Here is a 144,179-nt window from a genome sequence, read left to right on the forward strand (position 1 = left end):
TGCTGCCACTGACCAAGTTTAGCTTGTCTCAGAGCAAGACTCCCACTGAAATGGACTGAGCCATCAGAGTTCTGCATTTTTGAATGTCAGCCAAACTATACTCAAAATGTACTTCTTTCATTAATACTCTCCCTACTGTATATTATTTCCTCAGTAAATTTTATTCCATAATATGAAGTACAGATGCTCACTTAATAAAACATAAAAATGTAAAAGCATATTAAAATCTGTGGAACTCATACTAATGTTAGCATTTGAACCTCACATAAATTTGCAGAAAGGACCACCAGGTCATGTAAATAAACGAATTATGTTGATTTTCTGTATTTATAGAATCACTTGAGATGTCAAGATTTTCTTTGTGCTTCTTTTCAAAAAAATCTGGGAAGCTCGGTGCAGCCCCTGTATCACAGTAGTGATGTGCCACACAAATATCTACGAAGAAAAGTATCAATGACCATCTTTGTCCCTTTCTTGCCTGTGTACTGGATTTTGTATTGAGCTAAAAAGTGTATTTTTCTTTGATTCTGCTGAGTTGATGCTCAAAAGCAAGGGGGAAAACAAAAATTCCAGGAGAGTGAATGAAAATAAATAGGTGCTTTCACTTGTTTCTGTGGATTTTGGAAATCACATGCATCGGGGATAGGTGTGCAGAGGCCAAAAGGAGAACTGCTTCATTGAGCATGGTCCACTGCTGCTCACCACTGAATGCCTCTGACTGCTGTTGCTGCTGCCATTCCTGCTGTAGGCTCACCCTGCCCAGCACTCGGGGTGGCTCTTAACAATCCACGGAAAGGAAAGTTCTGCTACCAAAAATTACAAACAGCTTTGCCTGTGACACCATTTTTCTTGAGAGGGCTTTCAAGTTTTAACCGTATTTCTGGCTTCACAGACCAACACTTCACAGGTCTCTGTGCAACCCTTCTGGGGGGCCTCGCTAATGTTTGTTCTGTGCCAATGTTAGGCTTTTGGGTTTATCAGAAGAGAATAAGGAGAAATAAAAGGATGTTTAATATAATTTGGAATTCAAAAGAACAACAGACATCTCTTGCATTAATCCTTAGTTTATGGGAACAAATGGATTGTTCAGTTCTTCTGCCATCTTCCTCCAAATTTGCTAAAGCTGACTCCCAAAATAAAATGAGGCTGACGCATGAACCACAAAACATTTGGATTAATTAATTGGTGGTACCAGTCTTCTGATAGAAACCTTTTTTCACCCTCTATTCTACAGCTTCTTCCCAAGTTCATGCCTTTCCTTCCTTTTACTTGTCTAACCTCTCATTTTCTCACACATTCCAGTGTTGTCTGGCAGTGCCACTGCAGTTCCTCTTCACTGAAGCAGACTGATGAGACCATGTTAACTAGTTACATATTTATAAACCCTCTGTATTTATCTGGAATCACAAGATCTTCTTCCAGGACTTACCTATCCCTTGCTCCTTTCTCTATGTCCAACAAGACTTGGGCTTTGACTCTTCCTGCTCTGTATGCATAAGAAACTATCTGGGCAGTAATGACTTGTATGTCTCACAAACACTTACCAAGAAGCCTTGGTAAGCTTTTCATACTGTCCCAAGGACATTAATTTCATTTAGAATGTACAAAGTTTCAGGGAAAAGACCCTAAAAAATAAGAGGATGGCAAACACAGATACTTTTGAGCAAATAGAGAGCCCATTGCTGTTCTTGCTGATGGTTTCTTTTAATCTGTGATTTCCTTGGGGCTGTGGCTGCTATAACCCTATGGCTGTTGACACATTAGCCAGTAGCTCTGTAATTCAAATGCCCTTTACTTTATTCTAAACTCTTCAAATATGTTCAATGAAGCAGCTAATTTCTTAAAAGAAGAATGTCCTTAGGCATTCAATATAAAGCTCTCTAAAGTTAATTCCTATTGATTTCAAGAGCAATTGGATCAAACCTTTTTAGCATAGAAGGTATTTTAATGTAGGTTCCTTTTTGTTTTGTTTTCATTTTAGCATTTACTAAAGGACCACAATGGAAAAGCAGGAAAAATGAGCCTTTTTTTCTTGTATTTTCTTTTATTGGCAACAAGAACCTTCGATTCTGTATTTGTTATTCACGTGATATTTCTTTCCCCGGATATTTCAAATTAGATAGGATATGTAGCATCTGTGTACTCTCACCAGCAAACAGCCAGCACCCAAACTTGCTGAACAAGAAGGTGCATTTGCTTGGCCTGGTCTCCTGTTGGCTTTGGACCTAGTAAGCACAAACTGTGGCCATTTTTAATGTCCCTAAGAGAGACCTAGTTGCTGTCTGTTTGCTTTAGCGTAAGTCAGGCAGGTGATTAGGCAACAGTGCCTTTCTGAAAAAAACTGGCATGTTAGCAACAGAACCTTGCACAGAATGAGGGAGAGCTGCTGCATTTACCACTCTTCCCCCACCCTGTTCCCACAGTAAGGATGCTTATTTTTAACCTTTTTTTTTCCCTTTCCCACGTTCTTACTTCTTTTTGATAACATACGTATAATTGTGAAAATATAAAGGGGTCAAAGGTTTGCTTTTGGAGTGGTAGATGCCCAGGACAACTGGGGTTCATCCAAGACAGCAAGTCTTTAGGATACAGCTTCAATTATTGTGTGGGCACATACCAATATTACAAATAATTTGCTTTTACTTTCTTTAACACCATGGAGACCACAGGGAGCTCAGCCTGTTACCATGCTGTCCCTTTAAGTAAGGGAGTAGTCCAAAACCACTGTTCATAAGCAGTAAATTGAGTAGGCTGCCAAGGTACCAACGCAGAGAATCTAACAGGAGTGGTTTAGAAATAGACTTTCTTCTCTCAAACCTGCTCATGTTCAGTTCCTTCCATTTATTAGTCCTTGCAGTGTTTTAAATACGGGTGATCCTCACCTTGCACATGGAAAAGTGGTAAGGCTGGCTCAACCAAGAAATTGCATACAGCAAGTGGCAGACTGGGGAGCTGGATGGACACAAATGCCCAGCTTCTTTTCTCTTTGTCTGCTGCTTTGCCATTTTCTCAGCCTGGCAGCCTGGTCCTTGAGAACTTATGTTTGCAAAAGGGTGAAACCAAAACTTCATGTTCCTTTTTAGTGAGATGATGCTTAATTCTGTACCACGTCTCTAACATGAAAGCTGCATATAACTTCTGAATTTGGTAGTGTAAAAGACAAGGTTTTCAGACTTCGAGAACAAACTTAACTATGTTTGCCTAGAGAAGGCATAATTTTAGCAGTTTACATTGCCTTAGAAAATCATTTTATTCTTGCTCATAAGAATTTTTCTCTGCTGGTTCACTCCTTGGCCTCCTTCTGAGTACACAAATCTGGAAGTTTGTTTCATATTCAGGGACAAAATATACTTTTACAATAGAAAGCAACATTATTTGCATTGGTTCTGTTTTGGTTTCATGGGGTAACACTAGTGAAGGATATACACCCAGGCACTCAAGTTAAATCAGGCCTACATCATATCTGTACCCTGAGTTATATTTGGCAATGTACAAATATGTTGAAAGTCATGGGAAGTGAACAGACCTTGAAAAAATATGGACCCTCCAAATGTTGATATCATTGCTGTAAACTTTTTCATTGCTCTGGTATTTGGAGTACTCTACACTGTTTAATTTGAGCTATTAACATTCCAAATGAAAGTAGCAAGAACTCCACCATAAGTTTATCTTTCTTTGACTAATCTTAACATGCACCCAAGTGTCTGTCTCGCTTTCCAAGAACCACATGGTACGGTTATATTTCAGAAGCATGTTATCTATGCTGTCTGCTTTAGCCATTTTACTGACACTGCCTAAGTGGCCCCCCTGCAAGCACTTACCTCTCTCCAGTGACTATATAGGGAGTTTGCTCTTCTAATTTTTCTCTTCTGAATCAGAGCAAAATTAGATCTTACAGTAGACTTAACCAAACTATGCCAATAAGTCCACCAGTATCAAGTTATAGTTTTGATCCCTTAAATCTTATTCATGCAAGTAAATCAGCAGTGCTGTTTGTGGAGTGGAAGAGTAGCAAAGCTATGTTATTAAAGGTCACGAGACCAGAACTTCAGAACTTCTATGGCTTTTGCTCCACTTAGCCTTAAAATTCCCATGCTCAGCCCCGTCCCTCCATTGCTGTAGTTTAGCCAATTTTTAAGTAATATTCCCAGTACAATATAATCCTGAACTTCAAAGAAGGCTCTTTTTTTTTTTTTTTACAGCTATAGTGAAGTGAAAGCAGAGTTATGAAAATAAGCATAAGCTAATAATATAATAATGATGGAAAGGGCAAGACACGATATAATCCAATCAAAGAGGTTCACTCCGGCATTACTTCTTCACTAAAGACCACATATGGATACACACACTTGCAGAGGCACTCACTGAACTTCTACACAGAATCTACCCCTAGCTTACCCAGTCCCTCCACTTTATTACTGACTGATACACTAAAGCCTTTTGGCATTAATCTAAAAAAATTCAATGAGTATTTATAAAGAGATACTGAAGAACAGGATTTGAAAGAATCTTCTTTCTCTGCAACCACAGTTTCAGGTGGCTTCCATGTGTTTTCCTTTAACATTCAAATCTGACATATCAGTGCATTTTCTTTACTACAGACAATCACTAGACTGATGTATTGTTAGTGTAAGAAAAATAATGCCAGGTGAAGGAAAAAGGGAAGTACTATGATTATAAAGCACCCATTTACAGCTTACAGTATCTCTGATGCACAATTCTACTGCAGGGATTTCAATCCCTTTTTATTTCAGTAGTTAAGTTTGTTTTCTTTGAAAGACCATGAAATGCACAAACACAAACCCAAGGACAATATGTATGAAAATTACTGAAACACTGTAGGGTGAAAAAACTGTGGGGAACAGCAGAAGAAAAGTCTCAGGGGGCTGGAACACCTGAAAAACACTTGAAAAAAAATTATTCTTGTCAATCTAAATACTTCCTATTTCAAAGAGTTTTAAAAATGGGCAATTCTTGTGGAAGGGAGTGTTTTGTGGAAAATTCCATTCTGTTGAAAAAATGACTTTTGGCAAAAACAAAATCCACATCTATGATTTAAAGGAGCAGAGGATACCACATATCAAGAAGAGCATCTTCCCCTTTCAGTACCCAGAAACTGGGACACTGGCCTCCATATGCTTCTCAATAGTTATGCAAGGACAGTGCCTTGCTGTCATCATTTCATTTATGTAGGTCTTCACATGATATGTATAGCTGTTTGTCTGGGGTGGTGCTTAGTAGAATGTAATACGGGGAAAGGTATGCACCTCCTGAAGCATGTGTGGGATGAAGACTCATCTAGCTCAGGTGCTCAGAGTATCTGCTGGCCTCACCTGCTGAACTAAAAATCTGTTTAAAATATACCATCATTTCAAATAAAGTTAATTCTGACACAAAGTATGCAACATTCCCGTAATACTTTATATTTATATAATTCATTATCTCAGTTTGAGTTGGTCACCAAACTCCTTTTAGCAGTTGAAAGTAGAGGGACACTCACAGTATTTTTCACATTTATGCAAACTGAAAATTTTTGTAGTGAGAAAAAGATAAAGACAACTATAGACAACTTTAGAGAGTTAAATACAAATATTAGGTTTTAAAGGGAAGATGTTTTTTCAGGATGCCAGCCATGTTATACAGGTGTTTCTCTAAGATAAGAACACAAGGCTCAAGAGGACTGTACAAAATCCCCTGGAGAAGGGTAAAGTGAATACTTGGTGGCTGCTTGAGAGGACATGGGGAGCACACTGAAAGAAGGGAGAAAGGAAAAACTGAAGCCAGGCAATCTGACAAGCACACAGACAACACTATACACAGACTTTGCAGGACATACAAGCAAAGAATAAAGACTTGGGTAGGAGAGAGGAATAAATATTTCTTTGTATTTTAACCCTTCTCTGCATGTATCTCTGAATGATAAGGGATTGTTTGAAGAAAGTCAATTTCGCATGACTGGTCATAGGTTCTTAGATGAAGGAATATTTTTTTTTCTGTGTAAAATACAGTTGAGTTTATCTTGCCGTGTCATCTGGCAGCAACAAAGTGCAACCATGGGATTCAGTTCATTAATTCATATTAAAATGTGATATTCCTTGCTAGAAAAGGATGAGAGTTCAGATTCACCATGGAACCCTGGTTGCTTTCAAAAACTTTCATTTATCATACATTGTTTCCTTAGATTTTTAGGTTTCAAGTAACATTCCAGAGGAAGAATTCCCTTTTCTTTCCTTCTTCCAAAAATTACTGAAGTGTGTAATACATATCGAGAAGCCAAGGCACCTGGAGGCATTAACCACATTGTTCATGCTTTCTATTGACTCTACTTACCGCGCCATGTAAGCAAGTATAAGTATGGGTTGCAAAGAATGATTCTATCATGGAAGGTAGAATATTCAGTTCCCCAGGCACAAGAAGATATTGCATAATAAGAAGAGATCTCTCTAGTTCAGTAAAGAGTGAATTTGTCTAGTTTTTGAGCAGTGCACAGCACCATTACAGAAAGCAGGCATGGACCCTGATGACCCATTTCCAGGAGGAAGTGTGAAAATGGTCCTGAGAAGGACCTGGAAATTTTACTTTCTTCCAGGAAATTAGTTACAAAAATCTTCAACAATTTCGGAAATAAATTCTGATGTGTTGCACTGTCCAAAATCATCTTTCCACTGAAGCCAATGGCAATGTTCTTGTGGATTTGAGTGGCTATCAGATAAAGGTGTGACTGTTGATACAGAAGATAGTACTACATAATTAATTTTGAGCAAAGAGATGTCAGACCAGATTTGTTACGATGTTTGAATTGCTCAGATGCCATTGAACTAAGTAGTGGCAGACAGTGCTGTAACACTCTTCTCAAATAGCTGAATCAGATTAGTTGACTTAAGTCTTAAAGCCATTATATAAATCCTTGTGATCAACTAATACTTTAGATCACTTAAACTGATCATGTTTCTATGTTTAATTGAAGCAGTAGCCTCTCATATACAACGATTTTTTCATCCAAGGTTACATGTTTGCCATCTATTAACATCGACGATTGTTGGTGTAGCTTTTGCTACCCGCAGAAAACTTTGAAAAACTGTCATGGTTTAGCATAGTTTGAGTTTCCAGTTAAAGAGGGCTCCATCAGCCACGGAAGTGATTCTTTTGCCAAGAGGTGCTTACACCTTCCTCTAGACTCGACAGAACCAATCAACTGGCTAGTTTGAATATTGGCAACTTTCTAAGCCACTTAAGAAGCTTGACAGGCCTCTGTGATCCACATTTAAGAATGAACAAACCCCAGGAAAGCTCTCTTGCTTCCAGCTTTTGGACAGGTAACTGGGGGGCCTGCGGTGCGGCCCAACGGGGCCGGGCCGGGCTCTGCTCGGCGTGGCCCGGCCAGGTCAGCTGCAGTGCAGCTTGGCTGAGATCTCAGCCGCTTCTGCTCGCTGGACACCCAGCGCAGCCCCCTCAGTGCAGGCCGGGCCCGCCGGGAGACAGCCACCCCGGAGCCGTGAGGCCCTGTTCCATCCGCAGCCCTGCTCCGTGCAGGCGGCCCCGCGGCTCAGCCAGGCCGGCCCTCACCCAGTGCGGCCGAAATTCATCTGAGGCCGCTGCCTGGCAAAGAGCATGTGAGCAACAGCGATAAGCGAATTCCAGCTGCAAGGCCCGGGTGAGATTAACCCTTTTAGTGCTGTAAGATTCTCCAGAACAGACGAAGCCTGCAGACATCAATCCTCTCCTGAGTCAGAGGAAGAGGAAAGGTGAAGGCACGTGAAGAAAACACCATAGAGACACCAAAGTCAGTGAAGAATGGAAGAGATTAAACCCCGAGAGAGGAGAAGGAGGAGATGCTTCAAACCTAGAAGCTGAAATCCTGTTGTAAGGCTATGGTGATGGACTATGACATATCAGAGTACCCGTTGTAATTTCATGAAAGTATGGGGGGTGGAGCGTTCAAACTGCAACTGTGAGCAAAAGTACCTGTGCTGAAATAAGCACATGTTGAAGTAGCTGTGATTTGATGAGAAGCTTGAACAGAGAGAGATGAAAGTGATGAAAACCCTTGCTCCCAGGGGAGGAGGAGGGCCTCTGTTCCTGGAGCTGAAGATGCTCCCATAGATAGGTGAAGAGAACCTTTGCTTCTGAACAGCTCGTCCTTAAAATGGTACCCCAGTAGCTCAAGATTGAACCCTTGGAAGCAGTTGTGGGAAAAGCTGTAAGACGAGGGAAGGGACTCTCACATGCGAGCAGAGAACCAACCCAGGCGGCTGTCTTGTTGTGACATTGAAGCCATGAGAGAACTTCTTGTGGAGATGTCTCCATAGCATGAGCAAGAGAGACTCCTCTCCCTAAGTGAACTGAAAAAGATTATTATAGAGGTGGTAAACCGATTGAAAATCTCAAGGGTTGTCTTTTTACGTTGTCAGTGGGAGAAGGGAGAAAGGTGGGGGGAAGAGAAGTGTTCTGAAGATTTAGTCTGACCTTTTTCCTTCTTTTAGGTCTGTTAATAAACTTCTTTATATTCTTTTAAGTTTTGTGCCTGCTTTGCTTTCTCCTAATTCTTATCTCACAGAAGGAAAATAAGTAAGTAATGAATATTTTGAACTAAACCACTACACTTAATTGGTGTTTCCACCCGGTTTACGAACTGAACCCGCTACAAAAACATACAGAATCTATGGAAATTATGCATTTATTTAGGTGTCAGAATTTTAAGGCTTATTACTCTGCTGATTCCATTAACCTTTACTTACCTCATGGACTACACTGTTCAGATACCTTTTCTGGTATCTGCAGCTTATAGGATACTTTCACTAAAATGCAGAAAGAACTCTCCATCTATCTTGGAGGTGCAGGACTTGCTTTAAAAACACCCTGGGATTTGCAAGGGAAGAATGACTTTTTTTATCTCTGTGACAGAAATCCCAGCTGACAGCCTTGTTTACACTACAGAAAATAATGACTGCTGACAGTCTCAAGGACCACCCGGTGGGTTATTTACATTTGAAACATTTGAAATCAACTCTGTTTAGATAATGTTTCAGTTTTGACTCTGGTTTGCCTGCACATGTTGCTTGTAGGCTTTATTAAAGCTAGCACATCTCATTGGAACTGTAATCAATAATGTCCTGGTTTCATACTGTCATCCAGGATCTATTAACGTGGAACTGCTGAATTTCGTGTTAAACAATTGTTAATTTGGATTTTGGACCCCATTTGTTAACAGCAAACTCTTCATGTTTAAGAAAACTGGCATTTTTTAAATGTAAATGAATTAGTCTTTTTATTCTAACATTGTTCTTAGGAGAAGAATATAAATATAAATTTCTTATATTATAACATGTAACAAGAAAGATATTCCAGATTACCTGAGTTTCTTACGCTTGGAATATACACTGTTGTTAGATATCATCAACAAGTAGTATTGTTAAATTAAGAAAACTCATTTTGCAATGTATGATTTAAAAAGTTTTAATAAATAACAACTTTTCATGAGATCTGTATTATCTTCAGTTCAGGAAGTTCTCTTTCCAGCTCTTTGTTTTGCCAGGAATATTTCAAAATTGATCAAAGAAGAATAACTTGAAAGGTATTAGATTAATCTAACCCAGTTCTCTGAATACAAAGTTAGATAGATACATATTTTTAACCAGCATTTGTCTTAGTACCAAAAAAGGCAATGATGAAATAAGCAGATAGCTTGAGTGTGACAAAATTAGCAGCTAAGATTAATATTCCATATTAATTCCTATTACCAAAGTAGATATGAACTTCTGTTGCTGTTAACAATACCTGTGCCTTTCTTAGAGTTTTCATTCTTCATTCCCAGTGGCAGTGATCCATAGCTTCAGTTCACATTCCAGTTGGCAAACATTGGTTAATAGGATTAGAAATTATGTCTCCTTCCTTAATTTAGCACGTCATGGAGAAAAAAATCATAGTTATTTTTGAAATGCAAGTATAAAGGATTTGTAAACAGAGTTCATCCTGAGGGGTTCACTACGAAATGACATTAGGATGGCAGTTTCACGGAACAAGTTAATCTTCTGTGCTGCAGACTCCAGAAAGCACTCTAGAAGGCACTTCATGCAACCTACCTCTTTTAACTGACTGCTTTGGAAAAACAGACATCCAACCTGGGAGGACTCCTAAACATTTATGAACAGGTACCTGGAAGTCAATGGCACAAATCTAGGTGTGTTTTGAAAAATAAAAGTGCTCTTTGAATGACATGTTGGTTGGTGCGGAATACGCTTCCTCTCTACTTCAAGGCCAAGTGCAAGATCCTGCACCTGGGTCAGGGAAATCCCAAGCACAAGGACAGGTTGGGCAAAGAATGACTCGAGAGTAGCTGTGGGGAAGAGGATTTGGGGGTGTTGGTGAATAAAAAGCTCAATGTGACCAAGCAATGTCACTTGCAGCCATGGGGAACTAAGGCATCCTGGGTTGCATCACAAGCAGCATGGACAGCAGTTTTTGAGATATGGTTCTGTCCCTTTACTCTGCTCTTGTGAGACCCCACCTGGAAGACTGTGGCCAGCTCTGGGGCCCCAACATATGAAAGACATGGACTTGCTGGAGAAAGTCCGAAGGAGAGCCACTAATATGATCAGGGCTGGAGAATCTCTCCTAGAAAGACAGGCTTTGAGAGAGTTGGGGTTGTTCTGCCTGGAGAAGGCTCCAGGGAGATCTTAGAGCACCTTCCAGTGCCTAAAAGGGGTCTGCAAGAGAACTGGAGAGGAGCTTTTTTACAGGGGCATGCAGTGATAGAACAAAGGGAAATGGCCTTAAGCTGAAGGAGGGTAGGTTTAGATTAGGTATTAGCAATAAATTCTTTACTGTGAGGGTGGTGAGGCACTGGAACAGGTTGCCCAGAGGAGTTTGGGTGCCCCATCCCTGGAAGTGTTCAAAGACAGATTAGATGGAGCTTTGAGCAATCTGGTCTAGTGGAAGCTATCCCTGCCTATGGCAGGGGTTTGGAACTGGATAGTATTTAAGGTCCCTTCCAACCCAGGCCATTCTATGATTCTGATTCCGCTTTTGTTTTTTAGCATTTATCAGCCGTGCAGAAATGAATTCTACTCTATAGAAGGGTACCTCTCTGTATCAGAAGATAAAGCTGTGCTACAAGAGGAAGTTCTCTACATCATGAAATACTCCAATTTAAGCTAAGGTAGTGTTCCAAACCTTGAGAAGGCAAAACGAGGAGGTAGCTGTAGGATTTTACTTTTTGTATAGTAAATTCTTTTTTATGCAATCAAAAGAGCAATTGTGACTAGGAGTCTTCAAAAAGAAACTCTCTTTCCTTTGGCTGCCATGTTCATGACCAGACTCTAAGGGATCTATAGGAAAAGATGCTGCCACTCTGCACAGTAATCTGCCAAGCTCAGGGGTGCTTCAGACCTTAAGTTGTAACAGGCTTTAAATATGTGAGATGGCTTTTTAAAGTACAGAAGTAACTGACCAGAAGAACACACAGATGGTACACAGCAAAAAAATTCTTAGCATGGACTGATGCAAAGCAAGTATCCTTACTGTTAAGAATGTGAGCTACTGGAAACCTACATTAAGAGAACACATTGCTTGAGAGCGTGATGGCCACAGAGAAAATACTGATCGGATTGTTTTCAGAGTCTTATAAATACATCAATAATCTCTGTTTTACACTGCAATTTGATCACCAGTATGGCTCCTAGGAAAGCCAGGAGAGTAATGTAGATTTTAACATTTAATATACCTCAAGCTACCAAAAGAATCCCACAGATGTAAAATCAGCTGGAACAGGCCCAAGTATTTTCAGCATTCCCAGAAGGAAATAAGGGGTTAGTCTGAAAAGCGTGAAATCAGATATGCAGAAGGAGTGATCCAAAACACATCAAATAAAATCTTCGGCTGCAAAATCTTAAGACAGCTTGTCCTGGTTCACATTTGTAAGAATCTGATGGCTGACATGAAACCAATTAGAATAAGAGACTGATGTTTTGAATTTCTGGTTTAACTGTGGCCTTAATTTTGACATCAGATATGACAGAAGGAAATTGGGAAAATTAAAATACAAGACACACTCAAGGGAATACAAGGCTGAGAGCAAGTAATAGCCTGAGCCAGGTTTTAAAAGGTATTGGGCAGATCTAGTTTCTACAAAAAATGAGCACCACAGAATGTTTGAGACAAATTAGACCCAGTATTTTAACAGACATCACCTCTGCTTCAAAATAGTTCATTTTGAACCAAATTTCTGCAGTTGATAAAATATTACAGAATGGCACCTATTTAAGCAACTCAATACTTTAATAATCAAAAATGTCTCCCAAGCAGCTGGAACTGTCAATCTGTGACAATACATTTGCATCCAGGTGCTTTATTTATTTCCCTCAAGAGCATCATCTAAATTTATTGTGAGGCAATAAACTCACATTTAGTTGTCATTAAATGAGAATCTAAAAAGATTTTTAAACTCTTGGAGAAAAGGTTTTGACCAGCATTTGCATTTGGAAAATAAAATGTCTGAAAGCATAAAAGGCACTGCAATATTGTGAAAACAGAATGTTCAGAAACTCAGAAGTCTAATCATGTTTGTTGTGAGACCATATATCTGGTTTGACAGAACAACAAGTTTAATTTACAGGAATGATGTGAGAATTATGCTGTTAAAGCCATGTAACCAGTCTTTCCCCCCCCCCCCAGACTAACTGTGTGGTACAGCAGTTAGCATTACTGAGGTGTTTAGAGGGAGGCCACAGGAAGGTTAGGTTTAATTGCTTTGGACACTGTCAAACAGAGTCCTCGGGCATTCAGCAAGTCAGATTCTAATTTGGCCACACATAGCACAGGAATAGCACAAGACTGGAGAAGGATACACAGGTGGAAGAGAAGAAGGAAGAAGAAGAAACTTTTTGCTTCAAAATGTCTTAAACCATAAAATTAACTATGATTATTGCTTTTTTGAATGGAATTAATTGTATTCAAGTAGTCCATGGAAACACTTCATATAGCTAGAATGCCCTTCAGGCTTATATTATCACTACAGACAATGTCCTCAGGTTGGACAAACAAAGCAGCTCCTCATTCTTCAGCGAGGCAGATCTTCCTTGTAGCAGACAGCCACACTCAGCTCCTCCAGGCCTTGCCCAGGCTGCTTTCTCTGCCTGGAACAGACACTCCTGTATAAAACAAATTCTCAAGCCAAAGGCTAGAAATAGGCTTATAAGCATGTTAGGAGTATTTGCCTCTTCCAGAATGTCAAATGGAATGTGAACTTTTCCAGGTAAAGGCTCAAGAACCATTGAAGAGAACTCCAAAGTGGTGCTACCTATAAGCTTTATAAAGGCAGATGCAATGGCTCAGCAACGCAGATGGCAGAATTCCTCTGCAGTCTACAATTACCATAATTTTTAGTTTTCCTGTCAAAAACCAAATGTAGGTAAATAATTACAAAATGGAAAGCAGATATAGAATATGTGGATATTGATCTAGCACAAGGACTAGCACACATTAGTTTATACACTCCTGACATTTAAGGAACTATTTGCACTTAATATTAGATGAAATTAACTAAAAATCGTTTCCAAAGACTGAAGCTTACCATTTCTTTCTATTTATTTTTCTTACATTAGTTATGGCATGGGAAAAGCCCAAGAGATTTTCTTTGTAGTATTTCTAATTCAATTAAGAGCAAGAACCAATTAAAAAGTCAAATGGTTTCCCATGAACTTTTAGACTGAAGTGTTGAATAAATTTAGATTACCAATAAAAAATAATTTGATTTCAAAATGTTCTGGCCAAGTGTATTTTAGAAATGGATGCTTATAGGTAGGATGCTGTGTTTATATTTTTAGGTAATACAGACGAAAGGTCAGAATTTAAAAAGTTCTGTGCATCTAAGTACCCTCAATAAATCAACACGAACAGTTGAAGTTTAGCTCCCTTTAGATCAGACAATTCTTTTAAAGATAGATTGCAAACATGAACAACTTTTTTTGTCTTTCTTATGATCCTATAAGCATAGGCTATGCATAGAATTGACAGAAATGTATGGATTTAAGTCTCTAAAAATTGATTTGATCTGTAAAAATCTGGCTTCAAAATTTATACAAACATAATTACAGGTACTGTAGAAATATCTTAAGTTTTTAAAGGAGAAACATAGTCATTTTTCAGGGATATGCCAGTACTTATTCAGGAATTCTGCCTGCCATCCTACTCCCAATTTATTAAGGCAAACCTCATTGAGGAAGACATGCAGTTGGACTGGGCTTGTCCTTATCCAAACATAGATCCAAAATAACCACCCAGTGTGTGTGTGTGCGCATACAGAAAGAGTGAAACAGAACACTTGATCAAGAAAGACCAGCCTGAAAAGTTTTTGTGAAAGGCCTAACAGGAGTGTTAGGCCTGATATGAGAAGGGAGAGTGGGATTACATGTTTACTTGTTGCTGAAGACCTGGAGATATTGGCCATGATGGAACTTTACACCTGCACATAACAGAAATATTTTTTGGTCTGCAATGGTCTGCAAGAAAAAGAAACAAATGGAGGTGAAAAGTTTTGCAGTTATATCTTTTACCAAAGTAACTTTTAAAATCATGAGTTAAAGCTAAATTACTAGTAAATGAACAGATTTAAATGTATCATAAAGAATAGAATCTGAACACTGTGTAGTTATGGTTTTGGCCATATATTTAAAGTATCACAAACAAGCATAAAGGGACAAAAATTATGTAAGCTGCCAAAGATATGTTAGGAATCCCAGAATCACAGACTGGGTCAGGTTGGACCCAGTCTCACCACAGTGAGTCCTCTGTTCAGCCTGGAAAAGAGCAGACTGACGGGAGACCTCATTGCAGTTACAACTTCCTCATGAGGGGAAGAGGAGGGGCAGGCACTGATCTCTGTGGTGGCAAGTCACAGAACCTGAGGGAATTGCCTGAAGCTGTGTCAGGGGAGGTTTAGGTTGGATAATAGAAAAAGATTCTTCCCCCAGAGGGTGGCTGGGCACTGGAATGGGCTTCCCAGGGAAGTGGTCACAGCACCAAGCCTGACAGAGCTAAAGAAGCATTTGGACAGTGCTCTCAGGCACATGGTGTGACTCCTGGGGACAGTGCTGTGCAAGGCTGGGAGTTGGAATTGATGATGTTTGTGGGTCCCTTCCAAGTCAGCTGATTCTGTGATTCTATGATTTGGTCCAAGCTCCCTGCTCAAGCAGGGTCATCCTACAGCACATTGCACAGGATTCCACAGCCTCTCTGGGCAATCTGTTCCAGTGCTCTGTCACCTGCACAATAAAGAAGCTCTTCCTCATGTTCAGGTGGAACTTCTGTGCATCAGTTTCTGTCTGTTGTATCTTGTCCTACTGCTTGGCACCACCAAGCAGAGCCTGGAAACATTGTCTGACATCTCCCTTCAGATACGGACAGACATTGATGAAGTCCCCTCTCAGTCATCTCTTCTGGAGGCTGAAAGGCCCAGCTCCCTCAGCCTTTCCTCATAAAAGAGATGCTCCAGTCCCTTAATCATCTTTGTAGCCCCTCATCAGACCTGCTCCAGATGCTCCATGTCTCTCTTGTGCTGAGGAGCCCAGAACTGGACAAACCACTCCAGATGTGCCTCACCAGGGCTGAGTAGAAGAGCAGGATCACTCCCTGCAACCTGCTGGCAAAGCTCTTCCCAATGCACCCCAGGACACCTTTGGCCTTCTTGGCCTCAAGAACACACTGCTGGCTCATGGACAGTTTGTTGGCCACAAGAACACACTGCTGGCTCACAGACAGCTTGTTGGCCACCAGGACCCCAGGTCCTTCTCTGTGGAGCTGCTTCCCAGGAGATCAGCCCCCAGCCTGTACAGGTCCATGGGGTTATTCCTCCCCAGGGGCAGGACCCTGCACTTGCCTTTGTTGAATTTTACAGTTCTTCTCTGCTCATCTCTCCAACCCATCGAGGTCCTTCTGAAGGGCTGCACAGCCCTCTGGGGTACCAGCCACTCCTCACAGATTTGTGTTGTCAGCATATTTCCCTAGGAGGCACCTGCACCTTCATCCAAACCAGTAACAAGTTTTGGTAAATTAAAAGATACTGAGCCCAGTGTTGAACCTTGGGGGACACCACTAGTGACAGGCCTCCAACTATACCCCATGCCACTAACTACAACTCTTTGGAATCTGGTGTTTAGCCAGTTCTCAATAAACTGAAAAAGATTTTAAAAACAATTTTTTAAATCTCTGAAACCAGAGATACTATTTAAAATAGTTAATTAAAGTGGATGCATTAATTAAAATGGATGTGGAAGAAAGATCTTTTGACAATAGTTACACACTGTTTCTGTGCTGAACACAGAGTGCACAGTCCTAACTATGACCCTTCAGGAATCACCTTGCTCAAAATAAAGCCCATGAAGACTGACAGGAAACTGAGCCATGACATATAAATATAATCACAAAATAAATATGGAAAGTACTGTATGTATAGTAATTACTGTTGTCTGATTAACTGTGCTTTAACAATAAAAATAGTTGTTTTATATGCTGAAGGTAACTGCTTATAAAAGCAGAATGAATAATTGAACCTGCTCAACACACAGCAGAAGTACTTCACCTCTAATCTCTGTACCTTTTACTAAGTATCTATCTTGGGGTGACTTTATGGTGTGTATCCCCTATTGCCGTTCTATGCCCAGACATGATTCCTGTGCCTTTCTGTGTCTTTAAAACGGGGTGTGAGAGAAGGAAAAAAAGCCAGAAGAACTTTTCAAAGCAGTTTGTGCTCCAAGGACACAGAGACAGCTGCTGCTGCTGCTGCTGCAGGGCGGAGGCAAGCACCTTCCTGCTTTTCCCAGCTCTTGGCTCTTTTTCTTGGAAGAGAGAGAAGGAAACTCCTTTGTTTTCCTGGGACTTCGGTTTCTTCTTCTCTTCTGGACTGTTCAATAATACCAGAACACACTGGGTGACCTTACATCTCTGGCCCAGAGGGGCCTACGGCAAAAACCCAGCTCTGAAGAGGAGACACCACACCCACAGAAAGGACTCTAAAATCTTCCCAGGTTTCTCTCCACAGTGAGAGGTTTTATTATTTAGCATTATTCCTTTCCCATTGTGCATTGTGTCTGTTAAACAAATAGGGTTTTTTTCCTTTCACTTTCCTCCAAGGAAATTTTGTTTTTTTCCTGAACCTGGTGGGGGAGGGATGGCTGCAACCTGCCTTCTATCAGAGGATGTTCATTTTGGACGTTCCTCCAAGTTTGTCTCAAACTGGGACAGTATCCCATTGAGGGAATCCCATGGCTCCATAACTCAATTTTTCTCTTCCAGTACAGATTCCACTGATGCGGTGCTGCAGACATCTATCATCCCAACTCCCACTAACAGCTGGATACCAGGCACCTCATAACTCATTAAATTATGCCAGAAGCACCATCTTCTTCAGTATTTTTCTTCTGGATCTGGTCAGGCATCCTGTAGCAAAGGAACACATAACATGGATTTTCATTGATGGAAAACCTCTCTTATCAGAACACGTTTCATGGGTGACTCTGTGCATCTCTAGGTTTTTGTTCCTAGACCTACTGCTGAGAACCTGAGATACCAGCTTCCTTAGGGATCTCTTAGTTTACTGAAATGTGCAGACTGCCTTTTACTGTAAAGTGTTTTTACTGTAAAAACCCTTTTGGAATTAGCCTAAGCCCACTGATCTGAGCTAATCCAGCCTGTGTCAATGATGTTTGGAATCAGGCAGTAGAATTCTGTAAGGTTTGGTTCTGACAACCAATGCCTTTCTTGAATTAGGCTAATTTGCTGAATATTCTCTTTCCTCTATTACATTTAAATGAAGTAAGACACATTCCAGTTATAAGATATCCTTTCCATTTAATATTTCCTCCTCAAAATGCAGCTTGGATTTAGCAATTAATCAGTGATATCCTGCACAGTCCACAGATATCATGAACACTGAGATTAGACAATCCTCATTTTCCCCAAACAGCTAGGACAATCCAAGAAACTGAATTTACATAAACAATAAAAAGATTTTACGCTGCAAGTTCATAAATTCCAACAGTTTCATGGAAGAAGACACTTGAGATGAGTTAAGAAGCTTTAACAACTCTACATAAAAGCAAGTACACTGGCTGAAAAAGCAGCAAGCATTCTGGAAATGACTAATGAAGTATTACAGCAGAATACTGCTAGTGGATGCTTCAGCTTAAACTGTGTAGCTACAGTGCAGCAACAGGATATCATAAATGCAGGAGTTATTCTTTGTGAATATGTGACAATATCAAGCTTCTGGGACTATCACACTATTAGAAATCCTGTTCACTGAGTCCTGATAGTGGCTTATTTGGTGTTTTCTGGCTTAGGAAGCAATAGATGCAGTCTGTCAAAGATAGGTAAACACAGAACCTGCTTTCGCACCTCAAACTGGCAGATGCTACAGCAGTCCTTCTAAAAGCATAGTGTGCATTTCCACTGCAGCTACCTGAGGTTGTATAACTCTTTCTCACTAGCTAGAAAATATTTACTAAAAAAACATGTGCAAGCAGTGTGGATTTGTTTGGTGGTGGTATCTATTTGAAGACAGGTCTCTCTCTGATTTTTTGAGGCAAAGCATATGAAGGATTTTCACTGAAAGGCTGTAAACACATTTGACTCTGGTTTCAGTCTCTTCTGTCTCATTTTGAGTTTGTTTATCAAAATGTATTTTGGCTGAAAGAAATCCAGAAACTTTTCCCAATAACTAGAATTCAATAACTTCCTAATGCTAAGTCTTCATCTACACTGGGCTTAGCCTTACCATTACCATTCAGATGAGATAACTTAAACCTAAAGATTACCTGATAGATTAGTGGATCATAACAGATCAACTATGCCTTGGTTGCTGGAAAGATCATACATACTGATTTTCTGGTCCTCATGGCACAGTTAGAAGAAACAAGGACTTAATACATTTTCAAGTGGGGAAAACCTGAGACTGATGGAACATAATTATCATTTTGGCATTAACTCCATATAAGAGGCAAATTCAGGATATTCAGCACTGAGAAGGAAACGAAACTGGTTCTAAAAAACTCAAAATCTCATTCTCACTTCTGCTGTGATTTGTCACATCAATTTTAAAAGCAGTATCTGTATAATAAAGTTGATTTAAAAATATACTCAAAATGAAGTTGAAACCCAAGAATGATGGTGCTATACATTACTATCACATCTATCCTACAGAAATATCTTCCCTATATCATCCCTGTTATAAATGTACTCTACTCACTCTGTAGTTTATGTTGCTCTTTTCTTAAAGATTAAACATTAAAAAAGTTTTAAATGGGAAGAAGCAGGAAGGATTCAAGCTCACTTGTGAAGCAGAAATTTCTCTATTTTGTGGATAGAGAGACCTGTGGAACAAGTTCCTACAGGAATCAAGGATAAGCCTGTATGTTTTCTGAGGGACTATTCATGCATTTTACTAAACAAACTTTCAGAAGTGCTTAAATTCTCCAAAGATGAGGGCAAGACAAGCTATCAGAGAAGCTGAACTGCTTAATTGTCACAGAGTTGTTTTAAAAAAGATCTTTGTGTGCCTAACAATGAGAAACATTACAGACCAGATCTAAAGTAGTTACTAAAAAACTGCAATATCTAGAGTGATTTTTAAAACCAAGTATGAAGGTGATTTTATCTGCCATACCTGTGAAAAAACATCCATATTTACCAAGTAAAGAACTCTGACTCAAACATGGTTTGAAGCAAATTTAAGAGCATTTATTACGGAAAGAGACCATAAATAACAATTTAATAGAAATGAACATTTTTTCAGCATGTCTAATTCTAAACCTTTTCCTTCATGTGAAAAATTAATCCATATACTAAGACAGAATTGAAACTATACACAAATCGGATTACTTTTTATAGAGCAACTTGCTCAAAAATAATGCTCTTATAAATTGACTATCACCTACTGTTTACTTAAGAAATAAACTTAGGGGAAAGTTATGGTCATTCAAAGCATTTAATTTTTTTTTTTTTGTTAGAATAGTATTGATCAAAAATCTCATTTTAATAAAATCTGAAAAATTAAAATATATTTTTGAGTGTAAATATATTACTGCCTCAACATTTTATTCTGTACAAATTCAGTTGTTACTTATGGCAACATAATTGGCTGGAAAGATGCCAGTTTTTCCTCCTATTCTTCCTTCCCACCAATCAAATTGGGAATTTGTTTTAGTTGTCACTGTGATTTTGTCTCCGGCTTTGAAAGTCAAGTCACCTGGCTGTTGTCCTTCAAATGAATAAAGTGCAGTCACTTCTACTGGATCACTCCGAGAGTTATCTGAAATTAAAAATATTAAATAAAAAGGAAATTACTAAAAGGAAATTACTAGTGTCAGCACATACACTAAGTTCTTAAGCAGAATATCCTTAAATGACAGTAGAAAAGGGTGACAAAGACACTAAAATAATCTATGTGAGCATATAAACCACTAATGAAAAATCCCCTCCATTTCTGCTACATTCTTAGGTAAGAGAAATTTTAATTCCAGCCTAATAGTACAGTCTATTTAATAAAATTAGACTCTGTACAAAATAAAGATCAGCCATTTTTCTGTATGCCTCGTACAGTCAAAGACAGTGGCAACAAAAGTGGTGTGTTGAGGAAAGCATGAGTGTTTCCTGAACGACTCCTGTCAGAGCCACTGCTCAGATTTGAGTTTTGTTTGTGTTCTTTGTGACAGCTTCTTCATAGAAAGTACAAAATTCAAAGGAGAAAATTTGATTTTTTAATCAAAACTCAGGATATAAAAATACAAAATATCCACAGCACTTCCCTTCTTGTTCCATAGGTTTTGCAGTACCTGGGATTTTGGTGTATCTCAGACGTTAAACAGAACACACAAAATGTGCCAGTGGAAGGAACAGATTAAAGTTTGATGTACTGGAAATGACTTGGTTTGTATAGTAGTATTTTTGGCCACATATACAAATGGCTTTTATTTTCTTTACACCAATCTCTTACATAACTCTTCTTGTCCTCAGCTGGGGGTGGAATCATGCCATGAGTCTTCTCAAATAGTTTTAAAATTATGAAAATCTCGGATACTATTATTCATCCTCTATTCCTGTAGAAAATTTTTAGCCAATATCTCAATGTTTATTACCACTGAACTTTTAATCTGAGTATCTTCAGTTTAATAATAATTATGTTTTCTCTCAATCCCTTCAACTGTCTGAGTTACAGGAGGTAGTTGCATTAGATTACTGTTGATTTAGAAAACAGTTAAATCTCTCACATGAGTGAATCTAAAAGTGAAAAATGGAAGGTGCAATGGAAGATTAGTTAAGAGGAAATAATGTTTACACAGACAGGTAGAGAGATTTCAGGATGTATTTCTCATATAGACATGATGGCTGCATAAATGCTCAAGCATGCAAGATTAAAGGCTTTTAGCATTAGCTGCACCTTCTTGCTGTCAAAACTGCTGGAAAAGGGGAAATCCAAGCTCTCATTAGTCTACACATTGCAAGCGCAGAGCTAGAAAGGGTGGTGAGCAAAGCATTTATACAACGTTTGCAGTCTGTCTTCAACAACTGACAGACACAGATCTTTTCTTCTGGTTGCTTTTTTCATTTCAAAAGAAAGAGGAAAAATTCTTTTTCCTTAAGGCTCATAAACTGTAGCCAAAAGAGGACAGAGAAGAACAATGGACCACAAATGTATGCATAAACAGCACAGGGCTTTTTTCCCCAGCATCTGTCAATATATATGTTCATTCTACAGGCCAGTGCTTTCTCTTCATGATCTGAACTTTTAGCAATCATCAAAGAATAACACAAAATTATTTTGCCATGAGCTGGGAGAGATTTGATTGCAGAGAAGTCAAATGCTGTCTTTCTTGATCACACAATCTCTCTCTCTTGCTATCTATAGTCATGATGTAAAGCCACACAACACTATTTCTTTTGATGTGAAAATAAAACCATGATTATCAGGTCCATATCTCAATCAGTTACTCCTACCAAAAAAGGCAGCAATGCAGCTTTTCTAAATAGCTCTTTTACTGTCACATCTGAAACCCTGATAGACTGAATATTTAGCAATTATATGAATTTCCTCCAAGAATTCAAATATTTGATGTACTTGGGATGACATGATGTGCTCCCGTGCACAGTGTGGTTTGAAGCTAGATATTTTGATTGAGGAAATTGCAGAAAAACCCACAAAAGCAAAAAAATCAACTTTTTACTCCTAGTATTAATTGAAGAATAGTCAGAAAATACTATGGCACTTTAGATGGTATGGCATGAAAATAGTTATGACTCAGTTGCATATAAAAAGGAAGAAGGGTATGTTTTACCCCTGTGCCACATTCAGGCAGCACACATGGGTAAAAGTTCCTTTTATACATCACTGTGAATGCAACAAATTCCTATACTTTGAGTTCTTAAACCTATGTGTTTCCATCACCTAAATGAATAGTCACTCAAAGAGAATCGGAGTTACTACATAATTAAAACTTCCCCAAATATATATGGAAAAATTAGATATTTGACAGAGCAAAAGAGAAGACTGAAAGTGCTAAGTGATGTGAGAGCTTCTTCTCATTACATTCAGAAGAAGAGCTGTCAAGACCACTATGATATGCTGGACTCATAGCAATGGTAGTAACTAGTAGTTACCACCTCCATGGCTGAACCTGCAATAATACTGAAATTCCTCTTACACAAACTGTTGAGTATTCTGAAATTGGCTCTGTAAAAGTAGGAAGAAAAATGAAACGAGGCACAAATTAAAGCATGAAAAGGTGGGAAAAAAAGATCCATGTGTGAGATAGCGAAGGGTAGGAAGTATATTCAATGCACCACAACCATGCCTCCAATTATTGTTTGCTCTATCATATGAACAAAATTGTTTTATGTGTTTCTCTTCCCAAACCTTTCCAAACATAGAGAAACCTCAAAGCACGACAGCTGAATATGAACACTCAGTTCCGTGTCCTTGCCCCATTTGCTCCCTGCAATCATTTAAGAGCATTTTTCAGCTTTATTCCTGTCAGCTCTTTCATAGCTATTTCTACTTAATTTTCCCTAGCAGTCTTTTCCTATACTATAGTTTTGTTTGCTTTTATTTCTCATAAATATTCCAATTTCTGTGCTTTAATTATGTAGTCTTGTAGCACAAAGCAGACAGAATGCATATTTCTTGCCTCCAGAGTTCAGCATCCCATGCTTCATACCTATATGGGTCATCCTAACAATGAGGTATCTTAAATGCATGCACTATTATGAAACCTACTGCACAGACTATAACGAGGATCTATTTCATGTTCTCCTTTCCCAATTTCAGTTTTATATGAAAGGGTTTTAAATAAAATTGTTACATTCCACATGAAGATTGCTGAATGCATATACAGAAACCACATTTGCAGCTCACACAAGATGGTGCTACAGTGCTACATACAGCATATGATACTAAAATCATTGAGATTAATGAGTATGCACACTGCAAGAAAAACAAACTACATCGTAGAAAATCCTTATTTGTTATTGGTATTTGAATACACACACCACACTTCCACAAACACGGTGATCAAAACAGAAATATAGAAATTTTGGTTGAAGATCAATTAGCACAGTAGCCAACATATATATTCAATGCTCCAGCATACACAGGCATAGCATACGCTTGACAGCAAACTTCTCTGACCACAATATCCTCTCATTTTATTCATCTTTACATACCAAAATGATTTGAAGATTTTGTGAAGGAACACTGCTACAGATAAAAGACTTGGAGGGGTATAAACTAGAGTGAATTTATGGCCTCTTGGGTGTGCTACAATACAGCCTCAGAGTGAATGAAAGAGCAATAAAACTATTTTTAATTATGGCACATTTATCGCAGAATAAAAGCATTTTCTGTAAAGTCTCTGTAGAACAGATGCACTGTCTACACTTCTCTGACTCAGTTAAGAGGCCAGCTGGCATAGACTGGCCACACACATACCAGTAAACACTGACCAGAGAGAAAAGCCACATGCAAACTGCCTGCTGGTTTCTATACCAGAGTAACAACTGAACCACATCTTGGAATTATTTGTGAAAGTGGAAGGTGAGAATAATGCCAAGGCATTTTCTAACAACACAATCACATAACTAAATGAGTTACAGTGCTTGGGCCCATGCCTTCACACTGTTTAATTTACTAGTAAATAAAATAGCCACTATTCTAATGTGAGCTTATAAAATATTAGTAAAGCCATAGGCTGTTTCTAAGACTAGTTTTCAGAGAAGAACAGTCATTTGTAATCATTTTGGCTTAAGCTTATTAGACTTTCAAAACCCAAATCTGAGTTGGAACACAGAATAGTTGGAACACAGTTCAGCTGTGGGCCCCAAACTTAATTTTACTGGCATAGATGCATATATCCCCCAGCCACCAAATGCCTGATGCTGAACAGCTTGCAGAAGATGTGCTGCTTTTGGCCATGGACACAGCAATAAAACTGAAGTAAGTTTCATGTACTTGAGGTTAGTGGTGAGATTGCTAAACGTGCACTTTGCAAGTTTCACTAATTGTCAGTAATTTGAGAACTAGCATGATTTTGTGGGTCATGTGTGCACTGATGTCATGGTTTAATGCCAAATGGTGACTAAGTACCACACACACCTGACTCCCTGCCCCCCCTCAGTGGGATGCGAAAGAGATCTGGAGGGCTATAAGTAAGAAAACTCATGGACTCATGGGTTGAGATAAGAACTCAAGCTGTGTCCCCCCCCCCCAACCTCTTGTGCATCCCCAGCCCACTTGCTGACAGTGCAGCATGAGAAGCCATTGAGTCCTTAACTTAGGGTAACCCCTGCTCAGCAACAACTAAAACAGCAGCACATTATCGACTTTATTCTCATCCTAAATACAAAACACAACACTACTAGCAATTAACACTACCAGCTAAGAGGAGAATTAACTCTGCCCCAGACAAAACCAGGAAAAACTATATGATAGAAACTATAAGTGAACTAACATAAACTATTACTGCTGGTTTTGGGTTCATCACAACCATATTAAAGAACTTGCAGAAAAGGGCCCTGTGACTCAATTGTCACCACCAACAAGCCTTCTGATCAAGAGGACTGATCACTGCCACTGTGTTCTTGTTGCTGACTGTCCATATATTATGCACTCTTTGTTAAATATCTCCTTTGGTAAATGGACTGCCACAGAATGTTACAAGTCAGATGAGTCTCCAGCAACAGAGATGACAGAAGTTAGTGCAGGCACAAAAGCTCCACCAAAAAGCGCCAGCTTACTGAAAAGCTGTAATACAAGTCTCATTGTTTAAATGGAGACCTAGAAAAATAAGCAACCACATGGACCCTGTTGGTGCAGAAGTAAGAGAAAATCAACAAACAGACAAAATGATGGAAAACAACTAACAGATTAGGCAGGTGAAAAAATCTGTGCTTTTGAAAATAAACATATCAAGTATCAGAAAGGTTTAGTAAACTAATACACTGTTCAGAGGCATTGAAAGGATCAGGTATTGCTCATAGGTTTAGTATGAGAGATGTAAGCAGCAGTGAACAGACAAATATTGGTTCTTTACCCATTATGGGCTTTTGCTTGGAAAGGGTTAGTATTGAGTTTATATTCAGAGTTCAGGAAAGAATCCAAAGTAGGTTAAAGAACTAGGTCAATTACTGGGCCCCATTGCAAATCTGAATAAAAAATGATAGTGTCCTTAACAATGAAGACATGATAGGAAATTTTAATGCCCACCTTAGAAAGTGGTATCTGCTAAGATACCACTGTGAGTGTAAATACTGCGTGTATACATTTATTGGTTACACTAAAATGCCTGAAGGATGTTTGCTCCAAATTGTCATATTAAAAAGGAAGACTGTCATCAGGTTCCAACCAAACTTGTTAAAGAGGAAGACAACCATTAGCTTAACTCAACAACTATAGATGAGGCAATGCAAAGAAGGCAAACAGTATCCCAGGTTGCATTAGGCAAAGTATTGACAACAGGTCAAGGGAGGTGATCTCCTTTACTCAGCACTGGTGTGGTCACACCTGGAGTGCAGAGTCCAGTTCTAAGCTTCTCAGTACAAGAGAAACAAGGACACGCAGGAAAAAATCCAGCAAAGGGCCATGTGGAACCTGAAGGGACTGGAGCATCTCTCTTATGTGGAAAGGCTGAGAGAGCCTAGGGAAGAAAAGGCTTATCTGTACCTATAAATATGTGAAGGAATGGTGAAAATAGGGTGGAGCCAGGCTCTTGCCAGTGATGGCCAGTGACAGAGGCAATGGCTACATACTGAAACACAGGAGGTGCTGTCTGAACATCAGGAAACACTTTTTTGCTCTAAGAGTGACTGAATAGGTTGTCCAGAGAGGTGATGGAGTTTTCATCCAAAAAAAGCTGTCTAGACCCAGTCCTGCTTGAGCAAGGGTGTTGGACCAGATGATATCTAGAGGTCCTTTTCAACCTCAGCCATTCTGCAATTTGGTGAAAAACTTCAAAGAGACTTTTGAAATAAAGTTACCTGAAAGTATAAAAGCAGTATGAAAATTTGTATTGTAGGCAGTTTGGACTGGAACAGCTGTAATCAAAACCCAGTTTGATACCAATGGAAGTCACATTGTCAGCATCATCTGATGGTCAGGCCAGACAGAGCAGACTTCCTGTCAGACACTGACTAGCCTGTATCCAGCTAGGGGAGTGCCAGCATGGAGCACTCCTAGTAGGAACCCGCATCCCTCTGAGGATGCTTCCTGGCAGGGCCTTCCTGTCAACATATGGCTCAGTGTGTTGTAGGGAGTTGCACTGGCACACAAATCAGTTTAGTCTAGGACTGACAGAGTGACTAGGGTTACTGTTAAGACTTGGATCAGAGTTTAGTAAAATAAGGGGCTGAAGAGAAAGATTCATTGGTGGACAAGCAATACCAGAAATGAGGTGAGGCAGTAAATGGCCAGAGTAAGTATCTTACAGGTATGTCTGCATTTGCTGTGTTCCTCAACTGACAGATCTAGATCTAAGAACTAAAACATAACACTGGCTCCTTGCAAGACAAGTGAAAAATAGAAAAGAGAAAAAATTGTCTTATGGCTTATTCCCAGCTGTATGAGTTACTGCTTTACAGTCAAAGCCAGCTTTTAGGGTGGAACTAAAATAATAGTATGGAATCCAGACAGTAACAGTTAGTCAGCTTCTGCACTCAGTTACTAGGGGTCTTACAGTCCCTTCCTGCTTTATAATGCCTTCAAGAAACCTTGAAATGAAGGGTGGATCTGTCAGGGAGTGCTTTTGGTTCTGTTTGAGCTCAAGAAGCCTCAAGGTTTATTGAGCTATATTTCAGGTAGGATTTGAGTAGGGGCTACAGAAACCAGAGAGATACATTTTCTGCTGGATGCAGCATATTATACATTAGAATATGAAAAGCAAGGGTGGGCAAAGGAAATGGCATGTAGTAAATTCTGAAGGCATCAGGGTAACTACTAATGACAGGGATAGCTTTCTGAAGTAGTGTTAGGGCTCATGACAGGAGGAACTAAAGATCTAAAATTCTGACTTGGGGAATGCAGCAGCATTGGGCCATGATGATGCCTAAAGGCAGACAGAGAAATGGTTAAAGTTTAACTTCAAAGTAGGTAGGTGACCACTAAGTTAAACCTGTAATACTAACAAGACTGAGGTGAAAGCTGCATCTGTCAGGGGGTGCTTTAGGTTCTGTCTGAGCTCAAAGACATACTTAACATGAGAGCCAGTGGAGGAATGTAAAAGATGAGCAAAATGATAGGGCAGGAAATTAACTTTGAAGCAAGAACTGAATCTAGATGAACGTAAAGAAATATTGAATTTGCAAAGGTCAGAGAGAAGGATGTTGCAACAATTGAATCATAATAGGACAAAAGTGTGGACAAAAGTGGAGACAGAAAGAAAAGGCTGCATCTTTAAAATGGTATTCAGAGAACATCTATAGGCCTCATTGCTCTTATAGTGAAAGTGAGAACTTCTAAGAAATTCAAGTTGAAGAACATGTGAGCTCTGCAGGGGTCAGCAAGAGGAAGTTCCAGATTCTACTTGACAATTTTTATCTTGAATTCTTAATTAGTTGACAAAAGAATACTCGAGTAAAGGAGAAATAGAAATAGCTCTTTGCAGAAAATGTTATCTAGCAAATTAAAAGGGACAAAGGACAGCTAGCTGGGAAAACTTAGCATAAAAATAGACGGCTGAATAAGGAAGACTTCTCAGTGACACACTCAAAATATAGATGTAAAGGTAATTACAGACACAGCCCAGCAATAGAATTCAGGGATCACAAGTATTACCAAATAAAACAGAAGATGTATATTAATCTAGCAGGTTACATACAGAAGGATGAACTACAATTTCTAATATGTGGTTTTAAACAGGTCTGAGATAACCATGAATGAAGAAATCAGCAAATGAAAAATGGGAGGGAAAGGAGAGCAGAGAGCACTGAAGGAACTGGAAGCCATAGGAAGGTGAAGTACAAGAACAGGAGAAGCATTAGCAATGTAGTAGAGCCACTCTTGTAGCTGAAGGCTGAGCTAAATGTAAAATATGTGATAAAGCTATACAACACAGAGCTAAGGGGTCAAATCCATTTAGAAGAATCTTAATGAAGTTACAGAAACTAATAACAAAGATCAAGAAATTAAGGGAATGTGTACATAATTTAAAGAAACTTAAATACAGAGAGACAGATTTTGAAAATGAATGGATGTATTCCATATCCCAGAACTCTAAACCCAGAACCAAATTCGAATTCAACATAATACAGTACTGAACACAGATATTACTCATTAGTTTGGTAATCATTAATCCACCAAAAAGTCATTGGTTCCATAAACTGCCTTAATATTAGTGGGTTTTTTAATATTAGTTATTTTGAGAGAAGCCTATGTGTACAATAATGGAACCTACTTGAAGGTTACAAAAAGAAAAAAAAAAAAAGGAAACTAGCAAACAGAAGACTAGAGGGATGAAAAGTTTAGAGGGAAGATAAAGATGTCTTTGTGATTAGTGCCTTGATAAATACTAGATAGAAAGACGATAAAAAATACTAGCACATGATGTAAATGGTGCAGCTGTTTCCAAGAGACTAAGGAAACAAGCCTAAAATTTACCTGTTGATATTAATTTAGAAAATAATTAAGAACAGCATTAATCAGGTTGAATTCAAAGCATTAATTATGTACTGAACCACTGATACAGAGAGAGAAACTGGATGGCACGTTGTCTGATACAATGCTAATTCTGTGTTGCTCTTTTCTCTAAAGAATTATGAAGCTGAAACTACTAAAGCCTCAGTGATACAGCACATTTCTTCAAGAATGAGACAAATCCAACATCTTGGTTATGTATGATCAGTCATACTGGGGAGTATCTACCTTTTACTATATCTAAACTTACCCTCTTGGTTTTCATTATATTTTAAGTCTATTTCTAAACCATTACGTAGAAGAGCAGCTAAGAAAGAGATATAATTTCTTACGTGAATTGCATCAGGGATAGTCAAAGAAACATTGCAAGGGAACTGAGAAGGAGGTGTGGCAGAAAGATGTAAGGTTTAGTGCTGGGTTTTTGAGGAAACCACTAATCATCCCAACATACCAGTTTCCTGAAAGCTGTTCAGTCCCTTAAAGTTAAGGATCTCACACCTTATCTCACTATTATATTTTGTAATTGCTGTAAAGAGTTTTAAAACAGGAAAGAATACTAGTTTTAAATTCAAAATATATGAATAAATAGTAGTCTTGATCGTAAGTGTAATGAGTCACACTGAATTAGAACAAAGAAACAATTGAAGATACTTTGTTGATATTCTAAAACCAATCTAGAACTGTTGATAATCTAAAAGCAGTTGCTTCAGTATCTGAAAGCATACATGCATGCAACTAAATGTGTCTCCTTAGAAACAAAGTAATGGAAACTACTTCATTTATTTTATAACAGTCAAATTTGCACAGAACAGCTCTGGAAACACAGAAAAAGATACTCTCATATGTAAAGAAATAAAGTTACAAAAGTACAGAATTGTACATTTATTACTACATGCACATATTAAAAAAGTAATCTTTTTTTACAACTAATTTTTCTACTCATGATTTTAGAAAGCAATCAAAATGATGAAAACTGCAACTGAAAACAGTATTCTGTTATTGAAATAGAAAATATATAGTTTGCAATGGATGTGACTACCAGTTTGAATATCTCCTCCAATTTAAAAACCTCTTGCATATATTATGTAAATCTTTTATGAAAAAGGACTGAGTCATTTGCTTCCTGGAATGTAAACAAAGAAAGAAAAATTTCAAAGTCATGAAATATTGAAACAACACTACCTCAAAATGTCCCCTTTATGACCACATGCAATAATAAGAACATGACAGACACAGAATCTCATTCCATATGACTTTTTGAAAACTGGCATCCTGGAGAGTAAGACGTCATTAAGTTCACTGGATACGTATATTTTTAATATTTTATGGATGCAGAAGTTTAATGCAATCATGGTCCATGTTCTCATGATATCTGAATTTGGAGGCTTTACCATTCGTAAGTCGTTTCTAACAAATTTAGGTAATGTCAGCTTTGGCTCAAAGTTGCAGCTCAGAGCCACAAAGGTGATATTGAACTCATGGTCACAGCTAGGAGGCACAAAAGTTAAGTCAAATTACTGAGTTATCCAAGTTACAATGTCATGATGAGCAGAAATAAACCACATTATAATGTTGAGATTCACTTACTGGGCCCTTATTGGGCAATGTCTATTCTCAGGCTTTATCATTCACTATGTCTAAAGGCCTACATAGGCCTAAAACAGCAGCATCTTGGCAAAGTGGTAAATGATCTGTTTAAAAACTTACAAAGAAAATGAAGTAAGGAAAGTCAGAGAAAGGTTGAAAGAAAGTGCCATATGAATTACTAAACAGAGAATAAGAGGGCAGTAAGTTAAAAGATTTCATGGCTTTTTTCTCATGAAGACAAAACATCAGCCAGTGAGGGCTGGGGAAAATGGAGTAAAGAAGAACCAGTGTAGTGTATTATACACTGCGGCTCTGAAGAAATTAACTTTTCAATTCCTATATGGAAACAAAATATTACACATACTAATGGCTATTAGAAAAAGTCTTCAAGCAACTTCCATTTAGAAAGAAAAATAGTAGCCTAACGATATCCTAAATACTAAAAGTCATGAAAATAATTTCAGTTCTTGAATCGCACCAGTATACAGATGAGCTCTTTTCTCTACCCAGTATGCTCATTTTCCATATTCTTAGCTCTCACCTCTCATCTTTTATCTTAAGAAAAACGGGGTTTATCTCAACTTCTGGAGCAGAACAGATGTATACTTTCTTACAAATTTAATTTTAGTTGCTTCTGGACAAATAACAAACCAAGTGTTTGTTCAGCCTTACAAGTGAAATCTCAAATGTCCTATTCACATTAAACTATTAATTTCCTTAATGGTCTTTTAAATTTTGTTTTTTAAGTGTAGACTCACCTCAAAAAACCCTCAGCATACACAAAACAACAACCTCAGATCTCACTGAACAGATGTTTGGGAAGGCCTAAATATGCACAGTAGATTTGACATTTTATATCTACAGGTACTAATCTTCTATAATCAGATATATTCTGTACAGATACTTGAAGTATTTCATATGCCATCATTGATCCAAATAATCTCCAATAATGCTCATCTGATCAAAGGTCAGGAGATGTGATATTCAGCAAATCACACTCAGAACAAATAATCTCTTGCCTTAGCTGTTTCTTTGCCAATAATTACGGCTTGTTTTGGGCAAGTAAACAAAATCACTCATTTTTCTCTACTTTCTGAATAAAAGCTTCTTAAGAAACTCAAGTATTTAAATTCAATATTGAAGTCTGCAAATAATTAGTTCTTCAAGACTAAGAAAATGAGGGTGGACTTTTCACATTAAGTGAGCTTCACTGTCACTGGGGTAAAACAGTACTCTTTAAATGCCCCACGAATGCCTATTTGTGCTCAGTTAAACAAACATGCTCTCAGGAGGGAGAGAAGGTGTAAGTTGCATTGCTGTACTCTACATTCACGTATGGGCAAAGAATTGTTCTATACCTAGAACACCTGAAGGCTGTTGTGTTACAGCAGCCATAGATTTAAGGCAATTTCAAAATCAAAGAATCAAAGAATGGCTTGGGTTAGAAGGGACCCAAAATCCAGATAAATGGCATCTGAAGCCCTTCTCTTGTCCACTGATGTAGTTGAGTGGGTTGGTCAGGCAGGACTTGCCCTTCGTGAAGCTGTGCTGCCTCTCAAATGACCTCCCCACCCCTGTACTTTAGTATAGCTTGTAGGAGGATCTGTTCTATGATTTTCCCAGGCACAGAGGTGAAACTGACAGGTGTGGAGTTCCTGGAGCCCTCCTTTCCCCTCTTTTAAAAGAGGTATACAATGTTTTCCTTTTTCCAGTGACCTGGAAAATATGTTCAAGGTACATGGATAAAATCAAGGAAGGCCTGTATCATTCCAGGAACTACACTCTTTAATATGTTTCGGTATTAAATATACACCCAAATTCTTGAAAGGAAAGCAAAACCAGATGTTAAGCCCTCTTCCACTTCCATGAGGACTGTCTCAGCAAACCCTATTTTCTGATTTAGTTGCAGTGCTAGATGTTATGTATTACTTAACTGGGTACACTGTCCAGGTTTCCAGTGTTACAAAGCCCTCCAGTTGATTTTCAGAATAACTTTACAACTACCTTCTCTGTTAACAAAGAAATGGTGGCTGGAAATAACTATTCAAAGCAAAGTTAGCCATACAAGGTACAAGATCCTCAATTTTGCTACAAAGCCTCAACAGATAAAAAGTTCATCATCAGCTGCAAATCTGTATGCATGGAATGAAGATATTATACACACTTTTGTAAGAGACTCACAAAACCCAGGAAAAGGCTTATGTATTTTTGACCTCTTCTATGTAAGCTAGAAATTGATCATTTCAAAGCAGATTCCATATTACTAACTTGTGTCGTTACTGAACAATGTCATGTCTAGCAAACAAAACTGGTGATTGAAACAGACTTGACTGTATTTAAAGTTTAAGTTACTGCGCAAATTTAGCTCATCAGTATGAAACATATTTCGCTGGTTTTGAGTTTCTGGCCTACTAGGGAACATGCTGGCTCATCATCTTCATCTGCTGATGGAATGCTTTCTATCTTTGTTTCAGCACACTCAGCTTTTGCATTAAAGAAGTGCCTTTTTTGTTAAGCATCTGTGGTTGTATTTGATATTTAGGATATAAAAAACCCCTACCTCCTGCTTGCAAGAGTCAATTCCATAACAGTACTTTTGCTGATTACTTTTTATATTTTTCTGCCTTTTCAAAAAACAATTAGATTTTCATTCAAAGTGAAAAGGTCAAATAAACCATATGGATGTCAAGGGCTTTATCATGCTCAACACTACATTAATGCAAGTAATGTCTGTGCTGCAATCATACTGCAAAAGCTGAGATGCAATGCTAAGCATTGCCTTCATATTATGAAAAGTACAGTTACAAGAACTGAGGTCTGTTTTATTTAGGTCAAACTGATGATTTAGGAATGATCTGGGGCTCTTTTATTTTGACAAGCTTCTCTATGTTCCTCTACACATTACCAAGTTAGCATTTCAATCTCAATACACTGTCTCTGCACTTTGATTCTCAAATCTCTGTATGGTCAGCTCCAAAATTTCTGCCAAGGGTATTATTGGCACATAAGCTGGTTCACTTGATAGAAGCCTTAGCTTTTATGCCAGTCTGGGAAACAATCTACAGTCTCAGGAAAAAAACAAAGAGTAGTAAATACAGTACTTCTATACAGTTTCTGCCAGTTTCTTAAGGTAATGCTTTGTAAAATACTGATTGAAATTATTTTTCAGCCTTGCATGGAGACATATTTCTCTGCACTGGCTAGAAAAATGGTTAAAATAACAAAATTATGTGAGACAAAGAGTATCTCATATGGAAACATACTAAATAATAATATTGTACAAGGCCTCATTTGAAGGTCTGTTCACAATCCTTATCAATGTTTAAAACTGGTTGGGAAAACAGCGGAGCAAGAACAGAAAGCCTGTTTTCAAGGCAAAGTGAAAATGAACTTCATAGAATAAAACAAATGAAAGACGTTACTACTACCAGGCAAAGGAATCAGATAGAAAAGTATTTTTGCTAGAGAACTAGAAAGCATGAGAAAAGAATAATTAATCTTGACAAGAAAAAATATAGATGAAAAGGAGGACGAGTTTCAAGTCATTGTGAAAGATTCAGAAACTGCTTTCTGTAAAAGGGACAAGTGAGTATCCTGTTTTAATACAAAGTCTAGCACTTCCATGGTAACATTTATACTATATGAACACCTGCAATATATAGAAAACTCTTGTTAACTTTAGCTGCGCTAAGGGACATAAGGTTTGTTGAAATCTATGCTAGGACTTATTCTTGCAACAATTACTAATTCTCGTTGATTTTATGTTTCTTCACCAGCAGTACAGCTATTATTAATTCCACCTATACCACAGGCTCCATCAACTTATAATTTCAAAAGGTATTCAATCAATATTCCCCTCATCTGCCAAATGGTGACCCAAGCAATTGTACTTCCACTTACAGTATCCCATGGCACAATCCTGCAATCATTTGGCCACAGTTTAAACCAGTAGGAGAAAGGTAGATAGCCCTCTTCATTACAGAACAGCTTCAGCAAGAGCTAGAAATGGCACAGAACCATGAACTAGAGCCTTATCTGATCAGTGCAAACTCTGCAACCTGCAACATCCACCATCACATGGATGAAGCATCTTGGACAGCCATTATCACCCATGGTGTGTTCACATTACACTTCCCAGCTAAGCACAACGAAACTTTGTGGAATACTCATTACATCAGCCTAGTCAGTTATGATAAAGCTCTTGAAATGAAAAAGCAAACAGTACCACAATTTTCAGTTGAAATTTATGAATGGTATTAACAGTATTCTTCATACATATGCTTTTAAGTCAAGCGAAATACTGGATTTATAGATACTCTTTCAAAAGAAAACGCTAACAGCAATCACATCCCTTAGTTCAAGCATGAATTCAGGCTTGCAGATGGGATTCAGCCACTGGCTCAAATTTGTCCAATGTGCAATAAATGTGAAAGCAGATTTTTCCCTCAAAAGTATCTCCAAACTTACTCTGCTGCCCCAACCTCAAATTTCGGCTCATCCTTCTGTACTTGCTGACAAAAGGCAGAAATGGCAGGAGTTCAGAAGACACAGTCTGAACCTTATGGCACAGACCAATACTTGAAATTGTGTACCAGAACAAGTTTTCCCATTCTATTTTTTTTACATAGGAGTTTTCTATTTTCCTATTTTTAATCTTCTTTTGACACCTTCCTTGCTAAATAGCAAAGGAGCTGCTAAAAACACAAACATGCACCACTGAGAAAAAAGGGGGAAGAGGGGTGCAAGTCTCACTGTGTATGAAAAAATTAACACTTCCTTTCCACAAGAGTAGAGGTCACTTCTAGCTGAGCTTCTTCAAGAAACAACTGGAAAAAGAATATCTGAAGGTTGCCTAATATGGCAATAAAGTTTTTAATGAGAAAGACAAACCAAATGAAATATAACCAGAGAAGTCTCAATGCAAACCTTGCCAGACCTCCTCATGAAAAGGTAAGAAGTTTCCTGCAACCGTGTCTTTTTGTAGAAGTGAGAACCATTATTACACCATTTCTACAACAGCTATTTGTCATACTAGTTTAGCTTACATTAGTGTCTGTCTTATTGATTTCTTTCTCTATGGCCTCCTATTTCTTATTCAGGGACTGACAGTGTTTCTACCAAAGGTGAATGACCTTCTTGGTACAATCAGCAATATCCAGCTGGCTGACCTGCATGATGTAACACTGAACCAGCACAGCCAAGGTAGATGCAGGACTCCAGGTCCCTCCATGACAGAGAACATACCACTTTTTGGGGAACCGTGGTACCTAATTTTATTGCTCATGGGAAAATACATTTAAAGTGGGTGTTCCATCAGGGTGAAAAGTATTAATTTCCCAGAGAAAGGAAAGTCTTCCCTTAGCATTTACTATAAGGTAGATGTTCTCATCCCTGCTACAAGGATGGATCTGTAAAGCATCAGCCCACCATTACTGCAAAAAGACCTGAATTTCTTACAATAATGTTAGCTTTTGTCTCAAGTCAGTCAAGCACAGGGCATTTCACCACACTCTGGAGAGAAATCCTGTATATATATCACTTCCTTGAGGAGTCAAAATTTCTGTTTGCCTTCAAGTACTATAAGTGAAGCAGAAGCTCCCATACTCCCAAAGGCTTTTCTGGATAATAGACAGGAAAGCAATTTAAGCTTGCTGTAGTCCTACTGCTTGAAAAACACAGAAGAAAATACTATCTAATGGAGTTCACAGCTTTGAAACAACCTTTTAAGCCAGTATTCCAGAAATATTCCATTAATCTGTGTGTGTTACAATGGCTTCAGACAAGACTTCAATCTATACTATTTAACATTTATATGTTCGTATGAACAACTTCATGTTTTAATTCTGTGAATCAGAATTATCAATTTAGTGGTGCTTTACACTTAAAAAAATAAGCACAGATTGCACTTAAATTTTTCTGTGCTTTAGCTTTAATTTCCCAATTTTTATTCCAAACCATTAAAAAATGCCAAGAAAAAAAATAGTTTGACCCATGCCAGAGTATCTGGTTCATGCTTAGCACTACAGCTCTCTGCCCACGCATGCATACATACATCAGAAAGACCCCAGTTTCATTCTAGCATGTCTGACCTCAATCTTTCTGTGCCTTGTTGTATTTTGAGTTAGCTGATTATGTGCATCCAGTTATTTGTTTCAGTATGACCAGTGAAGGCCTGCATGATGCATATTTTCCTCTCAGCTTGCCACAACATAAGCCATAAGCAGCTTGATTATCTGACTTACCACATTCATGATAGTAATAGTACGATCCTAGTAAAAGTGAATCAGGGATAAAAATAGTCTCAAAAATAATTTCCTGGGATTTCCTGGGTTCGGTTAGTATTAAGAAAGAGCTCATAATAGCAAGAAAATTAATACTGTGGGGGACCACCAGATGGATGTTTTATTTTTCTAGTAACTAAATATAAACATGTCACAGGTCTTGCCATGAAAAACATAAAAATAGACCAAGCTCAGCAAAAACTCTTAAAACAAAAAAAACCCACCTCACATACTTTAGTTTACCAAATTAGTAGACAATGTCATGAAGGATTATGGCAGATATATCATATGTCTCACTTTGTAAAAATTTTCTAAAACGAACACCTATTTGTCACACTGAGCTGTCTTATTGATTTTATAGTTTATAATCTGCTAGAGTTTCTCATCAAATTATAGTATTGAAGGAACAGATTACTGCACAGCTTGATGAGGGTTCTTCCTTACTGTAGGAACCCAGAGTGCCGAGAATATTTCTCTGCCTGTTTTTAAGGGTTCTTACCCCCCTGAACAACACTGTTTTAGCTTCAAACCTTGGAAAAAATTACCAACAGTCAGACAACAACTAGAAAATACAGGGGTGTGAATTAGGTGATAGACTACTATGTAAGATTGTCACAGGGTGAAAATTTAGAGGTTTTAGGCCTCTCTTTGTAGTATATAGATAAGAGTAAAAAATATCAAAATGGAGGATTGTTGTTGTTCTCTCAACCTTCTTCTCCTTCTTCTACCACTCCATATTTTGCAGTAAAAGTAGTTTGGATTGTTTGAATAGAAAATTCCGCAGTTCCTAGTCGTGTTACTGAATAATTGGTAAGAAAGTAAAAATAATGTACGTTTTTAGTAACTATTGGTTAAAATGTCTTTAAAAGGCTGTGTAAATCTTGATAATTAGGCTTTCTCGCTCTCACTTTGCCTCTTTCCATGCTGTACCTGGGTCACACTAGTGGCTCAGTTTCTCTGGTAAGACTTAATAAACAACCACCTAGAAGCATTGAAACTACAGAAGACGTCTTGCTTTATCTTTTAAACTCCTTGCAAGGACTTTCAGCAAATCCTCTCCCATCAGGAGAGACTCAATTTATGGCACAATAAAGTGTCACTTACCATAGTTCTACTTGATCCTACAGCAAATCTCCTCCTTTCTTGAAAAAGGAGTAATTCATAAACTGAAGAATAAAAAGTAGCTTTTTTTCCAGTTTCAGATACACAGCACATATCTACAACACCTAAAGGAGTATGTACACATCTGATTTTATCACGTTTTCATGGATGATTTAATTTCCAGTTCAAAAGAAAAATGCATTTTTCCCCTCACTGTGAACAGAGTTTTCCTCTGTCCCTAAACACAAGAGGTTCTGGATTCCTTCTCCATTCCAGGTCTATGCAGATATCAGGTACAAAAAACATTTTATGATCTTACTTAACTAAAAGTTAAAAGCTTTTGATTCAGTTGTACTACAACTCAAGTTGGCAAAGGAAAATTCAGAATGATGAAACCATTTAAAATCATCTTGACCCAGAACAGACAGAAAGAAGCAAATAATGAAATATTGACAATATCCTAGGAAGGCAGACTTACTGTATATGCTTTCTAAAAACAAAGGAAAAGCAAAAATTCAGGTATTACACTGGGAAAAAGTTAGTCTGACACCACAGAGGTAGCTGATTTTTTTTGGTCTCAAAACTCATGAAATATTTTTACTTTCCTGCTATGGCTTTTAGTCTTAATTAAAATAAAAATGCCCAAGTAAAAAGTCACTCATCGAGAGGAGATTTGGGCACACTTACATTTCCCTTGTAGCACAGTTGTTAGAATTTTTTTGTCAGTGGGCAATTCTAAACATGGAACTGCACAGTGAATATAGTTGCATGTTAGATTTCCAGTTTAATCTGAGTTGTTTCAAAATAGTACAGGTTTTGTTAAACCTAAATTGAGAAAAAAAAATATATATACATATTTATTTATTTATAGAGGTGATTGCTTCAATACATATTCACCAAAGCAAGCCTGTTTTAAAGTTGCAAGCCCATAGAGCGATGCTCTCTTTCAGCAGTTCTAACTGAAAATTCCATTTTTTCATTATACCGTGCTAAAAAAGCTCAGCACCACACATAAGCAGAGGTACTAATTAATGCAGAGACTGCTAAAATGGTGTCTGTGTTCCAGGTTATATTTTCTTTTCCAAGAAAGAAAATGTTGACCAATGTTATCCTAGAGAGTAGTACCCTTAAAAATAACAAGATAAATAAGTCAGATGGAAACTGAACTGCAGAACAGGTATGAAAGTAAAATAAGTAAAACAAGAGGAGAAATCACAAGCAAAAAATATTTTTCTAAAGCTTCTTACTTCAGAAGTGGTCTATGATTTCTTAGTCCATATAATTATGTTGTCTTAGTTAACACATTTTTAAACTGGCCACAAAAAAATCCACAAGGTACTAACAAAGGCAAATTCACACACAGACCCTCAAGTTTCCTTGACAAAATACACTTCAAGAGGCATGAAAATCTGTCTTGGAATTCTCTTGGGAAGCAGATTTTCACAGATCTACTGAACCATCTGGCATTCATAGATTACCAAAAGAAACACTGAGATCATCTCTGAAATTATAGAGAAGTGGGCCAGGCCTGATTCCTGGAGAACTGTAACCATGAAAAGCAGCATCTCTGATGCATTTACTTAAATAAACTGAATTTATCACCTAATCTAAAAGGGTTGATATTACCTCAACTGCTTTAAACATAGATAAGTAATGCTCTAGAAGGTTAAAATAAATAAATGAATTAATAAATAAATAATAAAAAAGATAAGGACTGGAGTTTAGTGCAAATTCATTAGAGCTTTTAGGAGCCCAAATCTTACTGATCTCAGTGAGCTCACAACTCAGAATTTGTTATTTGTAATATTACTTAGAATTGGAGAGGGAAGAGAAAATGATTTTTGACAAAGAGCTCATCAATCTGTTTGGAAATCAAAAGAAAGATGAAGGAAGACCAAAAAGTGGCTTGATTACAGCATAAGTGTTTCAAAGAGAACAAGAGGAGACCAAAAAAAAAAAGCTCCTCCGGGTAGCAAAGGGCTCTTTAATATAGTGAAGAAAGCCACAACAAATATTGTCTAAAAGCTGCAGACAAATTCATGTAGGAAGGCATGAATTTTTAATAATGAGGTTGACAAATCACTCAAATTGTCATAGAAGGAAGAAGGGGTTTTTTTAGATTCTTAAAACCAGTGACAATTTTCTCATCTGCCTCCATATCTTTATCAGTAGGCTTGATATAGCACTTCTTTCAGTATGCAAGAATATATATATATGCCTAATGGTACAATAACAATCTGTTAATATTTTATTTTATTTTCAAAGTGAAAGGTTTCTGCTGAATAAAAAATGAGTCAAAATTAATATTTTAAGTTTTTTTAGTTTTACTGTAATCAAGATGGGCTGTGTTGATTTTATGCACAATAATTAAAAAGTTCAATGGCTGCAGGTAATTTACTGCATTCAAAAATCCAAGAAGAGGGCAAATTTTTTCTCAAGATAAAATTTACAAATATTTAGCTCAATACTTGTGGAAGGTATGAAAGACATAGTTTCTGACAGAAGTCTAAAAAAAAAAAAATCCTTGAATATTTAGGTTTCACAGCCACAAGTTCCTATGTGTTTCTTGAGCAAATCATATGTCCACTTAAACAATGCAGACAGAATCATTACTTTCTCCAAAATATCATAAAATACTTACACTGTTAGCAAAAGAACTGTTTTTGTCTTTAATATGAGTATTTTGTCTTACAGTATTGTAAGAATTCAAGCACATGGTGAATTTTGATCATTGTGAATGAATAGTGAAAGAACTCTGCTTGGAAGGAAAGAATTTCTTCCGTTTTCATCCCCACTTCTGTCTCAAGTCTGTTTCCTGATTGCTTTAGCATCTTGGCAATGCCAACGGATTCTTTTCCAAACATGTGAAACAGTCCTTTTCTGATTAGCTGAGCTGAAGAAAAAGTGAAAAATATCTGACTTCTGATTTGAACAAACTGCCTGTTATTGATTCAGTTCTCACCAACATTCACCTCAACCCAGGTCCAACTTTTACTAGCAGATCACTACTCCTGCTGCTACCAGTTCAACTGGGAAACCACATCACTGTAACATTTTCAGAAAGGTATACTATTCAGCAAACTGTTAGAAGGGTAGGCAGGTAAGTAACCATTTATCTACATTTTTTGGTTACTTGCTGCTCCATGGCAGAACCCCAAGCAGAAAAAGAAAATCATAGAAATCATAACACTAATGAAATCTAATATCTAGGGTTAGATATTCCAGTGCGACAAACTATGAACTTAATGTATCTAAAAAAATTGTCCAAATGAAATAAACTCCTGAGTCTACAATGTCCAAGTAGTCACTGAAGAATCATGGGGTTTTTGTATTACAGATGTGGTACAGAAGTCCAAAGAATCATTCATCTAGAAAAAGAAAAGCTAGATTGTGGTGACAAATTTTGGAAGGGCAGTCAGCCCTTTTAGTAGATTTTACAACAAAGAGGGGACAAGTAGAAAAATGAAGAAGCAAATGCCTAATTCTAGTAAAGGAGAACGCATGAACTTTCATACTCATAAGCAAATCAAATTTCTTTATTTAATAAGTCTTCAGAAAAATCTCTGCTAGTGTACAAACTTCATACTTCACTGAATCACAATAACTGTATCAGCTGTTAGTTTGTTGCGGTTTTTTGCTGTGGTTGTTTTGGGGTTTTACTTCCCAGAATTGTAAAAGGCCTGTGCAATTTTTAAACTGCATCTAAATAAAATGTGTGGTATTCCCAAGCTTCTGGAAACATTTAAAACAGTACTGAAGCTCATTTTACAACTAAATGTATTACCTTAAGCATTATTCAGTTACATGAAAACAATCTCTTTGCATCTGAGTTCAAGTATCATGTTGTCAGTTTAGAGAATCATGTTTTTCATTTATCTTTCTTCTTGCATTTGAAGTAGGTTATATTACATTACTTATCTACATAATTCAAGTACACAGAAAATAATTAAAAATGTTTCATCCACAAGTCTAGCTCTTCTTTCATCTAATGAGAAGAATTAATATTTCAGCCTTTCTACTGCTTGTATAACTATTGCAAAACCAAATGCTGGTAACACAATGCCAGGTTGCCCCTTCCCCAACCAAAGGCAAGTCCTTATTACTTGCAACCCATACAAGCTTGTTGTTCAACATCAAAACCTAACTCCACACCAGCCATTATACCTAACATGTAGCTTCCTAAAGATAAGATTCATTCACTCTTCTATTGATTATCTATATATATTTTTAAAATTAGAAAGACACAAAAAATTTTGAATATGTTTTTTACAGATCACTGTAGAAGAATATCCGTAACAGCAACTACTCCTGCAATAAAGATCAACTAGTACGTGCTATAGCTGCTAGGTAGCTCTGTTGAAATAATTTGGACTATAAATAGGCAGAAACAGATTATTGACAGGAGGTACGGCCTTATGGCTCTTTCTAGTTCATTCCCCAGCATTAACACACACCTTGTGAAAGGGACTGCAACTCTTTTCCAGCCTCCCATCAACATGCACATAGGCTACGGTAGTTGAAACACTCAGGCAAACTGACTTCGACCTTGATTGTTCCCAGTGATAGGAAAAAACCTTTAGCCTAGAAACACTGAGTATTTCTGTGGATTCAGAAAGCATTTGAACTGTTACCTATGGAAATATAATCTGCAACACAAAGAAAGGTATACCATGCCATCATTTGGACAAGATCCTACTGCCCCTCGCATTCCTCAAAGATAAACTTGTATATTTCTAGAAATTGCTAGAAATCCCCAGTAGCAGACTGATTGAATCTGTATTTTGATTTCAAGGAATCTTGAAAGCCATTCAACAGATGGGTCTGGAATATTTTTACCTTGTCACTTTCACCTGAATAGAAGAGCACTCCCTTCAATTCAGCAAATGTGTGCAAGCTTTATAAACCTGTTCTAAGCTGGTCAGGGCTTTTGTAAGTCTGGGAAAGCTTAGTTTTAATGGCCAGAAGACCAAATCTTCTCTCTTGGATGACAGCTATCAAGTAGAGACCACTAGAGTCATCCTTCTTTTCCTCATAAAAATCCTACAATACAATAACAAATTTGGATTCTCAGGAAGTCTCTGATCTGCAGAAGTCACATCGACATCTCAGCTTAAGATACTCCTATGTTGGCCCCTTCAACAGACACACATATCAAGAATGTGTATGAAGAGAAGATATGAAAAAGAATGTAAAAACAATGACACATAATTTATCTTAATTTTTAGTGAAAAGCTCTAATTACTCTTTGCCTGAAATAGACTTTTCACTGTGATCTATTAGCAAGCTCAATTTTAGCTCTATTTGCAGAAGTAAAAAAGAGATATACTGTTTAATTTTATTTTCAAGTGGAGCATGCCATATGTGAAAATATAAGTACATATTAATATATGTATATATATGTAATATGGAATGCAAATACTGGATCGTAAGATTCTCCTGTTAGAGCTGCAAGTGCTTTAAACATAAGAGAATTGATGGAACAACAAACAAGTTGTATAACGCGGAGTTATTTCAATATAAAAATCTGACGAAGCAATGTAAATCTGTGTTTATGCCAGCATTATCAGGTATGATCTGTGGAAGCACTTTTAAAATTAAAACAGGAACTACAGTACATTGCATAAGGACTTGGATAGAAGCTTGTTGTATCAGCTTTCTTTTTAATTTCATTTAGGTGGTAACATAAACCAATTTTACTATTTCAAGTGCATTTTTCAAGCTCACAGAATAAAATAGAAGAACTTGGGCTGCTCAGAAAAGAACATCATCGTTAGAATGCAAAGCCAGGGAGTAAGATTAATGTTTATGAAATATTTTCAGGAGAGCATACAAGACGTGAATCTCTTTTTAACACATGGACAATAAAGCAAAATATCAGTGGCCAGATATTTTTACATATCTTTCAAAGTACTTTTAGGGCTTCTCAGATTCTACACTGTATTAATAAAATAAGTGTAAGCTTAGTACTTACCCACAGATGCATAATCATTGGGAAGTTCAGGATAAAGTTTGTTTGTATTCTTTTTAGCTGAAAGAGACAATAAAGTAGCAGCTTATATGACATGCTCACATATATTGTTATATCTTGTATACTGCTCCTCTAATACAAGTTCAACAGTTATTAAATGATTGCAGTTAACTAAAGAGCAGTGCAGAAGAAAGAAATATGGACTTTTCCTCATATCCTTCACTAGAGAATTAAGTTAACAAGAGGAGCTGCACAGTAAAGCCTCACTTTGAATGAAAGCACTTTGTTAAGACAAACTGTCAAAGAACCAAAATTCTACCTCTTCTGCTCTACTGTAAAATCTCTAATGATTAAAAGATAATGACAACCTAAAAAGAAACTATGATTTCTAGAAACCAAAAGTTTCTAGAACTAGGACTAGCAGTTTCTAGTAGGACTGTTCTGTTTACTAAGAAGTTTCATTGTACTATGGGGCTTCTATGTGTCCAGTAAAATAAATATTTCCTTTGAATTATTACATGATTTTGTAACTAGAAAAACACTGTTTCCATAGCAAATCTGTCAGAGAGAAAAGGTTTATTAATATAAAACAAACAAACAAATCCTTTACTCTTTATCACTCATGGCACTATATCAACAGGCTTTCAGTGTTTGTCCAAGGAAGAGCATTTAAAAAACATTTTATAGAGGCAGCTGCTATAATAACTGCATAGTACTAATTAGCTTTAATGCTCTGATTTTATGAAGAGAATTAATTAGTCATTGTCAAAAATTTTCACCTGGTGGTGTAGGTCTAACAGTGGGTTTAGGTGGCTCTGGTCTGGATGATGGTCTAGCAGGTGGGTCATTTACCTAAATACACAAATTTTTTAAAAACATTGCATCACATGTGGACCTAGATTGTGACTTCATAGCCTAGAAGTATGTCAAGTTACACTGAAAAAAAATTTTAATTACACTTTCTCCGTGGAACTTGTAGGAACCCAAGAAGCGTACTAAACACTAGTGACATACACATGACACTGAAGTAAATCACAGCGGGTTTAACAAAGCTTAAAGTAAATGCTTTGTCTATCAATAAGATTAACATCTGTAAGAAAGCATCTTCTGCAGTCCAAGTATTACATTATAAATGTGATTGTTTGAATGGAAGACAGAAAAAGTAGAAAAACTAAGAGTATCCAATTTGCAATTAACTTGATTAAAAATACTTGATCAAACATTCCTAACCATCTCCTCAGATTTGATAACAATTACACAACAATTACATGGCACAATTACAAAACAAGTGTATACTTTGTTATTCTGGAAGATGCAAAGCAAACCCAGCAACATTCTTGTCCACAAAACCCTAGCAGGGAAATACTTGAACAAATGTTCCACATGCAGTAACTGACATGTGCTATGCCTTCAGTCATCCAATAGAGAAGCTAAAAATGCCACATGAACACGAGCATTAACACTGACTAGGAACAGCTCAGGAACAGAGAAACCCTATATGAAAAAGAAGTGCACAAACCCTTCTTTGTTCCCTTACAGATTTTCCTGGATTATTTTTTTGCTCTTCATTTTCATACACTTCAGTGAAGGATGCTAGAATTTCATAAAGATCATTTGCTTGAGCAGGGAAAGGCACGTCACCAAGCAGGATGGCACTAGCACGAATGTCCTGCCCATAAAACCTGGAACAAAAAAATAAAGATGGCAGGTATTTGACTATTATTCCATTTAAGTTCTAGATAAATTCACTTTGTGCAAATGCTCCCTTATCTCCATCCCTGGCCCTGCCTTTTTCCTACTGATCATATTTTGAGAAATGACAGAACTAGTTCAAAGCTGTAAATTTGGAATACTGACCACAGCCCCCATTTTCCTGCACCACTTGGGAGGAGGAGGTAGAGAAGCTGTGATTGAAGTTGAGCCCAGTAAGATGGAAAGTGTGGGGGGGAAAGGTGTTGCTTTCTAGATTTGTTCTTATTTCTCATTATCCTATTCTCTTATTAACTGAAAATAACTAATTTCCCCTTGATGAAGTTGGAATTTTTCTCACTGAAATAGCAATTGGTAAGTGATCTCACTGCCTTTATCCCAATTTATGAGCTTGTAATCATACTTTTTCTCCTCTCATCCTGTTGAGGAGGGGGAGTGACAAAGCAACTGGGCTGGCATGTGGTGGCTAGCTAAGGTCAACCTGCCACAGATAAATAATCCCTAAACATTTAGTATCATCTGAACACCCATTTCAAGATGTCTAAATTGAAGAAACCCTTGTCCCTCAAGAAATTCTAAACTGAGTATAGTATGTTTTCACAAAAACATCTTTTTCTAAAGTGAATGTGTCTTAGTTAATTCTTCACTATGCTTTCACTGAATCTTCTAGATTTTAAGAGCTTACTTGCGATTTGTTTCTTTCCTTTCAATTAAACAGGTCCCTTCCAGAGATACACCTGCAAACAGTCCTCGAGATTTGCAGTATGTATAGACAGCAGCAGAGCTTCTTAGGGCAACGTCCCCTTCTAAGTTTCTAGAAGGAAAAAGTTTTGGTTGATATTCTTCAAAATGGTTTTGTAGCATGAACAGCAATTGTCTTTTAATTCTTCATTTTATTTTAACCCTGTTTTCAGACAGAAGCACAGAACAACGTTGTCTCATAGGAATGCTCCCCATTAGGTCTCCGAGAGACTGGACTGTTCATGGTTTATGACTCAGAACAATCAAGGAGGCTCCAGGGTGATTTGCTGAGGCCAGGTTTGCATGCTTCGAGGGTAGGTGAGTTTTGGTGTGCAGTGAGATTCACTCAGGACAGAGGGGGAGGCTGCAAGCTGGGCTTTCAGGCTGAAAAGAGGCAAATCCTGCAAGGTGGGTTGGCACCTTTTATCACGGTAATTGTTCTCCCTTACACAACTCCCAGTCCCTCCCCCGGGGAAGGTCTGATGGGACATAACTGACTCAATGCACTGACAAGAGAGGCAGCTGTCACGTCTGAGAAGGGATCATAAATCATCAAAGACCCCCAAAGCACCCTCAGACTGATTCCTGAGGCCTTGCACCAGAGGACTGAATGCCATGCAAAGGGATACAACAGATCCAGAGCCTGTGGCAAGAGATGGTGTCAAACTTCCCAACCAGGGGAGGTACCTGGGTGTTCTCAACTAGCCTGAACATGTATTAATCCACTGAACTCTAAGCTTCATGGAACCCTCACCACCGAGAAGACCAGAAGAAGATCAACAGGACATTGTTGGGATCCACAGAGTGGTGGTATTTTCTACTCAATCTGTCTCTCTGTCACTCTTTCTCTGCCCTCTTCCTCTTTTTCTATTTCTCTCTCTCTCTCTCTCCCCCCCTCCCATTTACTGTTAAATAAAATCCATACCATTGACTTCAGCATATGGTCTCATTTGCACCTTATTTGGGCAGAAGCATCTCTGTAATAATTTTAATAACTGGATCTTAACAGCCTCCTCTGAAAACTATTAAGCCACACTTTAATCACATTTTAAAATGATCCAATTATGTTTGGACTGGTGACTGAAACCCTGTTCAATATTTCCAAATCCTCCTAGACTTTATGGTCAGCACAAAACTCTTCAAGTAAGCCCTTATTAGACCTCAATAGATTTGGGAGATTACAGTATTTTTCCTTCACAGGATCACATAATATTTTAGGTTTAAAGACACATCAGGCAGTCATTTCAAAAAGGATATAACATCAAATTGAGAGCAAGTTGCTCTGGACTTTGTCCAGCCAGTTTTTGAACAATTCTAAGGATATAATTCCACAGACACTCTGAGTAACCTGTATCAGAACTCAATTTTATTCATGTCAATTTTTTTTTCCTCATATCCAGTCAGAACCTTCCTTGTTTCAATATATGACCACTACCTCTCATTGTTGTGCCATGCACCTCTATAATGAACTGAGATCTGTCTTCTTGGTCATGCCCTGTTGGGAATGCAGCCTCTCATCTAGGTTCAATAAGCTGAGCTCCCCCAGCCTCATCGTTCACACACTGCATTTCCCTGGCCATTTGGGTAGCTGTTCACTGCACACATTCGGGTTTATAAACAGCTTTCTGCAGGGCTAAAACTCAACACAGTATTCTAGGCACAGTCTATGAAATGTCAAGCAAAGGAGAATAATCACTTTCCCTATCGACTGGTTACAGTCCCGTTGATGCAACCCCCTACACTGTTCACTGCCTTTTCTGTCAGGAATCAACTGCTGGCTTAGCCCCACTGCCCACCAGGATCCCAGCACCTTCTCTATAGGGCAGCTGCTCAGCCCTATAGAGAAGGCAGGGGGTTCATCCAAGGATCTTCTCCTAGGAGTGCAGAACTTTGTGCTTGTCCTTGCTTAATTTCATGGAGTTGGATCTTTGCTCTACACACTCTAGGTCCATTGCTCTGAATGGTGGCCCTACCCTGAAGTGCATTGGCTGCAACCCCTGGATTGGAGTTGTCCACAAACTTGAAGAATATATTTTGCAACTGCTCCTCTAGGTTACTGATAAAAATACCAAGCAGAAGAGGTTCTAGAAGAGTTTCCTGAGGAATTCCAAAGAAATCTGTCTTCAGACTTCAACATGAACCATTTACCAGTGCTCTTCTAACCTGATGATCTGGTTCTTCACCTGTTTGCTAGTCTCCCCATCCTGACACCTATGTCCCAGCTTGGACACAGAGATGTTGCAGGACAGTGTACTAAATGTCTTTGCAGGGAAACATGACATTCACTGCTTTCCCTGATCCACAGATCTCTCTCTCTTCTGTGGAATAAGTATCATCCTTTTATTGTGTTAGAAAAGATTAAAAACCATCAGTAAAAACTTCATCATCATTAAAAAAAACAGCCATAAGGAGGCACATATTCCATAAGCAGAGTCTGAGGTAGCTGTGCTTGGTAAGCCTGGAGAAGACTTGGGGCAAACCTAACAGCAGGCTTCAAGTATCTATGGAGAGGTAATCAAGAGTATGAAGCCAGGTTCTTTATGGCATGGTGGAAGAATAAAAGGCTATTGATGTAAATAGAAAGAAGAAATGCTTTGACTGGATGTAAGGCAGGATAACTGAACAGTAGAGCAGGTTGCCCAGAGAACCAAGCAGTCTCCATCACTGGGGATTTTCAAGACCCTACTGGAAAAAAGGACTGAGCAACCTGATCTAAAGTTGTAACAGATCTCCTGCTTTGAGCAGGAGGTTGGAGTAGCAGTCTTGCAAGGTTTGTTTCCCAGTTAAATTATTCAGTGGTTATTTCACCTTAACTACAGAAAAGGTTTAAAAGAAATTATTTGGTGTAGTTTTTATTTACTGCTGGGCAGATCTGTGGTGACCAAATGCACAGACCCCTATGTTACTAAAAATCATAGTTCTATCAGGCACAGAAGCACCTGTGCTCTTCATTGAGCCTAGCAAAGCAGTCTCCTGCAAAGAGAGAGCAAATCTCAGAACACTTTCCTTCTATCACTAAATGACTTAATAGAAAAGAAAAGAAAAGAAAAGAAAAGAAAAGAAAAGAAAAGAAAAGAAAAGAAGAAAAGGAGTGATTGGCAAGAACAATATGGTCCAGTCAGCATACAGGTTGCCCAGGTTGTTTTGTAACATATAAAAAAAATGCCACATCAATGTGGCTTTTAAAAATTATCTTCCATATATACCTTATTCTGAAAGCATTTTACCCACCTCCCCAGAGGTCCAATTGCCACAGTAAGGTTTCCTCCAAGTGTAAGATTCCCTCCTTTGGCAAAAGCTTCTACTGCTCTTTCGTGATTCAGTATGATCACTAAGTCTGAGACCTATAAAATATCAAATAAAAGTACTACGCTTTTTAAGAAGAAAGAACAGCACAGAAGAACTTTCTTTCTTTTAAAGGATTATTTTGAAACAGTTTTCATGACAAAGTTGATTCTTTTTCTGCAAGGTATTTTGAAATGAAAAATCCTTTCAACTACTTTTTTAATCAAATTTGACTGATTTTTTTCAGAGTGCTGATATGGTCAGTATGTGATAAACAACAGCTATAACACAAACTCTATCTTAATTCAAAACTCTTAATTGACAATTTCTTAGTTTCTATGGCTTATACAAACAATTATGAAGGCATTTTCAGATGCGAATCATTTTGATTCTTCTGTAATTATATTAATAAAGGCAAGACAGAACTTACTAACAAAAATTCCTGTCCAAAGAATAAAAACCAAAAAGGGTACAGGTGCTATTGATAAAACTTTATTTTCATGACAGGAGTTTTATATATCTGTGTGTGGGGGTGTGTGTGTATGAATTAACTTTTTAAGGCTTGAATATGAGATGTACTCAGTTGCTTCAAGAACCTATTAAACCTAATAACTGAAGAGATAGCAATGCACCCAAGGACTACTGCACCTGATCTTTCATCTGATGGACTTGACTGAAAGCCAGGCTCAGAAAAAAACTTTCAACTTACCCCAAATTCCAAACAGTGACAGCAGGGAATACAAGAGGAAATACCAGATTATTTGCAAAACAAGGCTGTCCTAGAAGTATTACACACAGCATAAGAGAGGTATTTGTTATTAACCCCCTGGTAACCTCCACCCCATCCCAAACAAAAGATGGCTACAGGAGCAGTTTCTGAATGATCCAGGGATGAAGGGAGAATGTTTTTTCAGGATACTGCTTCCTCCTATGAATCCGTTGTTAAAGATAAGAAAATCCAGAGTGAGAAAACCTTCAAGGAAAGCATTTATATGAATTTTAAAACGGGTCTTTAATTTGAGGTACCGAGTCACTGTGACTTCTGAAGTTTGTGATTTCCTTCTTGTTATTTAAAACTGTCCATACATATCACTACAGCCATGTCAACTATAATCTCTCCTACAGAAATAAATTTCACCTAGTTTCTAAAACATCTAAGTTTATGTAGGACTAGAAGAATGCTGAAATTGGACTCTGGGCTCCTAAGTCACTCCGGTATTTCTGAATAACATACATTTTCTACAAGAAATAAAAAAGATTGTGTTATAATAATGCCAGTAAGGAAACAGCATTTTTTAAGCTGACTAAAATTTGAAATGAAGGGCACAGTATTACTCAGAGAAAAAGCCCTCTCACAAATAGCTTCTGTATTATTTGTTTAAGTATCAATAGGAAATGTCTATGTTATCTAAAATATCAGATGGGGATGATTGAAAGAAAATTTCATAGATTAATCAAAACACATGAAGAAGCTTAAAAGAAAAGATAAAACCAAACAAACCCCACAACAAAACTCTGGGGCTCAAACTGAACACTTCATAATGCATTCAGATCCTGTAGACCAAAGAAAATCCAACAACCAAAGAAAATCCCTTACAAAAATTAATGATTTTGTATTCACATCATTCTTTAAAAAGTGCATGCAATAATGCCTGAGATCACACAGTGAACAATGAGGAGAGAATAAAATATTGATCTGTTGCTCATTACACGAGTGCTGGCTGACTGGCTGTCAGGACAGGGATAGCTGGTTAGCTGTAGAGGTACTGGGGGCTCACATGGATCACCCAGATCAGCTATACATGGATTCTTCTGAAGAGCAGAATGCCCATTGCAAGAGAGCTTGTTGGCAGCATATTGTTACTCTGATTTTCTTTGGGAATCAGCAGAAAAGAAGCTAAGCTGAGAAAAAGAGAAGGATGAGTCTGGAGGCTAGGGTGGGGAAGCAGGGGAAAGATGAAAACATACGAGTGTGAAGGAGCTGTGAGGAAGAAGAAATGGGAAGCAGAGGCAGAACGCTGTCAGGGCTCAGCTCACCAGGGCTTCTTTGAATATGTTGGCAGTCCTTTACTTAAGCATTTCTGCTGGCTGGAAACTGGCTCCTTTTCTATAGCATTCCTTCAGAAGAGGCATCACCAGTTCTGGTGCTTTCAAACTGAAGGGTCATATCAGTAACCACAAGTGTGAGTGGGAAATGTGTGAAGTACAGTAACATTAAGTGGAGTCCATTTTACTCCAGCTTCAGTTCTTTACACTGTTTCTTGCCAGATGGGAGTCCTTGCGCTCTTTAGCGAAGCATTTGACACAGTATCAAGTATAGGATACTGTTTCAATTAACTTCAATTGCCTTATATGTGAACACTGACAGGAAGCTTTCAATAAGTGAAAAATTCAGTCTGCTAGAGGTCAGAAATCAAGGAAATAATTGCCATGTCACTTCTTTTCATCTAAATGTCTCCTAACAATTTGACTGATAGGATCAAAACTCCTCTTTTGTTTGTCTTGCATAAATGGATTTCATAATAATTTTTTTTACATAAAAGTAGATTCTACTATCTCACTAACATTTAGACCTTTGTCAATGAATTTTAATTTCTTGCAAAAAAAGTTACCAACAAGTATTTTAAATGCAAAATCATACCTCAATTCCAATTTCAAATCCACCACCAAGGCCAGCAATTCCTATTGCAGAAGGAGCAGACCAGGCTGTTGTGTAAAACAAGATAAATTTACAGAATTTTAACCATATATTACAAGAAATACTCATTTTATTATTACACTTAAAAAATACTGACAAATTCTCTATTTAAAACTATGTTCAAAACCACTACAATAGATTCATAACTATAATGCTTCATCCTACAAGAAAGGATTTAAGAAATACAAACCCTCACGATCTAAACAATTCCTTGTTACAAATTATTTATCATACACTTGTTTATAATCAGATATAATACATTTTTTAAATTAATTCTATACTATGTACTTTTATATTTCATCCTTTTCCACAAAGATACTGAAAGCATTTACATTTAGTCAAACAAATGTATGAAGATTTGAAAACAGCCTTCACACCAAACATTGTCACCTGTCACCTACTTGCCTGACTCATCACACATCTCCTGTTTAATACTGTGAAAAGAATAATGAAAAAAAATATTTTTATCTCTTTTAATTCTCTCATGAAGTACAAAAGGAAAATATCCACTTACTTCCATTAGGAAGCCGAGCTAATACAATTCCACTTCCACCTCGAGCAGTCACCAAAAATCCAGCTTTGATAACAGACAAAACTGCAAGGCCTTTGGCTTTAGCTATTACGTGAGCTGAAACAGCAAAACCATTTATTCAAGACCTTGTAAGAGAAGTTCTAAGAGAAGGGGAAAATAAAACTCAACAGTTAATAAATTTGAACATGTAAGAGTCAAATAATCGAAGCAAAAGTTTAAAGAAAACTTTTTAAAGTTTAAAAAAAAAAATTGAACTGATAATGACACCTCCACCACAGAGAACCACAAATCTAGCCGCAGGTCACATTAGCCTGTGGCAATCTATAGACTGCCACAACTGCTTCACCTGTCCTGATTAGCATGCATAGAATTAGTTTGTATAGTGCCACACACATTGTGTGTGAGTACTCTTGGCAAGATAAACAGAAAACAGGCAGTGTGTATACGAATTAACTTTTTAAGACTTGAATATGAGATGTAGTCTCCACAAATTTTTGGAGGAGTCCAAACTTAAATCGCAACAACACAGAGCAGCCTAAGAAGTTTGTATCATTAGACAGTGTTTGTGGCAAAGACAGTGTCATCATCCTGCAAATCTTATTGCAGACCTTCCAGAACATAACAGTTATGGATTCAAAACCACAACCAGCAACACTGGATGGAGGAAGACGCTAGAAGAAACACGGAGTAACAAGTGCAAAAATAAAGAGGCCAGCAGCAAGTAAGAGTGCTAAACTAGTATCAAAGGGAAAATGCACCCTCAATCTCTTTGCTTCAAGTGATTTTCATCTAGCTCATTCTAATCAACACAGATATTCAAGAGCTAGAGCTACTATTCCAGGTTCTCTCTTAAGAAGATACATTTACAGGGTTGAGCATGAGACAGTCCATCCATCCCAGAGGGAAGCCTTCCAGTGCAGGTACCTTGTAGTGGTAAACATTCAAAAGATCTCTCCCAGTAAGTAACATCTCCCAAGAATACAGCAAACTGAAACCCTTTACTTTCAAAATATTTTCAAAGAAGTTATAGCACCCAAAATCTTCATTCATCTCTAAGTTGTGGTCAGTGAAAACAGAGGGAATTGGTAAAGACAGCATGACTGCAGCACATGGGAGTCCTGAAGGTTTTAGCTGAATCAAAGCATTTTCTTTACTCACGTGGTATAATTTTATCTGGTCCATTTCTGGAAGTTATTTCTGTAAATTCTCGTAGTATTTTAGCTGCCTTTTTAGCTTCTGACTTCAGGTTGGAAGGTATAGGGTTGTTCACTGTAAAACATGAAAGAAATAAATTATGGTCAGTTTAGGATATCTCATATGAAAAAAACAGTATCATCTGTATGGGAAAAGTGGTTCTTTACAAATAAAGAGTAAATCAAACAAACATGGCAAGCAAATACAAGAATTATCTTCTGGATCCACATTTTGTTTCTGACAATTTTAACTGAAGACACCACTTAGGAAAACACACAAGCCTGATTCTTTTATGCAATCTCTTTCTCTTGTACTTGTTCAGAATCCACACTGGTAACAGCAGGGGTGTTGGACACACATCCTCAGCTGTTCCTGTCACTATTTATTTATGGGTTTATTGCATATGAATTTGTCTAATGCCTTTTCAAACCTGCTGATACTCTGCCTTCAGAATTCCTGCAGCAGCCGTTCACCTCCTACTTAAAGAAATACGTGCTCTGTTTTAAATTAATCACCTAGTTACAGTGAATGCCTGCTAGCTCAAGTATCACAAGATCTGGTAAATACCTAATGCATTCAACTTATCTACTACCTTCATGCTTTTATAAATAGTCAAAGCCCCCAGTCTTCTCCACTCTTTCAGGAGTCTCGGCCTTCTTAGTCTCTCCTCAAGGCAGTTGCTCCATCACTGACCACTCTAACTGCTCTTCTCCATATTACCATCAACTCTGCTGTCCTTCAAACAGCAGAGCAACCAGCAACTGGTGACTCAAGAACACTAAAAGTTTCACACCTCTTCAGGACACTTGTATTACAGACATAAACATGTGGCATGTTCTGAAAGTGAAAAAAAATCTGTTTCAGACCAAGAAATTTCCTTTAGAAATCTACATCCTGTTGAAGGTCTTATCAGTATTTCTTTCCAATGTGATCTAACATAAGCCCCTCATGTATTTCAACTGAGGAAAAAGTACAGATTAGAGGTAAGTTATGTTTATTTTATAAAGCTGCAGAGTACAGTAGCAAACACACAAAATCTTGAATGCTATCCTCCAAACCACTGAGGTCGTAAAGTCTACAGAAATGTCTTTATTCCATTTTGATCCACCAGATCTGCTGCCACTAGTCAATGACTGGACAGAATCAAGTATTATAAAATATTAGTATTCTGCAACATTATAAATACATTTTATGTATGAATGTTTCACCTGTAGATTTGCAAAAAGAAGCCTTAGTGCAGTTAAAGAGACAGGAGTTAGTCTTGATAGTTACATCTACTAAAATCCCCCATAGTTATCACTTAAATCATTCTTGTTTTCCTGTCTGGACATAACAACACTCACTACTCCCAAGTTTATCAGCAACAAACCATCCAGCTAACACATGAATATATTGCCAGACCAAAGATGCATCCAGTCTCACGTCACATCTCTGAAAAAAACTAGCCACAGCATTTCTGTAAAATTCTACTGTTCCTAAATTCACAAACACATAAAAAAGACTGTGCATAGAGAAACAACATGCAGTCAAAAGTGGACTATTTTATAAATTGGCATTCCCTGAATATTCATTCATCTCTTCACTCTGGGCAACATTCCTGCACAAAACCAAGGCGAGGACTAAATACATTTTGAGATTACATCAATGAAGCTTAGAGAGTGATTCAGCTCAGGCCAAGGGAAGCGCATAGCAGCAAGTCAGCCAAGTTTCTATTCAGGCTCCATTGACTAGAACACGATACACCTCCACTTTTCAATGAGAATATTCCTCTAGTATGTTCTCCAGGCAAGAAGGAAGACTAAGAGAGATTTTGACAGCTGAATGTCTGGATTAGCATCCCTGAGACAGCTTGCAGCAACATTTGGCTTTGGTGAAGATGCAGCAGGTATAACCTTGGAGAGTTTGAAGGGACATCAGTCATCAGAAGGCTGTGCAGAAATATCAGCCTCTCTGGAAACAAAACGAAATGTATAGAATGCAACAGACTCTAAACCTCACCACAGTATCAGAGTATAAATATTAATTCTATCTCCTAATCATCCCTTCTCTTTTCAGAAAATTAAGCTAGGCAAGGCCTTGAGCGTGAAAGGATAGGAGAAGGTGAAGCTCTAAGAGCTCAGGATATTCTGAAAAGTTCTTGGCAGATGAATTTTTTCTGATGGTTACGGTACTAAAATTGTCAAACTGCTTGCAGGAGTTTTGAACATGCATTTCTGCTGTGATTGGAAGGCTTCCAGGCTGGAACCTGGCTACATGGCAAAAAGAGAGGCCAATGTAGCCCAAATAAAACATGAACTCACAATTGCTTTCGGTAGAATAACAAACTGGGGTGGAGCAAATGTCTCCATTACTTCTGCTGTTTGTACTTCACTCTGCATCTTCAAGGTCAGAGAGCAAACATGACCAGCATATTGTAAGAGAAAAATAAGATTTCTGCTTTTGTATGGAGATACATTGAGGCAGTCCCAAAAAGCATATTGCAACACCATTCTTCTCAAGCACGCACGAAGAATAAACCTAGCATATTATAATTTGTAACTAATAATTAACATTGTAATACACAGCGCATGTCCATTTGCAAAATCAGGTGAACACTCCTACATGTAGGTTTTCACTTAAGATACTTTGCAAGTCTTGAGGTCTTGAGTCTGGGAAGGGTCACCTACCCAGTCTACCCAAAATACACATTTCATGGTACTTAATTATTCTTGTGGTTCAGTAAGATTAAACTGTGTTAAATGGACAGTTATGTGCCTGACCATGCAGGACTTCTAGCAAAGTGATCAACACAATGAAAATAAGATGTGTACATTGGAGATAAAAACCACTGGGAACATGAAAATATTGGGGAGTTAAAAAACATTACTGAGTAAAAGCAAGCATTATCCAGCTTCTAGATTAGAGAAATTAAATTAATTTCTGTTCTCTTCTCAAACTCTTCTTCCTTGTCTTCACATGCATTCCTTCCTCCCCTTCACTTCTCTTAGGCTAATCTCAGAATCTGGAGAAACATCTCCAATTATTCTTCCTACTACTAAAAAAAAAAAAATCCCTTAGCTGAATCCATTGAGAAAACATGAGGTATTTTCAGACCTAAAAGTCTGCAAACAGGAAGAATAGAGTGGGGAAAAAAATAAAATCACTTTACAGTTTTTGTAAGCATTTTCAGATTCAGAATTGCTTCAGAAAGATTTGATGGTTACCAGAAAACACTGTGTGCATGGCTCTGTGCACGTAGGAGCTACTATTTAATTGAAGACAACTCAAAGCTAAACTTCAGGAGTCAGCAAAGGTAATGCTGTTACTACCTCACTGTCCCTTCACTCTCAATACATAACTGGTTGCTCTGAGCAACCTGCTCTAATCAAAGTTGTCCCTGCCTATTGCAGGAGGGGTTGGATTAGATGTCCTTTTCCCTTCCAACCCAAACCATTCTATGTCTTACCTGCACTATGATTCCAAAAACTTTATTCTAAAATACAAACTTTGCACAGAAAAATAGCATTATTTAAGCAAATTGAAAATTAGGTATTTCCACTCCAACCTTTCTAAAAAGGCGGGTTTTTTTTGGTGCCACATAGTGTGGGGTACCTTTATTACCACGGAACGGAGAAACTGGAGAGACATTCATCTAGCTGTACACTACAACAGCAAGCACAGAAAAGCTTAACTTCCCATCCTCAAACTAACACCAGAAACTTCACTTTCTCCCTGTATCACTTGTATCCTGCATCATTATTTCTTCTGCATTCCTCGGGTAGCCACAGGAATCCACTCCTCCATTATCCCTTGTTTTTTCCCTTCTTGCTACAGACTGAAGTAATGCAGGATTATTTTTCTGGACTAAGACACAGCAGGTGAATTTGACAACAACATTCTGCCAGTTAATTTGCATGTGGCTAGACTTGTGCACTTTCAGAAGCTAAGAAATGGGTGATATTTCTAAAGCACAACAGAGGTACAGAAAGGGGAAAAGGAAAGGAAAAAAGAAAGAGGTTGAACACTCTACCAACTGAAAGCTATACCTTGTAGAGAAGGGCTGTAAGTAAGATTTTAATTTAGACAGTAGCAGGCATGAAAATGAAAGTGACATTAATTGGCATTCAAACATAGCACAGAGAGGTTTTAACAACAGGCAGGATGAATAAGCGACCTGATTAAACACTTTCATGCTGAAAACCAACACAGTTACTCGAAGTGGTAACCATATGATTCTTTCCCCAGTGGCTCACTTTGAGTTCCTTTACTTACTTCCATAACGTTGTGTAGATACTAAGGAACTGGCAGGATGCCTACAGGAGCCTTGAGGAACCGATGACTTGTTTAAAAAAAAAACCAAGCAAATCCACACCCTGACCTTAATTATGTATAATATGATGCCTGATAAGGCCTGGCTGGACTCCCATTTTGGTGATAGAACCACAGCAGAAGAAATATAGTATTTTTATCACTGAGGAAAGGGGGAAGTTTGGCTCTCCCTCTTGGGCTATGCCACACTCAAGATTTTGTTGACAGAGTTCAGGATTATATAAGGACAGAGTCAACAATCAACACTAAAAAGGCGAAGTTTAATGGTTTGATATATAGTGTATATATAGCACGGCTGAGGCCTGACTCTTACAATTAAATTTTAGATCAATCAATTTCATAAAAATTTGTCCTAAAGCAAAGAAAATTACTGGTTTTTCAGTAAAAAAAACCCCTATTAAATCAAAAATAACACAAATATGTCAGACAATTCAAAACTAGTTATTCACTTAAAAAAAAAAGACATGAAGGTTTGCATTACAAAATGGTGGCATCTGTCCCTAAATAAAATAGAAATAAAATAAATAAATATTATAGTGAAGGTAGAGAAGTAAATTCGTGCTTCTATGTATTTTAATCACTCTATAAACAGACCAAATTGTAACTGGGATTTCTGTGACCTCAAAAATTATTTCAACTTCTGTTCATCTATCAAACTGTCTTTCTCTCCCTCAAGCTTACCTTAGAATTTGAACTGTAAAATTAGTTCCTTAGAAACTCATTTAATGTCGGAAGTCTATGGAAAAAATCATTTAGATGTATCTGCTTTTTAACAAAAATACTGTATGAAATATTTAGACAAAAGCAGAATTTCCGTGTTCAGTTCATCCCATCAATAACATGCGTAATATTCCTATAGCACTGTCTTCACTATTAGCTTTAAGTATGCATACCTAATTGTCTGTTTTGTATTCCAGCACTGCTCAGGAAAGAGGTAACCAGGAGCAATAAGACAATAATATCTATCAGGAAGATACACTGACTGATGGATTTGGAATGCCGTGACCAGCGAATGCTCAGCTGGGAGCAAGCTTCATTTGCACTCCTGCTTGTTGTTGAAAGGAGCAGATATTGAGTGTATGTGAGTCAGCAACACAAACCCCATGGGGGAATATCACACAAAAATTGATTAACTCCTTAATTTGTAAGGTGATGAGGCAAGTGCGTCAGCCTCTAATTTACATTCTGACTAACAGTAATAATTTGCTGGCTGAACGTTTGGTGAAATTATCTGAGCAAGGTGCATTAAAGAATAAATAAAGCCTTCTTAAAAGCTGTAACTAATTCTGATCCAATCAAAATTATGCTGAATATGAACAGATGAAATAAAGCATAGTGGCATTACGAGAACCAAACTTCAAAAGTACAGTTTCAAAGAATGGATGACAAAGGGGAGACAAAGACTTGCATGCAGATTTCACACATATGTTTCCCATGTATGTTTGAGCTTTGAAGCATTTGGTGAAAAGTGGTTTTGTGGGGTTTTTTGGCTACAAAAAGAAGAAAAAACAATGACAAATACCTCTATAAGCCTCATATAGTTATTCAGTCTTTACTTTCACTTCACTAAAAAGTTCAGAAGCAGCACAAGAATACATTAAGGCATAGCTGATTTGCAAATACCTGTGGTTACATCAAGAACATCAATGCTAAAAGGCTTGTATGAACAGAGAACATTCAAAATTATGAACATTGATAAACATGAAAACTAGCACAGTCAAGAAAAGTCAAAGAACAACAATCTAATGGGAAGGAGAAACCTGAAGAACAAGACTGTGCAGCACTGGAAAAGGGCCTAAAGAAGAGATTGCAATTTGGCATTACAATTAAAGAGATTAATGCAATTTTGGTTTTGCAAATGTGTAACAACACGATACTGTGGTAGCCAGCTCCAGCCTTGGGATTCATCTGGTACTTGAAATTCCTTGAACAGCATGCCAGACATGCATTGTAAGCATTTTGCCCAGCCTAAGTGTTGCAATACAGAGCTGTAGATGACAAAGAGCAGCCTATGCTAAACATGTCTCTATGACTCTCTCTCCATTTATGACTTCCAACACTTGAAGCCAATGACTGAAAGCAAAGAAGCCAGGTTAATGAAATGTCAAGAGAAGATCTGTTGAGTTCAAAGAAATAGTTCAATAAGTTGAAAAGGATGTTAAAATTAAAGGCAGTAACAACCCTCTTTAGCTGAAATCCAGCAGACATACTGTTGTCAGAGCCTGAGCTCCTTATTCCTGGTTTTGGAACCAACAGCAACAAGCAGATACTGTTTCCTCCCGATTCCAAGGACCATGAACAAGGAAAGGCTCAGAACATATGCTTTGATCATCCTGCTACAAAGGACTAATGGTATAGGAAAGGAGTCTACGAAGCACTAACAGGGAATGACAAAGCATTACTGACACACTGGTTATGCCAACTGGCAAGGTTGTACAATTCTGACATAGGCACCTCGAGAACAGCAAGGGAGACAGGAGACAACAGATAATACATCAGCGTAAGGCAGTGGAAGCAGAGCTTAAAAGTAGAAAACAGGGTCTCTGTACAGTGAAGTTTTGCACTAAGTTCATATATTTCTACCATGATCTTTATAACTTGGATTCCTGAAGTTTTACCAACTTCCACGCTTGCTTCACTGTTCATCAGCAACACTGGTGTGAGAAGTTAGTGACATGTCAGTGACAGTACAAGTTATGGCAGGGTACAAGTACTACAGCAAGCACTATGTGGCCTTGCAGAGTGTCAGCTGAGCTGCACTGGAAGACTCTAATGTGCACTTTCACAACCCTAATGGTTTTCTTACTGTGAATTAATGTAACTACACTTTCCTCCTTCCCCACCCTGGATAACAAGTGGTTTACTGGATGGTATTGCATTAAGCTGGCGCTGGTAGTGGTGAGAGAAGCAGACAAGAAAGGTCTGCTGAACATGCAGCTAACAGCATACAGAAATCAAGGTTTACCTAAGAGAGATGGAAATATATTCTGTCCAAACACTCCAGTGAAAGGAAGTAAAAAAGTGCTTAAAAATAAAGTTCAAAATGAAAAAAAATAAACAACCATTCTTATCCATGTTAAAACCAGCCTGTTTTTCTTTGGTTTACCTGCAATAACCTGCTAAAGTTAGCTGTTGATGACAGCCTGTGCCCAGGAAAACCTCATGAGCATACTGAAGCTACAACTAAATTCAGCCTTCAAGAACTCAAATATGCAAAAGGAATGACACATAACAGAAGACAGTACCTTCTCTAAAAGGAAAACAGCCCAACAATTCTATATGTCAAAGAGGAGAATCTCACAGACATTTCTATCAATATAGGAAGCTGAGATATTTACAGTATTTTGAACAATTTTTTAATGGAGAGCATTATAATAAGAAACTATTATAGAATTTGTGAAGCTTCTGTTTCCACAATTACATATATTTATACATTTAAATCACAGTAATTTGTGTGAAGGGAGGAATAACAAAAGCCATTAAGATTAATACTTCTGAAAACCTTTACGCAAACTTGCATCACATCTGTATGGTTATTGCAAGACAGCTAAGAAGTCAGACAATGAGAAGAAACACAGGCATCCACATTTGGATTTTGGCATGCAAATACACAGTAGGGAATCAACCCAAAATATAAAGAATCACAAGTCTTTATTGAAAAAAGAACCATTTCAAACACAGAAGGCCTTTCCTTGCTAGAAATTAAGTAATGGAGATAGATGAGCAGATTTCTTCCTTTGTTCTCATCTCTGGAAGTCTGTAGTTCTGAGTTTTGGGGGTTTTTTGTGTGTGTTTAGGGGTTTTTTTAATATATTACTATGAGTTATAGAAATCAAAATACTTCTGAAGATAACTCAAAGGAAGCCAGAATTATCAGAGGCACGTAAATGTGGCAGCCCTAAACCTGGAGAGGCAAACTGCCTCACACCAACCTGCACGTGCACTATGTCTATCATTAGCTGGTACTCTAAGGTGAGTAACTCTTCACAGCCTTTATTAGAGAATCATTGAATGGTTTGTGTTGGAACGGAGCTGAAAGATCATCCAGTTCCAGTCCCCTGTAATGGGCAGGGACACCTTCCCCTAGACCAGGTTGCTCAAAGTCCCACTCAGTGTGGCCATGAACACTTTCACAGATGAGGAATCCACAACTCCTTGGGCAAGCTGTTCCCAGTGCCTCACCACCCTCGCAGTAAAGAATGTATTCCTAATATCTAATTTAAATCTCCCCTCTTTTAGTTTAAAATGTTACCCCTGGTTGTATCACTATCTGCCTATGTAAAAAGTCCCCTTTTAGGCATCACATCTACTTCTTTTTATAGGTCCCCTTTCAAGTACCAGAAGGCCACAATGACATCTCCCTGGAGTTGTCTCTTCTCCATGCTGAACAAACACAGCTTTCTCAGCCTGTCTCCATAGGAGAGGTGCTTCATCCCTTTGATCATCTCTGTTGCCCTCCTCCGAATTTGCTCCAACAGGCCCCATTTGTCTTGTGCTAAGAACTCCAGAGTTGGATGCAGCACTCCAAGTGGGGTCGCACGAGAGCAGAGTAGAGGGGCAGAATCCCATCACTTACTCTGCTGCCCACGCTGTTTTGGATGCAGCCCAGGTTGCAGTTGGTTTTCTGGGCTGCAAGTGCACATTGCCAACTCATGTCCAGCATTTGTCCACCAGAACCTCCAAGTCCTTCTCAGCAGTGCTGCTCTCAGTTCCTCTTCCAATCCGTACCTGGATCTGGGATTGCCTTGACCCAGGTGCAGCACCTTGTACTTGGACTTGTTGAACTTCATGCAGTTCTCATGGTACCACTTCTCAAGCTTGTCCAGGTCCCTCCCTCTCCATGGCATCCCATCCTTCTGTTGTATCAATGGCACTGCTCAGCTTTGTGCCATCAGCAAACTTGCTGAGGATACACACTGAATGTAGGTTTAAGGCTTTCTGCTATGACTTTTTAAAAGGAGTAAGTAAACTTCTTCATGGTCAAGTTTTTATGCTGGTGTCCTCTAAGCAGAGGCATTTTGTAAACTCAGGATTACAGAGATAGAAATTGAGATGTTAGCTGACAACCTTTTGAAAGCAAAGCAAAATTTATTTGAAAGGCAACAATTATACACATCCAAAATAAGCTTAGGCTCTGCACAGGCTATCTGATATAAATTAAATTATATGAAGTGTGATAAAAGTAATAATGCCTGTTAGCTGTATCAGTGTGACTATTGTCATGTATGGTGTCCAAAAGCATAAAAGATTTTTGGTCGGCTCTAGTGTTTGCAAGCTGCCTTTTCAAATCTTGCTACCAATTATGTATGCACTTCTAGACCACAGGAACTCAATATTTTTCCCATGAAATATCCATTTTGTTAACGTTAAAATAACCCTACAATATGTAAAAACCCCATGCCCCGTTTCATAGTGGCATAATTTTTATTACTTTTCTCCACAAAGAGGAAAGAACTTAACTAATAGAAACACCAAGTTGATCACTTTGTAACTTTATTTGGTATCAGTTCTCAGCCCAACTTTGAATTAACTATTTCCTTGAGACAAGTCAAGGAAAAAAAAGCCCTGTAACACAGAGTCTCCTGCGTTATCAAAAGCATTTGATGAGTTGGGTTCCCAGCAGTTTTTGTACTGAAGTCAGGTTGGAGAAAATTCTAATTAGAGATGCTGAATTTCCTCTCATCTCCTTTTCTGAAGACAGCTGGAATACATGAGGGTAAAATGATAGTGACAAAGCTGTACAATGTACGTTAAAGAAAAATCTGTTCCCCTTGTATATGCAAGATGTTTCAACTAAGTGATGAACTAAGTGATGTTCCTTATTTCTAAGGAACTGTGGCATGTGAAGATAGTTGATACCTGCCTGAGGCACAGAGGATTTGTTCCAAAAAGCACATTAGACAACTGTTCAGCTGCACAGGAGGCAGAATAGTGGAACACCTGTAGCTAAAAGTCTTCAAAAATTCTTGTAACCTTTAGCAATTACAAGAATACTAAAATCCCAAGTCCACAGTTCTACAACCAAGTTGTAGCCTTTGCACTAAAAGAAAGGATAAACACAAGCAGCACAGGGATGAAATCACTCAATTTGTGCAAAAAGAACCAGAAAACAGCATTTTCAAGAATATAGAGACAGTGATGTGCTCTAAAACAAGCACAAAAAGCAGAGTTATCCTGGGGGTTGTCTGAGACTCACATGTGAGGCTCTAGCAAGAATTTGTACTACAAGAATTGCAGGCTTTGGCTCAAAACATGCCATCACACCTATCCTCCCTACACCCATGCCCCAGGAAACTGTCTACTTGAAACCCTTTTAGTAAGTCTTTCATATACACTTATTATAATATGTTGGATGTGTAAACAATTGGCACCAAAGGGGTGCTACCCACCAAGCAAGATAAGTAGCATGACTGAAGCCAAGTCATAGCTACAAATTCAGTTCTACCTGTCTTGTCTCATCTTAATACAAGAGTTGGTATGATATGTGAAATTTAGACAGGGGAGTAAGAGGAAAATCCTAGAGAGAACACCAATTTTGACTCGTTAACTCTATTTCAATCCTCAAGAATAAACTTCAAGGCAACCCAAGCAGATTAACAAGTACATTATTATCCTTTGCACATGAAAGCTTTAACTAAAACAAGGCTGTTTGTATACAACAATTCTAAACAAACATCTTGTTTATCTTCTCACCAGGGCCAGAGGTACAGAGAGAACAAAAATGTAACACATGAAACCCAGATGAGCATTACACAATAGCCCTCTATGCTACCATGAAAAAATATTAACTACCTTAACAAATACAGGCTCTGCTTATCTCCCAATGAAAGTACTTAACATTTCTGTCAAGGAAACTGTCACCATCATTCTGATCCTCTCATTTCCACATTTCATAGATGTCCCAATTCACTATGTGCATGAATCAAATCTAAGAAGTCACCAATTCCCACAGCTAATTAATTCCTACAATTAATCACACAAGAAACATTTCTTCGAGCTAAAAGGAATAAACATTTAAAAAGTGAAGATGCTTGATATTTATTAATCAAGAATTTGAAGAGCTCTAGTTCTGCCTGAATTCTTAGATTATCTTATTCACAAAAGCATTTCTTCTCCACTAAGTCATACAGGCTCTTCTACAACAATGCAACAGCTGTTTCAAAAGCCCCCAAAATATGGCGAGCTTATTACATCAGAAATAGTACATCAGTAATTCTTAATGGTGAGAAACCATGACACAATGCAAAGAACAACAGTGAATTCTGTCACAGTTCATTTCAAAGGTATGAAGTTGCCATTAGCTGAAGAAGGCACAAACTGTATCTCTCTTCCAATGCTGAGGGCTGAAAATGACAGAATAATGTAGGTTGGAAAACTCCTCTGAGATCATCAAGTCCAACCTTTGACCAAACACCACTTTGTCAACTAGACCACGGCCCTAAGTGCCACGTCCAGTTGTTCCTTAAACACCTTCAGGGATGGTGACTCCACCACCTCCTTGGGCAGCCTGTTTCAATGCTTGACAACTCCTTCAATGAAGAATGCAGGACAACACTTTAGATAAGGATCCTCCCCAGTCCCCTCCCCAAGACACTGAAATATGAAAGACTTTGTCCCAAAATTAGAGCTAGGTGTGTGCGTACATATGACATACACAGATACAAACACCGGGTTTTATAGGAACTCCAGGATGGCCTTTCAAAGCACTCACTTCTATATAGAGCCTCATCCTCCCCAACCCACAGACATAGGAAGGGTGCAGGGGGGGAATCTGCTTCCAATGTCGATCCCTCAAGGGACTTCACTTGACAGAAAGCAGGACAAAAGGCACTCTGCACTGCTCACTTATGTAATATGGCAGAGCCACACGTGAGAATGCTACAGCTAACTCATCTCGCTCTCCTTTGCCAAGGCCATGTCTGACAAGCGAGCAGAGCCCTGGCCCCTGCCTGGCTCCACCACCTCGCGCTCCCGACACCTGTGAGCTGGCCTGATAACAGCAGGATGCTGCAGGCGCCGGGGGCAGAAACCACACTGCTGATTACCAATCACTTCCACTGCAAAGTAAAATAACTAGATAATTTTAAAAAATGTGGTTGTACAACTGTATTTACAAAAGAAGTAGCATATGCAGGACAGCATTTCAAGCTGCATAAAAGGAAATGTGCAATTTGTTCCATTCCACAGCAAACGTTATATAAGCTCTTCAGCTTTCATTTGAAAGTCACAGATCAGGCAGAAAATTAAGAATCTGGCATTTTTTATTTAACCTCCAAAGCGCTGCATTTTGACCAAAAGACCAGCTAAACAAGTCTTTAAAAAGTAGCAGAGGAATCCAGTCCTGGCCACACCCTGCCGTGGTGGGGCTGTGTCTGCTGTTACAAAACCCAGCCAGGTACGCAGATACAGTGTACAAGATAGCACAGAAGAAAAAATAAATACTTAAAAAAGTTTTTAAAAGTATATAATTAAATATAAATAAAATATATACATATATAAATATATATAGCTTACAATATATAGTAGGTATATACAGTCTATCTATATCATATAGATATAAAACACAACTAAATAAAACGAACCAAAAAACAGACACTCGAGGCTTGGCTGGAAAGCCAAGCGCCCGTGTGCCCAATTTCACCCGCAGCCTGGCGGGGCCAAATCCACATTCGACGCTTCTCAAATTTCTACGCGGAGGACGCAGCACATGCTGCGACCCCGGGGAGAAGGGGATGCGATGTGCCGGCGCGGCCCTGCCCGCCGCGCACGAGCGCCTTCGCTCCGCCCGCGGGGTGCGGGGGCGGCTCCGTGCCCGCCGCGGCTGCCCCGCTGAGGAGCCCACCTGCCCCCGCTGGGTACCCACTCCTGCCCCCGCTGGGTACCCACTCCTGCCCCCGCTGGGTACTCACTCCTGCCCGGGCCGGGGCACCCCCGCTCCCCCTCGCTGCCTCTCCTCCTGCCGCCGCCGCAGCCTCACTGGGCGGCGCCGGGGCAGCCCCACCGAGCCGCGCACCTGCCGCAGGTGAGGCGGGCGGGGCCGGGGCGGCTGCGGAGCGCCCGCTCCCTTTCCCGCCAGCGGCTCCATGGCGGCATCGGTACCGCCCGGTGCCATCCCGTTCCTCCCTCCATTCCCGCTGTCCCGGGCACGTTCCACTCTGCGCTCCTTTTTCTCCCCCCAAAACAGGCAAACCCCGTAGCCGCCTATAATAGCCGGTGCCGTAAAGCGAGGTGTGGGCGGAGTGACAGTCGCGAGGTCCTCTGCAGCGAAGATGGCGGCGGGGGAGGCGAAGTCGGTGCTGTTCGTGTGCTTGGGTGAGCGGGGCGAGGGGCGGCCGCTCCCGCTCTGCGCTCGCCGCTTCTCGGCCCAGGGCACCGGCGGGGTTGGGTGGGAACGCGGTGAGGCGAGGGCCGGAACGGGGGAAATGTGGCAGGCCCACCGCGGTGCTGTAGGCGTCCCGCCCTCGTATGGTTCCGCGGGTTTCCCTTATGTAGGAGGGCCGGAGTGGTAGCCAGGAGGGGAGGCAGAAAGCGGAATCCACCTGCGCCCTTTTCGCCATAGGAATAACGAGGAAGAGCTTAGCGTTGAGGGTGGCAGAGCACTAGAAGAGGTTGCCCAGGGTGGTCGTGGAGTCTCCCTCTCTAGAGACATTCCAAACCCACCTGGACGCGTTCCTGTGTAATCTGCTCTAGCTGACCCTAGAGTCCAGGGGGATTGGACTAGTTAATGTCCAGAGGTCTGTTCCAACCCTAATAGTTCTGTGATTCTGTGAAATCAGTAGGAAATGGTGAAGGAAGTAAAATCCAGTGTTGACAAACGCGAAGCTTGTGTGTGGGGAAGAGCAACACCTAAATAGGCATAAACCAGCTCTGACCTAAGGCTGTTGCTTGGGGGCAGCACGGTGAGGTGGCTTTGAACAGCTTTCTGAGATGGGTTGTGCAGCACTTGGCTTCTGGAAGAGCGGGATGGGAACGGGGAGCCTGCCCACAGGTTTGCTGTTGGGAACACCTGACATGGGAAAGGGAGAAAAAATCACAACAAGAACCACTGAAGTTAATGTAACAGCCACTGTAAAAAGAGGGAAAGAAGGTTAGGACTTTAAGTAAGAAAAAGAACTTGGTGGGGGCTGATCTGTTATAATCTAATAATGAAATTTGCGGTCTGTTATGAAAATGAGTGAAAAGAGTAAGATTTTTTTGAAAGGCTACCAAAGTGAAGAAATAGGAAACTTTCTTTTACTCATACTCTGTATGTTTAAGTTATAAATCCTGTCATGCAAAGTCACAGAAAATAGAAGTGTAGATGGGATCAGAAATCACTTGAATGCTTTTCTGAAGCTTAGGACAATTAATTACTGGTAAACAAGATAATGACAACTAGCAAATAGCTAACTTAACTACATAGATTACAGAGCCATACCCCATTTTGTATATGTTTTCTCTAAACTTCTGGTTTCTTCAGGGGATAACAAGCTGGATGACTCTCTGCTCTGATATAGGAGGGCTGTTAACAGTATCTGCTTCCTAGCCCCTATAATCTTACCTATGTGCTATAACTCCCTGGCATTTTGCCACATTTGTTGCAAAACCATTAGTTAATCTTTGGGCTTTTCACTGGTTTTTTTTGTTGTTGTAATAGGAGACATGCAGATTAATTGAATAGCAAACCAAGAGTTTAGTTTTGGAAATATGTTCTGATGTTTACTTTAGAATAAAATCAACCCCTAATAATAATCCAGGGAAAACATCCTGTAGTAAGGGATTATCAGTTGCTGTGTGTTTGGAAGCTAGTGGTCTATACAGATATTTTTGTATAAAAACATCTTAATTAATATGAATCCTTCTTCTCAAACATGATGTTCTGAAGACAGTGGTAATCACCGTCGCTGTGTGCTGAAGGGTGAGCCAGCGTGGAAGAAGACTGGCCTGGCTGAACAGGGAGCTCTGGCTGGAACTGAAGGAAGAAAGGAAAGATTATGAGCTTTGGAAGAACGGGCAGGCAACTCAGGAGGACTAAAGGATGTCATGAGGTTATGCAGGGAGAAAAATTAGAGGGTCCAAAACGCAGCTAGAACTTAAAGTGGTTACTGCCATAAAAGACAAAAGAAAATATTTCTGTAAATACATCAGCAGCAAAAGGAGGGCTGAGTAGAATCTCCGTCCTTTATTGGATGCAGGGGGAAACAATGACAAAGGATGAGGAAAAGGCTGAGGTATTTAATGTCTTCTTTGCCTCAGTCCTGAACACTAAGATCAGCCCCTGGAGCTCGAAAACGGGGATGGGGAGCAGATTCATAGAACAGAATCAGATCCACTAAGGTTGGAAAAGACTTCCAAGATCATCAGATCCAACCTTTGAGCAAGCACCAATCTGTCAACTAAACCATAGCACTAAGTGCCACATCCAGTTAGTTCTTGAGCACTTCAGGGACAAGGACTCCCTCACCCTGCTGGGCAGTTCCCTTTCAATTCTTAACCACCCTTTCAGTGAAAAAAATCCTCCTGATATCCAATCTGAACCTCCCCTGCTGCAGCTTGAGTCCATTTCCTCGTCTCCTATTGTGAATGGCCTGGGAAGAGACCAGCTCCCACCTGTCTACAGTCTCCAGGCAGTCGTAGAGAGCAGTATGGTCTCCCTGAGCCTCCTTTTGTGCAGGTTAAACAACCCCAGCTCCCTCAGCTGCTGCTCACAGGACTTGTGTTCCAGCCTTGTTGCCCTTCTCTGGACATGCTCCAGCCCCTCAGTATCTTGTAGTGAGGGCCCCAGACCTGAATGTAAGATTCAAGGTGTGGCCTCACCAGTGCTGAGTACAGGGGGACAATCACTGCCATGGTCCTGCTGGCCACACTATTGCTGATACAGGCCAGGGTGTCACTGGCCTTCTTGGTCACCTGGGCACACTGTTGTCAACTGGCTGTCAACCAGCACCTCCAGGTCCTCTTCTGCCAGGCTGCTTTCCAGCCATGTTTCCTGCATTGAGAGAGCTGCTGGAGGTGCTCACCGAGCCACTTTCAATGATTTACCATCAGTGCTGGTCAGCTGGAGAGGTTGACTGGAGGTTGGCAAATGTGGCACTCATCTACAGGAAGGTTTAAAAGAATGATCTGAGGAACTGCAGGGCTGCCAGCCTGATGTTGGTGCCAGGGAAGGTCATGGAGCAGATCATCATGAGTGCCATTATGTGGCACTGGACAACCAGGACATCAGGTCCAGCCAGGCTGGGTTTAGAAAGCGCAGGTCTTGCTTGAACAACCTGATCTTCTGTGACCAAGTGACCTGCCTAGTGGATGAGAGAATGGCTGTGTATGTTGTCTACCTGGACTTCACTATAACCTTGAACACCATTTCCCACATCATTCTCTTGGAGAAACTGGCTACTTAGGGCTTGGATAGGTGCACTGTTTCCTGGGTAAAAAACTGGATGTGTGGGCCCAAAGTAGCAGTGAATGGATTTACATCCAGTTGGCAGCTGGTTATGAACAGTGGTTCCCTAGGGCTCAGTATTGGGATCAGTCCTGTCTAGTATCTTTATCAATGATCTGGACAAGGGGATTGAGGGGTACTGTAGTCAGTTCACAGACAACACCAAGTTGGGTGGGAGTGTTGAGCTGCTGGAGAGTAGAAAGGCTCTGCAGAGGGATCTGGACAGGCTGAATCGAATCCAATGATAGGAGGTTAAACAAGACCCAAGTGCCAGGTCCAGCTCTTGGATCACAACAACCCCCTGCAGTGCTGCAGGCTGGGGACAGAGTGGCTGGAAAGCTGCCCTGTGGAAAAGGACCTGGGGATGCTGGCTAACCACAGCTAAACGTGAGCCAGTGTGTGCCCAGGTGGCCAAGAAGGCCAATGGCATCCTGGCCTGTATCAGCAACAGTGTGGCCAGAAGGACCAAGGCAGCAGCGATTGTCCCCTTGTACTCGGCAGTGGTGAAGCTGCATCTCAAGTGCTGTGTCCAGTTCTGAGCCCCTCAATCAAGAAAGACATTGAGGTGCTGGAGTGTGTCCAGAGAAGGGCAATGGAGCTGGTGAAGGGTCTGGAGTACAAGTCTGATGAGGGGCGGCTATGGGAGCTGGAGTTGTTTAGCCTGGAGAAAAGGAGGTTCAGGAGAGACCTTACCACTCTCTACAATACCTGAAATAAGTTAAAAGAGACGAGAGGAAATGGCCCCAAGTTGCACCAGGGGCGGTTTAAATTGAATGTTAGGAAAAATTTCATCCCAAGAGCATTGGAAGAGGCTCTATAGGTATTTAACAGATGCGCAGACATGGTGCTTAAGGACATGGGTTAGTGGTGGACTTGGCAGTACTGGGTTAACAGTTGGACTTGATCTTCAGGGTCTTTTCCAACCTAACCTATACTATGATTTTGTGAAACAATTCATACATGTGGGTTTGTAAGCCCAAAATGGTGATTTGCACTATAACAAGGTTTTAATGCAGGATCTCTTTTTAGTATAACGTAATATAATAGTTTATATAAATTATTAAGCCTGAGGAAAGGGTGGCCAAGTCAGTACCAATGTTAATAGGAAGGATTTTTTTAATCAAATGTTGTAAATAGTTTTTAAATTTCCTCTTCTGTGTTACTGGGTTATAAAAAAAATCTTAGTGATATGTGGTGTGAAAAGCTAATTGACTTGATAAGCACTTCTCTTTTTTCCAATTAAATATACACTCTTTTCAGTTAAATTTTGGAGGCAACTTGTTTCTTCTTCCTGCTTTAAGTTTGCTTAATTTTTTTTGGTTATTCTTCAAGAGTGATACTTTTTTTCTCCTAAATTTTATTAGGAATAATAGCTGAGATTATTGCTGAAAAGAGTACTAAACAGATTTCTAGAGCTGCATTTAACTGTAGTATTCTTTGCTAGTTAATGCAGTACATTAATGCTAAAATTTGCCACATCTAGTGAGGATCCCAGAAAGGACAATCCTTCATGAAAAATTACATTTGCTTTCTACATTGTTTTGAAAGAAACCTATTACTGAAATATCTATCGACTGTTCTTTGTTTGTGATGAAATAAGCATATACTCATTACACAACAAAATACAATCTAGTTAATGTGCATAAATACATTAGCGATAAAGGTTTCTCATCACTGAGAAATAATTGAAATACCCAGCAACATACCTAATTACAGCATATGAAAAGGCACCAGAAAATATTTTTTTTTTCATTTAAGCAAAGAAATAATTAAAAGTGGAGGTGAATCAAAATGCAGTTTGCTCATTTTACACGTATGTAGCTCATGTAATTAATAGTTCAGCTCCAGAAATGAGCTTAATATGATGCTGTGTTACATAAATCAGTCTCTTTTTCTCTGATGACTTCTCCAGTATAACACAACAAGCTGAATAGGCATCTTAGAGCAGGCACTGGCTTACTGATCTCCTCCATAGATAGAGGAACAGTTGTAAGATGGGTGTACTGTTGAGCAAAGTGGGTTTGGCTGGGTCTTCAGCAGATTAATGCTTGTTGTGAATCACTAATTTTGAGTCTTCTCCCTGGGCACCCAGACTGCATAGAATAATTTCTGAAATGGCAACTAACTTAGTGGGTATGAGGGCACTAGACAAAGTTACAGAGTGATTTGAGTTTCCCAGTTCAGTTGTCATGATTCATCATATTGTTTAGATATAGCCAAATACTAGGTTTCATGGGACAAAATGCTATTTATAGCTGCAGAATGGGACAGCAATAGGTTGGGTAAGACATTGAAGAAGTAATGAAAAACAATTGCTGTAATGAGGATTCTTGGCAAGTTGACATAAAGAAATTGTCTTTTTTTACAAAGAAGAGAATGTTAGATAAGTGTAAGGAAAATTTATCTTTCTTCTATGCAGTATTGGTAATAAAGCTGTAAGAATACAGTGTCTTATTTAATCTGTGTTTAGAAATGATGCAGAAGTACTAGAGAGTTGAAAGCATGGTTGTAAAAGTAATCTTGGAATTGAAAAACAAGATACATGCTTAAAACATGTTAAGGTCTGCTTGTTGCAACTAGGTGCTTATGTGTTGAAAACTTGTGTTTTCCTGATGAACCTTTGGGTTGATTAGAAAAGCATAATGTACCAGCAGTTAAATAATTCAGGATAATTATTCTTGCTGCAAGGGAAGTTTTTTGAGGTGCACACACATACACACACACACACACACACACACGAATGCAAAGACCAGAGAATCTGAACTAAAATCAGTGTCTTGAATGGTTCCTCACAAAAGTAATTGAATGCTGAGTGTGACAAGATGGAAAGAACTAGGACTTGTGATGAAGTTCTGACAGGAATTTGAGTACAGAATGGAATAAAGTGACTGGTCAGTTTTAAATGCTTGTGAAGGGGACCTGATGAATGATGCAGATGATGCTGGGAAACATTATTCCAGTCACTTGGATAAGTGACCATTCATGGAAAGATAAGCAGAATAAAAATCAGGTTTGTACATGTGAGAGGATGAAAACTAGCAAAGCTTTAGTTATTAACAGCAGACAGAAAAATAAAGGAACAAGAGAAAAGCATTTGTTTGCATTTGGGGAAGGTCTGAGAGATGTAGGGAGCTGAATAAGGAACAGTTAAGATACAAAAACAATTGAGAGAATAGATGATTGGATCAACATACCCAGAGATGGGCAATGGACCTGAGCATCAAGTGGATCCAAGTTATCTTTCCTATCAAGTAGAAGCAGAGCTTCCCTTTCTGTCTGGGAATGGGTCAAAGATTAGTGCAGAGACTGGAGTAAGAACTCAAGAAACTAAGCATTAGCTTAGATCACTGTCACTGGCGGCCTTGTGTTTAGAAAATGAGTGAGAAAATGGTTCCAATACTGATTCTGTGATTGAAATCCCTTGTCCTTGAATCACTGTATTTGGAGATGTTTGTAGGATTAATTTCAGTGGATTGACTCTAGGTACCTTGGGCACTAGTTTTGTATGATAGAAAATGTCACTACAGCTTAAAGAACTTGAAATGCAAAAAAATGAAGGGAGAAGATAGAGATTTTGAGAACTTGAATACTGCTAGCTTCTACATAAAGCCAGCATGATCAGATCACTTGGAAATACAACAAAGAAGAAAGGAACACCAGGGGAGGTTAGGTAGTGAAGATAAGGTGTAGATAACATTTAACGAAAATAATGGTTAAAGTCCAAGGAGGAAGGTAAGTGCCCTACGACTCTTTTTGTGAAATTTCCCCTTTCACTCTCCAAATATGTCTGTCAATCCATAACTTAGGAAATGCTGTACATCTATGAGGAACCTCAGCAAAACCTCAGAAGACCAATGCGGGATGTAAAACTGGGTCTGAAATGGACAGAAGTTAGTGAGAAAAGTGACTCGAAAACAAGGATTAAGTTTGCATATGTCAGTGGGATAAGATAGGGCTTTACATCAATCTTAAGATGAATGACAGCAGTTGCAAGGAGTAGCATGGGTAAAAGTTGGTTAGGATGAAAATAATATGGCACAGTATGTGGGGAAAAGAGCTTCTGTTAAGTCAGTTCTGTGATTCTGTCCATAGTTCCCAAGAATAGATTTGAATGCTGATTGCAGTTCCGTAACAGTGTTAATACCTCTGTTAATATCTGAAATGTGTCATCAGGGAGGATATTATTTTTCAAGTCACAAACTGGGTTAAGTGTTTGTTTCAAAAATGATACAACTGGAGTTTATAGTTACTGCTAGAAGTGGTAGTTAATATGTTAAATCAAGGGTGATCATGGTGCTGATGGATAAAATCATGATGGTATTTTATATGATCTAATTAAAGCTTGTATTTATGACATTTATTTTAAGAAGTGGGCAAACTATAGAAGAGTGAAAATTTGGAGCAATTCAATCCATACAAAGCAGGAGGTTAAACAAATGGAAAAAGCCATGAGGGATTTATTTCAAAAACACCATTTTGAAATTTTGGGAGCTAGTTAATGAATGACTAGGACCAAGAGTATTAATCATTGGTTTTTACTGAAATGTTGACTGTAGTAATGAAAGTTACTGTTCATACACAGTTGTGTGGGATCATTCATACAGAGAAAAAACTTGGTACAGGAAGAAATGGATGGCCTCAACAGCTGGTGTAATGGGAACAGAACATAATAGTTTAGAAACAAGACTCAAAGATCACCTATTTGAAACAACAAAGCAAGAGAGGGAAGGGACAAATTAGAAGGAGGGGTTTATAATCATAAATTTGATACTCATGAATGAATCAAAGGTGATTGTAGAAGTTCTCTGGTTATTTTCAAAAGAACCTATTACAGACTTATTTTTTTATTTAAAAAATTGGAACAAACTTTTCCTGTAGTGTAGTCAGTCATTTTGCTTGTCAGTATTCAGGAAAAGTAAATTCAAACTAGAAGAAGTCCAGATCTGACTTTACTGGAGTGATTAGATAAGGTCAGTTAATTTCATGAGGACATTGAGAGCTTGGTTTGGTTAGTTTAGCACAGTTATGCTTGGCAAGGGTTCTGTATCTGTTGAAGGAAAGACAGAGACTGATGTTAACCAAGATCAGATGAGCAGAGACTTCCAGGAATAAATACTAAGTTGAAACTGGAAGGTCTTGTGCTACCACATGAAATTAGTATCTGGAATAGCCTTTTAAAATAATGATGCTTTTTAAAATGGAACTTGATGTAAGAGGAGCGGTGCTGTATATGCTTGCAATATCAAAGGATTGGGTTCATTGATATGAAGGTTATTTTCTGTCTTGTGCTATATGTTTCCATGTTTTGAAATTGTATTGTTTAATGCTTAACTCACTCAAGAAATGAGATTTTTTTTTTTACTTTATTACCATATTTTAAAGACTTTCATAATTAGTAGTACTAACCTGTTTTCTCATTTAACCACAAAAGGAACCCCAAAATTTTTCTGCTTTATTTTTCTCCCAAGACTGATTTAATTTCTGTGCATGGAATAAACTAATTCAAATAGTATTAGTATGTTTTCTCCTGGAAGAAGATATACTGACATCAGAACTCACTTAATATTTCAGCAAGATCAGTTTTTCAATGGTTAGCCCGTTCCCTTTGCCATTTAGTGATTTGATGTTCTCTAAATCTTTGACAGTCAATTTGTGTTGCTTCAGACCTTCACTTCCCTCTGTGATTTTTATAGTTGACATGAGTGTGGGAGCAAGTTATTAAATGCCCAGGTCAAAGTACCTTCTCTCTTTAGCAGTGAAGTACCTACCTTGGTGTTTTGTTTGAAAATGATATTAACTGCCTCATGTGAAAATTTCTTTTTGCTAATGGAAATTTAGCTTTGTTCATGGGCATTTCTTTCTTTCTTTTTACTGTTTGAGATTTGGAAAGAATTTAATCAGTAGTAGGAGAGTGATTTATTTAAGGGTACAGAGATGAGTTTTGCCATTTCTGGTTTTTATACTTACCTGCTCAAAAGTTAGAGATGAGCAAAGTTACACATTTTGTTTGATGGAAAGTGAAGATTTGTTTGTATGAGTTACTGCCATCTGGGTGATATATCAAGTATTATGAGTATCCATCTAGTTACTGAAAATTTCTGAAGGATAAAAAGGTAGAAAGAGTTAAAGTAATAGTTGAATAGGCTTTTTATTTTTGTTGAGACACTTCATTCTTTTTCAAATATGAATTTCTGTATGCATTTTAAGAGGTCTACCATAGATTGTTACAGTTGTAGTTACAGTTTCAGAACAAATATGCTGTAGATCCATTATTTTTAGTTTTTAATGGGGCTGTAATACATTGTTGAAATAGGTTATTTTTGAAATAAGGTCAGATCAAGTGGCTAGTGCAGTTGGAGGCCATTGGAAGGAAAGACTGATTATGTATTTGTATAAATACCTTAACTGTTTGCTGGCTGATTGACAGCACTTAAGCTTTAACATGTGTTTGGTTTTGTTCCTAATCCTATGTATTTTGGACAAAAAAAGTTGGGAGTTTTTTTCTGTGATATTTTTAGAGCCTGTGTAATTGTATTCAATTTTTGGGGGTTAGAATTAGTTTCTAGATGCTGCTCTTGATGAGGGCTCAGTTAATCTGTAGTGACTTGATTTCAGTGACCAAGAGTATTTTTACTACAGGTTGTTCAGCCATTTCACTATGTTCTCACAATGGTGGTGGCTGTGTTTTGGAGTTGTCCAAAAGGTTTTGCTCATAGTGAGGTAGTAATGTAGTAAAGTATTCAGGCAAATATTCATGATTCTCCATGCATTACTTGAAGGTGGTATTAGTTGAAATTTGGCAGTGTGTAGGAAGATTCAAAGATAAAAGTAATATGCTGCCATTTAAATTCTGTAGTTTTGCTGCCATTTAAATTCTGTAGTTTTGCTGCCATTTAAATTCTATGGTTTTGTCTTCTGTGATCACATATCCCTTATAAAGGAGAAGAGAGTGATGTGCTTACACAGCATTCGTCCTATTTATTTTAATAAGTTATATCTTTTCTTATAATAATACGCATTTCAAGAGACCAGTGGATAGTATAGAATCCTAGAATGAGTTGGGTGGAAGAGGATTATCAGCTAGATCATCTCATCTAGTTCCAGCCCCCTGCCATAAGCAGGGATGCCTTGCACTAGACCAGGTTGCTCTAAGCCTCATCCAAGGCTGGCTTTTTACATTTCCAGGGATGGAGCACTGCAGCTTCTCTGGGAAACCTGTTCCAATGTCTCACCACCCTCACTGTAAAAAAAAAAAAAATTCTTGTTTATGTCCAATACAAGTTTTCTCCATTTCTTTCTGTTTAAAGCTGTTGTCCCTTGTCCTGTCACTACACCCCCCCTTTATATATAGAAAGGTTGCAGTAAGATCTGATCTCCCCAGTTCTTCTTCAGGCTGCACAACCTTAGTTCCCACTCAGAGGTGCTCAGCTGTCTGATCATCTTTGTGGCCCTCCTTTGGACCCACCCCAACAGCTCCATGTTTCGCCTGTCCTGGGTGTCCCAGAACTGGCTGCACTAGTCCAGGTGGGGTCTCATGAGAGCTGAGTAGAGGGGCAGAATCCCCTCCCTAGACCTGCTGACCATGCTGCTTGTGATACAGCCAAGCATATGATTGGCTTTCTGGGCTTCAGGTGCACGCTGCTGGTTCTTATCCAACCTCTTACCCACCAGTGTCCCCAGGTGCTCCACTGGACCCCTCTCAGTCCCTTCATGCCACAGTCTGTACTGATATTGGAGATTGCCCCAACCCAGGCACAGGACGCCGGGTTTTTACAAAGTCTGCATTCTATCTAAGTAAATAAAAATCTTTAGTCTGATCTGGGCTGAAAAATCTGCACAATTACTGGTTTTTTATTTTCAATAGTCTGAAAATTCACTTGAATCTCTTGTTTCCATAGGAAACATCTGTCGCTCTCCAATAGCTGAAGCAGTTTTCAGAAAACTTGTAGCTGATGAAAAGCTTGAACATAAGGTAAGCTATTTATTTCTGTTCCAAGAAATAACTGTCTCGTAGCCAGTTAGAAATATAAGCAGTGAGGAAAGAAACATAAAAATATAAATTTGTTTTTCTGTAGTGGAGGATAGACAGTGCAGCGACATCTGCCTATGAAATAGGAAGCCCTCCTGACTATCGAGGACAGAATTGCATGAAGAAGCATGGCATTACCATGAATCATATTGCCAGGCAGGTACTGTACCTTAATTTTCTTTAAATCTGTGTATATATTTGTTTTGTTGTTACAGTGGAGGACAGACAGTGCTGCTGTTTCAGACTGGAACGTGGGGCGCTCCCCAGATTCAAGGGCTTTAAGCTGTCTAAGAAATCATGGCATTGAGACAGCACATAAAGCACGACAGGTAGAAGAGAGCATATTTTCTTTCTTATTCATACCCATGCCCTAACCATTGCAGTCACAGAAGTCATTTGATCAGGGCATAAGCATCAAGTAATAAATACTCTCTGCAGTTTTTTAAAGGACTCCAAAGTGGCCTAACTCTTCTAGTTGAGCTTCAGGAGTTTTTTGTTATTAAGGTTCATTGGAAGTATAATGGGAAAGCATTGAACCAGTTTCTTCATTATAGAAAAATCCTGCCTCCAAATGTTTAGTATTTTGAGCATTTTTAAAATACTTTTAAAAATTAAGTTACTCTAGTAATCTGTGATGCATCCTTCAGCAAGGAGTTGTATATTTATATACAAAGAAGTAGAATACCTGTTCATCCATCACAAAAAGCTTCTGCATTTGCATGAAGATCTTTTAAAAATATCTGGAGTGCTAAATTAGAATGAAAGCACTCAAACCCAAGATAAGTAGCACAGCTGGTGGTAACTTCAGAGGAAAACATATCCTTGAAGCATTCTTAAGTCAAAGGCAGGTTTGCCACTTAGTGAAATCCTTTAAGTTTTACCTAAAATTGTATCTGTTAACAAAAGAACATGTATTTCCATACTGCATTCCAGAGAGATTGGAAGTAAATGTGTCTGCATCTATTTAAATCATTCAGACACTCATATAAATGCACATAATTTACTTCAGTTAACTATTCTCTGGATATAAGATATTCCTTTAGGGCTTGACCTTTACTTAGTTTGAGTTTACGCCACTAGTTTTTGTATTGACAAAAAGATCAAGCAGTCTTGTTATTATCTTACATTTCTGTTCCCTTCAGAATTTTTCTAGACCTCACTGAGGTCATATTTACTTTCTTCACTTTTCAAAGACTACATGTTTAGTTTTTTGACTTTCAAAAATAAATTTTCTCAATTAGTCAATTGCCCTCTGCTGACCTCTCCTGATGTTAATCTCTGTTTATATGATAAACAGAATTAAGCCCAGCACCATTTCACATTTTTCAGTAATTTACTATTAGAATAGTTACTAAAAAAGTCTGTTGTGGTCTTTTCTTGTGACAACGTCCGGATTTACTGTTTATCAGTGCTTACAAACATCATTATTTGTCAATATACAAGCTAAATGGTTCTGAAACTATTCAATCAGTGTTTCAGTCATCACAGTAGTGTGACATGTTTGTCTTCTTAGAAGATATGCCTTGGAAACTTGAGAACTGTTCTTGGGTATTCCTAGAGTGGTTTATGAGCAGTTAAATTAAAGCAAAGGACCCAAAACAAGTTGATCCTCTGTCTTGAAGCAGATCTTTGTATCCTTCTTTGGCAGAGAAGGAATGAAAACACTTTAATGTTGCTTATACATTCTGGCAAATGAAGAGATTTTTCAATCAGAAGACTCTAAAATGTTACACAGACAGGGAGAGAAAAATTAAAAAATGAGGTAATAAAATGTAAGACTTAACAGGATGAAAATTTGTCTAAATCATCCCAGTACACATAGTTTGTTTTGTAAAGAAAATCTTAAAATCCCTGAACTACAGCTAACTGTTCATTTTGCACTGATGTTAACTATGTAGCTCCAAATTTTTTTTTCCAAATTTCTGTCATATGGTCTCTGCTGATTCTCTGAACTGCATACCTGTTATGGTCTTGTAGTACTTCTGAAAAAAGAGGTACTTGACAGTGTAGAATAGGACTTTTCAGAGTGGTCAGGTTAGTACAAGTGGAAGTGTATTTGTTTCACTATTAGAGACAAACTTAAGGATAGACTTTTGTGTGACACTTGTTTCAGAACAGATTAAGGAAGATTTAATACAGAAGCTGCAGAAATAGAGAGTAGGGATTTACCTTCTGTTGCCTTCGAAGTATTGTCATAAGATAAGTACCTTGTACAATTATCCTCTTCAGTCCTGTGGAAAACTGTTATCCACCCAGTGAAAGGCACCTTCTCTCATGTAATTTTTTGCATAATTATGATAATCATGTAATTTAGCATTTCTTTTTTATTCAATACTACAAGAATGGTTTATGTCAAAGAGAATATTAAATTGGTTGTGTCCTACCATCACATACAGTGATGTTAAAAGTGAATTATACTTCTAAGTTAAAAGTGAAGTATAAAAATAAATGTATATATTTATATATAAAATAAAGTTGTTAACATTTTAGTTAATGGTGGGTTGCTGTATGAAATTCTCTAAGCTCTTATTCTTCATGCACAAACCTGAGAGGTTTTAATCAGTTTCACTTTTATTCATGCTGAGGCCAAAATTGATTTTGGTATGACTCATACCATCCATTTGCTTTAAATATGAAATTGAGATTAGAAGAAGGTTGTATTAAACACTGTTTCACAACTGAATAAATTTGAGGATTACTGCCTCTCTGTGCGTTTTAGACAGAGAAAATGAGATTTCCCTTCTGTAAATAAAGGGAAATGTTTCACTAATAAATTAATAATTGTTATATGCATTTTTTAAATGTAAAGTAATTGTTATCTGTGTAGTTTCATCCCAAGTTGACTACTTGAACTCTCCACTTCTCAAAATGTTCATCAATTTTTACATCCTCAATTTCATCCCCCAAACTACTAGTTTTCATAGTTTTGAGGAGTACCTTCAGTTACTGGGGTTTGCTCAATGAAAGCTTTTTTTTATCTGACACTGTGTTAGGGCTTAAAAGTACAAGTGAAATGGTAACCTTGGTTTTAGGGCTGCATTTGCAACTGGTTTAGTGGTGGTCATAGGGTAATAACTGCCACATTGTCAAGTGATCCTAGTTTATTCTTACATTTATCTGTACAACAAAGAAATCCGTGCCCTCAGATTTTCACAGGGGCAAGTGTTCAGCTGTGTAGAGCAATCAGAAGCAGCTTGTAGAAGATTTGCCAGGAAAACAGAGCTATTTCCACTGCAAAAATACTTTTTCATAGGTCAGAGGCACTGCATGAATACAGCAAATATTTTTACAGTAAAAATAAACAAGTCTGTATTAGTTTTCATTATTAACCCTTTCTTTTCATGTTCACTCCTGACACACCTCACTCCTTCAGTTCTCTTTGTGTGTAATGTTTCATTTATGGTTTTTTTCTGGTGATAATTTCTGTCTGTCTTTTCTTACTCCCTTTTATGGGAGCTTAATCTGTATCTATTTGCTGTTTGCACTGATGCCATGATGATTTTTTATCTTTTCTTTTATACTCCTGTTGCACCTTTTTACAACTTCTGTATTCTTAGTGCTTTTTGCCTACATTCTTGGACTTGTTTGTTCAGCTCGGAGACTAAACATTTTAGAAGCTTTGTAGTTAGGGGTCAGTGTGCCCCAGACCCCAAGGTCCTCTCCAGAACACATTCTGTAAACTAAGATAGAACCATCCAGGGGAAGGTTCCTTGGGGAGGGGGGGTCATTCAAGCCTCTCATTGGGGAATTTTTGATAGCTATGCTAATTAGTAAAACCTATAATGTTGTACCAGATCTTTTGAGGGTGAGCATTGTGGTGTGCATTTCGATGCATTCGACGTGGATGCGTGCACCTAAGGATCCTTAAAATAAATACAGAGGTAAAACCCCTTTTCCCCTTCTAACCATGTTTGACTCTTGATTTTAAGACCAGGAAAAGGCATCAGCACAAAAAAAAAAAAAAAATAGTGTCTGCTTTGCCATCTAAACCTTTTTTTTTAAATACATAAATAATTTTTACAGGTTAAAACTCTGCCTTGCAGGATAATGTGTTTTGCCTTTTGGCTGTTTACTTGCTTACTCACTTCTCTAGCCCATTGTTTTTAGAGATGCCTGCCAGAAAACCCTGTTCTGAACAACCTTCCCAAGTTTCTCGGCTATGATGCTTCACACAGGACTGTGCAGTCTTAAAGTGAACTCTAATATTAGAGATTTTATTCCATTTCTTCATCCTCGTTATGGACACCTGGTTCAGATATCTTATCCCAGCATTCTGGGCAGGGTCCAGGAAGATTTTTCCCTAAGCTAGGCTTAAATGTAACGTGAAATAAAATGACAACTGGCAAATATCTGCAGCCATCCTTATAACAATAAGATGACATTAATATTTAAGCCAGCAGTTTATCTGCTATGTTTGCCTACATGACTGAACTCAGATCGCTGAATTTAATTTATATTCATGTTTAGAAGTCAATAAATTACAAGAAAGGAAAAAGAATAGATGATATGATGGTAGGAAGATGTACAATAGATCCCAGATTTTTTCACATCATACTACAAATTTTGTGAATTTACATGGGCTAAAATACTGTGGATGCATTTGTTTTTAAGAGATTAACTCATACCCTCATACTTCATCTTTAAGTTTCACTTGGTATCTTTTCCTGTGCAGTGGCAAATTTCTAGATTGGAAGTACTGCAACTGATTCCAGGTTACCTACATTTTTGTTGTCCTATCAAAAAAGTAATTTTTCTATTTTATTTCTAACCATTTTTATTGCATGGTTCCCATGATTGGAAATTGCTTTAGTGCTACTAGTTGAAAAGTACTAGAAATGTTGCTTTTAATGATGTTCTAAGTTGATGCATGAAATGTGAAAAAAAAAAAATAGAAAAGGCCCGTTAAATAGCTGACTTGGATTGTTTGTTTTCTTGTGGAATACTTGCAGAAATGGATAAATAATCATGGTAGAGTATATTTAAAATGTTGTAGGTTATTGTAAAATTTGATGAAGGTGCAGTTCTATTCTTTCCACCTGTGTCTTTTTTAATAAATCAGAGCTACAGAATTTGAAAACACTTTTTTCCCCCTTTTTATTAATCAAATGCAGTTTGTAGGCTAAAGCACCTGTTTTTACTTCTAGATTACTAAAGAGGATTTCCAGACCTTTGATCATATACTTTGTATGGATGAGAGCAATCTAAGGTAATGTATGAAGAAATGGAACAAATTCATATGGATTATTTGCAGTGATGTCTCACAAGTTACTTTGAAGACAGATGTCACATTTTACTGCTTAGCTTGTGTTGGGGTTTCTTTGTTTGGGTTTTATTTTTTTTACATGTATGTGAATGATGTGCTAATGGATGGATTCTTCACTTCTAGTAAGTTTAATTAGAGTCAGAATTCAATGGTTTATTTGTGTGATACATGCCACTCAAGGATTAAGGACATGGAAATTTAGTTACTTTGTGCTATATACAGCTGATGCCTGTATAATTAAGAATGAGGATGTACTTACTGTCTTGATTGAAGTGATCTGTTTTTCTAATTGCATGGCAGTTAAAAGACAAATTGGGAACTGGGAAGGGATTAAATATGGTGCAGGTTTTTTTTACTTTTTTATAGAAATAGAGGGAACTCTGAAATAAGCAAGGTTGTTAGCTTGGGGAAACATTGTTTTATTGTTAGCTGTGCTCTAGTTAAGCATACTTTAGAAAGATCTGTTTAAGTAGTTTCCTAGTGTAAAAATTTGGGTATCAGTAGCAAAATTTCTACTCAATTACATACATATTGAGGATTAAGGAGCTGAATTTGAATAAACTACAGGTGCCAAAGTGCTTCTAAGGGCTATTGGAAAGTTAGTTTAAGAAGGCCCAGACCAAACCATCACAACCAACAACAAAACCTAAATAAAGACCCTATTAGTAGCACATAAAGTCTTATAGAAGCAGCACCACTTAACTGAAATAAGAATGATTTTGTTGAATTTTCCAGAATGTCTTGAATAAGCTCTCTTCCACAGTCTTCATGAATGAAGGGTATGTAACACTGGGCTTGATTGCAGCATCTCAGGCAATGACGTGACAAGGCTTCTGTCTATTTTCACTTGAATTCTTAAACAGAAATTTGAATTAACAATTTATATGATATGTGCTCTAGGGCAGAAGAAACGTCAGAACTGTGACAGGAATATTGCTACTGCTGTGCTGAAGTTTTGCCTTTAACTTGCACTGAGTTCAGCCATTTTGCCTAGGAATGCCTATTTGTAGCTCTAGGAGGGCAGGCTGATTCCAGGTGTTGGTGGAATGCCTTGTCATATCAGAAAAGGAAGATTTGGGACATGTCTTTTCTTTAGTACCAGACCCATCTGACCCTCTTCTGTTCATTAAGTGGTATGCCAAAAGCCTTTAAGAAGATAGTCTGACATTTTTTTAATAATAAAAGGTTAGAGAATTTACTGAAAAATCTGTAAATTGAAACAATAACTTGATAGAGGAGCTCTGATTTTTCTTCAAGCAAAAACAGTACTGTGGTCTCACTGCTATTTCTAAACTATCTGAAATTAATTTCTTAATCAGAATTAATAATTAAAATTTAATTTCTTAGAACTGATATGGTTATGACTAAGTATTCACAAGAGGGGTTTTTGCCTTTTTTAATGGTGAGTAAGTAAAATGATGATTTGGTATGGAGATGTATAATGTTAAAATAATTTAGTATGTTCTGGGAGTTCATTGTGAAAATGGTAGTACTGAGCTGCCTTTAATCTGAAGATGATGAGAGGTGCATTTTAAGTGCCTTTGGGATAACGGATGACCATTTTTAAGCAAATAGGGAAAATGCCATCTCAAAATGAGACGCGGTGTAGAGGGAAGAGGATGTGACAACTGATGAAATGTTACAGTATATCAGAAGGAAAACAGGTGTAGCTCACTGATTTACCATTTTCTGTTAACTGAATGTGGTAAGATGTCACATGAGATAGAGGTAGTATTGAGAGAAGTTGTAGCATACCAGTCTAAAACACTGGCTTTGAGCAGATAGGAGAATCTTACTCGTACTTCTGGGAAAATACCTGGATAATTTCCATTGTTTTTTGTTCAGTACAAGCTAAGGGTGGGTGTTGAAAGTACTAATGATTGATTTGAGGAAGAACCCAATGAACTGACTGTTACAAAGTTTTTTTAAGCTGTGGGTCAAGTGCCTGACTGCTTGTTTATTCTCTGAATTCAGTTTATGTCCTCCTTACTCAATTAAAAAAGACCCCACACAACAAGAAAAACAACAACAAGCAGCAGCATAGAGTCCACAGGATTGACAGAGTCCAGACATGTTATTTTCCTATTTGTCTAGAAAAGATCATGAACATCTTGTGCTGATGCCAAAACTCTGAAGGAAAATTCAGGGGAAAATTTTATTTTCTCTTCTACAGAGATTTGAACAGGAAAAGCAACCAAGTTAAAGACTGCAAGGCCAAAATTGAGCTACTTGGAACTTACGATCCACAGAAACAGCTTATTATTGAAGATCCATACTATGTATGTGTAAGAAATTCTTTGGGTGGCTTGATAAAAATTGTGTTTGTGTAGTATATAATCTTCCCAGATCCCACAGTTGGTGTATGATATATAATCTGATGTTATACAAAGTTGAAATGTTAACATTTTTAAAATGGCTTAAGAAAACTATATATTTAATGGGATTGGAAAGGAAAATGTTACTATGCTTATAACAGTTACTAAATTTAAATAATGCAGTGCACCTATCTTTTTAATATTGGGTGAAGCCCTGTTTGATCAGCCTCCTTGCAAAGAGGATGTGATCAGGAAAGATAAAGACATGGACACAGGTGGTCAAAAAAGTTGGTTAGTACCAGCCAAGAGCAAACAATTAGACTAATATTCTTCAGTTTAGGAAACAGAAGTGGATGAAGATGCAGTACGGTTCTATAAAATCTTGATATGAAAAGCTGCATAAGGAATTGCTATTCATTACCCAGGAGGTAGAGAATATCAAATGGTATTAGTGGGGAGCAGGTTCAAAATAAAAAGATGGGGGGTTTTTTTGTTTTTTTTTTTTCCCCCACACAGTGCTTCATTAAACTGTGAAGCTCAACATGACAGGTTAGTGTGAGCATAAAAAAGGAAAATAGTTAAAAGGGCTCAAAAGTGAGTGGAAGAAATATGTGAAGGAAAGTCATGCAGGATTGTTAAATACAAAGTCACAGAGTTTGTCTGTGGAAATTCCTGAGTTCGGACTAGAGAGATCTACACAAAAGCTGCCACCAAGTATTTGCACTGTTTTTATTTTTTCCTAATGTCTGTTGTTTGCCATTACTGACAGCGGAAAAACCAGTCTGCAATTTGTACTTTCTCTTTAGCCAGTATTGTTATTCTTACAGTCTTTTTCCTCTCTTCTTTTTTAGGGGAACGAAAAGGACTTTGAAACTGTTTATGAGCAGTGTCTTAGATGCTGTAAAGCATTTTTGGAGAAGTATCATTAATGCTTCATCATACAATTTCTAAAAGAAATAATTAGCTTCTCCTGAAATATGTAAAGTTTACTTGATTGATGTATTTAAATTGTAAAATTATTCCTCTACATTCAATACTTACTCAGTTTAATTTTCTATTTTAGCTGTTCTGTCATCTAATGAAAAAATACAGAAAGGTTTTAATTGGATTACATGATCAACCATTTTGTCACACATCAGTGTAGTAATAAAGTATATAATTTAGGATAAATTTATCTGTAAACTCTTCCAGTGCTTTCTCACAAGCACTGCAAAAGTAACACCTTGCTTCCTTATATGCTATGCTGACTGAACTGAGGTCTTGTCATTGTGTCCACAGTGAGTTAATTTCAGTCAACTTTCAATGGTTATCAGTGAGATAATAATTGATGTATGACCTTGGTGTGTCATCCCAGTATCATTAGGCAGCCTTTGGATGGAAGGTGTTTCATGTGGAGCCTGCTAGACTAAAAGATCTGCTGCCTCATAGAACCAGCTAAGTCTTCCTTTGGTCTTCTGGTCAGTTCCTACCACACTGACACAAGCACATGTAACACAGCATTTACTTTGGGGGAAGACATACCAGCATAAAAGCTGAAATGTGAAATCACATTTTATATCTCAAAGTAGTAAAATACTCAAGTCCATGCAATATAATGGAATATTTCATGTAATCCCAGTTCCTACATGAGGGTCAGACAGTATTCCCAGATTTACTCAGGAGGTCGTACAGCCTGTCAAAAGTGTTCTTTGAGAGTACAGTCCAGTGTAAAGACAGTCCATCTGTAATACAGTACTAAGTTAGCAGAAGGCCAGTAAGTAGAGAGTTCTGCTCTTGGATGAAATTTGAATGCTTTGTAAAAATCTTATCTCCTGCTTGTCTGAACATCACCTTTCCTGTCTGCCTTAGACATGTAAATGTACTGAGATCAGTAATGTAAGCGATACCATGATGATTTTCCTGTTTTGAATATTCTCAGCATTGGTATGAACTAGTATTACCACTGTCTGTAAAACTGGATCTATAAAATTTGTTTTCTTACTTATTTAGCCTTGTTTTTGTCTCTTGCTGCCTTCCAAACTTGTAGTCTCTCTGCTTGTCACCTGCTCAGCGTTCTGGGAGAGAGATGGATTTCAACAGAAGATTGTGTTATTCTTGGGGAGTTTGGAATCCTGGTGTCACTCTGTGTGTATTGCAGACTTCACAATGGCGATTAAGTTTCTTGGGACTTCTGCTGTAGAATAGATGTGTTTGTGTTAGTGAGGTTTCTGTTTTGTGCTAAAATTTCAATCAGACATAAAACTTCAGAACCTGCTTAGAAAAGGCAGATGGTAGAGGGAATACTTAAATACAGAAATCAGAATCTTTGTGCATTATTGCATTACCATCAGTTTTGACTTCTAAAAAACAAACTAGGAATTGCAAGCTAATAGCTGTTTCACTTTTCAGGGACAAAGAGTAATACAGTGTTTCAGATCCGATTGAGTACTGACTCTGGAAAAATTCTTTTCAATTTCTTTTATGAACGTTTTGACAAGGTAAATGGGGGAAGATAACAGGCAGTTAGGGACAAAATATCCTAAATGTGGTGGAAATACTTAGGCATAATCTAATGTTACTCCTTGCCAGAATGACCATTTCAAATATTCCAGTGAAAGTAAAATAACTCAAAAGATAGACAACATGATGGTTTGTGTTTTCCCATTCATCGCTGTGTAGGAATTCAGCCTATGGTTTCTTGCATATTAAAGCTAAGATTGAAAGGTCTTAAATCTTTATCTTTGAGCTGCTGGGGTAACAAAGGAAATAAGAGGATATGGTTGTTTACCTTCACTAAGCTTAGGAATCTTCCTGTAAAGTGATACTTGGTCAAAGCTCTTTGTGTTAAATTCAGTTCAGGTTTTAAAAGTTTCAGCCTTGAGACAGATTTTCAGCAAGTAATCTATTGACTAAAGAATTCACCACCTCTACTCGGAGGAATAAGCTGGTTGATTTATTTTTATAATTAGTAGTTTTTTATGGAAGAGGGGAGGGAGCACTATGGTATTTTATACAAATTTGTTGAAGCCCAGAATACAGAACAGGGATTGCCTTCGGGAAGGACAGTTGCACAGAACCATTATTTGGGTTCAAAGAGAAACAGTGAATACAAATCATGTATCATACAGATGACTAACGCTCACACATCCAAAATACCACTCATGAAAAATGTAATTTTGAATGAAAAAAGAACCAACTTCTATCTCCCTCCCCACCCCCACAGCTTGTTATATTTTAGGTAGTAAAGTTAAGACTAAAAAAAAAAAAAAAAAAAAACCTGCTATAGTATAAGTGTATTTTGTCAGAGCATGCTGACTTCTGCTAAATCTAGAGAAAACTTATATGGGTTTATTTATATTAATTGCTTAAATCATTAAATAAGTTGGTATTTCCCTTTTACAAGGAAATTTTCTAGAAGGTTTTTCTTCAGCCAGATTTTGGGTATCCTACTAGAAAAAGAAAGCTTTACAATATTTTAAACTCCCATGTTAAGTATTGGGCTGTGATCTGGTCAGTGGAACCACAGTGAAGCAGAGTTCCACCCACATGTTTACCCTCATGTAGATGAGCAGCTTTAGTGAATCCCGTAGAAGTTGATTCCTTTAACAACCAAGTTTTCTGCAGGCATGTATTACATCCATTGAGATGTGGAACTTCAGCATTCAGTCATCATTGAAAGCAAATAAAAATATGTACTTCTCCCCTGCTAAATACAGCTATGTTCCAGGATGGGATTTTGTACTTCTGCCGTTTTCTCTTTTCTTCTAAACAGTTGGATGCTGAAGGCTCTGAAGTGTCAGTTTTCAGAATCTCAGCTCCAGTAGTTCTAAGGGTGCGGATGGTTGTGTTTGGTTTTGGTTTTACATTTTGTGGTTCAAATTGAGGATAGAATGGAAACTATGAATGCCAGCATTCAGATAAAAGTAGCTGTGGTTCATTGTAGTGGGGTGACCCTGGCTGGATGCCAGGCACCCCCCAAACTCTCTCTTGCTCCCCTCTGCAACTGGACAGGGGAGAGAAAATACAACGAAGGGTTCATGAGCAGAGATAAGAACTGGGAGAGATCATTCATCAAATGCCATCATGGGCAAAACAGATTCAATTTGGGGATATTAAACAAATTTTTTACTAACACATTCAGAGCAGGATGATGAAAGTAAAGTAAGACCTTCATACATTTTCCCCCCCACCCCTCCTTCCCAGCTCTACCTCCTCCCCCAGCAGCACAGGGAGATGGGAATGGGGGTTTATGGTCAGTTCATCACAGGTTGTTTCTGCCACTACTCAGGGAGAGGAGTCCTTCCCCTGCTCCAGTGTGGGGTCCGTCCCACAAGAGACAGTTCTGTAGTCCATCCTACAGGCAACAGTCCTCCCCAAACTGCTGCAGCATGGGTCACTCTTCTATTGGGTGCCTTTCTTCAGGCACAGCCTACTCCAGTGTGGGTCCCCCACAGGCTCACAAGGTCCCTCCAGCAAACCTGCTCCAGTGTGGGCTCCTCTCTCCACAGGTCTGCAGGTCCCTGCCAGGAGCCTGCTCCAGCCTGGGCCTCCCATGGGGTCACAGCCTCCTCTCAGGCATCCACCTGCTCAGTCAGGGTGGGTCTCCTCCATGAGCTGCAGGTGGATCTCTGTATCCTCATGGTCGTCCTGCACTGACTTTGGTGTCTGCAGTTGTTCCTCTCAGATGTTCTCACCCTTTTCTTGTCAGGCTGCAATTACAGCTGTGCAATAGCTTTTCCCTTCTGTTATCCCATAGGTGTTACCACCACTTCTGATTGGCCCAGCAGGACCATCCTGGAGCTGTCCGGCATTGGCTCTGCTGGACATGGAGGAAGCTTCTGGTAGCTGCTTACAGAAGCCACCCCTGTAGCGCCCCTGCTACCAAAACCTGGCCATGCAAACCCAGTACATGCATTTGCAGATTGCACATAAAAATTTTCTTCCTTTTTGAGTAATTTTACTGTGGCAACTGGATTTAATTTCAGATTTAAAAAAGAAAGGGAAATGTGTGTCAACGCTTCTGGAGTAAGTGTTCACTAACTCCTTAAAAATTCTACAATACTAAAATTATTTACTGGACATTTTCTGACTATATTTCTGACTTGCAGTATCGTGATTAGACTACAGATTATTAAAAAAGCAAAAAGCCCCTCCCAAAAAACAAAAACCCCAGAACAACTGTTAGTCTTAAAAAAATATTCCATTTTATAATGCTGTAGAGAACTGGAGCAGCCTTGTGGTCTTGGGCATTTTTTGGGTTTGAAACGTACAGATCTGTCCATCCTCACAAATCCAGGGTGTCCAGATTACTGAACTCTGAGGTGAGTACACCTTTCCTTCTTACACTTGTGAACTCTTAGTGGAAAGAGTTTTACGTGTGGATAAATGATGGTAGCTACCAGAAGGTAGTTTGTTTACCTGGATTCAGTGAACAGAAAGCAAACTGAGAACAACATAATACCAAACACTTTATTACTTACGCTTGTTATTTACAGTATTTACATATTGCACGTTTGCTGGAATGTTTCATACATTTATTATATAAAGTAAATTAATGGCAGCTTGTGTTTGTGTACAAAATCCATGCTCCACTGTCCCAAAAAGTATGTCTACTTGGAATTACGTTCCTGTTTGTCATGCAATTTGTACTCCAGGGTACAATGTGACCCCAATGCAAGTTTGTTTTAACCAAACTTTTAAAAAATTGCATAAGCATGAAGGATATCAAGTGACCACAACTACTGTGGAGCAGATCTTTAGTAGTTCTAGATATACAAACAAACATTCCTTAAAACTGTAGAATTAAGCAATAGAACATGAATTTTCTTGGTGAAATATTTGTGTTTACATTATTTTTGGCAGCATTACACATCAATTGTAGTGTGTTTTTAAGTATGGAGCATTAAGTACTACTGGCGGTTATGCTACTGTAAAGAATGTCAATCTGCAAACTGTTGATGACATACAAAACGCATGTTAAAAGAGTTATGGGAAGTAGTCTGTCAATCTGCAAAAATAAATCTCTTGTCCACAATGGAGTTCACTAAAAGGTAGTAAGTTCTATTTCCCTGTTGGTTTCCAAGGCACTTCTCTTGGTTCTTGGTGTTTCTTGTCACGGCAATAACATCTGGTGGATTAAAAGAGAAAAGAAAATTGCCTTTCATCATTTTTATACTCATATATATACGTTTGAGAACGTGTTTATCATAGTGAAAATAGTAAATGAAACTGGAGAAATCAGTAATAACTTTTTCAGTAGTGAATTTCAGATTTAGCTCAGTTCATATCAGCCTGACTGTTAATCAAGGCTGAAATTCTGGAAAGCATCACTTTTTTTGATGGTTCATGTTTGGTAGACAGACTAGGAAAATCCAGTTCTATCTATTCAAAATGTGTTCGTAGTTAAGTCTGGCCTGTTCCAATGACTACATCTGTGAAGTCAAAAAAGTGAATAAACCTCAGGAATAGCATTAACAAAATGCAAAATGCTGTCCAAATGCCTTGGTGTCAGGAGCTGCTGATGGGGTGCCCAGTTTGAAGAATTTAGGAAGGATCTGATGTTTCATTGGGCCCATTTGTGAAGAAACTTGGATTCATATAAACAAGAAACAAATAGAAGTAAATTTTTAAGATTTGGTTGTATAAATATAGCCCCTGGAACATGCCAACACTGAGCCACCACAAACTAAGCAGGAGCTGCAGTGGTTAAATTCACTGCCTGTTCTATCAAGTCTTCCCAAAATAGTTTCTTGGAATGAAATCACAACCATGCATATGACACGGATATCAAAATCACAGACACAAAATTACAGGTTTCCACACTGCTTATGTAGGTATTTTGTCTCTATTCTGGAAATGTTGATTTAAAGGTTGAATGGTGAAGGTTTTCAAAACCCTACTCCCTCACACCTTTAAAGCTTACAAGAAAATGTAGTGTAACTGCATACACACCTATCTAGAAGTCTGTCCTCTTCTAGACAGGTGAGCACTGAATTCTGCAAGTCTGTCTACCCAGTGTCATGTGTTTCTATGCCTGTTATTGTTCTTTTTTAGAAGTAAAAACTGTACAATGTCTTTTTAGTCAGCAGGAACTCCACAGCTGAAAGACTCTTACATGCAAACAGATTCAGCTGAAGCTTTGGTGTCTTACAGCCATCAAAAATTCATGGGAGAGATAAAAACCACTGGTACTCTGATACTAGAATTCTGATGATGATATTTTTCACAGTTAAGCTTTCATATTTTCTGTCTGAACATAGGTAACTGTCTTTCCCATGATCAGTGTGAATTCTCTGATACTCTGAGTTTCTCTACATTTTCTACTGCTTAAGTGTAATTTGTAATAGAATAATTTGTATGCAAAGTCAGTTGGACTTGACATAATCCATTGAAAATCAAGCTATTGGTGCATACAGAAATACTTGTTAGTAGTATTTAAACATTTAGTTTTGCAATTTTTGAAAGCTATTAGGAAATGTAATAATGTTACAGAAAAGCTTAATGTAATCTAGGGTTTTTTTCTGGCTTTGCAGATAGGACAATTACTTTTATTTTTTTTTAATATCCTTCCTTAGAGGAGAAACTGATGTAAATTTTCCTTGTCTTGCATTTTCATGTGGCTTATTTTCTGTATGTATGCTCCTACTGTACTCTATTTAAGCTATGATGCTAAAAAGTGATGTTTAGAAGAAAGTAACGTGCTTTTGGTTTGATCAGTGTGTGGTACAATTTACAAGTTAAACAGTGAAAATGTAATAAAAAGTTTTTTCATTACTAACGGGAATATGCAGCTCGCTGGGGGTGAAAAACTGTGGATGCTCATTTGTCATCTCATCTACATCTGCTTTTGTATGGGTAACTTACAGTTTTGTATCAGCTAACTTATAGTTTTCTAAACCCCTGATGTTTTCAGAAACCCTTGAATAGACTCCAGATTTTTAGTACTCATAAATCTGTTGTACTTTTTAAAAAAAGTTTTTATTTCATATAGTCTGTAATATCCATCAGTCTAAGAAAATTGGGCTGGAACTTAGCTGAAGGATGACGGATAGTCTTAGTGGAGATCCTGAATGCAATTTGACTACAGCCTCTATTGAGAACATAGGTAATTATACAACTCCCCAACCAATTGCGCTAATTTTTAAAAGCACAAATGAAAGCTATTGTAAAGGCATACTACAGCTTTCCAAATTTGATTCTAGGAAAAAGCTAATCTATATGAGAAGAACTTAGTGGTTTAAATATCAATATAAACTTTAAATACTGTGCCAGTAGGACTTTTGTGGCAGAAACTTCCCATGCTTACATAAAAAAATTCTTTTCCCAAGTGTACACACCCAGGTGAAATTCTGCTGTAATGTTATCACAGAGAGATCCATGCATTGAAGATTATGAAGCTCTTAATGTCCCATCTGTTGCTAGCCACAGACATCCCACAGCAAGGAAAACTATGCTGGACATAATAAACCTGGACAATGCCACACTAGTAACCATATACACTGACTGCCTTTTTAACTCAAAGTAGTAGTTCTGATAAAAGTCTTAAATTAATTAACTTGGGAACCACTTCCTGGCACCAAGAAGAGGTGATTGAACATTGCCTGAGCAGCTGTGTAAGACAGATCACGCTATACTTTCTAGAAAAAAAAGACCTTCACTGAATAATACACAACCCCCTCATCTTAATTTCACCTTCACTTTTATGGAATTCAAGTGTCTGATATTTCTTGAATGCACTCAATGTTACTCTGAATAAGCACCAGTCTAAGGGAAAATGCAATTAAGGGCTGTTGTTTCCATTGCTAAAAACACTTGAAGCAAAATTCAAGTGCCCAAATACTGTGGTTTAAGAATAATTTGAAAAAATGGATATATAATATGGTGTAAAGGAATGGTATATTTAGTGGGGTATTTCAGTTTTTTTCTTCATGTATTTTAAGTTTCCAACTTTATCTTGTATTTTCAGCATTTGTCACATATAACTAGTATGGTCAATGCATCTTGAGGAGTTTACACAGATTTTTCTGAGTTCCAAAGGAAACGTCAGTTTTAAGCTTATTAGGAATTTTGCAAAGAATATTTGACCTGTATGTGTATCTGCATCTTAAGGAAACAAGCAACTGGTAGGTTTCTTTAATATACTTTTTATAGTATGTAAGTCTCATTTTCTCTGCTTAGCCTGAGACTCCAACTACTTGCACCAGTCTTGTATTTATTAGTGTAAAAGTATGTAATTAGTTTTACTTTGTTTATTTGAAAAAAGTGTAGATGCTTTAAAAAAGTTTTAAAAACCCCATTAATAGTTGTCAGTACAGAAATTAGGGGAAATCTTCAAAACAGAAGTATGTAATATTATGTGATAATGCAGTCCTTAGTCCCTGAACTACTCCTCACAGTACAAGGAGTTTTCAACATAAGTTATGAGATCAGTGCTGGTGTCTAGCAAACACATAAAGAACAGGTAATGGAAAAGGGAGGGCACCAACAGTAGCACCTGCGGTTTTCAAACAAAAGCAGTAAAATCTGTATGATTTTAGCCAAAGTGGCTGTGACAAATGCTGTCAAAGGGATTTTCAGATTCATCACCGTCTGTCACAAGAAATGCTCATGATCTGAATTGTGAACTTTATTTAGGTGAAGACTTTGGGAATTGTGTTCCTGGCATCTCTTACCTACTGTAGATATGGACAATGTAACAGTTGTGGGATGTATCTGCATGGAGTGGAACAAAGCAAGCATGGAATATGGGAAGCTGGCAGAAGAATGAGGCTGAAGACCAGAACAAAAAAAAAAAGGAGCATCAAGGACAGGACTCCAGCATAGCTGTGTTGACCATGAGAAGGGTTACAGAATAAAATTAATCAGAGATGGTGCTGGTGACAGCCAGGGAATACAGCCTGGGTGGCTGACTGGAAAAAAAAATGGTCTACTGAGAGATGTGATAATAGAAATCTGCTGCTCTGGCTTCACTCATGCAATCTCAACAAGTTGAAGGGCTGTTACTGGGTCCCTGCATTGCTCATGTCTGTAGGACAGGCAGAAAGGGAACATACGCTCTAAAAAAAAGAGAAGATGGAGCTCAGTTACACATGTATAGAATAAATGAGAAAAAGTGACGGCTCCATAAGACACGTTGTACCATAAATGCACATGTGCCCATTTAGGTGTGTGTTGTGACAGTAACAGATGTCTAATTTCTGTTTTCACATATTATTTTCTTGTTTGATCTTAGCTCTGAGTTTCAATGTCTTGTGTGCTTTAAAGCTGTGCTTGTCCAAAATGCATTTTAAGTACAAATAAAAATAAATTTATCATTTCTTCTTCTCTCCAAATTGATGTCTAAAAATGGGTAGATGTCCACAGATCTGAAAAATCCACCAGAACTACCAGTCTGCCAAAGTAACAGTCCATCTATAGCCCAGCCCACTTAGAAGTCTGAAATGAAGCAAGAATCAGATACTGAACAAAACAGGAAACCTAATTTGTTTCACACAAATTGAACTGATGCAGTGGAAAAGCTTTGAGGAGAAAAGAGGCTTAATCTTATGGAGACACCTGTGCATCTCCAGATGTGTGTAGTAGAGGACAGTCTTCCTTTCTGCTAACTGAGGCTGCTTAAGGAGTCTACCACTACAGATTTGTGTCTGTGTGAATAAGAGGAGAGTTGCTGCTAGCATTGAAACATGCCTGCTAGTTGAGCAAAAGTGTTGTTTGAGAGATGGACATTTTTAAATAGACTCCCAGCTTGAGATGTGAACTACTTTAGTTGCTATTCCTTCATATTACAAATTCGTGTTTACAGGACAGGTTGTTAAGATACAGATAAAATTTTCTAAAGAAAGGGAGAAAAGAATTTCATACTCTGATGTATCTGCTTATTGATATTGGTAATAACATTATTCACCTATTTGCAAAGTTAAACAAATTGTGTCTCATTTATCCAGACTGGATAGAGAGAATGACTTGTAGCAAGTCATTCATTAAATTGAACAGCTCCATCATGTTTTCCTGCAGTCGTGTTTTCTTTAGATTAAATAATCCTAATTCCTGTAACTGTTCTTGTATGCCGAGTTTTCTAGGCCTTTGGTCATTCATGTTGCTCTTCCTTGGACTCTTACAAGAAGAACCCACACGTCTTCAAGTGTGGTACCCTTAATTAAATATAGTATTCCAGTAACAGTAATTATGTCGGGAATTTCATAAACAATTATTCTATTTATAAATTCCAGTATTGTTTGACTTTCTTCAGGTGTAACACTGCTGACTTCCTTAGTTTGTGGTCCACGTCATCCTCCATGTTTTCGACAGCACTATTTAACTATGCACCAAATTCCGTGTATTTCTGCAGTTGAATAATCCTACGTGACTTCATAATTCTGCTCTTTATCTGTTATCCTGGTTTTAGACTATTTGGCCTATTTTCCAAGATTATTTTTAATTTCAAGGTTGTACTGTATCATAGTTGCTTCTCATATAATACTGAAATACATAAATACAGTATTCTGTCACCCAAGTTATTAATGAAAATATTGAACAATATCAAACCCATAATGAAGCTGTGTGACACTGCTCAATAACATTTTTCCAGTTTTGACAATGAAGTACTAACAACTTATATATCTTTTTCCAGTCACTTTTACATTTATCTTGATCCTATTTCCCCAGCTTGCTTCTGAGAGTGAAGTGCAAAACAGTGTCAATACTTTAAAAAAAATATATAAAATGCTTAATATTTATTACTTTTTGTCACTGATTCTTTCCACAAGATGTGTATTTTGTCCCAGAGTTAAAGCATCTTGGTTTGAGAGCATTTGTTACTGACCAATCTACATGGTTATTAGTTCTCCCTCTGTCCAAGATCACATTTGGTCTCAGGTAAAGGCTGAGGACAGAATTTAAATTACTCCTTCTGTACTCTTATGTTACAGTTCTCTAAAAATACAGATAGTTTGGGAGTACTTTTTGGTTCGGTTGATTGGCTTTTGTTTTTATTTTGGTGGGTGATGAAATTTCCCGAGTATTTGTGGGAAATAGAGGCACATCTAGGCAAAACAGGAGGCAATGAACCGATAGACATGAGAGGTGTACACAAGGAAATCCCAAAAAATCCAAATAGCCTGAAGTTAGTTTATCAATGCTCCTATCAATATATTTTAATTGAATTACTATAAAAGCACCTGTGACCTATCTACATTTATAAAGCTCTCATGTGTATAGCTGTGTATACATTAACTCATACTATTGACTACAGCACCGATCTACAGCTGCACACATAAAAGGGCGGCTGCTGCTGCCGATACAGGCAATTGTGTACTGAGTAAACTCTTGAAAAATAAGCCACAGCTGTTGTGTTTTGTTCTGTAGCAACAAATGCACTATCTGCTAAGTGTATGCTGCTATAAATAATTCACAGATTATGCACATGGACATTTATGTAATGACTTCCAGTAGGGGGTACCCTTTCCTTAATGCCAAAATTTGCCAGATTAAGCCAGTTACTTCAACTCCTCTGGGAGGGGAATACCTTATCTACAGGACAGTTGTTATTATACTCCCATGAATTTTCATGTATGAAATACAACATCCACTGCTTTGCTATGCAGTGGAATGTCATTTCTGCTAAAAAAAAGCTTACCTTTATCCTTCCATGCACATAGGGCTTACTGCCAATCGAGTAAGAAGCCTGGCACATCTTTTATAGTCTGTATGAAAAAAAAAGAGCATGACTAGATTACCAGAGAAATCAACTTTGCCTTTAAAAATCAAAATTGGTATCAGTGTGCAAATTAGTGTCATAGTGAAGTTCAACGAATACCTTAGTTTGCAACAGAATAAAAATCAACTCCTTTGACTTAAAAAAGGAGCGCGTAAAAATTGTGTAATAACTGAAAGCCGTGTTTAATGGCACGTTTAACTATGCAACTGAGTTCTGCACATGTTCTATCTGTAAACAAACAGCATGAATGTGCTTGGAGTCTGTCCAAGTGTATGTATGCGTGTATAAAATTTATACATCTGTGCCTCTGCTTCTGTGTGGGATCTAAACATGTGACTGTAGTATTTCCATATTAGAGAAAGAATAAATAGTGCTCAGCCACCTTTGAAATCCAGCCCTCAATGAGCTAGTCTGTCAACTTAATATTAAGTAATGCCACTCTCCAATAGATTTTTTCCTGGGAAAGCTGTTAAATTAGACAAGTAACATCTTCTAGTCATACAAATGTTAAGTCCAGCCCAAGTGGATGACCACATCATAAACATTCATAAGAGTATGAAGTTTTATCTTAAAACTAGTAAAATTGTTTTTTCCACTGTAGTCCTATTGTTAGTTGTTCCTATTTTAGGTACCTTCAACTTTTTGGTGCATTCATAGTAGGAGACAGAAGCAATGCAAAACTAAAGAAATTAATCAAAAGGGGTTTTTTTCATTTACATGAAAAACTGAAAGCAAATATTGTGAAAGTTGGTTATGGACAGATAGAAAAGTAAATTATTTTTCAGGTGCCAATGCTGCCACACTGTACAAAGTGCTACAAAGTATGCCAACACAGTGCTTTTGTACTGGCTACCACCATGCTGCAGCATCACTGACACTTTTAGTTTCTTTGCTGTTTGGCCTTCAGATTTCTACACAGAAGGAACACTATAATTTGAAGTAAGGATATTATCAAAAAGTAACATCATCCTGTGCATGAAGAATTAAAGCAAGCTGTTCATCTCATTTTCCTAGAAGGAAGTTACTTTAAAGAGATGCTAGTCAATCCAGTCCAGTAACTGATGTTGATTTTTTTTAGGTATTATTTCATTAATGAGTAACTACATTTAATGTTTTCTAGAGATGAAATGTTAGCGATCCCCAACTCACAGCATAGTTATGCTGTAACTGCCACTCATACAAATTATCCTCCATTATCCAGACATTATGTTGGTGGATATGTCACCTGGCAGAAGGAAAAGGCTAATTTAGAGCCTTTAAGGCCAACTAGTCTTTAGCTTCACAGCTTGGAGTACTTGTTCGTGCTGAGCCAAACGATGTTTGTGTTGTGATCCTTATGAAAAAGGTAATATGACTGTTGCTTGTTCAGAACAGACAAATTATGAACAACTTACATCTCCACCCATGTAAACAGAACGTGATCTGGCTACCTCTCATCTAGAAATCCTTGTCTTTCCAAGGAATTCCTAATCTGAAGCCTTACAAACAGAGAAAATGTCCACAATTCTTACCAAATATGCCTTTAACATGCACTGGGCTGAAATATTTATTAATACTTGAAACTTGGAATCTGTAACTCTTGTTTCTATTCCCAGCTCTGCTACTGACCCAACTGGTTGACCTCAGACAAGTAAAATAAAGTGTGCTTCCATTCTGAAAAGGCTATGCTAAAATAGCATCTGCTTACTCAACAGGTCCTCCTCAGTGTGAATCTGGAGTCACATCTACTTACTAATAAATGTCAATGTTTGATTTTTATTTAATTCTCTATGCTGCCAACCGTGATGAGGTATCATAAGCTGCATTTGCTTAGTTGTGTCCATCAGCACTTTTCTGTTTTTTCTAAGCCTTATGAAGTTATACTTTTGTAATTCACTGAAGACAAGTGTTGCAAAGATTCACTATCAACATCACTGGTAGATTGGTAGCTGAATAGTCAGAATATAAAATGTCTATAAAATGTGTCCTACATAAATAATCAATGAAAACTAAATAACCCCACCTGGATTTGTGATCCTATCTTGAATTTACAGCACTAGAAACTAAATATGAGATATTTGTGAGGGGAGTTATGTTCCTGTACGAAGCAAACCCTTGGTTTGGAACCCATGAGGCAAATACATCAGTACCTAAGGATGCAGTGTTTAGAGCCATTCTACATAGTGTAGTTGCAGTGAGAAAGTTTTATTTCCATTTTCCTCTCTGTAATGCTGATGCTGTTCTAGCAATGCTGTAGAGGATACTTAGTACATTTCAGAGCACTCCAAATTTTTCTTTGCAGGGAATGTATTCTGAGATTGTATCACTACTGATACTTGATAGAGCTAATAAATTTTAGAGTTTCCCCTTGTTTTAGGGAAGTCTGTGCTTTTGTTACTTACATGCTGGGATGGTGCAGTCCCTTGTATTGTGATAAAGCCGATGAAAGTGTTTGCTACATTTTGGGCTAAAGTAAAGTGGACCTGAAATATAAAGAAAAATAAATTATGAATCAGCACAGCTCACAGGTAGAGTAGTGCAGCTTACGGTATGTATGTGAAATATGGATACCAATGCAAAACTCAAACATACCCGTTAAATGCTTCAAGAACTTGTCTTTCATCCTCAGATCTCTGGGAACTATTTCTGTGGGACAGAAAAAAGAATAGTTACTCTACTGCACTGGAACTATGCTTGCCAAGTACAGTATGAGGACAGGGAATACTCTGTCCAGAAAACATCACCACTATGTCTTGACAGGTGCACAGAGGGCAAAAGCCCTTCGCATACAGTAGGCTAAATTGCAAGAATTTGCTTTACATAGGGAGACCCTGTAAAATGCTCTGTGAAACACAGTGCTGATGAAACAGTGCCTGTTGGGTGAGAGATCACTTATGACGATGGTTATTAACTAAGAGTCAGATTTTAGTCCTCTATGAACTACATTATCAAGTTTACCTAGGTTTAAATTATTTCATATTACAAGAGTGGTAAAGACCCAAAGATATATTCAAGTTTGGGGTTGTGTCTTCTAATTCTCTTATGCAAATGTATCCACTATTCTGTGCCAGGTATGTTTGCAGAAGCACTGTTCTGCTCTAATCATGAAACTGGATTGATCTACTTACAGGAATCTTCCCCCCCACCTCCCCCCTTTAGCAGTAAATAAAATTCACAGGAAATGATTCCAAGCAAATTGCTCTCTTCTGGCTCCCTATGTTTGTGGTTTACCGCTTTGTGTTGTGTGTTCAGCAGATGGCAAAATGAAACTGGTTTACTGAAATCCATTTTAGCCCTAACCCCTGCTTGTGACTTCCTGATTTACAACTATCTTTGATTGCTTTCCGTTACAAACACTATGCTGATAGCTTAGTGCTGATTGTGTATGATACACTAGCTTTATTTACTTGACCATAAATGTGTGAGCAGCCTTTTTCGTTCCCCTGGCACCTCTTTATCAGATATAGAGCAGAGAGCATTTCCATCCAGATCTGATCCACTTGTGAATTTAGACACTTCTCGAAAGTCATTCTTCATTTACTTCTAACTTTAGTCAGTGTAAGTAAAATTGACCTTATCCTATTTGACCTAATTATGTCATGAAGAGCATTAAAAACACACATGCTTCACTCAGAAATTTCCCATGGGACAGGCTCTCTAGGAAAGTGATGCAAAAACCAAAATGAAAGACTCTAACTAGTAGTTCCTTTTCAGAGTTTCTGGAAAAACTCCATTATAATACCAGAACGAAAAATCGCTTCAGAATCAATAACAACACTACCAAATAATCTGCTATGAAGCAGGATTATTAATTTCATAGACAACTTTTCCACACAAGCCAGATGTTTTGCACCAGCAGGGTGACCAAAAACTACGCCCACATTCCAAGATGAGATTTAGAGTTGTGCAGATCATGGTTCCCTGCTTAGTCTGGCCTCTTTGACTTTTCAACATTTGTAGAACAAAATGTTCTCTCCTGTGTTGACCTTAAGTAGAACAAAATTGTTGTCTTCTGTACATTCATTAATCATCCAAACGGAGAAGCAATATTTTCATGACAACCACCAATAAATGCAAACTTGTGAAGATACTTGAGTATGAATGAGAATGATGAAAAAGTATAATGAAGCTTTATGAGATCAATAAAGACAAAATAAATAGCATACTATCAAAATGAAAGCAATTTTGGGAAAAGGTGAGTAGACATTTGCTGGAAAATATTCAGAAAGTCACTTTCAGTTGGAGGGGTCAGATGAGCAGCAGTAACGCTGTAGGGGCTTGGGAGTGACAGGGAACACTAAATTAGACACGGCAGCAGGAGAAACTAAATCTAGTTTCAACTGGATGCACAGAAGTACAGCACCAAACTAAGCAGTAACTATCCATCACCATGTGTATTTCTGGACTGCTCTATGCAATCCTGAACATCTCATGAACAAACCTGTGCTTTCACTGGAGGTTAGAGAACAGCTAGTCAAATGAGCAGAAGGATGACTGCAGGAGTGTCCCAAACTGGTCAGAGTGACAGACGAGTACTGTCTCAGTTCCCTAGTATTTCAAGGTGTACTTCTCTCGGTACAAAAGGAACTAACAAGCAGGGTGAACAGTTCAGTGAAACTGAGCTGCAGAGAAGACTATATGTAAGGTTTTAGGACATACCACAATCCTGCAGGAGAATCTCGCTAGGGTCATTTCCAAGAAACACTTAAACCAAGCACGATAATAAGTGGTAACCTTCCAGGAAAAAGCGTTTTTATCCCTTGTTTCTTTGATCTCAGCCCATTTCAGTCTTTTCCCTTATTAATAGGTTTTGTTCAAAACCACAGGAAGTTGACTTTCAGTTGAGTACATTATCCAGAGAGTAAAAGACTGTGAGAAGTGAATGGAGGTTTTCTATCCCAAATTTGCCATCTGTGTCTGCTTCTGATACTAAAGGGAATCTGCAAGTATTTTGAGTGGTGAATTCTTAATACAAAATTAGTAACCTGTTATCTCATTCACCGAGGCATCATAGGGAAAAAAATGGACTATGACTTACCAACTCTCTGTTCATCCTGGTATCCTCCATAGTCAGCCACTTGCCTTCGATCCAAGTTATAGTCATGCTTGGAGAAGTACTGCATCCCACTGTCCTTCTCCAGGTGGTACGTTTTCAGTTCCTGAATGATCTCCATGATGAGATTCAAGAGACTTTGCTTGTCCTTCAAATCTGCGGAGTCCGTTTTCTCTTTGCAGTATCCTGCTGAGAGCATTAAGAGTACCAGCCCCAGCAGCCCAGAAGACCTCAGTCCACTCATTGCAGTCCGACCTGAAGAGTGCGTTAAGAGGAAGGATCTGCTGCTATGGGAGGTCTTCCTGTTTCACTGGAAGAGAAAATTGGGGGTGGGTCGAAGGTGGGGAGACTCGTGGGGATGAAATGGGAAACACTGGCGGAGGAAAGAGCGGCGACCGCTTCGCAGGTTACACAAGGCGGGGGCACAGACCGCCCGGGCTGCCGGGGGCTGGCGGAGCGGGACGGGGCGGGGGGTCCGCGGGCCCCGCCGCTGCCCCCGCGCCCCGCAGCGCCCGCCCCGCGGGCAGAGCCGTCCCAGCGCCGCGGGTAGCGCCTGCACGGCCTCCCCGCAGCCCGCGCCGGGCCCCGAGGGAGGGCGGGGGCGCAGCCCCGGAGCGGGGCCAGGCTGGGGGTGCCCCGGCGGAGCAGATCCCCGGCGGGGACGGGCGTTCCGCCCCGCCTCTCCCCGCCCGGCCACGGAGCGGAGCAGAAGCAGCAGAGGCGAGGGGCGACAACTTTCCCCGAAGTTTCTGCGGGAGAGCCGCGGCAGCTGCGCACCGAGCGGGTCTCCACCCTCGTTGCGGGGCTCAGCGCCCGGGCTGCGGGCAGGAGCGGCGGGACGGGAGGTGCACGGCTGGAGGGCAACCGGCCGGGGCAGGGAACAGCACCGCCAGTCTCCCGTTTTTTCCGTCCCTTTCCCCACTCCCCTTCCCCGCAGGAGCAGCCCGGAGCGGCGGCCAGCATCGTGCCTGGAGCCGCTCGCCTTCGGACGGCTGACCGCCCCTCACACACAGCCGCTCCGGGAGGCGGCTCTGCTCTGCCAACTCTGGCGGGGTCCGGCGGCGGCCGCTCCCGCCCGCAGGCTGTCACCCGTCCCACCGCACGCAGCGCTTCGGCCCGGCGGGGCGGGAGGGATGGGGGCGTGGGGAGGGAGGCCGGAGGGGAAGGAGGTTGCTGGTGCTCGCCGGCTGCTTTACCTGTGTCTCCGTCCCAGAAGCCGAGGTGTCTTCCCCCCGGGAGCCGCTCCCCGGACGGCAGCAGCCAGCGAACGGCAGGGAGTCGAGTATTCCGCGACTGGCCCGCCCGCCCCCTCCCGTCCCTGCGCTCCCGCCGTATCCACAAACTACTCCATCGCCGTCAGCCCCAGCGCAGCCGCTTATATAGGCTATAGGATGGACATGAGACGGCAGATAGTATCGACTTGGAAGTGGGTGGAAAACAATAAAAGTCCACTTGGCAACCTCGGGAGCGTCGCTGCTTGCACAAGCCCCCCCTTCCCGCCCTCTCTCCCCTCCCGCCCCGGTTCCCCCCGTCCCTCCCCCTGCTCGGTTTTCCCGGGCAGGGCTCAGTCACTCCTTCGCTGCTCTCCGACGTAAGGAGACGGTCCCAAGTGTGTGTGTTTGGAGTGGGAGGGGGCGGCGGCGGGAAGATGGGGACGGGGGTGGCGCATCGCCTGAGCCTTTAACTAGAACCGCGCTGAGGAGTCACTGAAATATTGATGTCCCTGGCACAGCTCTCGTCAGGCGGGTCCCCGGCCCGTGGCTGCAGCCCCGCGGGGGGCAGGCGGGGAAGCCGCCTGTTTACCGGGAACTCCGGGCCCGGCTGCGGCGGGGAAAGGGAGGTGTTGGGGCGGGGGCGAGCTGCCGGGGAAGGGGAAGGCTATTTCTGCTCCCGCCGGCCGGAAGCCCGCGGAGAGGGCGGCTGGAGTGGGTCTGGGCCAGAGAGAAGGAGCGGGCGTGCCGCCTCTTCGCCGATTCTTGGCACAGGCGGTCCCGGGTGGCGAGGCGGCTTCCTGGGCTCCCGGCGGGGCCGGGAGAGGAGGAGGAGGAGGAAGAGGAGGAGGACGACGAAGGCAGTGATACCGCCGGGAGCGCCCTGTCCGCTCCGGCAGCTGCCGGCCTCTCGGCAGAGGTGACAGCCCGACCGAAGGGCACCGGCGGCGCGGGGCAGTCTGCGGGGAGCGCCGACCCCCCTCCTACGAGAGCCCTTCCCCAGAGCACACACAGGCTGCCGCCCACCCTGCGCAGCCCCTCGGGGCGCGGCAGCGGGAGGCTGAAACCCGACCCGGCGGAACTCTCCGTGTTTACTGTGCCTGTGTGCATGAACCTGTCCCTCGGCAGCGGCGGCGGGCACGCGCGGAGCTGCTCCCGTGTCGGGCGCGCTTCCCCAGCCCTGAGGGACTCGCGCGGGCCCGGGGGCGCCTCTCCGGGGGCCGCGCGCCGCCGGCTCCCCGCGCGCAGCCAGAACAGCGACCCCCAGCGGCCGCCACCCCGCGCGCGCCCGGCGTTGCCGCCGCCCGCCGCCAGGAGGCGCTGAGCGCCCCACGTCCGTGAGCGCTGAGGGCCCGGCCGGGGCCAGAGACCGCCGGGTCCCGACCCCCGGCCACGGGCAGCGGCACCTTCCACCGCCCCCGACTGCACCCTCCAGCCTGGCCTGGAACGCTTCCAGAGAGGGGCGTCCACAAATTCATCTTCTGGATTCCTCTGTATTGTCTGCAGTTGGGTTCCCCAACTACTTTGTTATTTTAATCGATTTCTCTTCAAAAGCAATATATGAATGGCACACATGTCTCTTACTACAAAAATCTCAGCCCATGCTGTCACAGTGAAGGTACAAAAACATAAAAAAAAAAAAAAGAAAAGAAAAATACACACCACGTGATGAAGAAAGAGACCCAGAGGCAAGACTGAACAAGACTGCTTTGTCAGGTGTCCAGAATCCTTCCTCCTCTTGGCTTCATGGTTTGTTTCCAGTCACCTTAAGACTGAGGGGAAAAAAGAAAGTGAACAATCAGTTCAACAGTGAGAAACAATGTCCCTTTGCATGACATGACTTGGTATGGCTGTATTTACATGTTAGTCATTCCAAATATTGACACATTGAGGTCACCAATTGGAGACAGGGAAGATGGAAAACGAGGCGGGCAGAATACAGTCTGGTGTTCTGTTCTAAGATTACATGGCAAGTATTCCTTCACCCGAAGTAATCTCTTTGGAAAAAGGTAGATACAACTGCAGAACTGAAAGAGGAATTCAGCTAAACACCTGGATGGGTTCTCCCCTTCCTTACAGCTACAATTTCTATGTCATTTTTGATCACCATCCTATAAGGATGTGTTTTGAGTACACACCAATTCAAGTCAGGAATGCTAGGCTGCATCATTTCTACTACCTTAGATGTACCCAGACATGCCTGTTATGTCTGGCATGGAGACCATCTGTCAAGGAACAACCAGCAAATTGTTGAATAATATGGTTTATGTAGCTCTCTTCCTTTTGAAGAGACAGTGGACCTTAGGAGAAACTGCATTAATCCCTCTTCTGAGGTATCTCCACCATGAGTCTGAGAATGGGATAGCTGGAACTGCCCTAAGACACACCAAGGACAAGGTAATATCATAAACAATTGAATTCCACTGCTCAGGAATACTCCTTTTAAATTTACTAATATAAACATAGACTTGAAGTACAATGAAGGTATTAGCTGAGATATGAGGTAGATAAACAGTTTGTTGTCTTTTTCTGAGGCAAGGGTCTATTCTGATTTGTTTACATTGAATTATTCAAAGATATATAATAGCTCCCATGACTTCAATAGAGTTAAATTGAAAATCCCACTGACAGGTTTAGGATGGTAATTTAATATTCCAACAGGTTATATTTTCTCAAGTACCTTTTCCTAGGGCTCCATCTAAGCTAGCCATCTAGATGATAACTGCCTATATGCTACCAAGCTCCCACTCTGCATATATATTGTCAAAACTACAATCCCCAAGCCTTCCACCCACCTTCAGTGTGACTCCTGAGGCTTCTAAAGTGAGTAGGTGCACTGTTTGCCATGACTGCTCACAGGATCTTGGACTTCTTCCCTGGATACAGGGAAGCGCCTGACTCTTGTCAACACTAAACAGCCAGGATGGTGAAGAAAGCATTCTTCCAGGAATTACAAGATGTAAGTTTTAATCCTTTCAGGCACAGATGAAAGATGAACACACCTACCCTGCCAGGACAAAAACCTGCTTGCTTTCCTTGAAAGAAGGTGGAGAGGGAGATATGAAACTTAGTCTCAAAATGCAACATGTACCTGAGAGAGCAGATCCCTAGAGGTAATGCTATGCAGTTAGCTTTTTGGCTTGTCCTGGAGGAGTGGTTTTCATTTAAAAGTGATGTGATATTTTGGTCTTATTTTTACAGGACGCCAAGTTAGTTAACTCTTCCACAATCAAAATCTATGCATAGATCGATATACAATGTTATTAAAAATGCCCCGTCTTTAAAGAAAACACTGTGATCCTCAGGATAAGAACCTCATGAAGTAAGCATAGACAAATGAGGAGATCAAATGCAGTGTTTGGTGGATAGTTTTAGCCAGTGTACTGTTCCCTGTTCCCTTGGTTATGAAACAGAGGCACTACATTTGGGATTCAGACCAAATGCCAGGCAGAATTTCTAGCTTTGTTAAATAACACACATTAGTCACTGTTTTCTCCAATTCCATTCTAGTATGCCATTCTAGTATGCCATGCTAAGACAGAAAAGGAAAGACATCTCTACTTCCTTTACTTACATGGTGTACATGAGAACAAGAAAATGTGTTCTCTTTGGTTCTGTTGTCTTAGACTGGTGAAATTTTCATGCTAAGAGCCCTACATTTTCAAGCATGCTCTTGTTTCATCTGATTATAACAGACATAAGGGTTCCTATCTATATTTAATAAAAGCAAGTGCAACATTTTCTAAAGTGATTGCAGAGCAGAGCTGATTGTCTAAATCAGGCTCATAACCTGAACTGTGTGTAAACCTTGAAGAAAATTCCAATGGACATTCATATGAATAGGCTAAAGAAATGCTTCTTGCATTGCTCTTTATTGACCTCAGAACTGAAAAAAAATTTTTTTGAAATACATTTTTTCCCTTAGACATCACATCAACTTACAAAACCCTTGGTTTAAAAACCAGACTTTTCACACCTCACAAAAGAAAAGCAGTATTTAATCTTCAGGTTACATGCCAATCCCACTAGTTAGTATTATAGAATGAGATGGGGCTAGTAGTTCTGTTGGATTGAGTGGGTATCAGTTGGTTGACATGGCAATTCAACTCACAAAATGTTGACCACACATGTGGAATCTGGATGTATGATAGTTACTTTTAAAATCTGTATAGAAAAATATATACACTGCTTCCAACAGATGATACTTTCCAAAATCTCTGTTCCAAGTTAATGAATATGCAGAATGTTTTCAATATAATGTATTGTACATAAGTATAAAATAATATTTATGCACCTGGCTCAGTCATTTCTGTGAGCCTCCAACTCTCAGAGGCAATGTCCAATGACAGCTGCTGGGGAGACTAAAGATGAGGCATTAAGAATTCCTATAGCACTGAAATCAGCCAGAGAACATATATAACGAGAACAAAAACTTCAACAGATGTTAGGGGTATTAAAGCCAATTGAGCATTTTAAGGGCTTTCCCCACTTCCTACCTGATGCAAATGCCAACAAGATTAAAATCCCATTAATCATCACTGCAACCAAAATTGAAGAACTTTGATACAGTTCCCAAATGTTTCATCAGAACTGCAGCCAGGGCCGGCTTGATGTTTGGTAGTAAGTTAAAAACAGAAACCACAACAAAAATTCCCAACCAGATTTTTGGCTAGAACTCTTCTCTGCCTGTAAATTCAAGGCTAAAGACAGCTCTGAGTTGGCGAATGCGTGTTATTGAGCCAGTTTTAAAATTATGTTCGATCAGCTTTGCACTGCTGCAGCAGGGCAACAGTGCTGCACCCACACAAAGCTCCTTTGGAAATCCTACTGAACCAGCAGGAGGAAATTCGTGTCTTGAGAGAATAGTCTCACTTTTTTAGATGCTTTTCATGGTCTTCAGGGTACCCCCTGAAGTCTCAGAGACCACTCCTCTGAATTATTCTGTATTTAGGTTTTCAGAGATACTTTAACACAATAAAGATAAATGCCCCAGTGAAGCAAGTCAAGCCTCTCCAACTATAGACTATTGCCTACAGGAATACTCTAACATAGACCAGACCCTGAACTTTTAAGCAGGTAAGTGAGGGTAGGAGTTAATGCCTTCTAAGAAACTACCTTTAACAGCTACTGTGCAGCTGTGAGTCTGCTATATGTGGATTCACTGTGGACTCCTATCTGTTCGCTTAGGGTTATATAGCTGCAGCCACAGAAACTCTTTCTACATCAAATTAAGATTACAAGTAAAAGCCCTAGCTGATGTCTCATTAGCTGATAGAGTGCATTACATTTTCTGGCCTACTCTGCTCTTTCTGTGCCAAAGGAAAGAGGATGGCTTCAGTGTACATAAGAACTTAGTAATTTTAGAAGCAGAGTAGCTTCGTCTTCCATCACAGCCATGGTTCTTAGCTCAAAGAGACAAGTGGATCACGTGGTTTTTAGAGACATGGCTGATAAATGATGACATGTTTTGATAGTGTAATCTAAATCTGAGAATGTTATCTCACATTGTCTTTGCACCATTTCTTAAAAAATTTATGCTGAAAAACAAATGCCATCTCAGGCAACATAAGGATATCCCATATGACTTACCATCAGCATATGAATGCTAAGTACAAGCATCAAGAACTATAAAAAGCAGAGGTACTTGTTTCCTTCTGCAGGTCATCAGTAGGCAGGCACACTGCTAGTTTAGTGAGCAGGTCTCATGACTATCCAGTGGAGAGCTGGATGACTTTTTACAGATCAGATGCAAAGCAGGCCCATTGGCCAGACTGTATTCCAGAGACCTCTTGTAGGCAAGCACACCCTTTGGAAGATCATGTGCCTACAAAAGCTGCTGAGGAAGAAAGAGGGATTAATCCCCTTCTAGGCAGCTATCATTCAGGCCATAAACAGTTCTACAAATACTGTGCAGCACTGAGCCCCCTACATGTGTTCACTGTTGACCAGAGGTTATCTTCTTCCAGAAACCAGCACTGCAATCCCAAACTGTACCCAGGCAGCCTCATGACCAGCTTCATAATGGGATTAAGATATGTTCACAGTAAAGCCAGAAAGTTTATTCAACAGCAACAGAAGACTATTCAGAGCTGTCTCTAGATTTCCGAGTTCAACTTCTAGCTTTTCTTGATTCTGCACTTGAAGTGATGCAAAGATATGAAAGTGCAGAATATATTTTCAAATACTGTATTGTACATCCACAAGCCCAGGGTAATGAATATTATCTCTTCTTGTACGGAAGTTTGCTGTCCTTTAGAGGAGAGAAAACATTCTGGTTCAGCTGAACTGCGGGAAGCCGAGGACCTGGAATATGCAGGATACATCTGCAGGAATAAATATAATGCGCTCAAGAGCACTGATAAAGTCTGTGGCACTTAAGCCAGCTGGCACATAGATAGGCCACATCCATTCTGTCCATCCTTCTTACTGCCAGCAAGAGGACAGCCTTACGCAAACTACTCATTAGGAATACTTCCTGGGCTGCCTGGCTTCCCAACAGTACACAGGGATCGATCAGGAGAGTTGTCGCAGACTAACCATGTTCCAGGGACCACCCTAACAATTTCACAGTATTGACGGCTGGGTTCCAGTGCCAGGAAACCTCCCTGGCAGTTTTCACATTTGTCTTCTGGTATAGTCACAACCTGTGGATCCCACCTGTGTTCAAGGGGTAGAGGCAAAAGCTTTGGGGACTCTTACCAGTTTGTAGACTGACATGAGCTTTTTTGCATTATGGCCTAAATGGGAATAAAATAAGCATCAGAATCTGGGAACTGCAGCAGCTTCTAAAAGCAGCCTCAAGACTTGAAATTAGCTTTAAGAAATAGTTCCATGTTTTTATGGTCAGGCAGCTGTACACAGCTTCCACTGGAGGCAGCAAAGAATCAATGCAAGTTGGGCAAAATCACAGTGAAATCAACTTACACAACAGAATAAAAAGTTTTTTTTCTTTTCCCCTCAAATCAACTGTTTTTATAAATGCAAGATCTTTTAGATCTCGTATGGCAATGGGCCAAAATTATCAATATCTTTAGTTTTAGTCCAAAGAAAAAGATTAAAAAATAATTTTATATGACCATTACAATCTGGTCTTTCTCCTAAGACAGAAAATAACTTTGTCCCACATTACGCTGTTTTTAAGAAGCTATAACACACCTACTGAATGTTTTGCTATTACGACTGCTCTTTCAACCTCTTTCCTGACCTGATCCCCTCCCCATCCACTGCCAAAATTACTCATATTCTTTAATGGAGAAATTTTCACACATAAAAGAATAATACCATATTGAGACCAGTCAAAACATTTGATTCATTCGAGGGGTCATTTAATAGTAGCAGTAGTAGTAGTTGTAGTAGTTGTAGTAGTAATAGTAGTAGTAGTAGTAGTAGTAGTAGTAGTCACTTCCAGTTTTGTCGTACTCTAAGCTAAAATGTCAGGTGTGTTCCAGTTTGTCTCAGAACATTAATGCCAAATGGTTCTGAAACTGGAAATTGACTTGAATTTGATACTTATCCCCAAATGGGACCAATATTCAATTTTTATGGGATGTGTTATTGTTGGTGTTGCAGTATCATACTCAGAAAATCACATTATAAAAGTCTCTTTTACAATTTTCACTCTATTTAGCAAAGAACAACAACAACAGACACAGGTATGAGAAGACCTTGTGTTGCTGAATTAGTACATGGTTAACATAAAAGATAAAAACTGAATTGATGATTCACTGTTTTATGCCATTGATTTAAATTTTACATTGAGCTCAGCCTAACAGAAGCAGCGCAATTGTTTTCACCTTTTCCAGTTGGCATACTCATCTGGGGAAGTCTTCATCCATTTTTTTAAAGATTTAATGACAAATACCACAAGAGAAGGGCTTCTATCTTAAAATGTTAATTTCTGGTTAACATATTCATTCTCTTATATGTAAATTTTGTAAAACGCTGTTATATACCAAAGAATTTGTCTCTACGATTAAAGGAATGCTGATGGACTTCACAGTCATCAGGTACTGCACATAGATATCAATATTTATGCCCATTTTCTTATTCTGCAGTGCTGGTTTAGTGGAAATACCACTTTGGTAGTGTCAGTTAAGTCACAAGTTGCAGGCAGATGTTTCTGTTAGAAACTGTCACAGAATGAGAATATTCCCTGGGCATTGTCACCCAATGCAACTGTGAGCTCTGCAGTTATTCTATTTGAAAACATTAGATTCAAAATAAAGAAAAAAACCCTTGTTTCAGATGGAGCTATTTATCACCTTTTCTTTGTCCATTCCTCACATGTTAGAGGAGCAAGAGAACAATACTCAAAGGAAAAGCATCATGACCACAGTAATAATGATTAGAAGCTAGATGAAATCCAGAACCTCCATTCTCTGAAAAAGTCCAACATTTCAAAATATTTTAGATTTGATATGAGACAATCTCACAAACAAATAAAAAACCTTCAAATATATTGAAAGTAGAGAATAAATATTAAAAGAATTTCAGGCAATCAGAATATCTTGTGATTTTTCCAAAATTAAACAGTGCACACATCTCGTTCAGAAGTGGGAGCATTCTGGGGAATTCCCCAGAATTAGGAATTAGCACAATGAACATGTAGAACAGGATGCCTTGAAGATGTTTCCAGGTTCTTTAAAGCTTGAATATAGATTTCCCAAGGCTGCTGTGTTCTTGGCTCCGTGATGTTCTGCAGTTCCTGACTGTGCCAGGAAACTTGAGATTGGCTGTTCCATTAAGTGCCCAGCTGCTGGACTCTGAAGAGATCTGTGTAGTGCAACCTACTAGGAAGCAGCATTTGTGATTTGTCAGAGGTTGATAGCAAAATATTTCTGCAGCACTTTAACAAAGTAGTGTTCCTCAAATGAAATATTGCCATGTTTGAAAATATCTTACTTGCTCTCTTCTTGTAGTAGGAAGTTCTCAGTCCGAGAAACTGGATGAAGGAGCAGAAATTAAATGAGCATGATCCATTTAGGCTATTTCTTAGTACCAGAACACTAAATATTGCTGCTGTTGTTTGGGTTTTTTGTTGTTCTGCAGACAAGGTAAAACTCACTGTATTGAACAAGCAAGTCCTTCTGTAGGCAAGCAGATACATACTGAACAGAATGACATGAAGACAAGTCAGAAAAAGTTCTGGGGTCTTATATTCATGAAAAAAATCAGTATTTTCATTTTATTAATCTTAATCTATATTCAAGGTGAGATGACCCTGTCAGCAGTGTATCCCACAAGAATGGCAAGCAGTTTTATATAGCATACTTTGGAAAAGAAACATTATTCCAATATTAATAATATATGTGTCCGGAACAAATGGGTGCTTTGATTAGTTGCTCCAGATAATTTTGTTCTGTCTGTTTGTTTGAAAACAGGTACGTTTTTGTTGCCATGAGAGGGAAGTTGAATGATTCCTTCTTATCTTACCCAAAGGAATACATAGAGAAAATCAAACTCTGGTGGTATTTAACTCAGTAAAACCACATTAACCTGGATCCTAATTCTCTCAGTTGATGGAATATCCATATACTTTATGACTCCAGAAAAGGTCTTAATGAAGCCAGCCCAATTAACTATTCAAACATCAGTGGATTAATCATGGGTTAATGGAAGATTACAGAGATAAATTACTGTGTTTGCCTATTTTCACAGATTTTCATTTTATTCAAGGCAAGACCACCTGACTCCTGTTCCAATTTATGTAGAATATTTCTTACACTTTCTACAACCCTGAAATTATTCTTATGTTCCCTCTTTTGTGGGACTTCCATGTTTTCCCCTACTACATTTTATAAAAGGAAACATGAAGAGGTCATAGTATGACAGTAACCATTGCTGTATCTAGATTTCCATTTGTGTATCTCTTGTTAGTAAACTAAAGTGCAAATTCATTCAATCATTTTGCTACAGGATGGCATTATGATGTTAGTAGCATGTATTTAATTCCTTAATGATACAGTATCTGTTTGGTTAACAGACTTATGTAAACAAAAATAGACCATCTAAAATATTATCAAAAATATATATTCTTTAAATTATCTATATTATCTGTAGATCTATATTATCTACAAAAGTCCATCCCGTCTTGTTTAAAAAAATGTTTGGGTTTTTTAAAATATTTGTTAACTGAGATTAACTAGAATTCTGTATATTAATTATTTATTTATTGATTCTGAAATAATTTTTGATTAATTTATTTCTGACTGGAATCAGACTAATCAATTAAGGCTCCACTTCTTCATCCTGACTGGTGAAAAAAAAAAACAGTGTTTTCAGTCTTCTACAGTTTTATTGTCACTGTAATAAATAAATGAAATTCAAATTAGGAGGCCAGATATTTCCTCAGCAAACAATTAAGTGTTACTGGAAACATCTTATGCACCTGTAAGATGCTTATTTGATTGTGATGTTGTCTAATATCTTTCTCAGTTGCTAGTGAATTAAGAATCTTGCCTTTATTCCTATGTGACCCATGTATCTTATCTGGCTTTCTTTTAAAGACAGAACAAAAGTATTAATTGAATAAATGTTCCTTTTCTGCACTATTAATAATTTAACAATCCATGTCTAGTTAAAAGGCCGTTTCATTGCTATGATTCATTTCTTTTGCAGTGCATTAGAATTCCTCACTCTTAGCTGTGCTGCAGATGGATTTTTTTCCATTGTTGTTAGCTTTCCTATAGTCCAGGTGGTTTTAGTTCAGGTGGGTTTTGTGTTGCAATATTATTAAACAAAATTTGCAGAAGGAAGTCATACCTTACAATTCCATAATACCTGTTGTGCTTTTGTCTGAGAAATAAGCATGTATCAGGGAAATCTGACTGATATTGTCAACAAGCTATCTCAGAAGGCTCCTACATAAATAAAGCATCCACTGAGTAAGAACAAAAGTTGTTACACATGTAGATGTGTAGAAAACAGAAAATGGAAACTGGATTAAGCAGTAATTTTTCACTCTCTACAACTGCCTGAAAGGAGGTTGTAGCCAGGTGGGGGTTGGTCTCTTCTCCCAGACAACCAGCAACAGGACAAGAGGACACAGTATTAAGCTGCACCAAGGGAAGTTTAGACTAGACATTAGAGAAACATTCTTTACAGAAAGAGTGGTTGGGCATTGGAATGGGCTGCCCAGGAAGGTGGTGGAGTCACCATCCCTGGAGGTGTTTAAAAAGAGACTGGATGTGGCATTCAGTGCCATGGTTTAGCTAATAAGGTGGTGTTAGGTCATAGGTTGGACTTGATGATCTCCAAGGTCTTCTCCAACCTAGCTGATTCTGTAAAACTACCAATAAAGCCCTTCAGGAATCTGTCCTACGACTGATAATTTCCAGCATATTCATAAATGAGCCATTCCTTGGGAAATGTGACAGTGTTTACTGATATTAAGTTATTCAGGAAAGCCTGACCATAAAAAAAGTAGGAAAGAGCCGTGTAAGACTGTATGGTCACTGCAATGGCAGGTGAAACTCAGTACAGATACATCTGTTGTTCAGCAAAATGGGGAAAATAATCTAGATTTTACACAGAAAGGAGATTGAATTTATTATTATTATGAATGTCATCTCTGAATTAAAATAGATTGTTATGTTAAAAATATCATCCTGTTGCTCAAAATCAAGTCAATATTAAGTCAAGAGTGCTATTGGTAGAGTAATAAATAGGGAATTCTTGTGCCTTGCAATGAAATGTTTGGGGGCCTTAGATTCAAAACAGATGATAGGAAGCGTTTCTTAGCCTGTGGTTATCTGCAAAACACCCTCACACAAGATGCTCCAAATGGTAAGAGTTTAAATGTATTCAGAAGTGAAGCTGTTCTAGACAATGCCATTCTTGCCAATGCTGTTGCTGGAATTTGATCCCAGCTGCGAACTCACAAAACCGGCAGGAGAGGGTATTGGATAAAGAGGAGAAGGCAGGTCTGTGCTTCTTGCAACATCTGGAGAAGTGCTTGTTTTACTGTGGAATTACTCTTGAAGTGGTCATTCAGGAGCCTGGAATAATGTAACCAAACATGGCCATACACAAAATGGACTTGCAGCACATTCATAACATGCAAATGATTTTTCCACGTGAAGATACTGAGTGCTCTGCAAATGGCTTCAATGTCAATAATGAATTTGATGAGAACTATGGTGTCGCTGAATATGCTGTAAACTGATTTTGGTTCTGGTGCATCCAGTTTCAAGGCAATTCCATATTCGATGAATAAAAAGGCAGTCTCCCTGGTGCTGAAATGCCTTTCCAGCCTTGTCGGTCATTGCATCAGCTTTGTGCTTCAGCCTCTTCGTCTCTTCTAAGTGGTATTTCTTTGAACGCTGTTTTTCAGAATTGATTAGAGGCCTCCTTGACTTGAAAGTACCATTTGATAAAGAAAGCACTGGGAAATGATTTGTGATATCTCCTGCAGATCCTTTGACACCCTTTGACAGTTCTATGTGATTTCTTTTCACTTTCCTCTGCATGGTGAGCAAAGGATCCTTGTGGTTGCTCTTGTTCCTGGCAGTGTTATCCATAGGAGGAAGCTTGTCAGTCTTAGTTACATCTCTTTTTGGGCCATCTTGGTTGACTTTGGAGCAGACTGTGCAACAGACGTATGTGGCAGTGGCAGGAGCAGCAGATCTTTTTTCTGGGTTTCAGATTAAGCTTTTGGTGGTTTCAGTTTATTGGAGTCTATTAGCTGAAGACTCTTACGATTTTATTCTTTTTCTGACTTCATTTTCTATCATTCTCCTCCTTCTCTTCTCTCTTCCTCTTTCAACGGGACTCCTCAGGAGTGTCTGTGGCTTTCCTCTTCAAGTCCTGGTTCATTGCACCTGGTAGTTCCTTGGTCTCTGCTCTCTTCTGGTGTCTATCTTTCCTGGGGGATCCAAGGATCTTCCAAGGAGATCCAATAGATCTCCGTCACTTTTGACAGGTGATCATGAGGTGATCACAGGTGGTAGGTCCCTCATTGGCAAGAGCAACTCATAGGCAAGTGCAATTTTTCCATGTGGAAATCCCGATGCCTGTGGCGACTGCCTCACACTGGGTACCCAAGAAGACCAAAATCCCATACTTGTTAAATACAGCTTTCACCCTACTCAACCAAGTATTTGAATTGTACAGCACTTGTCCCAGATCTTTACAGTCCTGAACTCAAGCCCATTTCCAGACAAAACCATTTGCTTAATAGTAATCTAGGATGCCATCACATGCACTGTAATTTATTTTGAGTTATTGAAAACCAACTATATTTCTTACATGATATGATGATCATACTTGCTTCAGAAATAAATGTCATGGCTCCAGACCTACAGGCATCCCTGGACATCTTGAAAATCCCTCTTAAAAATAATTCAGCTGTTTCTGTTGAGAAACCTTAATTGGAAGCAGAACTAACTCTACTGTAGATCAAAGACCCATAACAATTATGATCTCTATAATCTTGTAGATGACTATGCTTTGCTCTTCAGCTCTGGTAGCCTTATAAACCACCTATCAATACTGGCTATAAAATAAAATAAACCCCATTATATGCCTGCTGGTTCCTGGTTTTATCTTAGCCATGTGAGCTTTGCATCATTCAAGTTTAATTAATTTATTCTTCCTGTTCTGAATACTTTCACTTTACCAGCAATACAGTGATGACTCACAAGAACTAATTTTGTTAGTTCCCTCAAATAGAGTTCATGTGTCTTTTTTTTGAATAGAAAATTGACTGTATTCCATAATAAAATGATACACACAAGCTTGTCAGTTCCTACCTCAGTGAAGGAGTAGAAGAGCTTGCATACCAATTTTTCAAGTATTTGTGGATTTTAACAGTGTGGGGCTGCCAGTGTGCGTGTCCTGATTCTTCTGTAATAAGTGAAAAAATGATGTCTACTCAAGGAAGAATGGCTCTGTTGTTGTTGTTCCCTGGCTAGCCTTGCTACATTTGCTTTGTGTTGAAACACTGATCAAGAGTTGTTCATTGGAGTGATACCAGTGATCCTGTGGTGACCATAGGCAAAGGCAGACCACCCGAGAGGGAGAATGTCTGCAGCAAGGCTGTTACTAGTAGAAATGCAGATTCAGAGATCCTTGGTAAGAAAACCAGGAGGTAGCAGAACACCACCAGCAACAGGTGCAGCAAATGTACCTATAGGTGCAGTTAAAGGGGGCAGCAGCAGACCCAGTAGAAGCTTCGAGAACTGGTGAGCACTTGCAAAAACTTATGGCACAGTAAGAGCAATTGCTCCAGGAGGAACACTAAAACCAAGAGGCTCCAGGACTAAGGAAAAGGATTAAAAGCTGTTGCTCTGATCAGCAGACCACAATAAAAAGAAAACCAGCACACAGGGTAAGTACAATGATGTTGAAACTCACAGGGAATGGTTGTCTCCCAGTAAAATCAGCCTGAGGGTAACCTGGAAGCATTTGTAGAGCTTTCAAGTGGCTTAATGTGGTCCAGACATCCTTGGGTTGTCAAACTATCCAGTTTGTGGAAGATAGTTTGGAAAATCCCGGACCTGTTGCAGGAATTCATGTAGGGAATGTAAGGTCACATGTCAAAATATAGTCTAGTATTAACTAAAAGTGAAGGCTAGGTCTTACTAGTTGCTTGATCTAAACATGAAAAGCATTCTCAGGAGCTATTAGGGTATACATGGACCAACACTGTATTTTACTTCTTTAAGAGAGATTAAGTTGTTGATCTTCATGGAATTCTGTGGCATATTGTAAAGGATGACTATAATATACAGGGTCTGGATCTATTACTTTTAGCAAGTTGTTGATGCTTTAACTGGCACCTGATTTTCAGGAATGAGGCACAGTAACAGACATGAAGATTCTGTCCTCAGGATAAGAGAAAAGATAAGCAGCTGCCTCAGAAGTTTTCAGAGACATTTGTTTTGGGATTAAGGACATGCATGTTTTTGGACACTTCTATACAGTGGTTGCAGAACTTCTGAGTAGGAAGTCTATAGCATAGAGTGAATCAATAGCAAAAGATGGGTGTTAAGAACTTCCATTGTTTCTGGTTAAAACTAGATGTATGCTTTGATATCAGGTTGAGAAGGAAAAAGGATACAGGCATTCCAGAGCTAGCTTTCATCAAATTTTTGCATGTTTATCAAGATCTGGCAATAACCTCAAGAAATCAATCACGCCTATTCTTAAATTTAATCTCAAAACTGGGAGGGGGGGAGACATTTAGAGGTGCTAGGAGAGCAGGTGAAAGCACTGTGGCTATATTCTGAACTTTCTACGATTTCCTCTCCCCAATAGCACTACCAACACCAAAGTCAAATCTTACTCTTAGACTTACCATCAGCCTACAATAACCTAGGAATTAACTGTAAGATACAAGACCTTGCCAGTTCCAGCCCAAGTCCCAGTTTGCCAACTAGCATTCCTTCACAATATAATGAATTTTGCCATAACCACAATCTTTTCCTTTGTCTTAACTGCACAGTAGCAGGCCAGGGTGGCCACAGAGCTATCTCCTAGGAGGTACTCCTTAGAGACTCCTTCCTGTAGAAGAGACTACTGTTAACAAGTTTAAAAATAAGGAGGATTATAGTAACAATGGCTACAGAGTTGGGATAATGGCTTTGCCTTTTCTGTGAAATTTGTAGGATCAGACAATTATAGCTCAGTTTGGTCTGAATGAGAAATTTACTTCTGGAAGGGAAGGCAGCATAGTTCACTGAAAAAGCTATAGTCTGGGGCTAATTTTATGGTATGGAGTAGTACTAGGAGCAACAGGGACTAAAGTTTTTAAAAATGTAACTTGAAGAGGCAGAATGAGAGTATAGTGGTGCAGATGACTGCAGCTACTCTTTCTCCTGAGCAGAACTCAAAGAAGCAGCTGTCCTGGTTAGCAACCCAAGTTTAGCGTGTGACTTTGCATGGTGAGAACCCATGATTCCCTTGTTTTATCTTTTGCATGTTTTCCCCTGATTGGTTAATATTTTGTCGCTCTGTGTTATGTATGAAGTTATGTATATTCATTTTCCTTCTTTAATATGTATTAGTTCTAGAAAGTTCCTTGTTCCTCGACCCCCCCCCCCATTGGATCCTTCCCTGAGTCCCTCCTATTTTTTGTTCCCATTGATTCTCTTCCTGTCAATCCCACCCGCTTGTCTCTATCCCATTGTCTGAGATCTCTTTCCCCACCTATTCTGTACCCAGTATAAGATCCCTGGACCCTCCCACCAATTGGCCTCTTCGTCCCTGTGATTTCTCAGGAATAAACCTGCGTGGCACACATATGGAGAGGCCCTCTCTTTACTTCGCCTTCGCCTGCGTGCCTGCTGAACAGCGACAGAAGGATCCAGCCCCTTTTGGGTGAGGAGCTCTACCCCTTTTTCATTGTGTGATGGGCACTGAGTGCCGCCTTCCAGAGGGGTTTCAGCGTTGACCTCCGGGCTTCTTTGTGTCAGCACACGAGGGGTAAAACCCCTTCTGCCAGCTCCCAGTGGCTGAAAACCCCTCCAGTGAATGTTGTGAATTATTTCTTTTGAGTCTTTATGATGACTGTGTTGGAGAATTTAATGTTCTAATGAGGTTTAGGAATAGAAGTAGGTGAGAGGATCAGAGAAAGAAATTAAGCTTATTGCAAGACTGAGCAGAACACACAGGACCAAAAGGTTCTGTAAAGGCATTTTTGGGTCCTTAAAGCATAGCTGAGACAAGGGCTACAATTGAAAGCAACGTGTAGGCTTTGTACAAGTGGTGCTGAAAACTGTGGGTTTAATTCTTGCAGAATTAGGGTGATCCCACAACTGGCCTGGATAAATGGTTTTATTTCTTGTTCAAATGTGCTTCACATAAATTTAAGATGGGTGTGTGATTGTAAGGGAGTATAACAGTTCATCAGCAGCTGAAAAAAGTTAATTGGCCCAGTCTGTATAGGCTAAAACAGCTGGTGCTTAAAGGAAAACTGTAGTTAAGACTAGAGCAAGGGTGAGTGTCTCAGGAACTAGAAGACATGATACCCAAAATCTAGGTTTATACTGGAACTACAGGTCTCTCAGATCTGGAATAAATATTTAGCAATAGGGATGAGTGAGTTTTCTTTAGGTTTGAAGCATATTTAGACTGTATATTTTATTTAAAGCTGTATTTCTGCTTGTTTCATGGTGCTATAAAGCAAGTGCTCTAGAGCTAAGCTGGTAACAGTATAGTTCAGCATCTTCTAAACCAAGATGCGGGATGGTCTTTGAAAGGCTGTCTAATATTGATGTGGAAATTGACTGTTGTTAAAAAGAAGTTATTTATTGCAGTTAGGATTCTTAAAGACAGGAGGTCAACTACAAGAAATACACAGTTTGCACATCCTGTTTTCTGTCTTTTTGCTGCTTCCAAAAATAGTCTTAGCAATTTAACCCTTTCTTTCCCTGACTCTGTGAGCCTTAGTGGTTACATGTTCCCCACATCCTCAGTACATCTTGGCCTGAATCCCTGAACTGAAATGAAATATAAACCAAACAAGAGACTTGCTGGCCAGGTCCATGTCATTCTGACCTATTTGATTCCGCTAAACATATCATTTTAGGCCTGTAAATCACACATAACAGACAAATTCAGTTCCTGTTTTCAAAGTTAAACTGCCACACAAAATATAAATTTTATTTGTACTCTACAGTTGTGCACTATACCATATTGTGTATGTGCCCCACTTCGAGCCTCTGATATTGTGCATTCTAGAGTGCAGAGCTGCAGGAACCTGAAAAAATCTTGTTCACTTTTTCATGTTCTCAAGGTTAAATAAAAGCTTTCTTCAGAGATACTTAATTCATACTTGTCATAGGTAGCGTTGCTGGTAAACCGTGCATGTGCTGGTGAGTTCTGATCATATTCCCAGAGCTAAACTTTAACCTTTTGATAACCCAGTTGGTACCGAGAACCCAATAACATCTAGACAATTAACCAAAACCAATTTGCTGCTCTAGCACCAAGTCTTTCACAGCCCTTTGTGCTTTTCAAGTGCTGCCAATAACACTATGCTCCTGTATCCCTCCTGGGGTGATCTTACAGCTTTTCTTAAACTAGCAGTTCACATCTGCCTCCAAAGTAAGCAGAAGCCATTGTCTGTTTATATACCCCTGGATTAGCTCTCTAGGCACTGAAGAATCCAGAAATTAACCTAGATCTTCAGCCTTCTCTTCTGAGACACTAAATCTATTTCTAATCCGGCCTTAACCATACTAAGAGGCTGAATTCCCTTCCCTAACTCATTTAATGCTATTTTCTCATGTTCTCTGGTCTCTGTGTTCAGAATCCAAAAATAAAACTAGATCTTCAGTCCAACTATAACTGTAACTCCAAATTTAGGCAAATATCTTAAAAAGATAAGGAACTAGCTAGAATTATTGTTGGCCTTCACTGTTGTACCAACTTTACAGGCCTTGCAAATGCAAATAAATTAGCTTTTCAGTTTCTTCTCTCTGGGATCTGGAAATGTGTAATAGTAAAGATTTTTCACATCTAATGAAAAATTTATTTAAAATGCACTTCAAGCATTTTTGGTGCTAGCATAAATCTCTGCTGGTACCAAACCTGGCATCAGTGTTAGGAGTTTGCCAGTGCTACTCCAGGGAGTGCAGTGCTAAGCCACGTTTCTGTTCTCAGCCACAGGAGACTTGCCTGATATGTGACCTGTGGTAGGTTTACTTCTGAAGTGCACCACGAGGTTCCCTCCCAGTTTGAGTCTATTTAAGAAAAAAATGTATGAAGCAGGGTTTATCTTATATATACATCTTTATCATATATGTGTATATATCCTCATTACAAAATACACAAATCTCTTTTTCCTCGTGATATGATTGTTTTAAGCTATTCCATGGTCTGAAGTAAAAAGTTCTTACATGCATTAAATAATAGACCTTGCCTGCTCAATTCACTGTTTAAACAAGGTTGCTGCTCACCTTTAGAATAAAAATTCAGTACTCAGTTGCCAAACTTAATTAAAATTGTGTTATGTTTTCTGTATCAGAGTTAATTTTTTATCTTTTCACGGATGCTTCCTTGTATTTTTTATTCATGAGTGAGTTATTTAATAACATAACATGCCCAAGAGACTTCAGAATCCAGAATTGATGCTCACTAAAAACACTTAAATTCTTTTCCTTGCTTATTAAAAAAACCAAAAAAAAGTAACACTAATCTCAGAATTATTGGACAAAATAAAGATGTAGGTTTGGGGTTTTTTACTTTTTTTTTCTATGTGAACTCTGTGAAAATGCTTACAAGATAAAATGTCAAGATGAAGTGCTACCTTTAACTTCACTATGGTACAGTATATACAAATACATTATGTGCTATGATAAAATACTGAGCTTTAAAATACTTCATTACTCTAGACTGTGTAACTAAACCAATTTTGGATTTATTATCTCACAGCTCCAAAAACTCATTGTTTTTGAATAATTGAGAACTCGAGCTTTAGATTCTGAGATGTTAATTTATGTTACCAATATATGTTACATATAAAAAAATTACTGGTGGGTTGAACTAAGTACAAAGTTGCTTGTAGAGCTTATGAAATATTACAAGACTTTATTAACATTTAATTTTCTTCCTCATTTTTTTATTTTAAAATTATTTCAGTTTTAGTGTTTTTCCACCTGCTTTCCCTAAAAGTTACCCTAAACAACAGAACCCAGTTGTAAGAGTGATCTATTTAATATATTAACTCAGTCCTAGCATACTAACAGGTGCTGAAAAGAAAGTCTTCCCAAGACTTTCCCAAAATTTCAGTGTCAATAAACAAATAAAAAAATGTTACTACAAAAATCTGTTAATTCCATACTCTGAAATAATTGCATGTATCATTGAATGCTTTGCTTACAACCGAATAAATTTAGGAAAAAAATTATCATAAACAAAGAATTAAACTGAGAGAGCACAGGAAACCTTAATGTAGCTATTTCCAAGTTGTTGATTGTGTGACTTTGAAACTAAAGTAGGGTTATTTTTTCTGTAGTTCTTTTTAGGTGTCTGAAAGGTAATTATTCATTTGTATTAGATCTTTCTGAATGTTTTAAGTAGTACCAGTAAAACTCATCTTGGGGAGATCCAAGTTCTGTTTTAATATTTACCTTAGACCTCTAAAGCACAGTGGGTTTCTTTATGTCTTTTTGCCTCTGAGTATGATAAAGTTTAATTATAGTTGGGATCTCTTTAATTGTCCCTTACCTACAAACTCTGGATTTGAGAGCATTTAGTAAGTCATGTAGCCCTCATAAGAAAAAAATGCTCTTTTCCTTTCAAAGCCTATTAAAAAATTCCCTGCTACCTTCAAAATCCCCCTAGACCTGAGAGCTTTTCTTTAAAAATATAAGCATAAAAATGCCTATTAATATTTCTGCCGCACTTGTTTCAATAAATACTTGGCTTTTTTTAATGCAGATAAATTAATTAAAACTGTCACAGTCTAAATGTGCAGAGCTCTCTACTAGCAGTAGCAACTTTCATAATTAGTCCTTACATGTAAAATACTTGTATTAGCTCTAACAACTGCCCAAACTCTATGCAGACAATTTTACTTCCCAGTGACCCTATCAATTTTTTGTGTTTAAATTCAATAGCTGCCCTCAGTTTCACATTCAGTAGCCTGGTGCCAAAACTTTTTTTCTTTTAATTTTAGTTTTTTTCAAATATTTTCATGCATTTCTTCATTTAGGAAGACAAAATTTGACAGCTTAAATGCTTAGTTAACATGCAGTCTTCCTTTCCCTACAATTTTCCCATTTGGTACATGCTTAAAACATTTAGATGAATTTAGAGAACTCTGAGCAGAAACCTTTACTTGTGTTCTACTGTGTGGCTTAGGTAGATGCTGAGCTGGTGCCAGGTGCCCTGTACAAACAGAAGTCTTTGCAAACATGGGCACAATTTTGTGCCAAGCTTAACCAAGCTCAGTCCAATCCTTTTCCCGCCTCTGTATAGTGGCACATAGTTACAGCTTCCATCAAGAGAGCAGAGAACCTGAATTGTATGCCATGTGCTAGTCAAGGGAAATCATGTGATCCAGGAGATTACACCTTCATGAGAGTATTATTTTGAGGTTGCTTTGCGTTGTGTTGACCAGGCATTTTGCATCCTTATGGAAGCTGTTTTTCCATTCTAGAAAAGGTTCAAGATTAAGAGTGTGAGACCAGAGGATGGACTGTGCTTTCCTAGTTTAGTGACCAGGCGTCTCTGCTGAGAAGGCAATTCCATTGTAATTCTGCTCCTTGTTCACCATCTACATTTTATATTAGATAGTTACCAGTTTGATAAACAACCCTCCTCATTTCCAGAAGATTGTCCTGGCTACCTGGTATCAATGTTATGTCTTTACTTCTTGGATGAAATCTTTATTTTTTCAGAAATTTGAAATCATGGATGATTCTCTAAATCCTTCAAAGTAGAAAAAGTCTACCGGAGATATGAAGAATGTCCTTTCCTCTCGCAAAATGACAACTCTTAGAGAACTGCCTGAGTCACTTGAAAGTGTGTGTGTGTCTAGACTGAGGAACAAAGTCAAGTCCTTTCACACTTCACAACGGATGTGTATGCACATGTCTGCAGTAATCAGGTAAAGACAGAAAGATTGCATTCTTGGTATTTTTCCAGAATAAGACATGAAATCCCTCTTAGCTCTTTGTTGGAATGGAAATAAGCACACCAGGGATAATTTAGGCTATAGAGATGTTAATAAAAACATTTTCCTCATAGTTTTTCTAGCAGCTCAAGGGAGGTGATCTTGCTCCTCTACCCAGCCTTAGTAAGGCTGCATCTGGAGTATCCAGTTCTGGGCTCCTCAGTACAAGAATACCAAGAAGCCCCTGGAGCAGGTCTAGCGGAGGCCTGTGAACAGGATTAAAGGACGGGAGCATCTCTCTTACAAAGGACGGCTGGACCTGTTCAAACTTGAGAAGAGACAGCTGAGACGGGACCTTGTGAATGTCTGTCAGTATCTGAAAGGAGGTGTCAGAGGATGGATCCAGGCTCTTATCCGTAGTGCCAAGTAATAAGATGGAAAAACCTCATTGATCAAGATAAAGGCAGTTTAATAAACTCAAAAGCAAGGGCTGGGCACAGAAGCAAAGGAAAACAAAGCTTTATTCTCTACTTCCCATGAGCCACTTCCTGGTAAGCAGGGCTTGAGTATGCGTAGCAGTCGCTCTGGAAGACAAGCATTGTAATGATGAATGCTTTTGCATCTGAGCAGATATCGTATGGTATGGAATATCCCTTTGGACAGTTTGGGTCGGCTGTCCTGGTTGTTTCCCCTCCCAAGATCTTGCCCACCTGGAGAGACAGTACTGATTCTGTACCAGCACTGCTCAGCAGTAGCCAAAACACTGGTGTGTTATCAACACCTTTTGAGATACCAGTACAAAGCACACCACCATGAGGGCTGCTGTGGTGAAAATGAGCTCCAGCTCCGTCAGATCCAGTACACTGATAAAAAATGAATTTCATTGAAAAAGAGCTGCCTCAAAATCTAGACTAATCTGCAAAAGCCGTATATTTTTATAGATGTGATCTCTGTCTTTAAAACTGAGCTTTGTGTATCTTTAGACATATTTGACAGTGTAAATGGGATGAGGTCATTTTGATGAAGGATTCTAGTTTAAATCTGAAGAATTGTGACTTAAACCTTTTCTATTATGTCAGTTATAGTACTCCTAACTTTAAAAAGATGCTGTCTCTAAGGACATCTGTTCTTTTCCACTGTCTCTTTTTTCCACTCAACAACACTCGTACAGCTCATCATTAGCTGTAGCCACAGAGAAGTCATTCAAAACATCAGAGAACAAAAGAAGCTAGATAGGAGCCTAAGAAGTTGCAACAGTTCAGTTTAGCACCACTTCATTGATGTATCTTCAAAACAACACTGTTGTGGATGAGACAAAGTTGTAAAGTACATCTGAATCATCAGAATGAGTGCTTTCTTTTAATGGGTGGTGTAGAGGCCTAGAGACTGCACACAGTCCTCTTAATTCCTCCTGCTTGTTCCCCATGCTACATGAATTAGTGTACAGCCCATAGCTGTGCTGATTTCCCAGAAGTGTGACATCTTCTCCCATAATGCAGCCCTCTCATCATTCCCTTCTTTATGGCATCATAAATAGTGTCTTCAGTCCTCTTTCAATGATTACCATAATTACTATGATGATTTTGATTTGATTACCATATTTCTCCTGACCACATCACCCTGCATCCTTTGCTTGCCACCCATCTCTGGTTTCCTCATGTGATTGTTGATCATCACCTCCTTTCTCCATCTTTCCTAGCTGAAAGCTCTCCTCAGCAGGTTGGCCAGCCAGTTGGCAAAGATGATTTTGCCCCACTTGCTCAGATGGTTCTCCATCTTGCTAGAAGTCCTCCAATCCTCAAAAATAGTCATGAAAGCTTAATTCCTGATGATGATACCAAGTCTGCAAATAGTTGTTTACCCACAGGATCCTTCCAATCCTCCTTGAGCTCTTCCCTCTCACCCGGAAGGATTACAGTGAAAGAACCCTGGGCTACCATGCCCTTGACCATTGCCCCAAGAGCCTTGCAGTCATGCTTGGTGCACTCTGGGTCTTTCCTGGTAATGTCATTACTGACCAGCATATCCATGCCATTGGAGAAATCGGGAACAGTGTGAGGGCTGGACAAGTCACGACAAGTCTCCTGACAACATCCTGCATCCCAGGCCCCATCCTACAGTGGGCAGTGCAGTTGCAAAAAAATCATCCTCTTTTTTACTGCAGAGCTTCATTTCTCTGGGTACACTGTATCCACACTGAGTTGTAGGCAGGCTGTATCCGTAGTGACAGAAAATCATTACGGTGTCTAAAAGATATGTAACCCTCAAAGGCATACTTTAAAGAAGCTCTACTAGTCAAGAACGTGGCTTTTGCCAGTCTGAAGAGGGTGCTTGTGCTCAGAGCTGCTGGTTTGATGTTCTCGAGAGATGCTCTACGGAGTTCCCATACCCAGGCCCCGGCAGAAGCGGGACATGTGGGGGCTCTGAGGGGAGGACTGAGCTGCCCCAGCCGGATACAGCCGGATCCAACCATCCAGCTCAGGGCATGGCTGCGCCCACGGCTGTGGCAGGGGCACCTCAGCAACTGTGTGTGTAAGGAAGGGCAAAACACTGCACAAAAGGTGTTGAGGAAAAGACAGATGAGACAAACGACATTGTGAACACCAAGGTGAGAGCAGAGGGAGATGGAGGAGCTGCTCCAGGCCCTGGAGCAGAGATTCCCCTGCAACCCCTGGAGGAACCTGCGGTGACACAGGTGGTTCCCCTGCAGCCCGTGGAGGGGACAATGCTGTCTGTCCATGGAGAACAACACAAAGAGCAGGTGGATGTATTCTGAAGGAAGCTGTAGCCATGGATATATACTGCTCCATGCTGGAGCAGACTCCTTAAAGAAGCTGCAGCCAGTGGGGGACATCATGCTGGAGCACATTTACCCTGAAAGACTCGCAGAGATGAAAAGTGGAAGAAAAAGGAGCGACAGAGAGGAGCTCCTATGGACTGATCACAGTGCCCATTACCCATCCCCCTGTGCCACTTGGGGTTGGGAGAAAGACATAAAGGACTCAGGAATGAAGTAGTGAAGTTGAGCCTGGGAAAAGGGAGGGTGTGGTGAGGTCTTTGTTTCTCACCATCCCACTATATTTTGAATTTTCAGTAAATCAAATGAATTATACCTAAGCTGAGTCTCTTTTGCCTGTGATGTTAATTGTTAAATTATCTCAATGTCCTTTGATTCATGAGGTTTTCACCTTATTTTCTCCCCTCATCCTTTTGAGGAAGGAGAATTGAGAGAGCAACTGGGTAGGGATATGTCTCTGCTGGCCAAAGTCGAAAGGCCACAATCTTTTGTCTTGCTGCAAGATGCACATGGAAACAAAGTTGTCCACATAGTAGTCACAGCAGGGAAGCCCATGTAGGACAAATTACTTGTTTCCAAAACATAACTTCCTATAAAATTCCCAAATGGGCAAAACAGCATTTTTATGTTGCTGCTGCATTGATTGCATTGATGTGTTGCTGCAATTTCCAATTTTTAATAGGAAGGTCATTCTTAAGGAAGAATTTCTGTCTTGAATTACGACAGGGTTTCTTGTCAGGCTTTGCTATCTGTCATAGGGAGAGGAGCAGAAAGTTGTGGAATAGAGAAAAGACAGTCCTATGATACGATTATGCTGACTTAGCTATCATCTATGGACAGGTGAACAACAGGTTGCAGCATTTCAATGTTAAAGTAGATTTGACATCCAGTGTATCCTTTTGCTCTTGCTGTTCTAAGTGAAATAAGTAAATAAATGACCACCAGAAACTCTGATGAGGTGCGTAAAGAGAGCATTCCAGAGAGATATCTGACTCAGTATCAATAACATAAAGGATGATTTATTCTGAGGCTCACTAGAAGAGCAGGAGCAAATTATGTGGCTCTGGAAATTATTTCATTTGAAATTGTGGCAAAACCCTTGATGCTAAGTCACAAAACAAGGAAAAAGTAATACATAAGGAGATAAAAGATTGAATGAAATGCTGAGATCATTATCAAGCTGTTATGTTTTTAATTATGGTCATAAGCATATTAAGATGGGCAATAAATTATTCTGGAGAAAAATACTACATTTCTTAAGTAAATTACTTTGAAAAATATCTATTTCAGTGCTGATACTAACTTCTTGTGAAAATATTCCACTTATGGTCTTGAAATGTGAGAAGTAGCTTAAAAGATGCAGCTGATTTTGTTATGCAAAATATTAGAAGACACAGGAGAAAAAAAAGCAATATGACTATTTTATAAACAAGGAAATACACCTACAATTGCATAACCATATGCAGCAGATACAGTACGATTCTGACTACATCAAAGTTAGCAGTAGTTTTCCATTTAGTAGGAATTTCTTTTCTTTCTAGTTGTCAAGGAATCAAGGGAGTAGTTGGAAATCAAACAGTGCTCTTAAATTTTTCATGTAATTTTATTAATTCTTTCAACAGGGCATGTCAACCTCCATATGTTTAAAATTTCAAAATCAGTTTTCCTGTGTGGACTGTATCATATTCCAACAAAATTACTGAATTAATTCAGTCTGGTATTCAGTGTAATTATATTAGAATTTCACCCAGTAATTCTTGTGTTAAAATAAAGTTTTTTTAATCATATCTTGCTCAAAAATGAAACTTATGATTTCACTTTCTCACAGTTTTGACAGAGATTGTTCCAATAGCTTAATTGTTTGTATACTGCAAAATGTACTACATATTGGAATAAAATCAATTTGGAAGTGTACAGATAAACAAACATGAAGTCAGTAATAAATAAACATGGTATCACCAACACTTCATGTTACAATAGTCTAAAGGTTTTTGTTTTCTGAAGTGTTCTCTCTTTTCACGTTAGGAAATGATTTGAGGGTTCACAGAATTAATAGGTATCGTGACATTTTTTCTGGTTTTACACAGGAAGTTTTAACGTGAGAACAGTGAGAAACTTCTTCCACCCAGGCTTTCCTGCTTGAAGGAGAGACACAGCAATTTGTAAGTTTTCCAAGATACATACAATATATATCTATTTCAAGACATATGATCTTGGCACGTGACAACCTAATGGACAAAAGCTTACCAAGAATAGACATATGGGACTATTTACCTTAAACTTAATATTAATTCAAGTTTTATTGCTTTCAGTAAGCTGGTTTTTTGCTATGTTTTCATGATGTTTTCTGTTGCAGAAGAGTAACATGAACTGTGTATGTCAGTGAGACACCTCCACCTAATGCACAACTGTTCTTTTTATGTCTTTAAATGTCTTTGTTCTGTCTTCCTTATTTTCTGTCTCCCTACCTGAAAATCACAACATTTAAGATGTGCTGTTTGACCCAGTAGCAGACAGTTTTGGGTTTGCACTGAAAATCAAGGCATCCAGTTTATCTAAGCCACTTTGTGATAGAGGCTAAGAGTGGGTTCTTGGGAAATAGTATTCCTAAGTATGTCCTGACATGAACGTTTTTCATAGAAACTTCACAAAAGTCAGTATCCATACCATTATCTTTAATACTTTTTGAAGAATATTTCTTCCAAAAATACACCAAAAATTTGAACTCATTTTGTCTTTATTAACCAGAATTTGCTGTAGCAATTAGTTAGCATTGTGAGACAGTAGGGTTTTTTTTAGAATTCAGAGTGATCATCTGTGATCACTTTACTTACTTCCAAGTATTCATTTGTGATTTTCCACTTCAGGAGTGTTACTAAAATGCTGAGACGCCTACAGGCATGCTCCTGACAGGAAAGAAGTTTCAGCAAATGTGTATCAACCTAAGTCATTATCACCATTCTAATTCCTCTTATGGATTTATCCTTAAGAGGAGTTATTAGGGAGCCAACAGAAATTCATCCATCTAAATCCCTTCGGATTTTTAGAGTATAATGAGCATTTTCATTTCCCATGTTGAGACACTGTGTGGTATCTCCTTACATTCCTCCATCATGGCACTTCACCCTTGCCAGAAATGGATGGATGAAACAATGTCTTCTGTCTTTGCAGCTTCTAAGGGCGTTGTTCAGTTCATCTCATTAACATTTGTATAGAGGCTGATCAGGACTACTACAGAAATTGAAAGTACTAATCTGAAGCTCACTGAGGTTAATGGAAGGATTTCCATTTACTCCACTGGGTGCCATGTGGCTCCTAGGCTTCAGAAAGGCAGGGACCTGACAGCCTTCTTAAGAACATTTCCTTTTATATGTTTATCATATGCTGGAGGCTTTTGTTGCAAGGCTAGAATGTCTGACATCTGCTCTTGGATGCTACCCTCAAAGATACTGCATGAGTGTAAATGACATACTGTGAGGGCTGCTTACCTAATGGTAATACTGAAAATGTAAAACTCTGCTGAGACTCAATGCAAAACATAATATGTCATTTATCTAATGTACTATTTTATCACAGAAGCCAGACTGTTAAGGGCACAATATTTTTCCAATCTGTTCAACTGTATTATCTGTCAGCTGGAATGTTATAAACACAGAATCAATCATCCCAAGCACAACGTTGCTGACATTGTAGTGTATATTTGTAAATGATATAACAGATGCCAGAGCTGTTGATGTTTATCTGAAATTCACAATGCCTCTAAATGAGGAAGTAGTGGGCAGGTAAAAGGTTTAAGGAAGAACACTTTCACAGTAATTTTCTTGCTTGTCCTGTCTTGACACAGCAGAACCATCCTCTAGGGCTGGCTGTCTTTAGCTCCACAATAGGAAAAACTACACATTTAGCATGTAAGCCCAGCCCAGAGTCCAACACAGATCTCACAATGCTAGTATTTGTCCTTTAGGAAGATACTCAGTGAGGAGGAGAAGAGATCCATCCATGTGTTACTTATGAGCCTGGCACAAGATTTCCCAGGCTAAAGGTTACAACTTAAGGATTTAGAGGTATGTGCACACTTTTAGAATTTTAATAACTCACTTTCTGTTCTTCCCAGCATTTTTAACATCTTACTTCAATTTCCTCCAAAATATCCTGATTGACCAGCCATAAGAGTGAGTAGATGTAAGAACCTCGCCCATTCTTCCAGCAGTTGTCCCACTGACTGGACAAAAGCAACAAACAGTATGAAAAACAGTAAGGGTATGTGAGCACATATATCTACTATCCAGTGATACTACCCAGTCCCTTTTGCCTACTAAGATGCTGGTTTGAAACATTAAACAGAAAGTTTGCTTCTGACCTTTGTTGATAAATGGATCAAAGAGGAATCCAAAGTTATTTAAAATTGCAGATGGAGAGAAACCTCCGCAGGGAAAAAGTGTTCTGCCAGCATCTGCTGGCAAGTAAAGGTAACAGCTAATCCCCATTTGCAAGTAAGTTATGTAAGGATTTGAGGCATTTTTAACATTCCAACACGTTTTCATGGTCGAATTTTTATTCAGATTGTAAACTTGTGGCAAGAGATCTCAGTTCACGTGTTGTCTGCAAAAATCGGATGTTACCTGGTGTGCAACAAGCCAGTAATTAACACTTATGTGAGACACTGATTATTTATTTCAGAGTTGTGCAAGCCTCGGTGCTTGTGGAATTCCTCAAATCAAGCACACCAGCTATCAAAACTTTTTACTATTTATACATTTTAGCAAACAAAGGAATTAGTGTTCATTGGCTACAAGTTACATAGTTCTCTTATTAATTAGTATTCTGTCTTCTGTTGGTTAATGATTCTCTCGCCTCTCATGCTAATCAGTCGCCGTGCTCAGTGTCTCTCTTCTTTTGGGTCAGTGGGTTTCTTGTGTCAGTGGCCCCTGAGTCAGTGGTTGCAGATCTCCCCCTGCCAGAATTTCCTTTTACCCAGTTGGAGCTGCTTTCAGCACAGTTGCTGAGTTTGGTTTATTAGTTTCTGCCTTATCTCAGAAGTTCTGCCAGTTTTTTTTGTGGCCCATAAATGCTGCAGCCTGTGACAGAATCAAGCTTGAAAAGACAAAAAGTGAGAAAATATGAAGGAGACCCCAGTTTATTTTCCCTGTCAGGTTAAGAATTTAGTCAAGCCCCCCAGGTTCCTCTGCAAGGAAACCCTGCTGCATTTGCTGGAAAAAATGAGCAGAGGACTCAGGTGGTAAGTACAGCAGTAAAGTGGTGATGATGGTGAACATTATGACTGGGGCAAGAGATAAAACTTTCCAGCAGTTGGGCTTCTCTATCATAGACTACAAAGTAGAATTAGGAAATATTCTAACAATTATATATAGAGATTAGTTATTTTGCCCATTCAAACACAAGAAAGCTTTTTTTCAAATGGGGAAATATTAATTACTGAGTAACCACACAGTGTTGTTTACTTTCTCAGTTTTCTTCAGGAGGCTTGAGACATAATATTTATATCCTTTGTGGGAAGAAGTCATTAGAAATTCTACCTCCAAATGGTCAAAGGAGAATATACATCATGGCAGTAGCACTGTCTTGGTTTAACCCCAGCTGGCAACCAGGCACCACACAGCTGAATGCTCAGTCCTGCGCCAGTGGGATGGGGAGAGAATTGAAAGACTAAAAACTAGAAAACTCATAGCTTGAGATAAAGACAGTTTAATAGAGAAAGCAAAAGCTGCGCACACAGGCTAAGCAAAACCAAGAATCAATTCATCACTTCCCATCAGCCAGTGGGTGTTCAGCAATCCCCAGGAAAGCCAGGCTCGATCACGCATAATGGTGACTGGGGAAACATCATCACTCCAAATGTACCCCCCTTCCTCCTTGTTCCCCCAGCTTCTTATATTAAGCATAATGCATATAGTTTGGGATATCCCTTTGGTCAGTTGGGGTCAGCTGTCCAGGCTGTGTCTCCTCCCAGCTTTCCAAAAAACAGGAAATGCACAAGTCCGCAGGATCTGATGGCATGTTCCTACAAGTGTCAGGAGAGCTGGCCAATACCCATGTAGGCCACTTCTAATAATCTTTAAAGGGTCATGGTAACTGGGGGAGGCTCATGACAACTGAAGGACAGCAAATAACACTCCTATCTTCAAGAAGGGCAAGAGTGAGTATCCACAGAATTACAGGACAGGCAGTTTCTCTTCAATGCCTCAGAAGGTGATGGACAGAAATATGATTTGGAGTAGTCAACATGGATTTTCAAAGGGGAAATAATACCTTTCCAATCTCATAGTCTTCCACAGTGAAATGACTGTGTCAGTCGATAAGGAAAGGGCAGTGACTGTTGCCTATCTTGACTTTATGAGGCTGTTGACATTGTGTCCATTACCTCCTAATAGAAAAATGGATGAGACATAGGCTACAGAAATAGACAGTGAGGAGGACTGAAAACTGCACTGCTGGGCTCAAAGGGCTTGTGGCCAACAACACAAAGCTGGGCGAGACACCAGGCACTAGCAGTATACCCCACAGACTGATATTGGGCCCAATTCTATTTGACATTTATGATTTAAATGGGGTAGCAGACTGCACTCTGTAAGTCCACAGGCAATACAAAACTGAGAAGAGTGGTTGGTTCCACCAGCCGGTTGTACTGCCCTTCAGACAGACCTCAGCAGGCTGGAGAAATGGGCCTAGCAGAATGTCATGACTGAGTCAGTGGTGCTGAGACCATACTGGAGTACTGTGTCCAGTTATGGTATCCCTAGTACAAGAGAGAACACAGACATACTGGAGAAAGTCCAGCAAAGGGCCATAAAGATGACTTAGGGCTTGAAGCATCTGTCAGATGGAGAGAGGAGTCTGAGAGAGCTAGAACTCAGTTTGGGGAAAAGAAGGCTCAGGGGGACTGTATCAATGTGAGGAAATGGAGAAGAGGGAAGTACACTGTTCTCATTGGTGCCTGCTGTGCCTGCTGGCAGGACAAGAGGCAATGGGCACAAACTGAAACACAGAAAAAAGATGTTTAAATATAAGAAAAGAAAACTTTTTATAGTGAGAGTCAAACACTGCAACAGGTTGCCCAGAGAGGTGGTGGAGGCTTAGTCCTCGGAGATATTCAAAGCCAAAGTGGACATAGTCCTGATTTACCTGTGATGCCTTGAGAGGCCTCCTAGAAACAGAAACTAGACAGGAGTAAGGGAATAAGGTAGGTATTTATTTGAAAGGCCTTCAAAGGTACACCCTGTGGCTATTGCCAAGATGGACCCCAATATGGACAACAGGTCACGAGTTCTTCACACTTTTATAGGCTTGGTTCATTTGCATATCAGGGTTAATTCTCCAATTAAAGCTTCAGTTTAATGATGCAATTCCTCTCAGCTTACCCCCCCTTTAGAGGCTTTTTGGTTTATACTTCTTGGGTCTAGGACGGTCTGGGTGTCCTTGAAGAGCAGGCCCAGAGAGGCTTTGTTATGTCTACCTAGCATGAGAGAGCAGAAATTAACAGGCTACAAGAAACTTCAGAGTTACACACTAAGCAGTACAGGATTTGAAAAACATAAAAGTTAAAACCTAAGGCATCACCTGCACTACTTTGAGCTAGGTGTTGGACTAGACAATTTCCACAGGTCTTTTGCAATGTCATCCATTCTGTAATTTGTTTATTCTAATTCTACTCTGAGTATTTTTATCCTCTTTGGCACATGATTAAAACAAAAATTACAATGTTAAAAGCAAATGGTATGCACTGCTGATTGACAGATCATTGTTCTTGAGACAATGAATCTCTCGAAAGAATGGTTCTCCATCCCCTCCTCAGTCTATCAAACTGATGATATGCATAAGGATTTTATAGGTTTATGAGCTTTGGAGAAAAGGTTGTCTAAAATGCAGAATGTTACTGTACATGTTAACACATAAGATGGTCAAATATTGTTCATAGATCTTTGCAGATTACTACTGAAATTTGAGAAGCAACTACAGAATTAGGTATGTAATGCTACCCACATTTCTATTTTCATACAGAGAAATTGGTGCAGATGTGTTGTAGGTGTATACAGTATCTTTTGTCAGTGCACCTGGTTTTATAACCAGGATAAGGATGTTTAGTCTAATTAAACAATAGATGTAATTTCATTCATTTATCTCAGATGACTTGTGGGAAAAAATTGAACATACCACTGTCAAGCAGAACTTCTATAATATAACCATTTCTTATGATTTCTTAGCTTTGTTCTTAAGAAGGCAGACCCTAATTTTAGCTAATGAGATATTTCATGGTCTTTTTGAAATCTTTTTCATTAGTAGCAAATGAACATCTCCCTAGACGAGTGGCCACACATTCTGGCTATGTTCTGGGCATTTCTGCACGGTCTAGAGGAGTGCAGTGTCATAATTTAGGGCAGATATTTCCCTACCCAGATTGTCACCAGATGCCAGAGCATGCTTCTGATGCATGATATGAAATTCAGTCAGCAAGATATATCAACAGTAAGACCTTTTGTTGACTCCTTATTAATGGATAATGTTTCTTTTGAGAATGACAATCCTGGTTTCCATTTATAAAGGGAAAGATGCATAGCCTGAGGGTCAGAGTGTTAGGTGTGCAGCCCAATAAGGCAGCTTGTTATCAGCGATGAGAAGGTGCCTAAAGTTGGACTCAGGAGTACATTATGCCTGGATGTCTGGACCCAGGAATAGTTACTCACCCATACGTAGAGTTGGTCTTTGTAGCTGTCATGACAGCAGACAGTCTGGGGATGCACAGACAGGAAACAATTGATAATCACAGGGGTGCTCACATACATTTTGAAAGATGCCTGGGACAAGCTGGAACTTTGAGCCTTTCTGGTGAGTCCAAGACATCTGGAGAAATCATGGGATTTGGTGCTGGGATGGTCACATCCTATCCTGTTCAGTCAGCTCTCAAATCTGTGCACAAAGACATGATGCCTTGACAAAAACATAATAGCATGGTTTAGCTACTTTTCTCTATCTTCTGCTGACCTGGACCTGCCTGCCTTGGCCTCACCCACACAGTGCTCTTCCAGATCTGGCTCTCTTTCTATATCTGTACCACTCTCCCCTGGCCACTCATACTGCTACTGCTGTGTTCTCACCTTTATCTGATATTCTGTGTGCTACTGCTATATCTCATTAGTTCCTCTAGCTTCTACCAGCCCCAAAGCATCATATCTAAATCTGGAGTTCCAAAAAGAAATGCTTGGTCATGGTTGTTTGTCATGTAAAAAGGGGAGATTTCCTTGACCCTGTTTGATTTGTCTATCAGCACCCCAGCAAAGCCGAGACCCTTGTGTCCGGCCAGTCTGTCAGTGTCCCATTATGGGGACCCTTCACTGAGCAGTCCTGCTGGATGGGAGGGCAGGACCAACTTGTTCAGGGAAATGCACCAGCAGCAAAAGAGAGACCCCTCAGCAGGTGTTCCTCTTTACTCCAGTACGTTCCCGGCTGCTGGGGACTGCCAGCCCATAAGAAGGACTCATATCAACAGTTTATGGAATATCCCTCTTTATTAATATAAGGTCATGACAATTTAAAGTTTGAGGATTGCTGGTGATAGTATCTGACTGCAGAAATATATTCAAAGCAATACATGGACATGCTCTAATCCCCAGTAAAATGTCCAGTGCGCACAGACTGTGATTCTTACCCAACAGGCATCCATCCCTACAGGGGAGAAGACAGGTTCAGCCCATTGACTGATCCCAGCAGTTACAATGGAGCCTTCCCTAACTTTTCCCCATTCTCAACTTGGTTTTACACTATTGCTCTATGTTTAGGTAGAGCATGAGTGACTCTAGTCATGCCTATCTTTGTTACTGATTGGTGTAAAATTTTCTTGCTTTGCTTTTAAAGATACATTCAAAAAGAATTTAGAGTGCATGCCCAGTGAGGGGTGGTCATACCATGGAGATGAGTAACACTGGGATGGAAGTGTGCATTAATATTACAATTAGGCTACAATGAACCAAGTTCATGTGAGGAGAGAGATTTTGCCACAGTTGTTGGCTCAGCAGCAGGATATCTCCTCCCCTATCTGCCCTGGATGACAGGTGTTATGTGGTTTATCAGCTGCAAAATACCGTCAGGTTCCCTTCCCTTCAAGGATTTCAACAGAGACTGGCCACGGTGTCTCCACTCTGCTCCACCCTCCATTCCATCGCTCAGTAGGTGTGTGTGTACAGGGAATCACTGTGGAATAGGTTTCAAGCATGCCAACTGCATTCCAGCCAGGGAGCAGCAGATGCATTTTACCCTATAATCCCCGTACTGTTATAATTTCTGTTAGGATGCAAATATAACTTCTCAGTGTCCTCTAATTTACCCCTAGCCATCTTTCCACAGTTGTTCTTTCCCCTTTTCTCTCCCACAATCTTAGCTCATCCTCTCAAAAAGTCTTATGGTCAGGTCAAGCTAGTTTTGGAAGCTGAATTATTTCAAGTTCATCATTAATATAATGAAATAAATGGCAGACATTTAAAAGTTCAACGCAGCCCATGTGGAAGTTACTTCTTGGAAAATTTAAAACATTGGTTTCTTCCTTTATAAACTGGAGGTTTTCTGAAATGAAAAAGTTGAATATTTAACAGAATTTTAGAGAAAGTATTATAATTATTACCAGCTTTTTACAACAAGGTCAGGAAATCAAGGTTTTAGGGATCTGAGTTACAAAGATAGTTAAAATGTTGAAGAACCCAAGTAAGTGAATAGCCAAGGGTAAAATATTGTAGTAGTGTTATTAATTGTAGCAGGATAAAGATACTTAGCAAGGTCTTTTCTCCCAAAGTTCTCTTATTTAGTCTGAGTCTTTGTGATGGTGCAGAAGACAAAGTTCCTAAGAGACTTATCAATAAAAGTAGTAATACTGGATTCCTGTGGCATTCAAATAAAGGTGAAACTAATGTAAAAACACTATAGTATCCTTTCCTTTTTTTTGTAGCTATCTTAAATTTTCTAAGAAAATTTATGTGAGGCAACTTTCTTGCAAGCGCTTTTGACTGTCAGAGTACAAGTGCGTAACACACTGAACGTGAGGAGAAAAGGTCTCATGCTGCTGTAAATACCTGTGGTCTTCCATGCCAGATTTCAAGATGAATTGTGTTAGATAATTTTTAAACAGTAGTCAGACAGGAATGTCACTATTTCTCCATCCTGTGTGATATGTATGCCAAATGACAGTTGTGGGTACAATTTAAGGTTTAAATGGCAACTGCCAAGTGTTGGCCAGTCCATAACTTCACTAAGATATATTTTCTGTTTGGATATTTTTGATATGATAGATTTTTAATCAGAATATAAATTCCGTGCCCATACCAAGCATGGCTAATTGTGGTCTTATTCTAGTGCCATAGATACAGAAACTCCTACATATCTCCTCTTCTGAATGGCTTTTACCTACTGTTTGCAGTCACCCAACATGATCTTTTATATGCATCATACATGAAGGAAGAACAAGCCTGTCAGTCATGCAGTATCTCATGCATGATCAGAAATCACCTGGGATTTCCTAGTGTATTCTTCAGCTGTTCTCCAAAGAGGATTCATTTTAATTTGCCAGCCTCTTTAAACATGAAGATGGCTATGAAGATTAAACTTCTGTCTTAAAAGAATGATTCAGTAATGTAAATATATGAAGCTGTAGGCAATTCTGAAACTGTGTAATGGTTTCTGTGGAGTGATAGAAGCATCAGGCTGTTGTTGCATGTTGAATGAATTTCAGCTGTATTTGCTGTAATACTGAAAGACAACTCACACACTTAATGAAAGACTCAGAGTAACATAGTTCTGTTGGTATCTCACTTTAACAATATCTGTTCTTGTCTATTAAAATGAAAACTGCTCTTTGTTTTTAATTTACTCTCTGTGACTCTGCTTTGTCAGTCTCTCTAACAAGACACCTACCAAAAAACATTCAACAAAGGGAAAAAATTCCATGTTTCGGTCAAAAGAAAAATGATCAAATTTCAAGATAACACAATGATTTTAACTCAGGTAAATGCTTAATCTAAGTAGCATATGGCTTTTGTTGTGTGTGCCATTGGTCCGTATTTGTGCACACATAAAAATATATTTCCATTAACAATGTCAAACATGAACCTGTAATTTAACAGCCTACATTTGTATGGGTACCCAAGTCAGAGTTTAGTAGTGCTGAGCCAATAAAAATCATGCTGCTTGAAACATTTTATTTGGATATTCAGTGCTCTCAACAGATCATATTATTATATTCCATTCCTTGAACTATATACAAATAAGAAGAAAGACAACGACAGGAAATGGAGATTGTGAATTTCAGCATGAAGGTGCTATACATGGTGCATATATATTTGAACACTAACATCATTAAGGAAATAGTGGACTCTTAGAATTTCTTTGTGGAAAAGATTTGTTCTTGATTTGACTAGATCTCAAATTGCACTGTATTTAATTTAATCAATGACTCTCTAACAGTAAAGACACAATCCTAAACCCTGTATCACTTGAAAACAAAATTTGTTGATTTCTCATCTCTCTGTCAGATTTGAGAAAAGGATCAAGAGTTCATATTTTTCCCAGCTCAGCATGTCTAGGTGCATATTTCAACAGAACACTTTGGGAGGACTTTAATTTGTATAATTCCCTCTTTTAATTTAGAAAACGTGTACAAAATAATGTAGTTTATCTGTGGGTTGCATGAGATAAGGCCAACTCTCAAAAAGTCAAGGCCAATTTGCTGCAATTTGGAGAGTAAAGTAGTGGGAGTTACTATGTAACAGATCCAACTGAGTGTGAGAGAGCAAAATTTACAGGTTTTGTTTCAGAGTTCTTAAAATTAATCCTCATCCTCATTTAGGAGACATTCATGTAATAGCATAAAGCCTCTTAGTCCTTAGGGAAGTGCTGTGGACAGTGCTTCCCATTACATCAGAGATTGAGCTGTCTGTACACTGAAATCAATACAGCCAAGAAGATGATTTCGTATATCCCCTTTCTCAGCTGTGATTCATCATTACAAGTCATATTGCTTTCAAAGATTTTTTTCCCTAGTTTGACTGTCCTGAGCAACTAAAAATACATGTTAGAAAAACAGAATTTATCAAATTATTTTTCCATTGAGAAGCCAAGACCTGTTTACCTGTTTCATTTTGAAAATAGTCTACAGAAACTTGAGAAAATAAATTAAAATGATCAGGATATGTCCCCATTTTTTTTTCAACCACTGCTAACAATGTTAGCTGCTTACTCACCATGTAGCAGAGAAATTTGCAGAAATAATGGCCAAAGGATGAAAATGAGAGTGAGAAAAAGGAAAAAGCTTGCAATTAAACCAGTGAGATTGATCTCGTCTGGTTCCAGCCATGTAAGAATTTGGCTTCTGAGGTGATCTCTTGGTTTAGGATCTCTCTGCAGTCAGAATGGACAAATAATCACCTCATAGTGGTGGGTCAGCTGTTGATATTTAGTGATAGTGTTCAAAATTCAACTTCAGATTATACCACCAAATATCTATTTTATGGTTAGCTGAGTAACTCTTTTAATTTTGGTTGACTCTGTTGAATAATAGTCCATTGAATATAAATTCAAGAAACAGCATACCTACAGACATTTATGTGTAAACACCTGCCTTTGGGTGTCTTAATTCTGAACTGAGTTCCTTCAAGGCTGCGTAGCAGGGGGAGAGAATCTCTGCAGAGACTTCCACAATCAACCATCTGTTGTATGCTGCCACCTACACACTCTTAATTCATCATAAATGTAAGGCAAATGTATTATTTTAAGTTTCAGTGAAAGAAGTTTAATCTAATGCACTTTAAACACATTCGAAATGGGCTAGTAATGCACATAGGGTTGGGTACCTCAGTGCAATATATTCACTCTGATCCATCAAACTATGTCTTCAGTTGGAAGGGACCTTAAAGATCATCCAGTTCCAATCTCTCTACCATGAGCAGGGACACCTTTCACTAGACCAGGTTGCTTAGAGCCCCATCCAACCTGACTTTGAACACCTCCAGGGCATCCACAGCTTCTCTGGACAACCTGTTTCAGTACCTCACCACCTGCACAATGAAGAATTTCTTCCTAATACCTAATCTAAACCCACTCTCTTTCACTTTGAAGCCATTTCCCCTTGTCATGTCTCTACATGCCCTTGTACAGTCCTCCTCCAGCTTTCTTGTAGGTTCACTTTAGGTACTGGAATGCCACAATTAGGTCACCTCTGAACCGTCTCTTTTCCAGGCTGAAAAATCACAATTCTCTCAGCCTTTCCTCATAGCAGAGGTGCTCCAT

At 39.0% G+C, this 144,179-nt stretch overlaps 3 protein-coding genes and 1 long non-coding RNA gene across 9 annotated transcripts; 2 read left to right on the plus strand and 2 right to left on the minus strand.

The window, feature by feature from the left end:
- Window positions 1-19,706: 19,706 nt before the first annotated feature.
- Window positions 19,707-67,586, minus strand: SH3YL1 (SH3 and SYLF domain containing 1). 5 transcript variants are annotated; one of them, XM_039567892.1, is made up of 10 exons: window positions 67,482-67,586; window positions 54,229-54,339; window positions 53,053-53,166; window positions 52,482-52,546; window positions 49,787-49,899; window positions 46,500-46,628; window positions 45,642-45,786; window positions 44,884-44,956; window positions 44,108-44,164; window positions 19,707-20,302 (listed from the first exon to the last, which is right to left on the minus strand). In XM_039567892.1, coding segments are annotated over exons 1-10 (1,008 nt in total). In that variant the 5' UTR covers window positions 67,483-67,586; the 3' UTR covers window positions 19,707-20,102. The 5 variants fall into 5 exon arrangements, with proteins under 5 accessions (XP_039423826.1, XP_039423824.1, XP_039423825.1 ...); XM_039567890.1 differs by having other exon boundaries at window positions 45,624-45,786; XM_039567891.1 differs by having other exon boundaries at window positions 45,624-45,786; window positions 67,459-67,534.
- Window positions 67,587-67,781: 195 nt separating this feature from the next.
- Window positions 67,782-88,584, plus strand: ACP1 (acid phosphatase 1). Of its 2 annotated transcripts, none has more exons than XM_039567895.1 (6): window positions 67,782-67,884; window positions 78,892-78,965; window positions 79,069-79,182; window positions 84,167-84,228; window positions 86,459-86,564; window positions 87,452-88,584. In XM_039567895.1, the coding sequence occupies exons 1-6, from the start codon at window positions 67,842-67,844 to the stop codon at window positions 87,527-87,529; spliced, it is 477 nt and encodes a 158-aa protein (XP_039423829.1). In that variant the 5' UTR covers window positions 67,782-67,841; the 3' UTR covers window positions 87,530-88,584. The 2 variants fall into 2 exon arrangements, with proteins under 2 accessions (XP_039423829.1, XP_039423830.1); XM_039567896.1 differs by lacking the exon at window positions 79,069-79,182 and adding an exon at window positions 79,238-79,351.
- A 3,450-nt stretch (window positions 88,585-92,034) lies between these two features.
- Window positions 92,035-105,794, minus strand: ALKAL2 (ALK and LTK ligand 2). The gene is made up of 6 exons (XM_039567897.1): window positions 105,523-105,794; window positions 104,312-104,636; window positions 101,866-101,919; window positions 101,676-101,756; window positions 99,214-99,280; window positions 92,035-92,706 (listed from the first exon to the last, which is right to left on the minus strand). The coding sequence occupies exons 2-5, from the start codon at window positions 104,568-104,570 to the stop codon at window positions 99,216-99,218; spliced, it is 459 nt and encodes a 152-aa protein (XP_039423831.1). The 5' UTR covers window positions 104,571-104,636; window positions 105,523-105,794; the 3' UTR covers window positions 92,035-92,706; window positions 99,214-99,215.
- LOC109145515 lies at window positions 92,706-96,896 on the plus strand. The gene is made up of 2 exons (XR_002046913.3): window positions 92,706-95,701; window positions 96,213-96,896. It is a non-coding gene; the product is annotated as an uncharacterized LOC109145515 (long non-coding RNA).
- Window positions 105,795-144,179: the final 38,385 nt, after the last annotated feature.

The sequence above is a fragment of the Corvus cornix genome, chromosome 3 (assembly GCF_000738735.6).
Source record: "Corvus cornix cornix isolate S_Up_H32 chromosome 3, ASM73873v5, whole genome shotgun sequence".
Classification (NCBI taxonomy): Eukaryota; Metazoa; Chordata; class Aves; order Passeriformes; family Corvidae; genus Corvus; species Corvus cornix.

Excerpts from the sequence above, each read along its gene's own strand:
- ALKAL2 (XM_039567897.1), bottom strand. The coding sequence starts at position 104,570 with ATGAGTGGACTGAGGTCTTCTGGGCTGCTGGGGCTGGTACTCTTAATG. Across the intron at positions 101,920-104,311 it reads CCAGGATGAACAGAGAGTTG|AAATAGTTCCCAGAGATCTG; the intron begins GTAAGTCATAGT and ends TCTGTCCCACAG. Across the intron at positions 101,757-101,865 it reads GTTCTTGAAGCATTTAACGG|GTCCACTTTACTTTAGCCCA; the intron begins GTATGTTTGAGT and ends TTTATATTTCAG.
- ACP1 (XM_039567895.1), top strand. The coding sequence starts at position 67,842 with ATGGCGGCGGGGGAGGCGAAGTCGGTGCTGTTCGTGTGCTTGG. Across the intron at positions 84,229-86,458 it reads ATGGATGAGAGCAATCTAAG|AGATTTGAACAGGAAAAGCA; the intron begins GTAATGTATGAA and ends TCTCTTCTACAG. Across the intron at positions 86,565-87,451 it reads TTATTGAAGATCCATACTAT|GGGAACGAAAAGGACTTTGA; the intron begins GTATGTGTAAGA and ends CTTCTTTTTTAG.
- SH3YL1 (XM_039567890.1), bottom strand. Across the intron at positions 53,167-54,228 it reads ACCAGATAAAATTATACCAC|CTCACGTAATAGCTAAAGCC; the intron begins GTGAGTAAAGAA and ends TTGCTGTTTCAG. Across the intron at positions 45,787-46,499 it reads AGGAAAGAAACAAATCGCAA|GTTTTATGGGCAGGACATTC; the intron begins GTAAGCTCTTAA and ends TTTTTGTTCCAG.